The 144,179-nt window shown below is 39.7% G+C and overlaps 1 protein-coding gene across 2 annotated transcripts; it reads right to left on the bottom strand.

The window, feature by feature from the left end:
* Window positions 1–59,301: 59,301 nt before the first annotated feature.
* On the bottom strand, window positions 59,302–121,145 carry MTPN (myotrophin). Of its 2 annotated transcripts, none has more exons than XM_022580282.3 (4): window positions 120,796–121,142; window positions 83,933–84,046; window positions 83,000–83,083; window positions 59,302–62,496 (listed from the first exon to the last, which is right to left on the bottom strand). In XM_022580282.3, exons 1-4 carry the CDS (start codon window positions 120,865–120,867, stop codon window positions 62,410–62,412), a joined length of 357 nt encoding a protein of 118 aa, XP_022435990.1. In that variant the 5' UTR covers window positions 120,868–121,142; the 3' UTR covers window positions 59,302–62,409. The 2 variants fall into 2 exon arrangements, with proteins under 2 accessions (XP_022435990.1, XP_089773479.1); XM_089917353.1 differs by lacking the exon at window positions 59,302–62,496 and adding an exon at window positions 62,519–65,066 and having other exon boundaries at window positions 120,796–121,145.
* Between the last annotated feature and the right edge of the window lie 23,034 nt (window positions 121,146–144,179).

Here is a 144,179-nt window from a genome sequence, read left to right as displayed (position 1 = left end):
TGAAAGAGACGGGTCATGAAGGTCTTGGAAGGCATGGAGAGGCATTTGGATCTTGGACTTAGGGCAGTGGGGAGCCATTGAGAGCTTCAAGCAGAAGACTGAGGAGCGTGTGTTATTTGGGAGCGGGGCCAGGGTCACGGAGCCCACTGGAGGGTACAGTGATCCAATGCTACAATAATCCAGAAGAATAATTCCAGCATAGGAACTAGGAGCTTCAGCAGCAGGAGGCTTAGCTGTGTCTCATGAGAGGGGTTGTTGAGGATGTGGCTTGGGGTTGGTGGAAGTGATAAATTTAGTTTGGAAATATTGAAATTGAGGGGCCTGTGGGACTTCCCAGTGTCTGCTTGCATCTGGGGTAGAGGTATAGATTTGGGAGTCACAAGAAAATAGATGGTCATTGATGAAGTATAGGAGTGGCTGAGATCACCTCGCTAGATGATATGGAATTGGAGGAGAAGAGGCACTAGGATGGGACTCCCTGAAGAGCAGTATGTCAGGCATGGGCCGAGGAGGACGAGCTCTTGAGGGAAACTAGAAGAGAGAGTCCCCGAGACTAGGGTCTCAACACAGGGTCACCAACACCAAGGGAAGTGATGACTTAAAGAAAGAGCAGGTCATCATGAGTGTCAAATGTTGGAGAGAATTCATATAAGAACTTTATCTATTAGATTTGGAACAAATAGATCTTTAGTCTCCACATATGGGAGTTTATTTTTTTCAATCAACGAATATTTCCTGAACAACTGCTCACTCACACCAGGCGCTGCTCTTGGCTTGAAACTTACATTCTGGTAGGAGAGACAGGCAACCAAGAAGTAAACCAATAACCGGGCAAGGTTATTTCAATGATAAGAGCTACTGAGAAAACAAAACAGGGTGATTGGTAGTGGCAGTGGGTGATTGGTGATGAGTGGGGAGCTCATTTAGATTGGATGGGCAGGGAAGACTGAGGAGATGACATTTGATCTGAACCCTGAATAAGAAACATTTGCATAAAGATCCAGGAGGCAGAACATTCCAGGTAGATGGAACAGCTTATGCAAAGGCCCTAAATCAGTGGTTCTCAAGCAGGGGTAATTTTGCCCCTAGGCAAAATTTTGTCCCCTAGGTAATTTTGTCCCCTAGGGGACATTTGGCTACGTCTGGAGACAAAACACAACTGGTGGGGGGGGGAGTGTTACAGACATCTAGGGGGTAGAGGCCAGGGATGCTGGTAAACATCCTACAATGCACAGGACAGGCCCCACAGCAGAGAATTATCCACTCCAAATGTTGTTAGTGCCAAGGATGAGAAATCCTGCCTTAAATTAGGAACAAGTTTGGTTCATTTAAGGAGTAGAAAAGAGGTCAACATCCGGGAAATAGGGGACTTGAGTTAGAGGGGTGGATAGGGCCAGGTGACAGAGGCCTTGGAAGGAGGGCTTGGTAAGGGATATTTACTATTTCACTTCTGGAAGTGCAATGGAAAACCATTTGAGGGTTGTCAGCAGGGAAATGATTTGATCTGATTTACATTCTGAAATGATACTCTCCTGCTGTAGACACAGGATTGCAGTGGGCAAGAGTGGGAACAGAGAGGCCAAGCAGCCATCCAGGTGAGGAGAAGAGTGGGATATAAGTGGACAACTAGGTAGAGCTGATGGAATTTTTCTGATGGACAGTTTGAAGGTTGAGGGAAAGTGAGGAATCAAAAATTACTTCTAGGGCTTCCCTGGTGGCGCAGTGGTTGAGAGTCCGCCTGCTGATGCAGGGGGCGTGGGTTCGTGCCCCGGTCCGGGAAGATCCCACATGCCGCGGAGCGGCTGGGCCCGTGAGCCATGGCCGCTGAGCCTGCGCGTCCAGAGCCTGTGCTCCGCAACGGGAGAGGCCACAACAGTGAGAGGCCCGCGTACCACAAAAAAAAAAAAAAAAAAAATTACTTCTAAGATTTTGGTTTGGACAATAGGATGGGTATATGTACATACAGCTCACTGTGATGAGAAGATGGGGCAAGGTTTATATAGAGAAGATAAAAACAGTTTGAAATGCATGCTAAGGGGATTGTCAAGGTAATGGATGAGGGTTTAACACTCATGTTTATCACACAGCTGTTTGAAATAGCTGCAATCAGCCTAATTATCCAATTATAGGAGATTACTTAAATAAACTATGGAGCCAGTATAAATTAATATGACAGAGTATATCAATTAACATGGAAATATGGTCACAATGCAATAAATTATTGTAAAATAGTATGTAGAGTATGATACTATTGGATTCTCATTTCACTTTTTATACCAGAATATGTACTCCATGAGGTCACAATTTAAGTATAGAAGTAAAATTATAAAAATAATAGAAGAAAATAAGGATGAATATTTTTATAACCATGGAGTGGTGAAACCTTGTATAATATATTATTAAAACCAGAAGCCATGAGGAAAAGATGGATATACTTGACTATATGAAAAGTTAAAACTCTTGTGGGGAGAAACCCATAGACGAAGTAAAAAAAAAAGAAAAGAAAGAAAAACTAGGAAAAATTATTTGTGACAAGCATGACAGAGTTAATATCTCTATTAGCTAAAGAAATTTTATAAATCGATAGAAAAGACAAATGGCCCAGCCACAAAATGGACAAAGATGGGTAGGCAATTCCTAGAAGAATAAATGGCCAATCAGCATATGAGGAGTTCAGTCTCCCTATGAAAAAAATGCTAACTGAAACAATGAGTTCATTTTTTTACCTATAAGATTGGCAAAAATTAAAAGATTGATAATATTCACTTTTGGAGAATGTGAGGGAGAGTACCTAATACAATCTTTTTAGAGTATAATCTGGTACCATCAAAATGTAAATGTGCTTATTCTTTGACCAAGCAAATCTACTTTTGGTTATTTAGTCTACATGAATAATTAGACAACTATTAAAAGATATAGGTATAAGATGTGTAGATCTCACTAGTGATAATAAAAACTTTGAAATAACTCAGATGTTTCTCAGCCAGAAGATGCTTAAACAAATTTTGGGCCATAATAAATGATAAAGCAATATTCATCTGTTCAAAGGAGGGAGATCGATCTGTACGTCCTGATTTGGAAAATCGCTCATGACACTGTTAAATGAAAAAAGCAAGTTCCAGAGCAGTCAGCATGATATGGTCTCATTTTGTAAAAATAACTAAATAAAATTATGTATTGATAGATATGGTTCTAAATGTTTAGAAAAAGGTCTGAAAGGCTTACACAAATTTATTCAGTGTTGTCTTTTTCCAGGGAGTCAAATTTTTAATTCCTATTTTTTAACTTTTCTCTATTGTTTATTTATTTTTAACATAGTGGCATGTGTCTAAAAATGCTCTGTGGTAAAAATTATATATTGGCATATTGGTAAAGATGGACTTAACACAATTATGAGGGTAAAATATGTTCCCTATGTCAAAATCATCTTCTTAAAATTTCCACCATTGTCTCTTCCTATCTTAACATCACAATATATGTACTTAGAAAATAAATGAAATAACGGCTTAATGTTTGATAAAGTGTTTAGTAAATATCACGTCCTTTGGCCCCCACTGTCTTCTGACATGTAAATAGATGTGCCAAGTTGTCACAGAGTGCCTTTTTTAATAACAGAAGCTAACACTTTCATAAACCTTTGGATAACGCAGAAGCAGCAGGAAACATAAGCTATTGCCATCTCCTATTATCTTGTTTTTGTTTGTTTGTTCTGTGAGCATTCTACTTACACCTGCAAAGTACTTGTGAAAATATACATGTAATTTGTACATATATGTATGTATTAAGTAGTATATGTATAGTATGAATTCAAATTTTAAATTAGCATTGTTGTAATAATGAAAAGCTTGAAATAACTCAAATGTTTATGTGTATGTGTGCATGTGTGTGTATATTCTCTGTGCGTATATCTCTAAATCTACACATGAATATACACACAGAAGGTAATCTAGGATCTACATTAACCTACTAACAGCGGTTGGCTTGGTGTGGGTGGGTTTATGGATTTTATTTTTTAATGTTCATTTTAGTTGCTTGAGGTTTCTAATTTTTCTGTAATGAGCATATCTGCTTTATAATAAGAAAAATTATTTTGAGAAAAAAGGAAGAAAAAAATAAAAAGATGTCAGCGGTGACCTTGTCCAGAGACGTTTCTGGGCAGTACGGTAAGTCCCCTACATACGAACCTTCAAGTTGAGAACTTTCAAAGATGTGAACGTGCATTCTCATGTCCAGTCACGTGAGTTAGTTCACGTGTCTGCCGTACATTGTCAGGTGCAGCTTGCCCTCCGTCTCCTGTTGCTGACCGTCCTTCAGCTCTGCCATCTCCCCCGTCCTCTCCCTCCTCCAGTCAGTAGCTCTTCTTGCCTGTTCACTCGATGTCAGCCCCTGTACGCCAGCTGTTGCACTGGACTACTGTACTTTTCAAGGCACTGTACTGTAAAATTAAAAATGTTTCCTTTATTTTTTGTGGTTTTTTTAATGTGTTATTTGTGTGAAAAGTATTATAAACCTATTACAGTACAGTACTATATAGCTGACTGTGTTAGTTGGGTGCCTAGGCTAACTTTGTTGCACTCATGAACAAGTTGGACTTACGAAGCACTCTAGGAACGGAACTCATTTGTATATAGGGGACTTACGGTAATGACAGGGCAGAAGCTAGATGGCTATGGGAGATGATGAAGTAGAGGCAGGGAGTGTGAAAAACTCCTTTAATAATCTCGAGTGAGGGAAAGAAGATAAGGTCAAGAGGGAGAAGCTGAAGATACAGGAGAGAGGCTGGAAGTTGATGTAGAGTCAAGGGGAGGTTTCTGCTTCCTCTGTCTAATCATGTCCATCTGTCTGTCCATGGAACATCAGTGCTCATGCTGAAGTTTTCTTAAAAGCAGTCTTACTCTTATTTTCCATTGTCCCTTTAAACCTGTTCAGGTTCTGGTCATTTCTTTGGTTCCTTTTTTTTAAAGTTCTGAATCATGTTAGGTTACAATCTCAGTCTCAGTTAATTTAGAATGTCTGCTCCAAGATAACAGTCAACACTGCAGCTGGTTTAATGTTCAATCTTCTCACGTGCACACCACCCCCCTCTCCACCCCCTGCCCCGCCCCAGATGGCCCCTTGATGTGATGGTGGGGGCTGGCATGGCCCTCCTCTCTCCCCCCATCACCCCACACTTTCTCCTCGTTCTCTGCTTGCCAGCTGTGCTTCTTCCCCCAGGGTCAGAGCTAGGAGGAGGGATAAGTGGTGAGGCTGGCTCTCTGGTAGGATGGTGTTGCCTTCTCAGGGGCAGCAGGTGTGTACAGCAGACTCTCGCTGGGCATTTCCACGGGTTCCTTGAAAGTTCACCTGGTGGGGCCTTCCAACTGCAACTCTTCAGCTGGCCTTGTCCTATCCACCTTCAGTTCTTCACCCAAACCCACGTCTACCTCCCAGTACTGCTCACAGTTTCCTGCTCCTGGAGTCCTCTTTTCTGGGAGCCTCTCCCTGAGCAAAATTCTTACAATTTGATCCCCAGGAGTGAAGTTATTTCCCAGACCCAGCCTTCTACCCTGCTGCCTTCCTTGACCTTCTCAGGCATGAGTAGGTCCCAGTCTTTCTAGCACCCAACTGCAGGGGACATGCATTCATCTCTCCAAACTGTCCCATTAAAGCATCCTCACTAGGCTTGAGAAGAAGGCAGAGATCCCCTTCATCCTTCCATCCTTGGGGTCTGAGACCCACAGCATTCTAATGGCTCCACTCAAGAATCCTCTTCAAACCCCACTCCTTTCACTCTTTAGCCTCCTGCTGAATGAGGGAATTTAAAAGTCATAATACTGGTTCTTGGTTATTCTACTTTGAAATTGCGCATATGGTCTAGCACATCCTTTGAAATGTAGCTTTTATTATATCTTGGTGCTTCACAGTCCCAACTTCTAACATAACATTTTGTTATATACAAATGGCGATGAGCCACAGCTAATACAGAGGGAGACTCTGAAGATGCAGGAGAGGGGCCGATGGAGTTGGGGTCCCAAGCCTTGGTGGGGAACTGGCCTAGAGGGAAGAGGGCCTCTTTCCCACTGCGACAGGAGGGAAGGGAGAAGGCAAGTCTTAGATTAGTGGAGGCAAGCAAGGAATTGATGGAGCTTCCATCTGATGATTTGATGATTTCTATTTTCTCCATGAAACAGGAGGTCAGAGGTTTACTGGAGCACAGCAAAGAGGAAAAATCCTGATTGAATCAGTCTGAATAATTCGCATGATGGAATTCCGAGGGAGTTTCTAGTCCAACTTAAAGTTGTGAAACCTGCTACAATGGTATGGGCTGCTGAAAGGGCTGCTGAGTTCCTCCTGCATAAGGAGAAGTTAAGGTTAACACTTCCGCAGCTGGGCGGTGGCTGTTGGCTACCAGGAGAGGAACGGTGAGAGAGTACAAATACTAAATAAAGAAGGGTATTACATGACAAAGGAAGATCAGAAAAGCCTAAAGATAGCCAGCCTCCCTGGATTAGAGAGGAAACTTTTATCTTTGCAAATAGACTCAGGGTTCAGGTTTGAATGTCCTGAGTCACAAAAGCCCCAACTACACATTAATCAACACCCCCGCTGAATCCTACAGCTCAAAAGAGGAAGGTGGTATGAAAGAGAAGTCGTGATGTGGTCTGCAATTACTGACTGGTGGGAGGGAAGAACGAAGTCCTTTGGGCTTATTCAACCTTAGAACCCAGTCTCAGAACTCCTGATTTGTTCAGACCCGGTAGACTCTCTTGATTTTGTTTCAGAGGAGCATGTGGATATCCATGATTGACAGTGAAACTTTCTGAAGTCTCAAACACCTTTATCTCATTGAAGTAAGGGTGATTGGGGCTTTATTATTAAGTTGGTATCACATATGACCAAGTGCTCCAACAGCACCTTTAACTGTAGGAGATACAGTTATAAGAACTGAAACTAATATTTTGGTGGTAATGCAATGTCAGGGGAAGAGGGAAGAGAAATAGAAAGTGAAGCATATTTTCTGAAAGCTAAATGGCTACTCACAATCAAGGGGAATTACTGGAAATTAACGAGCTACAATTTTAAGTAGGGACCCCTTTGCTGCACTCCCTAAAATAAATCACATGGGCAAGTGCTATTAAGCCTAAGTGATGGGCTAGTCTTATTAATAGTGGGTCTCAAAAAGGGTGCATCTACTGAGGATGGTCACCTTAAATTGTCCCGAAACCTTTCAGGGATTTTCATGGGGCAATTATGTCACCAAGAAGCCACTGGAAATATGTACAAAGCCAAAAATTAATTTCTAAAGTGGAACTTTGCTTTTTCTTTGGAACTCCCCATTCTAGACTTGTCACATAGGGGAGGAAGTTGGGATGGGTCCCTGGCACTGTTGCACTGAATGTATGCCTGTGATCTGCATGTGATTTTCTCTAAAGGGATCAAAATCTTCAATCTGAACAAGGTGCAGTATGTTCTAGGGATTCTTAAAAGCATTGCCACCCATGAGGGCAACTCCTTAAAGGTAGTGGAAATAAAGGAAAGGACACAAGAGGGCTTCCCTGGTGGCACAGTGGTTGGGAGTCTGCCTGCCGATGCTAGGGGACATGGGTTCGTGCCCCGGTCCGGGAAGATCCCACCCGCGGAGCGGCTGGGCCCGTGAGCCTTGGCCGCTGAGCCTGCGCGTCTGGAGCCTGTGCTCTGCAGCGGGAGAGGCCACAACAGTGAGAGGCCCGCGCACCACAAAAAAAAAAAGAAAGGACACAGATTTCCTCAATAAGGATCAAAGCTTTTTGATTGCAATCCCGTTAAACTCTCCAGTGCTAATAATTGCCTGGATTTATTCAGCCTCGAAGCCCCGGAAGTCTACTGGCTTGAGCGTGAGGTACTCCATTTTAATGTTTCAAAACCTCTTAAATAACCACAAAAGCAACTGTTGATCTCAATCTTCCCTTCAAACACCTGCTTACTGAAACTCGATGGTGTGTTTTGAGGCTTGTGATTGAGAGTCTTAACACCTGGTTGATCAGGCTGCTGTTTGATCATGTTTTGAAATGCAACCTTACTGTTCCGTGTGTAGTTCCAGGCTGCACTGCATTAAGTGGATTTGATGCCTCAAAACTCTTATTGTTGGTTTTAAAAAATAACTGTTACAGAATAATAGCTTGTTTTCATTAAAGAGGAAATGAGCTTTAAAATGCTTACCCTCTGATGTGGCCTTGGTCTTTAAGACAGTGGGTTTCAAACTGTGGGACTGGTACGGGGTGGGGCTGGAGCGCAGGGCACCTACCTTGATTTCCTAGACCTACTGCAACTGAATCTCTGTAGCGGGGCCCAGGATTGACATTCTGAACTCATTCGCTTTGTTGAGAAATGCTCTTTAACAGAAGGCACCTTTCAATTGGATCTTGAATAGGAGATTTCTGGATAGAATCTTCTGGTTCCTACCTGTGAAATGCACCTGAACTAGAGCTGAGAGGTTTTGGCTGTTCCCTGGGAGAGTACGGAACATGCGTGTGAGCTGGGGAGTGGGCCCCTGTGCTCAAGAGTCTGAGAGGTGAGGAGATGTGCCCTTAGGACCGTGATAGGCGCCCACTTTCCCCCTTCACTTTACAAATGAGAAAACTGAGGCCCGGAAAATTATAAGGACCGACTGAAGGTCACTCAATGGCGGGCCGAGGCTAGAACCCAGGATCAGAGTCCCTGCCCATTGCTCTTGTTCCGGGTCAATGAAGCGAGGCCTCTGTAAGAGGCCAGGCCCCTCCGGGACCCCGCCCCATCCTTTCACCCAGCTCGGTACCCAGGAGGCTGACCTGCTTAGCTTGCAGCGCAAGCGTCCTGCCCTCCGTCTTCTGGCTGGGTTTGGGGGACAGGGGGAAGGAGCCCATGGGTGGCCTGAGGGCACCACTTCAATCTGGAGAGGGGAGTATCCTGTCCAACCCTCCTAGTCTGTCGGGACTGAAGGGTTTCCCAGGACACGGGACTTCCAGTGCTAAAACCCGGACAGTTCCAGGCGAATGGGAGTGGACAAACACCTTTAAAATTTGACTAAAGTTTGAGCAGGCTCAGGACTGTGGTTAATAATCACGGAAGTGCAGTTGTTGCCATTTAAAAAATAGCCACATCCTTTATTATCTTTTGATTAAAAAATGAGAGTTTGTGATAGAAAATTAAAACGTTTTAAAGGGGTATGTTGCTAAGTAAGTCCTTCCCACTTTTGGCCTCTGTCAGCTTTCTTCTTCAGAGGCAACTGTGGCCAAGTTTCTTTGTGTATCTTTCCAAAGGTATTTTATGCACATTTAAGTGTAAAAGTATATCATGCAAAGCATCCAAATGGTAGCATACAGTGTTCATTACTGCTTTTTTTACGTAACAGATTTGAGTGTTCTACAATAGATAAGAGCTGCCATATTCTTTTTAGTGGTTGTACAGTGTTCCTTCTTCTGGATTTATTGTCTTTTATAAACTTATCAAGCCACCTATTAATAGGCTTTCAGTTTGTTTCTAATTCAGTACCATCATTATTTGTTTAAATTTATTATTATTATCTTTTAATTAATTAATTTATTTATTTTTGGCTGCGTCGGGTCTTCATTGCTGCACACAGGCTTTCTCTAGTTGCGGCGAGCGGGGGCTACTCTTTGTTGTGGTGCGCGGGCTTCTCATTGCAGTGGCCGGTCTTTATTGCGGAGCACGGGCTCTAGGTGCATGGGCTTCAGTAGTTGTCACGTGGGCTCAGTAGTTGTGGCATGTGGGCTCAGTAGTTGTGGCTCACGGGTTCTAGAGCACAGGCTCAGTAGTTGTGGCACACAGACTTAGTTGCTCTGCGGCATGTGGGATCTTCCCGGACCAGGACTTGAACCCGTGTCCCCTGCATTGGCAGGCGGATTCTTAATCACTGTGCCAGTAAGGAAGTCCCTCAGTACCATTATTAATACAAATAATGCTGCAATGAATATCCTCGAGTATCCTGGTAAAAGGGAATGTGCATTTAAAACAGTGAAGGCCAGTGTCAAATTGGCTTCCATAGAGGCTGTACCAGTTTACACTGCTCCCCTCTGTACAGAAAAGTGCCTGGTTCCCACAGCCCTGCCAGAAGTACACCCTCCAATTCAGCTATGGTCAAGGCCTGGGTAAGCAAATACTAATTTTTACTAGTAAGTCAGATCCTCTCCCATTTTACTTCCTTACTGGTCTCTTTCCGGCTACCAAGGCAAAACTATCCTCTAGCCAGAGCCATTTCCTGCCTTTTTTTGCTGCTTTTGCTGTGTCAGCTCATTAGCTTTAATTGTCTTCAAAATGATCTCCAGCTGTGTCATTCTCTCCAGACCTGCAGAGCTTTGGGAAATGCTGTCAAAGCTAGGGTGTGTCTATAGGGGTAGAGCAAGGTCTGTGCAACCAGTAGCCAAAGTTGGCAACTGGAGAGTAAATCAGCATTTTTTTTGCTCTGAAAAGAGGTCACATGGACAAAGGCGGTGAGGAGCTGGAGAGCGTCATGCCAGGGCAGCCATACCAGAGTTTAGGCTTCCTTTTAACATCTAGAGCTATGTGTGAATGCACAGGACACGTTTGTGGGACAGCTGGATTTCCTGACCCCAATATCTACCATCCCTACCTCCCACCTCCACATATTTTGTACAGGTGGAGAGCTAATGTGACCTTCTCCAGATCTCCTCCAGCCAGTAGTACGTGGGGAGGGGGCGCGGGGACAGGGATCAGATCGTATCAGCATTTGAGAGCCGGTTGGTAAGTTTTTAGGGATTTTGTGGGCTGCTTGCTAAATACAGCCATTACTAAAAATTACATAAGTGTACAAGTAAACGTATTTATTAAAAACGAAGGTAATGCTCAAACACATCACTGCCTAATTATTACACACATTTTATTTATGCTTTTGAGTTTTTACATTGTATCTGTCGATGAAAAACTAATCAACAGTTGATCTAAGAAAGAAATGAAAAATTTTATTCAAGCCAAACTGAGGATTATAACTGGGAACAGCCTCTCAGAAAGCTCCGGGAACAGTTTCACCCGTTAGAGGACTAAAGCACAGTTATATAATTTTTTGAGACAGAGGCCGCTACGTTAAATGACATATTATTCACAGTTTATACAATCCAGATCTACGGGACAAAGCAAGTAGTGGGTCATGGGTCATCGTGGCTCTTTACAAGATTAAGAAGCAAGGCTATCTCCTAAGTAGTTGTGACCCTTTATGAGATTAAGAAAGGAAGTTATCTCCTAAAGAGGTCTGGTTAATGCATTGTACGACGCACACTAAAGGGGAAGGACGAGGCCCTAAAATTTTATGTTTTTCTTGTTTTGCCATAAAATATGAATTTTATTTCAATCTATACACTGGAAATACTATGTACTAGTGCTGTGTGTCTCTTCTCTACTTGGTGGTTGGTGATGTCATGTTGGTAGCTTGAAACTGTCCACAACCGGAATACGTACACCAAGGAAATTGGCAAATGCTATAAATCAGGGCTTGATTTACTACTTTGTTGCTTGTCTAGATTTAAGAAAGTTAAGGAGAAAATGCAGATTAAACTTAAAAGTCTGAAATGACTAGAGCCAAAGGTGAAAGAGGATTTAGTTCAATGAACAGTTTGTACCAGAGTGAATTTATCAGTAGATCTTATCATATGTAATGACAATACATTTACTGGGAAAAGAGCAGACTGAGATGCAACTCTATGTGTCAAATCATGGTTGAATTGCAACCATGGTTTGACTGCGGATTCAAGAGGAAAATCAACCATATGGGATCTGCAGTAAAGACAATTGTGTATTTTATTACTATCTGTAAATTGTGTATTGTAAATATACATGATTTATATCACTGAAACTTACAATAGCCTTATGTCTATATATACATACATTCATTTCTTTGGTTTTTTGAGAGCTGGTTGTTAAGTATTTACCTGCATACCACCATCTCCAGCTTCAGAATTCTGTGACTATATCTTGAGTTTACGCTATTATCTCAGAAGAAATCCTGCCATTTTCATTAGTCTGCATTCTCTGCAGTGGGGATAAGACACCAGTTGGCTCCTTTCCTAAGGAGTGAAGCTAGGCCTGAAGAGCATCTTCACGCAGACCTCGGTGTGTTGCTAATGACTAAGATGGGGATTAGGCCTGGAGCTGGGGAGCTTGCCTGGCTTGGAGCCAGGCCCTTTTTGCTGAACTTTCTTTCTGTTCAGTGGCCAGAAGTTTTCTGCATTTTCCTAACTCAGGGTTGGCAACCGTTCCGAATTAGCAAGCCAAGTCCTCATTTATTCACTCTAAGGCGGCGTGTGCCAGGAACACATTCTAACTTTTAGAAGTTCTCTCTGTTAATCCAGGTTCTGGCCAAAGTCGCTATATAGAAGAATTCTTTTATTATGAGAAAACCCACTGAAACATAAGGTCCAAAATACACCATTTCTTTAAATTTTTGACATGAACGGAATAGTGATCATTTTGTTCCTCACCTGAGGGAGATTTTCATCTCGCCCCACGTGACTGGAGCAGCAGGGCACGTTCCTTGCGCTCACGCCCCCAGGCAATGCTTCAGGGCCCCTCAGAAGCCGTGTTGGCAACTCAAGGGCCAGGGTGAATGGGTCGGTGCCAGGGTTGCTCCTGGGAACGTATCAGGGATTAGGGGGTGGGGGCCTGTGATAGTTCTTTTACTTGGTGTATCATTCAGAATTCATCAAGGCGATCAAGAGATACTACTTCTGCTTACGAAAGGGACATCAGATAGGTCAGGTCCCTCCAGAAGGCTATAGAACCAGGTTTGGAGAGAAAGCTTGAACAAGAGGCTAGGTGTCAGCTAGGACCACAGCCGCAGTCACATTCTAGACGACAGCCTGGTGAAGACCCTGCACCTGCTTTTTGCCACCATTGAACACTGGGCACCTCTGCTTAGACCAGCTCTGCTGCTGGCCCGGGGCACCGGATGTTCTTGCCCCTAGAAACTCTTCTTGTTGTGCTGTACTAAGGCCAGACTCAACGTTCAGCGTGTGTGGGTCTAGGCCCCTTGCCTTTGCTGAGCTGCAAGGGAGCCTGGGGAAAAGGCGATTTGGCTTTTTTCAGGATCTCTAGTGGGAAGAAGGCTCTGCTTTCTACTGAAAAGCACAAGGGGGATGTGCTACACACAAAGGGCAGGGATTGGCTGCTGGGTAGCCACAAAAGGAAAATCAGATGTCCATGACACTCAGCCACGTGCTCTGCAGATTTATAGCTCTCATTTTTCTTCTGGAATGTGCTCGTCTTTTGCTTCATGGAACCACTACGCACTGTGCCTCCTCTTCTCTAAGCAGGATAATCTGGGACCCCTTCTCCTCGTCTGTAGGCTCAGGGGTGGGTCTGGAAGAGATGCTGGCGCAATGCTATCCTGCTGTGTGCTCTCTTGTCCATCTCGGGACAGCACAACCTGCTCCTCCATGATGTTCTGGGTCATGACGCTTCCCCGCCCAATCGCCCCTCCCCAGCCTATAATACGTCTGTAGTCCCATGAAGCAAAAGGGTGTGAGAAACAAGGGGTTGGGTCCTGACACCCTCCTGCTTCCTGGGGAGTCCCCACTGTCCCTGCAGTAGTCCTCTCAAAACCCATGGCCCACATTGCCTTGTGTATCACAAGGGGACAATCCCTTGTCCTGGTGTTTCATTTTGAAAAGTGCCTCATCCTTACTTTTGGTTAGATAACTATCAAACAATATATTACATTGGTTTAGTGCTGCAGAGTTTTCAAACAAACATTTTCATGACGATGAACTCCTTTTATTGACTGGGCTCCCCCGTGAAATATCAATAGCTGTTATTATTCCCATCATGGAGTCAAGCCTCTGAGGCCCAAAGGGCCCAAGGTTGCACAGCTGCTAAGGGACAGGGTTGGACTTGACGCCAGTTTTCCTTACACCTCACTTGCTGCTCCATGGACAGTATCACGGTGTTGTGGTCATATGTGATGACAATGGCATGTGCTGCTATGATGAAGCAATGACCCAAGAATCAGTGTCCTTGCTGGACAGTCCTGCCTCCGTGGAGTTTGCAGACCCCTGCTGAGCTGTGTCTTGCCTTTGGGGCCAGATCCGGTGAGCTAGGCTCCCCTGACAGTGGCGAGCAGCTCTCAGCATGAAGAGTCCTGGATTGATTTCCAGCCCCACGTGGCCTGTAGCTCTCACTCACTCTCTACCCAGGATTTTTCTCCTTCCCCACTAGTCATGAACCCTCTCAGAGGCAAGCCAAAAGCAGCTGATGCAGTGGTCACAGCCCTCTAAGAGGAGGCCAGTGGGTGGAATTCTCAACAATCCCAACCCTGAGGTTTGGAAGACAAACGACTTCTGTTTCAGACAAATGGGAGTGTCAAGTTATTCCAGCCTGATGAGATTACAGCTCGGAGGATCACGAGGAATCAGTTCCTCCAGAAGAGGAAAAAAACAGCTGGCATGGGAGCTCTGCAGGGCTTTCTGCTAAGGGTAACGTGGGGTCACAGGCTGGAAGGTTCCAGTTGATGACGGGGTTAGGGCGAGAGGGGACTGGCACGTGAAACGAGCCCCAAATATAGTAAATGATGAACCCAGGGCCCGTCAGGAAGGTTCGCAAACAGAAGCATGTCTGACGATTCAGAGGCACCAGCTTCTGGGTCCCTTCTCTCTGTCCAGAAGCAGCAAAGGAGAGACAGGAGGAGTTCGGACTCTCACAGGAGGGCAGTAGAAAGATAGAGGAGACCAGGACGAGGCAAGAGGGGAGAGCGAGGCACTTCCCTTGGTCACAAAGTTTAAGGCGGAGCCCCAAATCTCAGAAATCAAGATGAATAATATTTCAAGGCCGTATTTACAAAAATCAAAATGCAAAAACAATCTGTGATGACAAAATACCAAGATGTTAAAGGAAGACTGGACAGCAGCAGTGCTGTATGGAGCATATTGGAGCCTTAGGCAAAGGGAAAGATCAATAATATTGATCCTGTCTTTACTTAAAATTTTGGCATTTTGTTCATCATGAATTTTTTTGCATTCGGTAAAGTACATATAACACAAAATGTACCATTGAAACCATCTTCAAGCGCACGGTTCCGTGGTATTGAATGCGTTCACACTTATGCAACCACCACCATCATCCGTCTCCAGAACTTTCTTCATTTTCTCAAACTGAAATTCTGTATCATTAAACACTAATTCCCCACTCTTTCCTCTCCTGGAAACCATAGTTGCACTTTCTGTCTTTACACATTGGACCGCTCCTGGGCTCCTTCTACAAGTGGAATCACACAGTATTTGTCTTTTATGACTAGCTTACTTCATTTCGCATAATGTCCTCAAGCTTCGTCCATGTTGTAGCAGGTGTCAGAATTTCCTTCCTTTTTAAGGCTCAATAATATTCCATTTTGTGTACATACCACATTTTGCTTATTCATTCATCCAGAGATGGACGTTTGGGTTGTTTCTACCTTGGCTGTTGTGAACAATGCTGTGATGAATATGGGGATACAAATAACTGTTCAAGTCTCTGTTTCAATTCCTTTTGGGTATATACCCAGAAGTGGAATTACTGAATCATATGGTAATTTTATGTTTAATTTTTTGAAGGACCACCAAACCATTTTCTATAGAGGCTTTTGCATTAATTTTGATTTTTAAAAATACTGTGTTAGAATTTTATTTATCTGAAGTACTGAATTTTTCAGGACTTGCTTCAGCCTAGTCCTGGCCCTGGAAATACAATCCTTAATGCCTGGTGATTCATCCACGGCACTGAATGGAGCCACAAAGCTCTTTTCCAGAACCATGGAAAGACCTCTTGGCTGGCCTGTTACTTAGTGTTTCGCCCTTACTTGGGAAGATGATGCTTTGGGTTGTTTTTCTGGTTGTGAGACCAGGTAACATAGACCCACCTGCTACCTTGTGACACTGGCATAGATCTGTGGAGGAGTGGCCAGTGTTGGGGTGCAGTCTGTGACAGATACCATTCTGGTAGATGGGAGGCTAATTGTTCTGAGCAGGAATTGTACCGGCTGGCACTCTTGATCCTAAATTTCATTAGCAGCAATTAATTCTACATTGTCCCCATGGTTTTCTTAAAAACCGTGAGTTTTTAAGTGAGTTTCTCTTCCATTAAACAAACCAACAATATTTTGATCCTTTCCTCAATCTCTTTTTTTTTTTGTAATTGGTAAAAAGAAGAGCGGCTTCCCCACTGGAATAAAACGTGAACTGTGTTCTGACACAACACCCTTGGACAGCCCGAGCACATTCTGGAATTACAGAAACAAAAGTTCATCTGAGAAGCAAAATGGCTCTTTTCTATTTGTTTTTCCTGAGAGGAAAGTGGAAGTGCTCGCTGATGCCATGGTCTCCAAGTCCTCTGGGAGCCGACAGTGCCTTGGGAGGCTCCAGACATGTGTTCACTGTTTGCTTCTTGGGAATTCTCCCCAACAGGGCAACTCACTCTCTGGCTTTTTGGGTTAAATATGGGGTTTCCAGGTAGTAATTTCCATCCCCATTTTGGAAGGTCTCTTATCCTCTCGATGAGGCTCTGTGCTCCATGAAGTTTGGTGGATGGTCTCCTTTGTCTTTATGCTCATCCCAGGGTGTGCTTACTCTTCATCTCACACCCTGGGGCTTTCTCTTCTCTCACTTGGTTGGAAACTGGGTAGGGAATGGTTATGGGTGCATAGAATGACATTTTTCCATTGACTTGAGGGTCAGTGACTATGAGCCACTCAATAGCTTCGTGCCTCAGTTTCGCCAATGGTTCAACATTAACATCTGACTTCCCACGACCTTTTGTCTCTATTGGGAAGAGTACCTTTGATATGAGAGAAGGAGATGGTGATTAAATATAAGGGTGTATGACTGGCTGGTTGCATGTATTGATTCTACAAATAATTATGGGAGTCCCACTTTGTACCTGGCACCCTTCTAGGCACAAAAGGTAGAGGATTGCTTAAACGTGGCTAGGGTACAGCTGGGGATGTAGACAAGTAAAGGGATTTAATGAGAGTATATGTTTAGAACAGTGGCTAATACAGCTCAACAAATGGTGGTCCCTATTTCTATATTCCCGCCCCCCCCCACACCCCATCATCACCATGCTAGGCTTTGGGGATATAAAGATGAAAAAGCCTTAATTCTTTCCCTTAATTTGCTAACGATCTAGAGGGCAAGGTAGACATGTGAACTACAATTTATGTGTGTATGAGATTAAAGCTGTCCTACCCATGTGCCTCCTCAGTTACAAAAACCCTTTTACAGATTGGAAAACAAAAGCTCGTAACAGTCATGTGATTTCTTTCAAACATGCAAATAGGAAAAGCAAAGCCAAACTTCAAACCCAGGACATTCTTTTTTTTTTTTAACATCTTTATTGGAGTGTAATTGCTTTACAATGGTGTGTTAGTTTCTGCTGTATAACAAACAATCAGCTATACATATACATACATCCCCATATCTCCTCCCTCTTGTGTCTCCCTCCCACCCTCCCTATCCCACCCCTCTAGGTGGACACAAAGCGCTGAGCTGATCTCCCTGTGCTAGGCAGCTGCTTCCCACTAGCTATTTGACATTTGGTAGTGTATATATTCTCAGTGCCACTCTCTCACTTCGTCCCAGCTTGCCCTTCCCCCTCCATGTGTCCTCAAGTCGATTCTCTATGTCCGCGTCTTTATTCCTGTCCTGCCCCAAGGTTCTTCAGAACCTTTTTTTTTTTTTAGATTCCATATATATGTGTTAGCATATGGTATTTGTTTTTCTCTTTCTGAATTACTTCACTCTGTATGACAGACTCTAGGTCCATCCACCTTGCTACAAATAACTCAATTTCATTTCTTTTTATGGCTGAGTAATATTCCATTGTATATGTGTACCATATCTTCGTTATCCATTCACCTGTGTCGATGGACACTTAGGTGGCTTCCATGTCCTGGCTATTGTAAATAGAGCTGCAATGAAAATTGTGGTACATGACTCTTTTTGAATTATGGTTTTCTCAGGGTATATGCCCAGTAGTGGCTTTGCTGGGTTGTATGGTAGTTCTATTTTTAGTTTTTTGAGGAACCTCCATAATATTCTCCATAGTGGCAGTATCCATTTACATTCCCACCAACAGTGCAAGAGGGTTCCCTTTCCTCTACACCCTCTCCAGCATTTATTGTTTGTAGATTTTTTGATGATGGCCATTCTGGCCGGTGTAAGTGATACCTCATTGTAGTTTCTATTTGCATTTCTCTAATGATTAGTGATGTTGAGCATACTTTCATGTGTTTGTTGGCAATCTGTATATCTTCTTTGGAGATACGTCTATTTAGGTTTTCTGCCCATTTTTGGATTGGGTTTTTGTTTCTGTTTCTTTGATATTGAGCTGCATGAGCTGCTTGTATATTTTGGAGATTAATCCTTTGTCAGTTGCTTCATTTGCAAATATTTTCTCCCATTCTGAGGGTTGTCTTTTCATCTTGTTTATGGTTTCCTTTGCTGTGCAAAAGCTTTTAAGTTTCATTAGGTCTCATTTGTTTGTTTTTGTTTTTATTTCCATTTCTCTAGGAGGTGGGTCAAAAAGGATCTTGCTGTGATTTATGTCATAGAGTGTTCTGCCTATGTTTTCCTCTAAGAGTTTGACAGTGTCTGGCCTTACATTTAGGTATTTAATCCATTTTGAGTTCATTTTTGTGTATGGTATTAGGGAGTGTTCTAATTTCATTCTTTTACATGTAGCTGTCCAGTTTTCCCAGCACCACTTATTGAAGAGGCTGTCTCTTCTCCATTGTATATTCTTGCCTCCTTTATCAAAGGTAAGGTGACCATAGGCATGTGGGTTTATCTCTGGGCTTTCTATCCTGTTCCATTGATCTATATTTCTGCTTTTGTGCCAGTACCATACTGTCTTGATTACTGTAGCTTTGTAGTATAGTCTGAAGTCAGGGAGCCTGATTCCTCCAGTTCCATTTTTCTTTCTCAAGATTGCTTTGGCTATTTGGGGTCTTTTGTGTTTCCATACAAATTGTGAAATTTTTTGTTCTAGTTCTGTGAAAAATGCCATTGGTAGTTTGATAGGGATTGCTTTGAATCTGTAGACTGCGTTGGGTAATATCGTCCTTTTCACAATATTGATTCTTCCAATGCAAGAACATGATATACCTCTCCATCTATTTGTATCATCTTTAATTTCTTTCATCAGTGTCTTACAGTTTTCTACATACAGGTCTTTTGTCTCCTTAGGTAGGTCAAACCCAGGACATTCTGATGCCAAAGCCTGAGCTGGTCTGTCTTATGGAGATGATGGTCGATGTTTGTCAAATGAATATTCATTCATGAGTATGTGAAAACTCCCAACACAGGCAGAGCAGAGGGCACAAGAGGTGCTTAAAAGATTTTAAAAGAATATCTGGGGCTTCCCTGGTGGTGCAGTGGTTGAGAGTCCGCCTGCTGGTGCAGGGGACACGGGTTAGTGCCCCGGTCCGGGAAGATCCCACATGCTGCGGAGCGGCTGGGCCCGTGAGCCATGGCCGCTGAGCCTGCGTGTCCTGAGCCTGTGCTCCGCAACGGGAGAGGCCACGGCATTGGGAGGCCCGTGTACCGCAAAAAAAAAAAAAAAGTCTGAATTTTTTCCCCTCCTGCAATGTGTACATATAAAGAAAAAGGAGTGGAAACAGCAACGAAAAACCATCTTCTGTGAATCAGGAGCAGAGAAAGACACAGACTCAAAGACTCCAGACTTCTCAGAGGGTTAGATTACCAGATGATGAGTTCGGAACTGACAGCTGAAAACTGTTTCCTTCTTTCGGGATGATTTGGATCTATTGTCCTTACTTTTACCCTATACTCTACAGGATAATCTCCTTGTGTTTGTTTTGTATCAAAGACTTGTATTTGGGTGAGTGACAGGGAAGCAGAGGTGGGCAGACAGCGGAGAGAAGAGGAAAAGAGCTGGTGGTTCCTTTCCTTTCTTAAGAGTATTTGATAAAAGCTTTGCACCCTCTGGCTGTCAGGTCTGTCTAAGGACTCATAAAATAGGTTAGCATATTCTGAAGTGACAGTTTTCCCCCCCAAAGGAAAATTGCTTTCTTTAAATTATAAAAATAATCCATGTTCCTTGAAAAAAAAAAGACACAGAAAAATATAAAAGAAGATGAACATCATTCATTTTTCTATCACCATGAGATGCACATATACACATACCCACACATATTATATTACAAAAATGGGATCACACTGGTAATAGGTACCACTTGGGTACATGCACAATAATTCTTCTTACTCTGGGAACATCCCAATAATCAGAGTTGGGTGGGTCTTATATAAACATAAAATAAAATGTTTATGTTATTTGATGAACCAAAGCTGATTGGTTTTAGCGCAGACATCTGAGCCAATCTAGACCAATCTAAAAATTTTGTAATTTTTTTTTCTGCTGAGGTCCCTGAAACTATGCGGGTTCATATCCTTTCTTTGTTTTTAGTTGTTTTAGGCTTTCTTCATCCATGAAATAGCCCAGCATATTTCCAGTACATTCCCCCCTCCCTCCTCTCCCCTCCTCCCATCCTCTTCCCTTCCCTTCCTTTCCTCGCCTTCCTTCTTCTGCCTCTCTGCTTATGCTGGTCAGAATCAGTTCCTCTTGCATACAACCTGAAGAAACTTAGCTAATACAATATTATATTTACTGCTTTCTAACCTTTTCCACTTAATAATGTGTTTTGGGCATTTTCCCATGTCTATAAATACAGAGTCAAATGTTTGTGTGTAATGGCGGCGTGGTATTCCACTATACAGACGTACCACAACTTATGTAACTAAAAGGAAACAGTTTTCAGCTGTCAATTTTGAATCTAAAAATCAACAACAAAAACAGCAAAAAAGGACTCAAAATCCTTTATATTTGGACATCGAGAATATTCTCCTAAATAATTCATGCATCAAATAAGAAAAATCACAATAAAAATTTTAAAGTATTTTGAACTGGATCATAATGAAAATACAACAGATCAAAACTTTGTGGATGCAGTTGAAGCCTTGCTTAAAGGAAAATTTATGGCACTAACATGTACATTTAAAAAAAGAAGCCTAAAGAGCAGTAAGCTGAGCACCCACCTCAAGACGTTGGAAGCAGCAGCGGTGGCAACAAACACAAATATTCACTAAAGATACCTGTAGGGTCATCTTCAATGAAGATTTTGTGTTTGTTTATTTTCTTGCTGTCTTCTTATCTGGAGTTTTATAATTATTGTTGACGCTTCCACCTGGCCTTTCAGGCTCTCAGTCCAGAATCAAGCCTCATGATGGTATTTTGGGGTTCCTGCTCCATGGAAATATTGGGGATGATGCAGATGATACAGCTTAATTCCTGATCATGAGGTTCTGGCTTTGTCCCAGGCAGCAGGTCCATGGCCTTTTTTCTCAGCTTCTTTTCACAAAGCAGGAAATTCTCACCTCCTCCTTCCCCAAGTCCCTTCCCCAAACCAGCTTCCAACAGTGAATGTGAGGCCAATCCCCTCTGCTATGGCCTGAATGTTTGTGTCCCCCCTCCAAAGTCCTATGTTGAAGCTTAGCCCCCAGTGTGGCTTACTTAGTGACGGGGCCTCCAAGTAGCAGGTTAAATGAGGCCATAATGGTGGAACCCTTATAAGAAGAGATGCTAGGGAGCTCTCTCTTGTCTCTTTCCCTCTTTCTTCATGCACAGAGGAAGGACCCTGTGAGGACTCAGTGAAAAGGTGGCTGAATACAAGTCAGGAAGAGACTTCTCACCAGAAACTGCCCTGTTGGACTTTGATGTGGGACTTTCAGCCTCTAGAACTGTGGGGAAATAGCCTTCTGTTGTTCAAGCCACCCAGTCTATGGTACTTTGTAATGGCAGCCTGAGCAGGCTGCCACAGCTTCCTTCAGAGTGACTGAACCATGTGCGGCCCCTGCCTGCTTTGTGGCTCAGTGGTCTGTATCCATTCTTTAGGCCTGATCGCTTTGCTTTGCAACTGCTCCACAGAGGTGTTTGTCTTCTTTTGGAGTCCAACTATGACATTCAGTTTTTCTGTTTGTGTGTTTCACATATTTTATCTGCTGTGAGGTGAGTTCACAAAGTGTGGGCATACTGTTTAAGATCCTTCATGTATTATAATAAGAAAGAATCACAAGGAGACAGACGTGCCATTTAATTTTGCCCTAAAAGTTAGTAAGAGTCAATGGCCTTTTACTACATTACTTTTTTTCTTTTATGGGCACAAGCGTTTGGAATCAACCAGTTACTCCTTCATAGTGACTAAATAGTCTGAGGTTCACTATGAACCAGTATTTTCCAGATCATTCTGGGGGGGAGGGCTGTCAGCCATTCCTTCCTCTCTCCTCACCTCCCAGTCGGCTAATCCCAGCATCTCTCCAACCACAGCTCACTCCAGCTCTTTGTGTTTCTCTTCCCACGTTACCACCAACTCCAAGCTCCACCCTCCCAAGCAAAAGTGGCAAAGCTGCGTCTTTATGTACCTAAATGAGATGCAAGTTGGGAAACAAAGCTACAGTGAAGTTTGTGATGAATGTCTGTGTGTACATGTGTGTTTTCTTAACATCACTGCTTTCGAAGTGTGAGGGGATGGTATGGATTCTGCCCACGTAGGGCAGATGCACCTGGACAGGATATGTAACTGTTGGTCCCCTCCCTCTGCTCACCCATTTGTGGCTTCTTAGCTTGTAGATACAAACTGTTACTTGCAGGCCCTGTAGTCATTTGTGATTCTGCCTTTCAGACTTAAAGCAGAACTGGAGCCTTTTCTTAACATTACCTGCTTTCTCAGCACTGCAGGATTACATAGATGTGTCTGTGGTTTTCAGCATGTGGTGTTAAAAGTTTGACAACCAAGAATCAAATGGAACAAATGGCTTCAGATGCGATTCTTTTGAGTCCCAGGGGGCTATGTAAGAAGGTGGAAATATGATGGACTTTTGTGTTGCTCAGATCTTATTCATCCATCCATTAGCTGTGTGGCCTTGGACAAGGTCTGTGAGCTTAACCTCTGTGAGTTCGCTTGTAACAGAGCCCTTATACTGCATACCCCACAAGGTTAGTGTGAGCGTTAAATGTATGTCAAGCGCCCAGCCTGTGCCTGGAGATGCTCAGAGTGTATTACTTTTCTTTCCTCCCTCCCCTGGTCTTTCAATAGCTAGATACCAGCCCTCAGCACCGTCATCCCATCCCCCGCACCTCATCTTTCTAGGCGTCAGTGTAAGACATGTGAACCCAGCAGCTTGACTACAATGATGTCCTTCTGGTTCCATAATGCTGCGGCTGCCATCCAACAGCTGTTGATCAGGCTATGGAGGTGGTTTGTCTGGTTTGTCCCCCTCCTCCCGGGGGAGCTAAGGAGCCATGCTAAGGAGCCATGCAGTTGTTTATGACTATAGTGATTAGGAGAAGAGAAGGGATCATTTCAAAAAGGCTTAAAGGGAAAGGGGGTTGGGTTAGAACCTGTCAGGAGAGGGTGTGAAACTTGAAATTGTTGAACACAGCAATGGGGACATCCCTTCTCCACGCTAGAAGGCCGACTGAGCAAGTGAATCTCTGCTCTTGGCGACCTGGCTGGGAGGACGGGCGGGAGAGCCGGCTTGCTATGCTGGCACGTTTTCCCAGGTATCAACCCTGGGAAAACTACAGAAAAGTTGGATTCTGTCCTTGACACAATGCCCCCTCCTCGTTTTGTGTCCTTCCTCCCCTCCCCTTCATTCTGTACTCTGTGGTACCCCAATAGGCCTGGCTTCCTCAGTTCTCACAAAAATTACCTCTTCTTCCCTCAAATTAAGTATTCTCTCAGTACCCAGTTGTCAGGCTTCCCACAGAGGAAGGAGATCTGAGAAATCAATTCCCAACTAGGTTCCTCTCTAGAGTGTTATTTATAAACTCTTCCAGAGGCATTTACGTATTTAAAGAACTGCTTCTTAATGGAATGTTATATTTCACTGGGCTAGGCCATACTAATTGTGAAAGGAATTAATAGTATGATGTGATTTACCTTAAGAAGGCTGCATTAACATAAACACAATGTGAAGCAGGAAAGAGGAGTAAATCCCAACCTAACTCCACGGGGATCAGACTCCTCTTGGAGTTGTTACATATGGTCTTGGACTCCTTGCTGTAAGAAACACCTAGACATAATGGGATACATTTGGATCAGTGAAGAGTAGAGAGATTCAGCAAGCCCTGGAGAACTGCCTTCCACTCTCATGAAGGATGGACCTGTTCAACAGCATGTTGCCAAGAGGTAGAACAAGGACCATTGGGTGAAACATACAGGGAGATATGTTCCCCCACCCCTCAGTGTGAAGTTGGCTGTTTCTTTTGCATCAGAACTGCCCAAAGAGGCAATGGGCTGTGAGAAGGGTCAGGGAGGTCCCAGCCCAGATGAGTGATCTGACCCATTCTCATTCCCAACTCTTCCAACCCAAATCATCAAGGCTCTCTTTGAGTGAGATCCTGGAGATCAGCCTGTGGATGGCGTAAAGTTTTGGCTTGGGGAAGTTTCCTTCCCAGGGATATATGTCATTTTCTCCAGGCAAGTGCAAGGCTGAGCCTTGAACAGGGCTGGTGTCATCTAGAAGAGAGGAAAGAAGTGACTGCCAGGGGCAAGGATTTTACTTCCCGCATTCATATAAGAACCCAGCTGTGGGAAAAGGACATTTCATTTATTTGCGTTGGTGGCAACTCTCTGTAGGCTGCTGAATGTTTATGAGTATGAATCATTTTTATTTCGTCTCTGTGGACTGAGTCCCTAGCAAGAAAAGAAGACATCTTGACAAATCTAGATGTGCTGTTTAGGTGATGGAATAAATTTAAATTTTTTGAGGATTGAGTTATTTTTACTTTTGACCCCAGACAAACTCTCTCTTCCAAAGAAAATTAATCTGAAAGATTTATATAAGGTATTCAAGGTTCTTTGGATCTTATGTAAGCCTGAGTCAGTCTTACCCAGGTGAGTTTGTAGGTATAGTAGAACTTTGAGAATAACATTTTCTGTGAATTAGCAAGAAATGAGAGAAAGCAGTACTTGATATGCACTTGGGACTCTCACAGTCCAGAAACTTAAAGCCAGTGTCATTTTATGGGCAATGTCTCAAGCTCTGTATATACAATTGTGTTCTTTTCCTTTTTTCTCTCTTATTAGAACTCTTTCTTTCAAGAATTTAAATTAGTATTTAATAAACCATTATTTATCAGAATGAAGCTTTCTGGAGTGCTTATGACTCAAATTAACCAGACAATACATTACTTACAATCACATAAAATCAAACACATAGATGTCGTTACAATTTAAAATTCCTACTTGACTTTTCTGCTATCCCTAAGTCCTATAAATAATACTGACAATTAAATATCTTTTATGAGTAACAGAAGTTCTTCCTAATACAAATTTTTTATGATTTACTGATGGAAATTAAGAATATATAAGGATAAAACAATAGGCGCATGAAATCAATATCCATCATAATGAAAACTCTTAGCAAACCAGGAACAGAAAGGAACTTCTTCAACCTATTAAAAACCTGTATAGGGCTTCCCTGGTGGCGCAGTGGTTGAGAGTCCGCCTGCCGATGCAGGGGACACGGGTTCGTGCCCCGGTCTGGGAAGATCCCACATGCCGCGGAGCGGCTGGGCCTGTAAGCCATGGCCGCTGAGCCTGCGCGTCCGGAGCCTGTGCTCCGCAACGGGAGAGGCCACAACAGTGAGAGGCCCGCGTACCGCAAAAAAAAATCAACAACAATAAAACAACAACAACAAAAAAACCTGTATATACATCTATCAAAAAACTTATAGCTAACATCATACTTAGTGATGAAAGACTGAACGCTTTCTCCTTAAGATAGGGAGCCAGGCTGATGTCTGCTCTCACCATTCCTATTTAACAACGTACTAGAGGTTCTAGCTGGTACAGTATGGAAAGTAAAAGAAATAAAAGGCAGACAGATTAGATGAAGAAGTAAAATAGTCTTTACTCACAGGTAAAGTCATCTTTTATGTAGGAAACCCCAAGAATCTCCAAAAAAAGCTACTAGAACTAATATCTTGTATTTGCAGGATAGAAGACTGATAAAAAAGGTAATTGTATTTCTATATTCTAGCAATTGGACATTGAAATTTTTAAAAATGTCATTAATAGCATCAGAAGTATAAAATATTTAGGACCAATTTTGACACAACATGTAAAAGACGGACACGCTGAAAACTATAAAACATTGCTGTGAAAAATTAAAGAACCCCTAAGTAAATGGAGAGAGATGTCATGTTTATGAATTAGGAGTACCAATATAGTTAAGATGTCGATTCTCCCAAATTGACTTATAGATCCAAAGCAAACCTAATTAAAGTCCCAGCAGCCTTCTTTTTTGGGTAGAAATTGACAAGGTAATTCTAAAAATTATAAGGAAATTCAAAGAATATTGAATAGTCAAAACAACTTTCACAAAGAAGAACAAAGTTGGAGGACTCACACTAGCTGATTTCAAGACTTATAAAGTATAATAATAAAGACAGTATGGAATTGGCATAAAATAGACATGTAGATCAATGCAACAGAACTGAGTCCAGAAATAGACCCACACATTTGTCAATATCATATGGTCAACTGATTTTCAACAAAGATGCCAAGACAATTCAATTGGGAAACAATAATCTTTTCAACAAATGGTGCTGGAAAAATTGGATAGCCATATGCAGAAAACCAAACCAAACAATCAAAAAGACACCTTAACCCCTGCCTTACACAATCTGCAAAAAGTAACTTGACAGTCATCATAAACCCTAATATAAGAACTGAAACTGTAACACTTCCAGAAGAAAACATATGTGAGAATCTTAGTGACTGAGTTTGGCAACGATTTCTCAAATAGGGCACACGTAAAAAAAATCAATTAATTGGACATACTCAAGATATGCTTATTTTTCAAAAGACACTGTTGTGAAAATAAAAAGGCTCATCATATATAGAGAGATATTTGCAAAACATATACAAAGAATATATATCTTATAAATCAGTTGTAAAGAGGCAAGTGACCCAATTTAAAAATAGAAAGTTTAAACAGACTCTTCACGAAAGAAGATGTACAGATGGCAAATAAGCACAAGAAAAGACACTGAACATCATTAGTTGCTATGGAAGTGCAAATTAAAATCACAAGGAGATTCCCTTATATACCCACTAGCATGGTTAAAATTAAGACTGAATATGCCTTGTGCTGGTGAGGATACGGAACAACTGAAACTCTCGTACATTGCTGGAGGCAATGGAAAATAGCATAGCTACTTTGGAAAACAGTTTAGCAGTTTCTTAAAAAGTTAAACACGTCTACCAAAATACATAGCCATATATTTCTTTTTACTCCTAGATATTTATTCAAGAGAAATGAAGGCATATGTCCACCCAAAGACTTGTACACAAATGTTCATAATAGCTTTATTTGTTTTTTTAATTGAAGTATAGTTGATTTACATGTTAATTATTGCTGTACAGCAAAGTGACTCAGTTATACATATATATATGCATTCTTTTTTTATATTATTTTCCATTATGGTTTATCATAGGATATTGAATATAATTCTCTGTGCTATACAGTAGGACCTTGTTGTTTACCCCTTCTATATATAAAAGCTTGCATCTGCTAACCTCAACCTCCTACTCCATCCCGCCCCCAATCCCCTCCCCCTTGGCAACCACCAGTCTGTTCTCTATGTCCCTGATTCTGTTTCTGTTTCATAGATAGGTTCATTTGTGTCATCTTTTAGATTCCACATATAAGTGATATCCTTTGGTATTTGTCTTTCTCTTTTTGACTTACTTCACTTAGTATGATAATCTCTAGGTCCATCCATGTTGCTGCAGACGGCATTATTTCATTCTTTTCATTATTTCATTCATTTCATTCTTTTTTATTTTCTCACAGATCTGGAGCCTAGACGTCCAGTATCAGGGTGTCAGCATAGTTGGGTTCTAATGAGGACTATTTTCCTGTCTTTCAGATGGCTGCCTTCTCTCTGTGTGCTCACATGACCTCTTTGTTGTGCGTGCGTAGAGAGAGAGAGAACAAGCCCTTTGTAGTCTCTTCTTAGAAGGACACTAATCCCATCAGACCAGGACCCCACCTTCATGACCTCATCTAACCCTAATTACCTCCCAAAGACCTTGCCTCCAAAGATTGTCACTTTGTGGGTTAGGGCCTCAACATATGAGTTTTGGGGAGGCACATTTAGTCTGTAGCAGTTGGTGTTCAGTAGTGCTTTTTTTTTTTTTTTTAATTAACGTGTATCCCTTAGAGTTTTTGTGGCTTTTTTTAGATGTTGGGGGTAAGAGTTTATTAATTAATTTATTTATTTTTGCTGTGTTGGGTCTTCATTTCTGTGTGAGGGCCTTCTCCAGTTGTGGCAAGTGGGGGCCACTCTTCATCACGGTGCATGGGCCTCTCACTATCGCGGCCTCTCTTGTTGTGGAGCACAGGCTCCAGACGTGCAGGCTCAGTAGTTGTGGCTCACGGGCCTAGTTGCTCTGCGGCATGTGGGATCCTCCCAGACCGGGGCTCGAACCCGTGTCCCCTGCATTAGCAGGCAGATTCTCAACCACTGCACCACCAGGGAAGCCCCGATAGTGCTTTTAAATTGAATATATACTGAGTAATCAAAACAGACTAAACATACCTTTAGGAAGACCTGTGTATAAGACAACTTATTCCATCTAAAGATATTGTTTGATGCACAAATGGATTTTGAATAACTCCTTGGACCTAAGTCAAGCCCAGACGCTGGGAGCCACTACAGTCTTTGCCCCGTTCCATCAGTGGAGCCGCACCCAGCTACTATGCACCTACTCATCGTGGGTGCACTGAGAATTACGTACCAGAGACACAAAGGTGAATAGGCCACGGTTGTTGCCCTTAAAGAGTTCACATCCTGCACAGGGAGCCCCTGGAAGGCAGGTGTTGCACCTGGTTTATCTCTGTGCCACGAGAGAGCCTCAGCACAGAGCCTCACACAGCATCGCTGCTCTGTTGACATTTATTGAATGAATACCTCTAAAATATGGCAGTTCCTACTTTTGACCAAGACTTCTTTCTCAAGCAAAGGAAAAACCTTCTCCCAATCTTTTGTGATTCCCTCACTGGCTTAAGGTTATATTTTGTGAGTCAAATAATCCAGAAAATTTGGGAATAAGGGTCAGAATCCAGGCAAGACAGTAAATGGGGAAATTTCCCTAACTTCCATCCTCCTTTTCTGTGTCTTATCCTGCAGACCTTTATTCATCTAAGGCGAGAGTCAGCAAGTATTTTTGGTAAACCGTTAGGTAGTAAGTAAATTAGACTTTCTGGGCAATTGGGTCTCCTTTGAAACTACTCTACCCAGCTGCTATAGTGCCAGAGCAGCCATTGACACTACAGAAGCAAAGGAACATGTCTGTGCGCCAGTAAACTCTATTTATAAGAACTAGCATTGGGCTGAATTTGGCCTATGAGCCATAGCTTGCTGACTTCAGCCCTAGGGTTTGGATCTATTAGCTAGCATTTGTTGAAGTCATGGAAGCTACACTTTAGCCTTTAGGTAATAGAACTGATATTCAGTAAAGGCCATCTGGTTTTCTGAAGAAATTTCTTGAGACATATCTTGAATCATACATGAAAGTACATGATCCAGATGGTTGGAAAGCCGTGCTGGGACTGACCACACTGATACTCAGGACATACTTATGATACCCAACTCCCACAACTCATGTGTGTTGTTTGATACAGATGTCCACGGTAAGCACTGTTTCAGTGGAGTGGTATGGATGGAAGCTGGGTTGCATTTGGTAGCAGAGTAAATGGGAGGTGACACCAAAATGGGAGGCAGGTATAGACCATGTGTCTGGGGTCCCCAAGGCTCCCACGTTCAGAGGTATGTTAGAAGCACAGGCTGCCCGGACGTGACTTCTAGGCTCCTATTGTTTTTATGTTGCTGCTTGTATGAAAAAATCTAAACTATCTGTCTACTTCCTATTTTACTGAGGAGGTCAAGGCCATGTTATTTTCTTAATCTCATTTACTTATCTCATTCCACCATTCCCTTCATCTCTCTTGACTCAGCATAGAGCGTCCCTCTTTCTGTGGAAGGTTGATGCCACTGCCTGTGTCCTAGATCCCATCATCTAACCCTTCCCTCCGTCTCTAGGCTCTTGCTCCATCACTTAGCTCCCCTCTCCTATATTCAACCTCCCGTTCCTTACTGGCTTTTTTTTTTTTTTTTTTTTTTTTTTTTTCCTTACTGGCTTTTGTACCCTTAGCACACAAACATACTGTATTTAAGTCTTTCCCATCGTTAAAAACATGCTCAAACAAAACCTTCCTGTGACCTCTTTAGCTGCTGTTCTTTCTCCTTCCATTCTCATTCAGACTTCTTGAAAGACTTATTTTTTAATCATCTCCTCCTCATTATACCATTTTTTAATCATCTCTTCCCCGATTCGATCTTCATTATACTACAACTTGACTTCTACCTACACAGTTCTATTGAATGTTAGGAGCCTCTGAGCACCTAATTGCTAAATCCAACGGGTACTTTCCATTCATTATCTTCCTTGACCTCTCTGCTAAATCTAACACCATTAATCATTCCTGCTTCCTGGAAACTTTTATGTTCCCTTGGCTTCCCTGACATAGCGAAAAATGTCCTGGTTCTCATCATCTCTATTTGACTATCCCATTGCGGGCTCCACTTTCTTTACCTACCATCTAATTGGTGTACCCCAAGATTTTATCTGCTGTGCATTCATCTTCTTCTTATATGTATTCTCTCTGAGCAGTCTAACCACTATCTAGATACTGACAAATCCCCAATTTATATCCTCAGTACAGACATCTCTCCCAAGCTCCAGACCTGTATATTCATCTCCATCTGGATATTCCCGAAGAACCTCAAATTCATCTTATCCATAACTGAGCTCATCATTCTCTAGTTCTGGAATTCTCTACCTCATTTAGTGACACTGACACTCACTAATGCATTAGATAGAAGTCATCAAGTCATCTTTATTTTTTCCTTTATTCACATGTTCCATCTCTTCAATCACCAAGTCCTATTGATTCTGCTTCCTAAATGTTTCTCAACCTATTATCTCTTCATCTCTGTTACCAATACCTTAGTTTAGGCTTCCTCTGTTCTTGTCTGGATGATTCCGAAAGCTTTCTAATAGGTCTCCTTGGCACCCATCTTACCTCCAGCAAATCCATTCAGTCAAAACATTTATAGAGCACCTACCATATGTACTACTGGGGTTGGGGATTTACTGGTAAACAGAATAGAGCATGTGTTGGAGTGATATGTAGGTTACTATATAATTAAATCTATTATACACTAAATAAATCTACATTAAATAATTCCAGATACTAGTAAGTGCTCCAAAGACAAAATAATAGAATAGAAGCTAACTGATGGGTTGAACGAAATTTGGATATTCAGAGTAGCCTTGTCTGGGTGGGTAACATCTGAGCAGAGACCTGAATGATGAAAAAGAACCTGCCTCTGGAATACCTGAAGAATGAGGATTCTGGGTAGAGAGAACAGCAAGTAGAAGGGCTCTGAGGCAGGTCCACGTTTGGCGTGGCTGGAGGATGTCAGGTGAAGGGAAGAATAGTCTCGGATGAGGTAGGATTGTGTTGGGCCATATAGGCCATGGGTAGGTTTGGGGATTTAGGATGTAAGGGGGAGCCATTGGAGGATTTTCATCAGGAGAGTAACCTGATCTGATTTACCTTCAAAGCAGATTACTCTAGCTGCTGCATGGAAATAGGTTATAGGAGCACAGTTAGAAGTAGTTAGGAGGTGATTGAATTATTCCAGGTCAGAAATGATGGCTGCCCTAAGGGACTAGCAGAGGAGATGGAAAGAAGTGGATGCAATTGAAATATAATTCAGATGCAGAATCAATAGGACTTGAAAAGGAAAGAATCAAGGATGTCTCCTCCAACCTCCATCAGTGGCTCCAGAGTGATTTTCTAAACACAGCTTAAGCCATATGGCTTCCACATGCAATAACCCTTAGGGTTTCCTTGCCGCTTATCAAAAAAATTCTAAACACTGTAACCAGAGATATTGATACAAAGCCATCCCTGGTTTTTTCCTCCTTTTCTCTCCAGAAGACTTCCTTGGCATCCCTCCCTCCCTAGCTATTAGATATCTCTTCTTGGTGCCCCAGAGTCTGGGTATTTGGTGTCTCTATTGTACCACCAACATTGTATTGAAATTTCCTATGTGCCTGTTTATAATCCTAAGGTACAAAGACTTTGTCTTTGTTGATCATTTTATTTCTGTTGTCACCTCTTTGCTGCTTGAAGTCTGGTCCTTGGACCAGTAGCATTGACATCACCTGGGAGCTTGTTTGAATCTGCATTTTAGCAAGGAGATGCCCAGGGGACTCTTATGTACCTTACAGTTTGAGAAGCCGGCCGTTTCCTGGAAACAGTAGGCACTCACTGAATGTTGAAATTAATGGAACCAGTGATGCAATGAAGACTCCTCAGAGCACGGCAATGATTTCCTTTCGCTGAAATAGATCCAAGTCACACAGTTAATGTCAATGAGGTGGATTAAGTCCTACTAGGTGCTATGGATGTATTGAAAATGTCTGTCACAAAAAAAAAAAAAAAAAAAGTCTGTCACAACATGGCAGATAACATCTGTTTAAAGTAGCATAGGACCCGTGGTTACATTTACTTCAAGAGGAACTTGAGTATCAGCCATTTTAGACTGCATTGACTTCAATGTACTTTTCTTATAAAATATTCTGTAATTTTTTGTAAAATCACCCATATAATCTAACACCTAACTTTTTCCTTTGAATAGTTAATACTCTATTTAATTAAGTGTCTAGAACAAACTTCTACGTACCAAAGGCAGGTACGCTGGTCCCATATGAACTATGAACAAACAATGCACAAGTGCTAATTAGCTCGTTAACACTTCACTGTTATTCTTTGAGATGCTCTCAATTATTTTCCAGCCTGAATAAATCCAGAAGTCAGAAGTTCCCAGTTTTGCCTTGTCTTTCTTGTAAACTTGGACAAGTTGTTGAACCTCCTCTGCCACAAACCACAAAATGGGAGTCACAGTCCATTCCCTACCCAGCTCCCCAAGCCCTCAGGGTGATGAAGATTTAGGGCCCTTACAGGCAGAGATTCTGATGTGTTTCCCAGGCCGCCAACGTGGGTAGCCTGAGGATAGTTGTGCCAGGTTAGCTTGTAGTAGAAGAAGGGGCAGGGACCTTATCTCCTCAGCATTATAGGGGCTCAGGGAATTCAGTACTGCTTGAACTCAGAGGTGTCTCTTAGATATTAACTCTTAAGACTCCAGCAACCTGAACTAGCCCTGCAGTGGACTGAATGTTTATGCTTCTGCAACGTTCATACGTTGAAATCCCAACTCCCAGTGTGATGTATTTAGAGGTGGGGCCTTTGGGAGGTAATATGGTAATGAGGGTGGAGCCCTCTTGAATGGGATTAGTGCCCTTATAAAAAGGACCCCAGAGAGCCCTCTTGTCCCATTTCCACCATGTGAGGACACAATGGGAAGTCAGCAGTCTGCAATATGGAAGAGGGTTCTCTCCAGAGCCTGACTGTGCTGGCACCCTGATCGCAGATTTCCAACATTCAGAACCATAACAAATAAATGTCTGCTGTTTATAAGCCACCCAGTCTATGGTGCTGTGTCACAGCAGCCCCACTGACTAAGACCATTGCCTGGAGGCCAATGCTTCACCTGCTCAGAACAGTTCTCACTCCCCATCTGGAAATCTCAAGTGAAGCAGGAAGTGGCTCTTTTCCATGAAATGCTTGGGAAATTCTTGACCCACCTGCTTCTTAGCTTGAGGAAAGTCATGGTGAAAATCAAATGTTTCATTTTTAAGATGGGAAAGTTTACTTCCTTAACAATGGAGTGAAAGCAATGACTGTCTTTTGCTTGTTTTTTTGGAGTCTGTTTGGGACTTTGCAAAGAATGGTGACCTGGAGATGAGGGATCTGGGTCTTGTCCTCTTTGTCTGTAACTGGCAGTGTGACATTCCTGTCACCTCTCTTGGCCACAGTATTTTCACTAGGTGACCTCTAGCATCCCTTCCAATCGCAACATTTTAGGACTCTCTGTTTCTATCTTTGCTGGTCTTTTCTGGAGAGAATTTAAAAATAAAATAGCTCAAGCTTTGACCCTTTCTGAATGTCTATAAAATCCCAAGAGTTCAATAACAAGCTTGATGTGCTGGTGAATGTTTAAAAACTGGCACTGATCTGTCGTATCTGCCAATTTCTGTGGTGTAAATCATCTCACCATGGCTGATTTCCAGCTATCACAGTGATATCAACCTGCTCACAAAATTATTGAAAATTTAACAGTCAGCTCTTACAAGCTGCACACCATTGTGAACAAGCCTCCTTGTCCATTATTCTGAGAGGAGCAGGACTTACACAGTAAGGGGCAGAGATGCTCACTCACTCTTGGCTGTATGCCTGGCTATTGGGAAAAGTCAGTGTGGACATCATAAAATTATAGAAGATTGGCATTGAAATGTGTGGTCAAACACTGAAAATGGGAATGATTCCTATTTATCAGGATGCCTGACAATTCTCCTGGGGGCCTTCTGCCAGAAAGTCATTGTGTCTTTATGCTTGCAGAAGGGCACACAGTGACACTCAGAAATTGGATTGCCAATAAGAATTGTTCCAAGTTGAGAGATGGCATCTTTTCCCAAGCGCCGGGCGGAAGAAAGGTTGGGAGTCAGGTGGAGCTCGATATTATGCTCCGTGGAGTCTCACTTATTTAGTCTTATACTCATAAACTGAAATCAACTTTTTATTCTGGGCGGGCATTTATTTTCCTATATATATGCATTCCTTTCTTGTTGCTATTTCTGAGGGCTGGTGCTCTAATTTTACTGTCTTTGTTAAAAAAAAAATTAGTTCCCAGGATATGCTCAGGGAAGGCCTCATATTTCCCTCTTATTTAACTGTAACCAGAAGCATAATGGAGGTCTTATTTCCAATTCAGCAGCCAGTGAGTTATACTGAGAACAACCTTGTCCCCTGGCCATGGATGTGATGTTTAACTGAAAGAACTTGAAGTAGAAAGGGTGTTCCATACATACTCTGTCTCCTAATGGGGACACAAGTGTTAGGTGGGGCCCTGTCCTCAGCAAACCAGAGCTTAGCAGACCTGTAATGTCAAGAAAGAGCTCAGTTTGCAGATGCTAAACACTGACATGAATGTTTTTGTGACAACTGGGGAGGACGTCTTATTTAATCCAGAGCCCTGCAGTTCTTTGTTCCCTTCCCAGGGTAGCATGGAGCAACTATTAATGTTCATGGTCAAGGCATACTGAAAACTAAGCAGGTGAATTACGAGTCCATATCTGGGTTGATTAGGAGGTAAGGAACAGGGACCCTAATCTGAAAACAAGAAAGCTTTGACGTAACCTCGACCATCCATCTTATACATAAATGTTGTTGGTTTCAAGGAAGATATGGCAAGATGAGGTAAACTGGCTCAATGAGTCCCATCTTCTTACTGGACAGACAAACACACCCCTCAAACAAAAGTACTCTTTCTCTCTTTTCCAGACTATGGGTGAGGACTCCAGGAATAATCTGTGTAGGAAGGATAGTACACTACTGAGGATTTGCCTAAAAGATAGAGATGAAAATTAGCTTGTGTGTGAAGAAGTGTTTCAATGAGAAGGGGAGTTTACAAAATGGTGCCTGTGTTAGGATTATAATAATTGCAAATATTTACACACATGGATAAAATTTGGAAGAGGATGCACAGAAATGAAAGTGAAGGTGGGCTGGTAAGATTGAATATTTTACAACATTTTCTTTCCTGATTTTGTCATGTTATTTGAATATATTTAAATCTTTTGTGAGAAGGATTTTCTATCTTCAGAGAGAAAAAATGAGCTGGAATTTCCCTGGAGAATTTGAAATCAGATGTAAGAAAAAATTTCTTTGTGGGATGTTTAGACCCTGGGAAGTACTTATAGGAGAGTTGAGAAACACCTTCAAGAATGGAATTCCTCCTTCACCTTGTGGAAAGCGTGGTGGTCCCTGGCATGGGGGATAAACCAGATTGCTGCTGGAGGATTCTCCCATCTGGAGAGTCTTACATTATTCCCATTTCACAGATGGGGGTCCTGATATGTAGCATTAACTGAGATGCAGATGTGACTCGGTGAATTGATGGTAGAGCTATTAACAAGCAAATTTATGAGCTATGGAAAGACCAACTCGGATAACTGCTTTAGAGTTGCTCAAGCTGCATCCCCCATTCCTGTAAATGATCTAGATCCTCCCAGCAGCCACAGCAGTGAGGAACCAGATTAAGCAATCCCTCTCCACTAGGTCAGTCTAACATGAGAAATTTGCAGAGACTCTTGCAGTTATAAATATTTTAAACAACCTAAAGGAACACCTCTTGGGTGCTGGGAAAGACATTAGGAGCAGCTTTCTAGGGTGGGAAAGTGTTTTTTTTTCCACCACAGGGGGAGGGGGCTACCACCTCTGTACCCTCCCACTCAGGCCGTTCATCTGCTCCAAGTTCAGTGCTCCCCAGTATAAATAAACTCCTTTTTTTTCCAGATAGGAAAGTTGTTTTGTTGTTGTTGTTTTGGTAACTTGGATAGTACTATGGACATATCTGGTTAGAAACATGTTACTTTCCTGAGATATAAAGCTCCCTTGGAGTTAAAGGGCACTTGTCTTCCCATAAGGCACATTTGTGTAACGAAAGTTCATGTCTGAGCTTCGGATATGACAGACTCGATTTGAGGCTGAGCCTCACCACTTGCAATCTCTCAGAGCCTCAGTTTTCTCATTTGCAAAGTAAGGATATCAATACCTACCACACAGGGTTTTGGAGGTGAAGTGTGCGAATAAAGTGCCCGGCATGTAATAAGTTCTCACTAAATGTTAGTTTCTTGAGTGCTGTAAGCGTCAACAGAGAGGAGATACACATTTGGTGCCCCTGCACTGCTTCCTGTACTCAATCATGACTCATTCTCAATATCTAGAATGTGTCAAACAACAGACCTCACCAGCTCCACATGTTTGGGGTGACTGGCACCCTTCACCATGTCCCTTGGGTTTAACCACAGATATCACCAAAGACAGTTCCAAATTAACTGTGGGGCCTCCTCCCCAAGAGCCCCTGTGAAATCCTGTGAATGCATCTGTTCCTGGTCCTCAGTCAGTCTCCACCAGGGCCCAGTGTTGGCTCTGAGCGCTTGGCACACCCTTGGGACAAGACGGCTATTTTAAACTTTCAGGGCCAGAGCTCGCCAGCCCTTGCCTGCTGGTGGATGAGGGCTGGCAGCCTCAATGCTGCTTAACCCTGCCCAAGAGCCCAGGGTATGGATGCCGGTGAGTGGGAGAGAATGGAAGGCTGCATTTCTGAAGCTGAAGCTCACCTGGATCTTCTCTTTGTTGGGTTGGGAAGGACAAACGAGTCCATCAGAGCAGAACAGGCAAGGACAGCCCAAGAGGTTGACTATCCCAGATTGATGTAAGACCCCAAAATAATCATCTTTCAGGAATGGTGATTAAAACATAGGCTTTGACACCAAATGGACTCCAGTTGAATACTTGGCCATTTCCTAGGTATGGGACGTTGAACAAGCTACTTAACCATTTAAACCATGAGACTGGATGATCTGACAAGGGAGAGAGGGTGAATGGAAAAGATGAGAGATTGTCTAAGGGTGAACTGCAGGGTTCGCCAACATTTATAGAAAAAAATCCAGATGAAAGAGGCCTTTAGGGGCCACGCTCCTTTGGGGCCTCCAAGTTACATGCTTTAGCAGAGCAGTTATTGTTGTTAGTCAGGCCAAGAGTAATTTTTAAAAAGTTTCTTGTTGACTTAACATAACCACAACTCCTAGAATCTCTCCTTGGTGTCTTGACTACCAGACTTTGCTTGTACCTGTCTCATGGCTGGAGTGGGTCATGGGGGGACAGACAGCGCAGGCCACATAGAGTCTTGCAGTCTGAGACCTGGCTTAGCTTTGCCAGAGAGTGTACTGAACACTCATAGTTATGAAGCCGCCTGTCTCTGTCAGGGACCAGTGAGTCTTCAAGTCTCTGGAGACCAGCCTCAGTGGTTGTGTTAACGCAGAGGGAAACTGCAAGTGTTGCTAGAGGCCCCAAGAGGCCCCTGAAGCCACCGTTTACACGTGGCCCAAACGTGCGGGGAGAGGCCTGCAGAGGCCACTCTGTGAAGTGGCAAACTGAGATGACTGGAGTCAACTTGGAGATGCGGGCGGGGGTTGGTTGCAGCAAGCTCTGGTTTTGGTCCCCAAAAGGAAACCTGCCCTTTTGCAGGAAGGGCCTCTTCTGGTTTCAGAGCTTTGAAGAACAGAGATAAACAGTTTGAAACCGAAACAGGGTTTAGTGTTCTTGTCCAGTCTTAGGCCCGGTGGGGTCTAAAGGCGCTTAGTGCTGTTCTTTACATAGACACGGGCCACCTGGTCGTGCTGAAGACTTGCTGGCGAGTGGGATGCGGCCTCTGTGTCCTTTCGGTGTGGCATTTTTAAGAGGAAGCTGGTAGAATGGTTGGGCGTGGGGTGGAGGGGGTGCACTGAGGTGGCATCATATAACCTCAACTCATGGAGACAATTAGTCCCTGCAGATCTCTTTCAGTCTTCTTGGTACATCAAAAGAGTTATCAGGGCGCTGGCCTTTCACACCTCTCTAACTTTGCTAGTCCTCCTTCTTCATGCAGAGGGAGGCTCCAGGATCAGAGCCTTGGGAAGCCAACAGGAGCCATTCAGAACTTGAAATCATCGCTTTTGTTTTTTAAAATTATTTTATTTTCATATTTGCCTTTTACTTTATCACAAAAGATAAAAGTAAGAAAACGTGACTTAATTTAAGGAAGAAATGGATAAAAAAACAGTACAAGCCGTTTGTGGTTGTGGCAAACCCGTGGCGGTAGAAGGTGGATGGCTGAACCCGGGTGGAGGAGAACAACGCCGCAGTAAAATCTCACATCTGGGTGCGTGCGGCACAAGTGCCTTTAATAACAGAAAAGATTTCTAGGGCAGAAACTGTTGTCCCGAACTAGTCTGAAGACATTACTCCATTGTCCACCGGCTTCCAGAGTTGCTGGGGAAAAGTCAGAAGTCACCCGGACTCCAGACCCTTTGTATGTGATTTTGTGTTCCTCTCTTTGGAAGCTTGTAGGATCTTCTGTCAGTCCGCAGTGCTCTGAAGGTTCCATGATGATGTGCCTTGGTATGAGCCCAGCTCACCTGTGTCAGCTCTGGGATATTTTCTTTACTTTTTAAAAATTTGAGATTTATTTGCCATACAACATTGTGTAAGTTTAAGGCGTACGACATACTGATTTGACACATTTATATTGCAATGTGATTGCCATTGTAACGTTAGCTAACACCTCTGTTGCATCACATAATGGTCATTTCTTCTAGGGCTGGGAACAATTCAGATCTAGCCTCTTAGCAAGTTCAATGATTATAGTACAGTTTTATTCTCTCTAATCACTGTACTGTGTATAGATATTCCTTGACTTACGATGGGGTTGCCTCCTGATAAACCCATGGTAAATTGAAAATATCATTAGTCGAAAATTACTTTAATATATCTAACCTACTAAACAGCATAGTTTAGCCCAGCCTACCTTAGACGTGCTCAGAACACTTACGTAAGCTGCCAGTTGGGCAAAATGATCCAACACAAAGCTTATTTTATAATAAGGTGTTGAAAATCTCAGGTAATTTATCAAATACTGGGCTGAAAGTGAAAAGCAGAATGGTCGTCTGGGTACAGAATGGCTGTAATTGTATTGATCGTTTACCTTTGTGTTCACATGTCCGACTGGGAGCTGTGGCTATTGAATGCATATTGCTTTTGCACCATCATTAAGTCAAAAAATTGTAAGTCAAATCGTCGTAAGTTGGGGACTAGCTGTATAAGGTCTCCGGGATTTATTTACCTATTAGTTGCAAGTACGTACCCTAAACAACAGCTCTCCCATTTCCAGCTACCCCCCTCACCCTCCAGACCCTGGTAACCACCACTTTACTCTCTGCTTTTACAAGTTTAGGTTTTTTAAGATTTCACGTATAAAAAAATATCATAGAGTAGTTGTCTTCCTCTGACTTATCTCACTTAGCCTAAGTCCTCTAGGTCCATAGACGTTCTTGCAAACGGCAGGATTTTCTTCTTTCTTATGGCTGAACAATATTCCATTGTATATATATACCATGTCATCTTTATCCATTCATCCACTGATAGACACTGAGGTTGTTTCCATATCTTGGCTGTTGGGGATAATGCTGCAACAACATGGGAGTGCATACCTGTCTCTTGGGTAACCTGTTTTCATTTCCTTTGGATATATACCCAGAGGTGGGATTGCTGGATCATATGGCAATTTTATTTTTAAGTTCTTGAGGAACCTCCATATGGTGCTTCATGGTGGCTGACCCAGTTTATAACCTCACCAACAGTGTGCAAGTGTTCTGGGAAATTTTCTTGATTGTAATAACAATTTATTTTCTGTTATTATTTATGTTATTTTATTAATCTTTTTGTTATTTTATTTTCTGTTTCCTCTCTCATCTATAGAGCTTCTATTTGCTCAGATGCTACCTCTCCTCTTTAGGGTTTCTATTTTTATCCTCTTTCCCCCCTATTTTCATCTCTTTGTCTTTCTATTTTCTGGGTGATTTCCTCAACTTTTAAAATGTTTATTCATTGAGCATTTTATTTCTGCCCTTATACATTTATTTCCTAAGAACTACTTTTTTGTGCTCTCTGAAAGTTCCATCTTTAGAGCATACTATTCATATTTTATAGATGCAGTGTCTTCTTTTCATCTTTCTTAGGATATTCACAGTTTTTTTGCTTTGTTTTCTCCTCTCGGGATAGTCTTTGTTTCCTCCAAGTTTCTTTTTTTTCTGTTTGTGTTTTGTCCTTCATTATAAATGCTTTCCTCAAATGTCTGGCGATCCTTGGTTGTCACTTCATGACTATGAAGAATTAAAAAGCGATTGGAATACCCAAAAGAATTGAAAAGAGGGACTCAGATGCTTGCATACCAGTGCTCACTGCAGTATTATTCATAATGGCCAAAAAGTGGAAACAGCCTAAGTGTCCATCGACAGATTAATGGATAAACAAAATGGGGTATGTACATACAATGGAATATTATTCAGCCATAAAAGGAATGAAATTCTGATACATGCTACAACATGGATGAAACTTGAAAACATTATACTAAGGGAAATAAGCCAGAAACAGAAGGACAAATATTGTATGATTTCACTTATATGAAATATTGAGAATAGGCAAATTCATAGAGACAGAAAGTAGAATAGAGGTTACTAGGGGCTGAGGGGCAGTGGGGAGTGGGAATTATTGCTTAATGGGTACAGTGTTTCTGTTTGGGGTGATGAAAATTGTGGAAATGGTGGTGATTGTATAACATTGTGAATGTACTTAATGCCTGTACACTTAAAGTTTACTGAACTTAAAACTGGTTAAAATGGCATATTTTATGTAATATATAATTTACCACGATAAGAAAAAAAAAAGGTGATTGGCAGCCCTGAGCCCATTAGTAGGGCTTATTGACTGTCAGGGTCACTGTAACGGGTTCTGGCTGGGCCAGTTCCTGGGGGACCCTGAATTTCAGAATCCTTAGGTTGAGATTTGCCAGTGAAGCCTCTTTCAAGGTCTTGCCTGAAGCATAGAAACCTGGCTACTGGCATTTTGAGAGTCCAGGAAGACCGCTAGGGCTGAGAGGAGAGAGTGTCAATATTCAGTATAAGTTTGACTGAATCTGCTGTTTTCAGTATTAAAACCTTCAGCCACGCCTAGTGTTCCCTGGGCCACAGACCCACTGCCTTACTGTCTCTAGCAAATGCACATCCTTCCGGGCTGTTGGACAGGAGGAGATGGGAGGGGCAGTCACTGGCTGAGCAGAGGGAAGGTACCCTGAGGGCTACATGCTTCCTAAACCCACTTTCAGTCAATCCTCCTATTTGCAGACCTTTCTCCATCCTTGCTTCCTGGTTCCCATAATGTCTAGATCTTTTGGGAGTCCTGAAGTCAAAAATAGGCTGTTTCTCACTTTTTCCCCACTGCAGCTTTGGAATTAGATTTTGTGGATAAATATATAATCAGTTTGTTGTTTTAATGAGACTTAACTTTCTTTAACCCATGACTTATTTATGAGCACATTAGTTTAAAATAAGTTCCAACTATCTTTTTATGTTTTGGGGGCTGATTTTGGATTTAATTGCGTTATGGTCAACGATGTGGTCTCTTTATAGAGTCCCTGAAATTTTAGGGAATTTCTTTGTGATCTATGTGTTCACCTTTTATAAATGTTCTCTTAGGTAATAGACCCTTTGATGTAGGCAAGATGGAATTATTATCCCCTTCTTATAAGCAGGTAATCAGGGCCCAGAGAATTTTAAAGAGTCACCCAAAGTTCCTCAGTCAGGTTGGACCAGAACTGAGGAATGTGAAGGAAGGGGAGCCTAACGGTTAAGCGCATGGACTCCATTCCATTTACCTGGGTTGCATCCAGGCTCTGCTAGTTACTAGCCATCTGCCGACTGGGGATTATAATTGTTCTTGCTTCATAGGGTTCTTGGGAGGTTTACATACATGGCACACGGTAAACACTCAATAAAAGCTATTATTATTATTAGTCTTTTTTACTTTTTATCTAGGGTTCATGGTGCATCTTGTACAGAGGAGTCATTCCATTAAGGATCGCATCTTTAGAAACGTTTACAGCTACTCCTCAGCGCAGCAATTTATAGTCTGGCCACTGTGCCTCAGAGATTATGGCCAGAAGTACCACAATGTCAGTAGAAAAGCTTCCTGGACGTTATGTACTGAGGGCACGCAAGTCCTTTTTTGAGAGCCTACTATGTGTTGGTGCTCCATTCCTAGCCGAGAGGTATTTTCTATCTTCTGGGACTTCTTTATGCCTTAATCAAGGTAGGTACTCAAAAAAGCCTTTGTAAAATGAACAACAGCAACGACAGAAGTGCTTAGAAGCCCAGAGTTGAAAGATGGAGAGATGGGTGTGGGAGAGAGGGGGTTGGCCACCCACTTTACGGCAGATTGTCCTAAATAAACAGAATTATCTGGGCCTCCCAGACCGTCAGGTGCTAATCCCCACGATAATCAGGCTCGAAGCCCTCAGAGCCACAGAACCAACCAGCTGGGAGGGAGAGTGACCACAGGGCTGTTCACGTGGAAGCAGCGTCCCCTCTTTCTCTTTTGTGGACACAAACAGCTGACAGTCTTAAAATAAAGGCGCCTGGCCCGCCTCTGAGCTGGACACCTGGAAATAGGCCAGCGCTCAGCTCCCTTATTGCGGATTCTGTGCTCCACATCAGTCTCCATGAAATTAGCTTTTAAATCTGTCTTTCGCTTTGAATCTTTCCGTTTCCTAGCTCCCTCTCTCCTCCTGTTGGGTGGAAGAACTGTGCAGTTACTCCCTTCTGCACCATCGCCCCACCCCGCCCCCCCAAAGGAAACATGGGCGATGATTTAGTTCTCTATTCCCACCACTATTGCAAGGTACGGGATGTGAAGGGACATTTAGAGAAACTTTTAATTTTGAAATCGTATTAGACTTAGAGAAAAGTTGCAAAAAGAGCACAGAGCATTTCAGATATGCTTTACCCAGCTGCCCTAATGTTGACATCTTATCCAGCCATAGGACAATGATCAAAACCAAGAAATTAACATTGATACAACACAAATAACTATAGACTTTATTCAGATTTAACCCGTTTCTCCGTTACTGTCTTTTTCCTGTTACAGGATTCAATCCCAGATCCCATGTTGCACTGAAAGGTCCTCAAATCCTTCAACCTATGACAGTTCCTCAGTCTTTCTTTGTCTTTCATGACCTTGATGTGTTTGAAGAGTACTGGTCAGTTGTTTCACAGACAATGTGCGTTTGTCTAATGGTTTTTCATGGATAGATTGTGGTTATATATTTCTGGAAAATGCTGTGGATGGAATTGTCCCCCCTCCAAATTCATATGTTGAAGCCATACCCACTGTGACTGTGTTTGGAGAGAGGGCTTTTAGGAGGTAATTAAGGTTAAATGAGGTCAGAAGGGTGGGGCCCTGATCTGATGCCAGGGTGACATGACCTCAATAAATTTTATGACTAGTGCTTTTTCCTCAATCCCTGATTTAAGGTATGTCTGAAGGGTGTTTCCACTGTAAAGTTACTGTATTTCCTTTTGTAATTAATTAATGTCTTGGGGGGATACTTTTAGACTATGCAAATATTGTTTAACTTAAGCTTTTGCCCAATAATTTTAGCGTCCATTGGTGATTTTTTTGCCTGCAGTAATTATTACTAATGGTGATTTTATATTTCCTTCTACGTTTATTAATTGGAATTTTTTTTAAAGAGCTATACCTTCTTGCCAATATACTTATTTGTTCAATTATTTTAAAATATGAGAATAGACTCATGTATGTTTACTTTAGTCTATGGATTATAATTAAACATTGTTATTTATTTTATTGTTCAGTATATACCGGCTTTGGCCATTGGGAATACTTTCATGTTGGTTTCTATGCTCTTTCATCCTTTCTGAGCACATTCTTACCTTCTGGTACCACAAGATGCTCCAGGATCATCTCACGTTTTTCTTGCCTAGACCTGGAATCAACTACTTCTTCAAGGAGTCCTGGTTCCTTTTGTTGGAGAGCTGTATTTAGAAACCAAGATCTGGGTGCTGGGTATGCTTGCTGCTACTGGGGTGCCAATGATAAACAGACATTTTTTTCTTCTAAAAATGTTTGTCTTTGTTCCCATTTACCATAGTGCCTAGAATTCTGAGTCTTCTAGAAACCTGTGTGATTGAAAATAAGGTATCCTGCTATATTCCAGCTACCTTAGGGATGAACTGTTGAGTTTGGAAGGTTTTCAGTCCCCAGTTAAAATGCAAACATCCCTGGATTACAGGATGGTATGATGATGTAACACTAGGTGAAAGCAGATTCCTTGTGAAGGAGGCCCAGGAGTAGCCCATGGCTGAGGGCACCTGTGACACCAGGAGCAGGAGATGGATGTTGAAGAGGAAGTGTGTGTTCACCTTGGGCCATTACAGTTTATGCACTTCCGGAAGGCCAAATCTACTCTTCATCCCAGCTTTTCACATTCCCAAAACAGAGAGTAGGTCTCCTTCACTCTTTTGGGAATGTGCAAAGTATTTTGAGTATTTGTTGGTCAGAAAGTTGCTGAGAACTAGCAAAAATATCTAGGGAACCTTTCGATAACGCTTTGAACTTATCTTTGTTCCTCTATAGGTAAGGTATTTTTTTCCTCTGGCTTCTTTCAGAATTTTTTCTTTATCTTTGATTTTCTGCAATTTGAAAATGCTATGCCTAGGTGCAGTTTTTTCTTTTTTTTTTTTGCATGTATCCTGCTTGGTGTGCGACCTCTGTGCTTCCTAAATTAGTGGTTTGATGTCTGATATTTGGGGAAATTCTCAGTCATTATTGTTTCAAATATGTCTTCTGTTCCTTTCTCTTTCTTCTTCTTCTGATATTCCCATTATGTGTGTATTACACCTTCTGTAGTTGTCCCCTAGTCCTTGGATATTCTGGGTTTTTTTTTTTTTTTTTTCTTTCAGTCTTTGTTTTTTTCCTTTCTGGTTTGAAGATTCTATTGATATAGGCGCTAGCGCCAAGATTATTTTCTCAGCTGTGTCCAATCTACTAATGAGCCTATCAAAGGCATTCTTCATTTCTGTTACAGTGGTTTTTTATCTCTTGCATTTCTTTTCTGGTTCTTCCTTAGGATTTCCATCTCTCTGCTTACATTGACCATCTGTTCTTGCATGCTGTCTGTTTGATCCATTAGGACGCTTAGTGTAATAATTAGAGTTGTTTTAATTGCTAATTAAAACACTGCCTGATAATTCCAACACTCCTGCCATATCTGGTTCTGTTGCTTGCTCTGTCCCTTCAAATTGTGTTTTTTGCCTTTTGGTATGCCTTGTAATTTTTTCTTGATAGCTGGACATGATATACCAGGTAAAAGGAAGTACTGAAAATAGGCCTTCAGTAATGTGGTGGTGAGGTGTGAGGGGAGGGGAAAGCATTCTCTAGTCCTGTAAGTAGGTCTCCGTGTTTTAGGGAGCCTGTGCCTCTGAACTGCGAACTTCACAAGTGTTTCTCAGTTTTATCCTCCCTTCTTAGGTGGGACATGAAGGCTAGAGTGAGCCCGAGCTGGGCATTTCTGTTCTTCCACGTGGAAGCCAGAGCCAGCTGGAGCTGGGTATTTCCCTTCCCCAGGTCAATTAGGCTCCGATAATAATAGCCCAGCGGATCAGGCTCTGGTTAACTGGCTTCACCTGCGGGCAGGCCTTGTTGAGAAGCACAGCAGCTCCGGTCAATTTAAAGATGGTTCCTTTGCCCCTCCCTCTGCGGGAAGCTCACGGGAATTTTTCTCATATATTTGCTGCGGGAAGCTGGTTGAGCTCCTGGCGGGAAGTCTCCCTGTATGTTGTGGGCCCACCGTGACTTGGTCACTCTGAAGTTTTTAACTGTCAGAGTTGTCTACACTGAGCCTCCGGCAGCTCGCTCATTACACGCGTCCTACCTGGGCACTAGCTCCTGCTGTTTCTTCTCCCGAGTCTCGCTCTGGTAAGTTGTGACTCCTGTATTCACCCGTCTGTCTTAAGGGCAGTGGTTTGCCCTGTGTCCCCCACTCTTGTACCGATGCAAGAAGTATTGTTGATTTTTTTCCGTCTGTTCAGCGTTTTACTTGCTGTTAGGATTGCTGACTTAAAAAATATTCACAACCTAAATGTTGAGAGTTACGTTTTATTCAGCGGGAATTTTTCGGACATCAAGCCTGGGAGGCAGCATCTCAGTAACCCTGAGAAAACTGCTCCGGGGAGGCGAGGGGGGAGCCAGGTTATAGAGAAGTTTTGCAACAAAGGGCAGGTAGTCTGACCGTCAAAAGATGATTGTTAATGAAAGAAAACCGGATATCTCAAGTTAAGGAATTTAGCGCTTTTCTATGTATGGGAAGATGCAAGAGTCTGGGCTCACTGAAATCATACCTTTGACATGCACCTCAGCTACCTGGGGCCAGTATCCCTGTGTTTTCACATCCTGAGTTTCCTCAGGGCTCACTGGCTCACGTTGGAGGGCAGCAGTCACTGCTGACCATGACATCTTTGTTTACCAATATGGCAGGTAATATTCCATTTCTCAGAATGGAGTGGTGACTTCTAAGCTTCTTACATATGGACCTGGAAACTGGAAGTTCCCCTCTTTCTTCTTTGGCTTCTAATTACTTTCCAAGGTTGGATTCCCCACACTGCACCTCTCCTCCCCCCCGTCCTAACCCTCTAAACATCCAGTGGATGATCAGAGGATTTGTAACCTGAGGGTACGGCCCAGGAAATAGCTATCTCGCTGTCAGAGAGGCTAATTCACATGCTTTGGAGAATGTGGGTAGAAGAGGTGGTGGAAGAGGGGCAATGGTTGGCTGACAGAGTTGGAACAGCAGTAATGTTCCTCTGGGTGCCTTCCCTCGCTCTGTCCCTCAGAGTCACATGGTGGTCCCTGCAGGCTCTCTGGGTGTAGCATCTTGGAGGTCTGGACAACTTCCTTGCTGAGCAAAGGTCTCCCACCTGCAAAGGCTTGGGCTATTTGAAAAGCCCACTGCACAGCTCTATCATCTGAAGATTTGTGACAGCTCGTTCGTCTGCCTGACTCTGTTGGAAGGAGTTGGCACTTTGAATTATCAAGCACCACTATGAATAGGAGAGGGCAGGAGCTCCCCCACTTGGCATTTGTAGTGGCAAATCGTGTCTTGGAAAACTTTCAAGATTCTCAGCACTGGCAAAATCCTGGGGAAAGGGGATCAGTCAACTATCATTTATTTATGCTTTCAAAGGGCTCTGGAAACACAGGTAAGAATGGGGTAGAAGAACAAGCCCTATCGTGTATTATTAAACGCAAAGTCTTATAATAGGGAGGAAGACTCCCCTCTTGGATAGGTCATGGAGGACTCATAAGACTCCCTGAGGCTCCAGGCTGGGGCCCTTCTAATGACTTCTTAGGCTACTGGAGAAAGAGAATGGCATTTCCCCCTCTTCAGCCACTTTTGTCTGAAGAACTTTAAGGTATTTCATTAGTAATTTCTTTAAAAGGGGGCAGATACTGCTTTACTTAGGATGGACTCAGAACAGATATACCTGGAGGCTGGATTTTTAAAATGAATTAAGTAAAATATTTATTGAAAGTTTATGAAATGCTAGACATGGTGTGAGGCATTGGGACACAAAGATTAACACAGTGGTCCCCGGCATGTTGCTCACAGCCTACCCAAGGGCAAAGCATGTGTAAAGGCTACTAGATCAATTAATCTATGAGTACTTTTAGAGTATCTAAGCTCAGGGGAGGTAAAGAAAATTGCATAGCCCATTTCTCCAGGTGCTTCTGAATTGCTAGGGAAAACAATGAAATCTACTTGGTAGAGTAAAAGGATACTTTAGTGGAATCACGGGCAGCAGGACTTTGAAGAAGGGAGAAGTCAGTGTAGATTGGAGTTTAGAAAAGGTGAGGAAGAAATAGTGGGAGATACAGCTGTAAAGGGAAGATGATGCGGGAAAGGGCCTCAGGAGCCAGGCCAAAGAATCGCACTTGATATAATAAAGCAGTAGGAAGCCACTGAAGGTTTTAGAAGGGAAGGGGGTTGTATTAGTCTCCTAGGGCTGCTGTCACAAAGTAGAACAAACTGGTTCACTTAACACAACAGAAATTTATTGTCTCATAGTTCTGGCGGCTAGGAATCAAGGTGTCAGCAGGGCCATGCTCCCTCCGAGACTCTGGGTAGAATCATTCCTCGTCCCTTCCTAGCTTCAGGTGGCGGCCATCCATCCTGGGCTTGTGGCTGCCTCACTCCAATCTCTGCCTCCATCTTCAAGTGGTGTCCTCCCCTCATAGCTAAGCATCTTGTAAGGGCACCAGTCATATTGGATTAAGGGACCATCCTACTCCAGTATGACCTCATCTTAATTAATTACATCTGCAACCCTTTTGCCCAAGAAAGTCATATTCTGAGGTACTGGGGCTTAGGACTTTAGCATTTACCTTTTTGGGGAACACAATTCAACCCATAAGAGGGATGAATTGGTAGAAGTGGGATAATGATAAAGTTAGTCTAAATGTAGTGTGCTAATTGATTGGAGAGGGAGGGCCTTTCTGCCGGGGGTTGTGACAGTATCCAGACCTTCAAGGGGAGGGGGCAGGGGCACTAACGTGAATGGAGAGTTAAGCTTGGCCATGGAGGGTTTTTAGGGAAGAAATGACTACAAGAGAAGCTGAAACTAAGGGTGTGTAATCAAGCAATTTTGATGAGGTCTTGAATCTACATGATTAAAAAAATGATATTGTGATATACACTCAATTAATTGATTTTCATAAACGTATTTAGCAGGAATGAAATGTTTTCTTTTTGTGGGTGGGTGGGCAGTGAGGATCGTAGGTTTAGTTGTGGATGTCGAAAGTAGTTGGAGGTCAGGGCCCAGAGCCTGGGTGATATTTCAAGAAAGATGTGGATTTGGGAGTCATTCTCCTGGTGAGGGCACTCCTGGAGCTCTTGAGTTATTGTCTGTACCCCTGAGCTGGCTTTGGGGTTGCTGTTTCTTGTTTTGATATTAAACATCTGTGTAAGGAACTCTTCTAGTTGTGTACAGCGTCTCTCTGCAACAGGGTGGAGAGTCCTGGCATAACAAATGAACGCTAGGTACCTTGGGTTGATGGTGTGCTGGGCTTTTTGTGGAGATGTCTCCTTGAGAATGAGATGAGATGTTAGGAGTTATGACACAGAAGGGCTCTATCCAGTTGGCCTGAAACTCTTATTTCCAGGGTATTTCTTGTTCATGCCTCCATGCTCCTGGAACCCTCCCTGTTGGGATTGGAAACAGGATGTTTTCAAATCTCCTAAAACCTCACACAACTGCTTTCTCAGAATACATTGTCTGTCTTTAAACATCTTGGATCATTTCATAACCATCTTGTACTGCAAAACTGGCATTCTCCCAGGGCTCTCAGTGCCGCCTTCCTGCTGGATCACCCACACGTTTGACTTCATTAGTCAATCCAGTTTAAACCTGGCGGTACTGCACATCAGCTGTTTACGTTAGTCCTTGGAGGCCTGGGGGGGTCTTTTTTTTTCTTTTTAAAAATTTTTTTAAAATCTATTTTATTTATTTTTGGCTGTGTTGGGTCTTTGTTGCTGTGCATGGGCTTTCTCTAGTTGTGGCGAGCGGGGGCTACACTTCGTTGCGGCACGTGGGCTTCTCATTGCGGTGGCTTCTCTTGTTGCAGAACACGGGCTCTAGCCACGTAGGCTTCAGTAGTTGTGGCGCACGGGCTTAGCTGCTCTGTGGCATGTGGGATCTTCCTGGACCAGGGCTTGAACCCGTGTCCCCTGTATTGGCAGGAGGATTCTTAACCACTGCGCCACCAGGGAAGCCTCAGCCTGGGTGGTCTTAATGGATCCTTGTTAGACCCATTAAGCATCATCAAGGGAGGAAGCAGGATTGGGCAATGAGGACCTCTTAATTCAATTTTGGTTGGATGGATTTACTTATGGACACAAGGAACTTGGTTTGTCATTGGTGTGAGAACTGTGTCTGAGTTCCTGGTAATCACATTTCAGCTCAGCCGGGTGTGAGCTCCTGGACAAGTTTATCTAGGATGCAAGCAAGTCATCTGTATGTTAAGTCTCAACCTGTGCCGGAAAGGACAAAACACAGTGTGAGCAAAGGAAGTGTTTCTCCATGGGGGTCTGCTTGAGTTCATCCTCAGGCAGCCCCTTATCCTATACCTGGAATCTGCTTCTCTTTGACATGTTAGCCAATAGGCTTGTGAAAGCACGTTTCTTCCTCCTTAACAAGAAGACAACAACATCAAAGAGAATGACTGGGGCCAAAAGTATGGATGGGATTTTTGTCAAAAAAAGATTGTCAAGTTAATGCATGACATGGCAAAGCTCCAAACATAATTCTTTCCTAAAATGTCAGGAGGCACAAGGTAGTATAACTCAAATAACTGTGGCAGGAGAGAAATCATAATAAAGATATTTTCCCTTTGTTCAACACTCCACAGTTTAGGAGGCATGTGAAGTCGCTCTTATAATAGTGAATATCTCAGAAAAAAGGAAATTTAATCAAATGAAAACGTTCTGGGCAGCAGTTTTAGATTTTTAACAAATCCCTAATATTTAATCAGTAAGACCTTTTATATATATATTATTGAAGTATAGTTAAATGCTATAGTTAATTTTTAATGTTTTAATCTCTGCTGTATAGCAAAGTGATTCAGTTATACCTACATTCTTTTTTTATATTCTTTTCCATTATGGTTGATCGTAGGATACTGAATATAGTTCTCTGTGCTATACGGTAGGACCTTGTTGTTTATTCCGTATATAATAGCTTACAACTGCTAATGCCAACCTCCCACGCCACCCCTCCCCCAACCCCCTCCCCCTTGGCAACTACAAGTCTGTTCTCTATGAGACCTCCTTTTAAAACACACACCTTTAATCTTAAATGAGGGAGTTTAAATTTTTAAAATAGAATCCACTGGGTCACACAACCAAAATATACGCAGCTGGTTTGCTTATCCTCAGGAAGAATTCCCTTTTTTGTTCCACGTCGTCAAACCTCAGCCATACCTCCTGGGTGAGTGGTTCGGTTGTCTGTGGCAACTGGGTGGCAGATGTCCAGGTTTTAACTGGGGTTTGTGTTGATTCTTATCATCATGAAAAGAATTGCTGATAATGACATGAAACAAGATTTAAGCTCACAGCTACCGAAATGAGATGAACACAGGATTTATGTAATGGTTCATTCAAGATGAAAAGGGCGTGAGAAAAAGATGACAGGCAACTCTCTAGCATTTTGCGCTTAGTGTGAGGAGTAGATATTAGAAAGCACATCCTCCTTGAGGTGACAAAGCCTGGGGACCTCGTTCCTATGTTGTAAAGCAAGCCAAGCGCTGGTCGACCTCTCCCTGGACTTGGAAGCATTAGTAGCTCCCTACAGAGAGCGCTGAGCTTCTGTCTCCCGCGTGGTCCCATTAGGGCAATCTAGTTAGAGAGCTTGGGCAGGGCCCTGCTGCTTGATCAGTGAGCACACACAGCGCAGAGAGATGGCCTTGGAGAACTGCTGCCCTGCAGGCAGGGTCATTAGTGGGGTGCCAGGCGATCCCCCCCCCCCCCACCGGAGGGCCTGCTCAACGTCTTGTCTGGTCTCAGCGCTGCTGCCATTCGCCACCTCCCTCCCATGTCTTAGCCTGAATCAATATTACCTGACACAATAAACCAAGATGCGGAAAAAATCTAACCACGTGGAGCTTTACTTACCTGAAGCCAAAACATTTCCCTTGAAGGTATAAACACCTTGAACATCAGAAACCAGTAAGACGTAGGCGAGCCAGGAGGTCCTCCAGCACCCTACCGTGTGTACCCTAGCCCAGCTTGTCCACTTCCTTCCAGCACATGTCAGCATCTGTACTGGTTTTATTTAGGGAGTAGCCGTTGTCTTTTCTCTCCTCCTAGGATGTAAGCCCTATCTGGGTAGGAGTCACGTCCGTAGTGTTGTTGACTGTTATGGCTACAGTGCCCACAACGGGGCCTGACATATATAGATCTGCAATAAGTGTTTGTTGAATGAACCAATGAACTCACAATTTAGAGAACTGACTATCCTCACTACGTCCCTTTTTGCCCCTGTAACCCAAGGCATTTTTAGCTTCTGGAGCCGCTGTGGCTGGTTTGGGTCTTAGGAAGGCCGCTTTGAAACGATTCCACAGGTCTTGACTGAGAGAGAGAGTGCTGGGAAGTGATAAACAATTAAGGGTGAGGGACCTTCTGCTGCTGTTGCCATTCCGGATGCAGCTCTCACACCCACACCCTGCTGGCCATGCTTGAGGGCCCCCTTGCCTTCATGTCTGGCAGGAAGGCCAGCACTGGCTCACCTGGTGGTTAGCGTGGGAATCACAGATGAGAGTCTCAGCCCTTGTGGCTCTTCTATATTTCATGCCGTGCTGCCCCCTTTTTCCACCCCCTCCCCATACTGTTTAAGCTGTTACTTTGCCATAAAGCCACTAGCTTGGCACGGGTGTTTGGCTCATACCAGCAAATCCCCATTAGCCTTTGACTCCTCCAAGAGGCAAAAGGAAAAACCTACCAGGATGCATGAGACACTTTCTCTGTCTGGGCAGATAGAAAGGGATAAAAAGGATTCTGTAGAAACACAAGAGTTTATTTATAGCACTTAAACTTTCCTAGACAGAAAGCCAAAGGTTTTTGCTTTTAACCTATTTTTCTCTTCTTCAAGAGTCTGAAAGAAAAGGAAATCCTAGGCCCTTCATTGTATTTGTTTGTATCTCGCAGGTGTGTATGTTTTAAAAATTCACTTTCTTTTTAATTAGACATGTCTTCTTGCCCCCAGGTACTGCTCCTGAGCCCTCATCAGTAGATTTCCTTCATCTAGGGTGTTGTATCAGGTGTCTCTTGCTGCATAAAAACACCCCAAAGCCTAGTGGCTTAAAACAACCACTGTATGTTTGTCCATGATTCTGCAGTTTGAGCTGGGTGCAGCTGGTGGTTCTTCGGATCTCACCTGGGGTCACTTGCGGCTGCAGTTATCTGGGGGCTCAACTGGTGTTGGATCGTCCAAGATGGCTTCACGCACCTGTCTGGCGGGTAGCTGGGACTGTGGACTGGGACACCTCAGTTCCTCATGTGGTCTCTCCTGAGGTATAACTCTGGACTTGTTTCCATGCTGAGACCTAAGGGGGCATGCCCCAACAAGGAAGCACCTGTTCATGCTTCTGCTGGCTTCATGTTTGCTGTCCATTTGGCCCTGGTAGGTCACATGGCCAAGCCCAAGAGTCCGTTTGGGAAGGGGTTGCACAAGGGCCCGGATACCCAGGCATGATTCACTGGGGATCATTACTGTAACAATCTACCCTAGGTATGAAAAGAGGTGCATTATTTATAGGCTTGGCTTTTAAGTTGCTTCAATTAACAGGTGACATTCTCCCATGACTTGCTCATCACTCTCTAATTAGGTCCTGGCCAATCCTACAGAGCTTTCCTCAACCTATCCCAACTAAACATCTATATCAGGAGTTGGCAAGCTTTTTCTGTGAAGGGCCAGAGAGTGAATATTTTAGGCTTTGTGAGCCATAAAGTCTCTGTTGCAACTACTCACCTCTGCTAATGAAGTAGAAGTAGCCACAGATCATATGTAAGAGAATGGGTATAAGCTGTGTTCCAATAAAACTTTATTTATAAAAAACAGGTGCTAGGGCAGGTTAGAGCTGTGGGCCATAGTTTGCTGATTCTTGATCTATATCATAATAATTCTAGACGGCCAAAAAAGTGTATTACATTCAAGTATTTCTATTTCTCAAACTGAAAACTAAATTTCATCTCTGCAGAATTTGATTTCATCATAAGAAGTAATTGATCAAGGCATGTTACATGTTATTTTTCATCTAATTGCTTAAAATCATAAACAAACTCATAAAATTTTTGCTAAGTATCTTTTTAAGAACTTGGAAAACACTGCATTTACTGAATAAAATGTCATAGGTTGGTTCAGTGAGAGTTGGAGAGGCAATATAAGGTGCAGAGAGCACAAACTTAAGAGTCAGACTGAGTTTAAATCCAGACTACCACTAACTGGCTGTGTGACCACATGCAAGTTACCTGACTTCTCTGAGCTTTAGTTTTCTCATTTGAAAATAGATAACAATAGCCCTACCTCATAGGGTTTTTATGAAGATTAAATGAGTCAGTTCACATGAAATACTTAGCATGATGCCCAGACCACAATAGATGATCAGTTAAAATGGTGATCTAACTCCCTTAAATAGTAATTTTTGATAAGCCTGGGTATATGATAGGGTTTCCAGGTTCATAGTGTTACAGTTTAATTTCAAGAACTTAATTTTAATTTGTTAGAATAGGCAATTTCAGTACAGTCAAAGGACACGAAAATCAACCTACAAAAAACTAGCTGCATTTCTATACACAAACAACTATCCAAAAATGAAACTAAGGGGAATTCCATGGTGGTCTGGTGGTTAGGAATCTGCACTCTCACTGCTGAAGGCCCAGGTTCAATCCTGAGTCAGGGAACTAGGATCCCACAAACCACATGGGTGGCCACAAATAAACAAACCAAAAGGAAATTAAGAACATTCCATTTACAATAGTGTAAAAAAATAGAATATAATACTTAGGAATAAAATTAATCAAAATGGTGATAGACTTGTACACTAAAACCTACAAAACACTGACTAAAGAAATAAAGACAGATGGAACGATGTCCCGTGTTCATGGATAGGAAGAATTAATATTGTTAAAACGTCAGTATTTACCAAAGTGATCTATAGATTCAGTGTAATCCTTATCAAAATCCCAATGACATTTTTACAGGAATAGAAAAACAATCTTAAAAATTCATTTGGAACCATAAAAGACCCCGAATAGCCAAAGCAATTCTGAGCAACAAGAACAAAGTTGAAATGCTCCCTCATTTTAAAATGTATTACAAAGCTACTGTAATCAAAAACAGTATAGTACTAGCATAAAAACAGATAGACTATGAAAAAGAATAAAAGAGACCAGAAATAAACCCTGGCATATATGTATGGTCAACTAATATTGGACAAGGGAGCCAAGAAGACTCAATGGGGAAAAGATAGTCTCTTCAATAAATGGTGTGGGGAAAACTGGATATCCACATGTAAAAGAATAAAATTGGATTATCTCACACCATATACAAAAATCAACTCAAAATGGATCAAAGACTTAAACACAAACCCTGAAACAATAAGACTGAGAAAACGTAGGGAAAAAGCTTCTGACATTGAACTGTACAATTATTTCTTTGATATGGCATCAAAAGCACAGGCAACAAAAGCAAAACAAGACAAGTGGGACTACATAAAACTAAAAAGCTTCTGCACAGCAAAAGAAACCACCAAAATGAAAAGGCAACTTACGCAATAGGAGAAAATATTTTCAGACCGTATATCTGACAAGGAGTTAATATTCAAATATATAAGGAACACCTATAATTAAATAGCCAAAAAAGTCCCCAAATAACTCGATTAAAAGATGGGCAAAGGACCTGAATAGACGTTTCTCCAAATAAGACATACAAATGGCCAACAGATGTATGAAAAGGAGCTCAATGTCACTAATCATCAGGGAAATGCAAATCAAAAGCATGAGATACCACCTCACACCTGTTAGGATGGCTGTTATCAAAACAAAAACTCACAAAGGACAAATGTTGGCAAGGATGTGGAGAAAAGGGAACACTTGTACTTTGTGGGAATGTAAATTGGTGCAGCTACTATGGAAAACAATATGGAGGTTCCTCAAAAGATTAAAAATAGAATTACCATTTGATCCAGTGATCCCTTTTCCGGGTATATAGCCAACAGAAGTGAAATCTAGATCTCAAAGAGAGAGTTGATAGTTGAACGCACTCCCACGTTCCTTGCAGCATTATTCATGATCACCAAGGCATGGAAACAAATGTCCGTTGATATACAAATGGATAAAGAAAATGTGGTATGTACATAAGGTGTAATATTATTTAGCCTTGGAAAAAGAAGGGAATTCTGCCATTTGCAACAACATAGATGGACCTTGAGGGCATTATGCTAAGTGAAATAAGCCAGAAAGAGAAGTTATGTGTGGAATCTAGAATAGTCAAACTCATAGAAGCAGAGACAGAATGGGGATTGCCAAAGGCTGGGGGAGGGGAACATGGGGAGGGGAACATGGGGAGGTGTTGGTTAAAGGTTACCAAGTTTCAGTTATGCAAAATAAGTTCTGGAGATCTATTGCTAAGAGGAAAAAAAAAAAGGGCACCAGGGCTGCAGAGCCTCTCTGAGCTTTCTGCAAGGGAGTAGGTATGAGCATTGGTTTTGGATATATGGGTGAGAACAGCTTTTATTCTTCATTTAATTTGAAGGAATGTGGGCTCTAAAATCGGACAGAACTAAATTGTACCATTCATGAGCTGTTTACTGCAAGTTTTTTAACCTTAGTCTTTTTTTTAACATATGATTATTGTAAAAATTGAATAATTAATGTGGTAAAAAGTTCTCAGCACAACTAGCTGTAATACAATAACTATTTAAAAAATTTTAGTAGTAAAATTAATATAAATTAACTTAGATCTGAGTACTTTCAAGCCTACTGAAATTAGACTAGCAAATCACCAGCAGTGGCACATAGCTAGACTTGGTGGCCTGCCACAGGGGATATGCATAAACACATGGGACATTACTAGATATCCGGAGAAGGATATACAGATACATTCTCAGATTTGTGAGTAAAACTTTAGTAAAACAGTTTCTTTTAAAAAAAAAAAAAATTATCTAGTAATAATATCAGCATCCAGTTGCTAGGAATTGTCTATGCATTATTTTCCTTTGTGTGATAAGATGCTGTTGCCAGACATGTGACCCATCATTCTATCCAAATGGTGTGAATAAGAATACCCTTGCTGCTGCAGCTGCAGAATGCATAGAAGTTGCTGGGGTGACCAGACAGTCCTTTGTGTCGCTACTCTACTTACAGCTGTGCTTTAGTATATGCCACAAATAGCTCAGTGACCTGCATTTGACCCCATGGTCAGCGTTTCCTCAGTGAATCTTTGTGACTGTGATATTTGTCTCTACTTCATTGATTTGGGTTTGAAATTTCAGTAGTACTTTTGAGGCTGCTTGGCCAATATTTGAGTACAGTGACACTTATATGTAGCCCCATGGTCCCAAAAGCCAGTAATCCTTTAGCCAGGATTTACTAAAACAAAGCTTACCTCGCATTTGACTGTATAATGGTTTGACATTAGTTCAGAACAAATACAGTGAATGTCTGCCATGTATCAGGTGCCATTAAAGCTGATAAATTCTATTTTCAATCAGTAATTATATTTCAATGAAGTAAAATCCTTGAAGAAAGATATCCTATGGCTGATGTGTGATTATCCTGTTAGTGTCTGGGGAAGATGGTAAATTTAAAACAGGAAATGGTTCGCTGGCACAAAGGTGGCTGTTTCTGAGCCAGTGCTGCACCCACTGCAGTGGAGAATCCATGTTCAAGGCACTAATGCCAGCCCAGGGAAGCAGAGTTGAAAGCAGCAACTGGTCTCCCAAAGGGCTCTCCTGCTGTAGGACTAGCTAGGCAGAAGCCGACAGGGGCACAGCTAAGTGATTAGAGCCCTGCCAGTGACCCACAATGTGCTCAGCATGAAATAAGGAGGTTCATGACATTATCTCCCCAACGTCCTTGCATGCTTCCCTCACTCCACTTTGGAACTCAAAGGACTTGGGCAAGGCTCAAGCCTCAGCAATTCAGCTATGGGGACTGTAACACCATAGCTGGGGACTGTGGAAATACTGTCCATGGCAATTGATGGGACATCCTTCAGGGAAAAATCCCTAATAATGAAGGGTCACTCTTACCAGTGTGACATTTTTGGAGCCACTGTTATATCTTAACCCGACTTCTTTTGTCCAGAACGTAGCTTTGAAGTTCATCTTAAGATTTTCTTGGGTGTCCAGAGTTTTGCTGTCTCATGTGTTACAGCTTCCATTTACTCTCTAGAAAGCCACCCTTGATGACATCCTATTTAGAAGCTTTTTGACTATTTCTTTTCTCTTGTCTCGTACAAATTTGTGTGCATCAGAATCACCTGGAGGCTTTATTACAACACGGATTGCTGGGCATTTCTATCAAGTTCTCTGGTCATGGTTGCTCGTCTAGAGACCACATTTTGAGAATCACTGGTCTTAACAGGAAGAGGAAAAAAAAATCTAACAGTCTGATATACTGTGCTACGTGAAAGTTCTGCGATAGCTTAAATGAGCATATGAAAGGGTTAAAGAGGTTTACTGTGACCCTGTTTTCTTTAACACCTATTAAGATCCTGACACTCTAGCATTTCCTAGCTACAGCTTGCTCCTAGTAACTACTCAACATTTATTACAGGCAAACAATTTGTATCAGGCAACTGTGAGAAGAGCAAAACCTCTAGATGAGATAAGTAATATAGTTTATTTCTATTGAATCTTTCCTATGTCCTATTTTCTTTCCACTTATTTTTTTCCAGAAGTGGGATAGAGGGGGAAAATTCAGATTAATTAAAAGTTTGAGTCAAAGCACCGATACAGTTGTAGAGAAGACTGGAGGAGGAAGGCGATAGTAACGGAGTGAGGGAAACGCTGACACGCTGGCTGTAGCACAATTCAAGTTTATTCCATTTGTTCTTGCAACACAAAACTTCAACACAATATTATTTAGCATTCTGATGTACATGAACTAGGATAATATGAGAAACCCAATTGTGTCAAACGCATTACATTGTGGAAAAAATGAACTCAAATATATCAAAATGCACAAAGCACTAGTCTTCCTCCATTACTGCTTAGAAAGATATGATTGTTTCTCCATTTACAAAATAGAATCAGGACAATTTAAATTTTTTAAAATTTTGCATGCAAAACACTGCAGTTACTTATGTAGGAGGGCACTCTCACCAGCTTCTTCTATACACAATCGAGTATACAGTATTGCATGGAAGGAAACAGCAGCTCAGTTGAAGATTTAGGAAAAAAAAAATCAAATAGGTACATATAGATTTGAAATCCATTATTTGGGGGAAAGAAATCAATGAATCAAGGGCGTACTTGCTGGCAGCTTCCACTCACTGCACCCACCTACCTCGCCTTCATGCCCCACTGGGTTTAGAAGGTGAGCTGTGAACTACTGCATCGATTCTTGTGCCGTAGCTCAACTGTAAGTCTACAGATACCAGTCTGAGGCTGCAAGGGGGAATCTGTTAGTATACTAATGGAGACAGGTAAACCACCTGTTTTCACTTGATACAGTGCATACGATATGACTGACTTAATACAAAACTACAGAACATGCAAGATTTTTTCTGAGATGTTAAATATTACTTCAGTGGAGAACAAAACTTACTTAATCTTTTACTAATGCATGTAGTACCAAAAAGCAGACAAGGTTTTAGCTTCCTTTAGTCAAAATATGAACATTAAGTGTTGTGAATTTCTCTGCCAAGTGGTTCAGAAATACATTATAAATAACCTAGTTAAAAAAAAGAAACTAAACCATCTTGGTCAGTCTATTCTGTTTATCTGTTATTTTCTCAAGCAACTGCTTCATAATTATGGGGTTTACAAAATGGCCAAGAAAGAAGAGGGAAGGCAGAGTAGCCTCTACTGCATTACAAGGAACACGAGGATGAAGTGTACACAGAATCACATGGCCTCCAGACCAGGTGACTGTGGAAGCAGACCAGGTTTAGGAATGACAGGACAATGCACTCTGCAGCAGCCAACTACACAAAACACTTTGAGAGTAAAGGTAAGACTGCGTCGAGAGTAAAATCCAAGCCTTTTAAACAGCGGTATGCCAAGAAGTGGAAACAAAGATATCAAAACAGCTTGTCACTCCGCTGACAGTTACAGTCTGATAGAGTGCCCTCCATCTTCAGTGAGGATAGCTCTGTGTTTCAGTTCAGTGATGTTATGAAGTACTGATTACCGACTTTTAATCCTTAAGACAGCAGACTTAGCCAAATGTATCAAAGTTTTTAAACCAGCATTTTGTGATTGTTTTCTTGGATGCAGGAAAATTACAGGGTTAGGCTAGTTTTAAGTGAAAAAGCCACAGGATAAAAAAAGGGTTCACGGGGAAAAACACACACACACCAACCCACACACCAACCAACCAATCAGCAAGTGGCCAATAAGACTTGTTGGCCAGGCTGACTGTTCTTGGTACTAGTTTAACCCTGCTGTAGAATGCTACATTACCTTAAAAAAATCATCATTAATTCTTTGTTATCCACAGTCTGAATACAAGTCCCTCACCCACCCTCCCCCGTTTTAAAAATTTGAGGTACATTCAATTATTGCATGACATGGCTAAGGAAAAACCCTTATATTTTTAGTAAGCTTATATGGATGGCAAGTCAAAGGAATCTTAATATTTTATATGCAGGACAGCAAATTTAAGGGTATATGTTTTAATTAGCTGTACTGCTCATGAAATAAACATTAGAAAATGTGTCTTAATATTTTCTGCAGGTCCCAAGAACACCATTTTAGGGCACTGTATTTTAAGAACACAGAATACAATTTGAAGTTCTCACATTTTATGCAATGCATAATATAGAAAGGAAAAAATATATATTATGCAGCTGGGTTGGCATACATTCAGCAGAAGCCTATCAACACCTCAGGGAAACTCGGTAACACGCATATTTTTAAGGGATGGGGTTAAATTTGTCCAAACAGTAAATCTCACCCCAGTGATAGCTTTGGTGCAATAAGTAATCAGCATCCAGGATGGGTCTGAGAGAGGCATTCCAAAGAATGTTCCTTGATTCTCCAAACACAACTGAGGCCAATCCATTCAAATAGCAAATGAAGAAAATCCATAGGTACTAAGACAACTGTTCTCTCTTTATGATACTAACAGGCTTATGGCTATGATTCTATTTTTAAATCCCCTTTTACTACCAGCAGGAGTTTGAAAGTGTTTTCAATGTTCTATAAATGTCTGAATCTAGAGGAAAAAAAAATGCATACTGGAATGATTTCTCCTTTAGACTTCCAAAATTTTGAGATTTTATAAATAAAACTAGTCAGTTTTATCTAAAGATACATGAAATCCATGTGAAGGGGGAGAGGAAATCCAAAGTTCAGCCGCCCAGCAGTTCAGGAGTGTGCCCCTCCTCGCCTTAAATGAGCTTTCACATAAAGCTGGAAGTCACCGAGGGAAGATTTGGTCACCAACCACAGGCAGCGCTCTTAACTATGCCGGGAGATCCCCACTAGAGTGAATCTTAAGGCAGAAGGCTAGAGCTAATTGCTTATCTCAGCACCCTAAGTTACGTCACAGCAGCCACTACTGCTCGCACAGATGGGGCTACCAAATGTATAGTTGGCCTTGGTATAGTCAGACTCTCAACGCAATCTAATTAATAAATTAGCCAGGGAGCTGAAAAGGTCAAACGTTAATGGTATATTTTGTCTTTACTCTCCCATGGGTATAAGCTGTGTTTTTTTTTACTGGAAATGGAAAAGAGGCTCACCTGATCAGGAATCCTAGTAAAAGCCTGATCTTGTTTTTCTCCTCTCCTCCCAAACATTGTTTTTTTCTGGTAGTCTGATTTGTTATGAATTTCTCTCTCCCCTCACCCCTCTACAAGTATTTTAGCTGAAGAAGCTGGCAGATAGAGAGTGACAGACAGACAGGCAGCAGTGTGAGGCCACAGGAGAGTCATTCTTCCAGAGCTGTTAGCCCATCCGTCCATCACTGAAGAAGGGCTTTGATTGCCTGGTTGTCAGTGGCTTCAAAGGCAGTCAGTCCATCTGGACCTTTCACAGTCTTATCAGCACCCTGGAAAAGAGGAAAGAGCCGTTATCATTAAACGAGGCCCACAACCAGGAGAAGAGAGTGAAAGCCAGGGCGCTTGGCAGAGGCAAAACTCCTTTACTACCGGAGTCCATTCTAGTGAAGGAAAAGCCCCGAACAGCTGGCAAGGTTAGAGACTAAGCTGTAAAAACACCAGATTATTTTTCAGGCACTAGAAATGTAAACTAGAAACACAACTTGCCAATAACATAGGCAATGACTGACTTTTATTTATACTATCATATATTTACTCAATTAAGCTTTAAAAAAGAAGATCCCTATGTAGTATAAAACAGGGAGGGTTGGGAAGGAAATCACTTTTGCTAAAGAAGAAAGTATTACTGCGACAAAATTATCTTTTTTTCTTCTTTGCAACACTTTTTGGAGAGTGCATAAGTAATGCACACATTTGTAAAATCTAGAACTTACAAACCTTTTATTTTAGACATTCCTAAAGAACGTGTACAATATTGGTCATTATACTTAAAAAACTTAGCAGTAAATGGCTGGGATGTGGGCTAGGAAAGGAGGGTCCCTGCTATCTTCTAGGGAAATTCTCTCCAGCTTGCTCTCAATGCTTCATGCAGAGGGTGCTGTCATGGAACATTTTACTTGCAACATGGCACTCTAGTTTCGAGAATGTGTACGCATACCTTTGTGTCTATTGTTTTTATCTGTCTTCCCTTATTAGAGTAAAAACTCAATGGGAGTAGAAATCTTGTTCATATTATCCACTATTGTGTCCCCAGTATCTAAAAAAGTACCTAGTGCGCGGTGGGTGAATTTGCTCCCAAACCAAGTCTGAACCTCTCTAACTTCCACAGATAGCAACACTCCACCATGGAAAGGTTCTCTGCTAGCTCCAGCCCAACCTGTATGTATTCACCAAATAACCTCTTGTGTCCTGGCCTCCTCCCATTGCCAAGTCTCACTCATTCTTCTGTTCCTGAGGCCTATGGAATTGTCTAAACTTGGCATGCATGGTCCTGTAGAGACAAACTCGAGTCAAATTCACCAGTCTCTTTTCCCATTAATCTTTCAATACTCTAATCCTCTGGAATGTCACCATTCCTCAATGTACCAGGTGCCATGACTTTACACTTGTTGGAATATGGAATGCCTTACCCCCTTTCTGCTGGCAAATCATTCACTCATTCAACAAATATTTACTGAATGTTTGATGCACAGACACAAAACAAGATAGAGCCTGCCAGTTTGGCTGCTGTGAGAGACAGACAAGTCAACCAGTATGACACAGTGGGATGAGAACAACAGCGTTACGCACAGTGATGAGTGGTCTGTAAACCATAATGGGATGTGGTTAGGAGAGTGTAAGAAAGTCCTTCTGGGTGAGGTAATGCTTGAGCTGAGCCATGAGTAAGTACAAGTTGATTAGGTAAACCAGGAAGGAGATGACAGACATTCTAGCAAGTGTTAAATTATCACAGAGTCCTCCTCAATATGACTATAAAAGTCTGTTTTCTCTTTTTCTAATTGAATTTAACTGCATTATGGGACATATGGAACTTACAGGTAAGTGAGAGAGAAATCTGTGAGTGAGAACTTCAGTGTGGTGAGTACTCCAGCACAGGTTAAGTGACAATAACTGGGACCATTGTATCCAAAACAAATTTTTAAATTTATTTTTTATTGAATTACAATGTTGTGTTAATTACTGCTGTACAGCAGAAGTGGCTCAGCTATATACATATACAGTACACATTCTTTTCCATATTCTTTTCCATTATGGTTTATCACGGGATATTGAATACAGTTCCCTGTGCTATACAGTAGGACCCTGTTGTTTACCCATTCTATACATAGTAGTTTACATCTGCTAATCCCACATTCCCACTCCTACCCTCTCCCACTGCCCCCCACCCCCTGCCCTGGGGCAACCACCAGTCTGTTCTCTATGTCCCTGATTCTGTTTCATAGATAGGTTCATTTGTGTCATATTTTAGATTCCACATATAAATCATATGGTATTTGTCCTTCTCTATCATACTAAGTTAAGTCAGAAAATCTCTAGGTTCATCCATGTTGCTGCAAATGGCATTATTTCGTTCTTTTTTATGGCCGAGTAGTATTCCATTGTATATAGGTACCGCATCTTCTTTACTCATTCATCTGTTGATGGACATTTAGGTTGTTTCCATGTCCTGGCTATTGTGAACAGTGCTGCTATGAGCATAGGGGTGGCATGTATCTTTTTGAATTATAGTTTTGTCTGGATATATGCCCAGGAGTGGGACTGCTGGATCATATGGTAATTCTATTTTTAGCAAAACAAATTATTTCTTATTCAATATTGATAACTGTTTTTATGACTAACATTGTAAACTGTAATTCTGCATTAACAAAAAGTTAAATATCATAGTGAATATCCGTTGCTTTTTAGCTGCCAGACTTCCCTTCTTTTGATAACAGCACCCTAATTTCATTCTGGGGAATCATTTCTCCCCATTGTGTGGACTCCTAGAACTGTAACTTAAGGTGCCATGTACTTTCCTTGCCAGGCATCAAAGCAGGACGCTCACTTCTGGATTTTGAATCTTGATTAGAGAGAACAAAAGAAAGACAACAAGAAGTCAGAGCTCATTTATTTCTGTGTTATCACCCAGAAGAGACAGTTGAGAAGTTCCTGCTATCTAGAGTCTTACAGCTACCATAGCTCTGGCCTCTTCTGAGCCTGGTCCTCCAGCTTTCCTATTGATTCTATGACTAATCCAACATCTTCAAAAATTCCTTTTCTACTTGTTAGAGTCAACTTCTGCTATTTGCAACCCCAAAAATCTGATAAAAGTATTAAAAATTTTATACAAATCATCTTTTTTTTCTAATTGTAATACAGACTAATCACAGAACTCAGAATACACACCAAAAAACTCCCGGTAAAAAGAATTCCATTGATAATAGCATCAAAAAGAATAAAATGTTAGGAATAAAGTTAATGAACTCAAACCAGTTCTTCTAAAAAAGATAAACCAATTTTGTCAACGTGGAAAAGGATATTAAAAGAAAATGATTTTTTGATACTTGATGCAGTTATTGGAGAACTTAAGTATATCTGGCCTCACCCCTTTCTCAGTAGTTATTAGTTCTAGTGATTATTTCCGTGGCTCTAAGTACTATACTCATGCCACTATTTGAGTTACTAACTTCAGAGATTACCTTCTGACTCCCTGCTGCATGGATGCTGCTCTAGCAGGGAGCACATCCCTTCCCCACATCCTCCCAATGTCTTATACTTCAAATAGCAGTTTCTGTTTCTTTGTAAATATTTTTGTATTTAAAACCTGTTTCTTGTTCCATCAAATTCCTCTACTTTATAAGATACTTTCTCTACCTTCCCACTACTGCCTCTACCTCTTAAATTGCCAGCTTTTCTATTTTGTCAAGATTAACTTTTATATTCGGTTCTGTAAAAACTGTTGTTTATTGATTGATTTTTTCCTCCTATAGTCACCATACTGTATATTATATCCCCAGGACTTACTTATCTTAAAATGGAAGTTTCTACCTTTTGACCACCTTTACCCATTCCTCGCCCCCCCCCCACCTGTTTTCTGTTACCTGTGAATTTTGAGACTCTTCATATAAGTGAGATAATACAGTACTTGTCTTTCTCTGATTTATCTCACTTAGCATAATGCCCTCAAGGTCATCCATGTTGTTGCAAATGGCAGGATTTTCTTCTTTTCTTAATAGCTAAATAATAATCCACTGCATTATGTGTGCATATGTGTGTGTGCATATACACACCCACACAGCCACCCCATTTTATTTATCCATTATCCATGCATCTGTGGATAGACACTTAGGTTATTTTCCTGTCTTGGCTACAGTAAATAATGCTGCAGTGAACACAAGGTGTAGGTAACTTTTTGAGTTAGGATTTTTGTTTCCTTCAGATAAACCCCCAGAAGTAAAATTGCTGGATCACATGGCAGTCCTATGTTTAATTTCTTAAGGAACCTCCATACTGTCTTCCACAGAGACTGCAGCAATTTATATCCCCTCCAATAGTGCACAAGGGTTCCCTTTATTCCACATCCTTGCCAACACTTATTATTTCTTATATCTTTGATAGCAGCCATTCTCATAGGTAAGAGGTGACAATTCATTGTGGTTTTGATTTGTATTTGCATGATGATTAGTGACGTTGAGGAACCTTTTTATGTATCTGTTGGCCATCTGTATACCTTCTTTGTATAAATAAATGTCTATTCAGATCCTCTGCCCATTTTAAAATCAGATTTTTTTTTCTACTTTTTTTTTTCTATTGAGTTATATGAATTCATTATATATTTTGGGTATTATCCCCTTATCAGATACATGGTTTGCAAATATTTTTCTCCCATTCTACAGGTGGCCTTTTCATTTTGTTGATGGTTTCCTTCGCCTTTAGTGTCAAATTCAAAAACTCATCACCAAGACGAATGTCGAAGAGCTTACTATCTATGTTTTTCTCTAGGAGTTCCATGGTTTCAGGTCTTATTTTAAAGTCTTTAATTCATTTTGAGTCGATTTTTGTGTATGGTGTAAGATAGTGGTCCAGTTTCATTCTTTGCATGTGCCTGTCCACTTTTCTCAACAGTATTTCCCTATTATATATTCTTGGCTGCTTTGTGGTAAATTAATGACTGTGTGTGTGTGTGTGTGTGTATATGAGTTTATTTCTGGATTCTCTATTCTGTTCCATTGATCTATGTACCTGTTTTCACATCAATACTATACTGTTTTGATTCCTACATATTTGTAATATCATTCGGAATCAGGAAATGTGATGCTGCTAGCTTTGTTCTCTTTTCTCAGGATTCCTTTGGCTATTCAGGATCTGCTGTGGTTCCATAAAAATTTTAGCATTGTTTAATCTAGTTCTGTGAAAATGCCATTGGAATTTTGATGGAAACTGCATTAAAGCTTGCTTTGGGCAGTATGGACATTTTAACAATATTAATGCTGCCAATCCATGAGCACAGAATATCTTTCCATTTATTAGTGTCTTCTTTAATATAGTTCATCAATGTTGTACAGTTGTCAGCATAAGAGTCTTTTGCCTCCTTGGTTAAATTTCTTTCTAGGTATTTTATTCTTTTTGACGCAATTTTACGTAGAATTAAAAAAAAATCTCTTCTAATTTGTTATTAGTGTATAGAAACACAACTGATTTTTGTATATTGATTTTGTATCCTGCAAGTTTACTGAATTAGTTGAACAGTTCTAACAGTTTTTTTTGTTTGTTTGTTTGTTTTTGTGCCGTACGCGGGCCTCTCTGTTGTGGCCTCTCCCGTTGCGGAGCACAGGCTCCGGACGCACAGGCTCAGCGGCCATGGCTCACGGGCCCAGCCGCTCCGCGGCATGTGGGATCTTCCCAGACCTGGGCACGAACCCGTGTCCCCTGCATTGGCAGGCGGACTCTCAACCACTGCGCTACCAGGGAAGCCCCTAACAGTTTTTTAGTGGAGTCTTGAGGGTTTTCTATATGGAGTATCCTGTCACCTGCAAACAGAGAACATTTTACTTCTTCCCTTCCTACTTGGATGCTTTTTATTTCTTTTCTTGCCTAACTGCTCTGGCTAGGGACTTCCAGTACTATGTTAAATAAGTGGTGAGAGTGGGCAACCTCATCTTGTTCATTATGTTAGGGGAAAAACTTTCAGTTTTTCACTGTTGATTATGATGTATAGCTTGTGGCCATAATACGGCCTTCATTATGCTGAGGCATGTTCCCTCTACAGCCACTTTGTTGAGTGTTTTTATTATGAACGTTAAGTTACGTCAAATGCATCTGCTGAGAAGATCGTAAGATTTTTATCCTTCGTGGTGTCTGTGGTGTTCACGCTGATGGAGCTACAGATGCTGAATCATCCTCGTGTCCCCAGAATCAATCCCAGTTGATCCGGCAGTATGATCCTTTTAATGTATTGCTGAATTTGATTTGCTAACATATTATTGAGGACTTTTGCATCTATGTTCATCAGGGATATTGGTCTGCAATTTTCTTGTGGCATCCTTGTCTGGTTTTGGTATAGGGGTAATGCTGGCCTTGTAAAATGAGTTTGGAAGCGGTCCCATCTGTACTGATGTTTTTGGGAAGACTTTGAGAAGGACTGGTATTAATTCTTCATTAAATGTTTGGTAGAACTCACCAGTAAAGCGATCTGGTCCTGGATATTGATAGACTTTTACAGTTAAAATATATAAACAGTGCTTAAATTACTTCTGGGTAAACACTGCTCACTGTGGCACCTAGCAGACAACTATGATCAGTTTTATTTCTATTGTTCCAATATCAAAACCCTGTGCAACTCTCCCAAGTGACAGAATCGGGAGATCCACACCCAAGTTTTCCCCACTCCTGTTCATTCATTTACAAATAACAACTTTTGACCCAATTTGTTATGGTTTGGCTAAACTGCTATAACAAAGAGGCTAAAACACAATGCATTAAACTAAGTTAATTTATTTCTCTCTCATAAAACAGTCTACTGCTAAGTGTGCTCACCTCCACATGTGCTTCCAGCCTGCTGGATGTGGGGGTGAAAGTCCCCAGTAAGTGGCTTCACATTTTAGGTGATGATCTAGAAGTGGCACACATCATTTGTGCACATCCCATCAGCCCAAACTTAGACACAAAGTCATATCCACTGCAAGGCAAACTGAGACACAAGGACTAGCTAGGCTGCAATGTATGCACCCAGTTAAAACCTGGGGTTCCCCTTCTAAAAGAAAGAGTAAAAAATGGACACAGAAGGCAATTTATAGTCTAATCCATGCTGTCCTGAAAATGCTTTAGAATATTATCTCCAGGTTCTGTCTGTCTAGCCTGCCTCTCCTTCCTGCACCCACTACTTCCACTCCGCCCTCCTCCCCTTTACTTTCTCTCTGCTTTGTTTAAATGCTGGATTCTCCATGGTTCCGGTCTTTGGCACTCTTCGCTTTTTGCCTGACCTCATCCATGTTACAAGTTCCAACCTTTGTACTCATTTTGAACATCTACCCTGATCTTTAAACCCATATATATATAAACACATATACATGCCACTGAGACTTATCTACTTTAAGTCCCAGAAATACCACAAACTCTACGATTCCTAAAGTGAATCCATGATCTTTTCCTACAAACTTGTTTCTTTTTCTGGAGTATTCACTATCATGGTAAGAACCACCTTCCAGGAACTGTGGAGACACTATGCAGTTCTTCTTGTTTACTTCACATGTTATCAGTCACCAAATCTTTAGACCATAATGTTCCTAACATTTTCCACCTGTCCTTGCTACCACTACTCACTTTCTTAGTTCAAGATTTTCATATGAAAATTCTAATGCAAGCTAGCCTCATCCACTGGAGAGCAGAGAGCAGAAGCAAGAAGAACTACAATTCTGCAGCCTGTAGAATGAAAACCACATTAACAGGAAGACAGACAAAATGAAACGGCAGAGGACTATGTACCAGATGAAGGAACAAGATAAAACCCCAGAAAAGCAACTAAAAGAAGTGGAGATAGATAGGCAACCTTCCAGAAAAAGAATTTAGAATAATGGTAGTATGATCCAGGACCTCGGAAAAAGAATGGAGGCAAAGACTGAGAAGATGCAAGAAATGTTTAACAAAGACCTAGAAGAATTAAAGAACAAACAAACAGAGATGAGCAATACAATAACTGAAATGAAAAATACACTAGAAGGAATCAATAGCAGAATAACTGAGGCAGAAGAACAGATAAGTGACCTGGAAGATGGAATGGTGGAATTCACTGCCATGGAACAGAATAAAGAAAAAAGAGTGAAAAGAAATGAAGACAGCCTAAGAGACCTCTGGGACAACAGTAAATGCACCAACATTCACATTATAGGGGTCGCAGAAGGAGAAGAAAGAGAGAAAGGACCAGAGAAAATAGCTGAAGAGATTATAGTTGAAAACTTCCCTAACATAGGAAAGGAAATAGCCACCCAAGTCCAGAAAGCACAGAGTCCCAGTCAGGATAAACCCAAGGAGAAACACACTGAGACACAGAGTAATCAAATTGACGAAAATTAAAGACAAAGGAAAATTATTAAAAGCAACAAGGGGAAAACGACAAATAACATACAAGGGAACTCCCATAAGGTTAACAGTTGATTTCTCAGCAGAAACTCTACAAGCCAGAAGGGAGTGGCATGATACACTTAAAGTGAGGAAAGGGAAGAACCTACAACCAAGATTACTCTACCCTGCCAGGATCTCATTCAGATCCGATGGAGAAATCAAAAGCTTTACAGACAAGCAAAAGCTAAGAGAATTCAGCACCACCAAATCAGCTCTACAGCAAAGGCTAAAGGAACTTCCCTAAGTGGGAAACACAAGAGAAGAGAAGGACCTACAAAAACAAACCCAAAACAATTAAGAAAATGGTAATAGCAACATACATATCAATAATTATTTTAAATGTGAATGGATTAAATGCTCCAACCAAAGGCACAGGCTTGCTGAATGGATACAAAAACAAGACCCATATACATGCTGTCTACAAGAGACCCACTTCAGACCTAGGGACACATACAGACTGAAAGTGAGGGGATGGAAAAAGATATTCCATGCAAATGGAAAGTGAAAGAAAGCTGGAGTAGCAATACTCATATCACATAAAATAGACTTTAAAATAATGTTACAAGAGACAAGGAAGGATACTACATAATGATCAAGGGATCAATCCAAGAAGAAGATATAACAATTATAAATATATATGCACCCAACATAGGAGCACCTCAATACGTACGGCAAATGCTAACAGCTATAAAAGAGGAAATCGACAGTAACACAATAATAGTGGGGGACTTTAACACCTCACTTACACCAATGGACAGATCATCCAAACAGAAAGTTAATAAGGAAACACAAGATTTAAATAACACAATAGACCAGATTTAATTGATATTTATAGGACATTCCATTAGAAAACAGCAGATTACACTTTCTTCTCAAGTGCACATGGAACATTCTCTAGGCTAGATCACATCTTGGGTCACAAATCAAGCCTCGGAAAATTTAAAAAATGGCAATCGTATCAAGCATCTTTTCTGACCACAATGCTATGAGACTGGAAAGCAATTACAGGAAAAAAAAACTGTAAAAAACCACGAATACATGGAGGCTAAACGGTGCGCTACTAAATAACCAAGAGATCACTGAAGAAATCAAAGAAGAAATAAAAAAATACATAGAAACAAATGACAACAAAAACACAATGACCCAAACCCTCTGGGACACAGCAAAAGCAGTTCTAAGAAGGAAGTTTATAGCAATACAATCTCACCTCAAGAAGCAAGAAAAATCTCAAACAATCTTAACACGACACCTAAAGCAACCAGAGAAAGAACAACAAAGAAAACCCAGTCAGTACAAGGAAAGAAATCATAAAGATCAGAGCAGAAATAAATGAAATAGAAATGAAGAAAACAATAGCAAAATCAATAAAACTACTAAAAGCTGTTTCTTTGAAAGCTGGTTCTTTCTTGCCTCTGCAACCTTCTCACATTGCTGCTTCTGCTTGGCAAGGTACTCCAGTTCTCTATTAGATTCTTGGACACTAAGTTGCTAAGATTCAACTCAAGTGTCAACTGCTTTTTGAAGTTACATTTGTGGTACCTAAAGTTGTAATGACATCCTTATTTATAACACACTATGCCCTTGACTCCCAGGACCACACGTGACCTCTTCTTCTTTTAGGTCTCTGCTGTTACATATAAACTCCTGTCACAGCAATCACAACACTTTGTGCACTTGTTTTACATTTTACTAAAATATGGTGACAGCAGTAACCATGTTTATCAGTCTCTGAAATCACAAGGCCTTGCACAGTGTCAATAACAGGCTATCAAATGATATTAGAAAAATTAAATGTTTTTTAAAATTAATTGATATAGACAGGGACTGTACACATACAATAAAGGACTAGATCAGGACTAGGCTCACCTGCTTATAGTTACAGCGTGATTCTGATTGTGATAGTTTCCTGGAGGAGGAAAAGGTTGCTACAGCCAAGTTAAGTGGCCCAAGTAGAGAGGCCATTTGTCATTCTAGGGAGTAAAAAAGCTTTAAAACCTCACCAGTAATTTCTTCATTTTCAAAAGTTACCGCTTTAGACAATCAAGTATTATTTGATAGTAAGTTGTAGAATATGGGGAATGTTTAAAAAAATTCATCATACTGTCTCTGCCCTTGAATAGAATAGTTTACAATGTAGCTAGAAAGATAAGATATACTGGCATGAAACAAGAGTGCATCTTTATCTACTTCTTACTTCAGATAGCTCAATTCTGCTTTATACCACCAGGTTTTTTTTGTGTGTTTTAAAAAAAATTACCACCAGTTCTTAATCTGGACAAATAGGCCAGAAAACTGGATTAGTAACATTTTAAGAATGAAACTCTTAAACTTGTACTCAGGTTATCTGACATTATCTTGACAGAAGGCTTTCGTGGCAAAGATGATGATTATAATTATACTAATCAATTGTTAGAACACTACGCAGCTTTGTTTCAATGCAAAATTTATCAAATCAATTAAAAAATTAGCATTTAGATACACACATGACATCTTGGCGGACATTTCTGTATTATGTTGCTAGATACTGTTTCACAACCTTGGAATATAACCACTATCTCAGAAATAAAAATTTAGCAACCAGGGTTTGGTATATTAAACTCACTTTTGGAAAGAAAGTGGGTTAGAATCAAGTACAAAAGGAATGCCTGAATAAATATATCTGATATTAAATGTCCCAACAAGGACTCTTAAAATGTAAAGGAACAAAGCAATTCTTTGTGCTCTCCCTTTAACCACCTGATTAACTTTCAATTGTTTCCGTGAAGCTCTTCGAGAGTTTCCAGGACAGCTGGCTCCCTCTCTTCCTGTATGCCCCCTGGCACGTTGCTGATCATACTTCAAGGTGTATATTGGGTTGGTCAAAAAGTTCGTTCGGTTTTAAGTAAAAATAAAAGACACATTTTTCATTTTCACCAAGAACTTTATTGAATGGATTCATTAACCAAATGAACTTTTTGGCCAACCCAGTACTACAGCTTGGCTCATCCAAAGTCTAGCGCAAACTCCTTTTTTCTGTGCTTTCCTCTCCTATAGAGGCTGAAAAGGCACTGAATCCCCAGACTCCCTTAAAGCTACAGGTGGCCATCTGGCACAAAGCTGGCATCTCGTGGATAGCTTTCCTTTTCCAATAAAGCCTCAGGGAGGAGAGTGTCCTTAACTGTTTCCCTTCTCCCTGCCCAAAACAGACACAATGCCTGGAGGTTCAGCAGTCATCTTGCAACCGTAAGGAGTGGGGAAGACAGGGGAGAAGAGAGTGTGGGGTACTGAGGACAAGTGGAGCCAGCTACTCAGCCCTGGACTGCTTACCTTCAGGCATTTCAGTAAGAGCCACTTGTTTTTTTTCTAAGTTGAGATATAATTGACAGAGACCATTATATTAGTTTTAGTTGTACAACATGACGATATGATATATGTATATATTGCAAAATTTACCACAATATGGTTAGTTAACATCCATCACTGTAGAGTTACGAATTTTTTTTCCTTCTGATGAGAGCTTTTAAGCCTTACTGTCTTTCACAGCTTTCAGGTATATAATACAGTACTAAGGATAGCTACCGTGCTGTTGTTGCATCCCCAGGACTGACTTACCTGGTAATTCTAGGCCTCTAACCTTTTGACCCCACACACCCTCCACCCAGCCGCCTGCCTCTGGCAACCATCAATCTAATCTGTTCTCTGTATCTGAGTTTGTTTCGTTTTTGTTGTAGATTCCATATATAAGTGAGATCATACAGTATTTTTCTCTGTCTGACGTATTTCATTTAGCGTAATGCCTTCAAGGTCCATCCATGTTGTCACCTAGAGATTATCATACTAAGTGAAGTCAAATTTATGGTTTCACTTTTATGTGGAATCTAAAAAACAGTACAAATGAACTTATTTACAAAGCAGAAACAGACTCACAGACTTAGAAAACAAACTTATGGTTACCAAAGGGGAAGGGTGAGGAGGGATAAATTGGGAGTATGGGATTAACAGATGCACCTACCATATATAAAATAGATAAATAACAAGGATGTATGTATAGAACAGGGAACTATATTCAATATCTTGTAAGGGAAAAGAATTTCTAGAAGTATATAGATATACACACACATATATATTTATAACCAGATCACTTTGCTGTACACCTGAAACTAACACAATATTGTAAATCAACTATACTTCAAGTTAAAAAAATTGTGAATCACTATATTGTACACCTGTAACTTATATAATATTGTACATCAACTACACTTCAAAATAAGAAAACGCAGGTGGTGTGGTTCAAGGACATACTGAACCTGGCCACCCAACTTTACCACAAATTAGTTGTGTAACTTTAGGCAAGTCCCTTAACCTTTCTGTGCTACTTTCTGCAAATAAAATGGTAAACCTAACATGATTTTGGCAGTAACTCCTAGATCAAAAATTCTCTTAATCTCTCTTAAAAATAAGAACTAATTATACAATGGAGTATTATTCAGCCACGAAAAAGAAGAGCCACTTTCTTGTTTAAATCTCTGTAGTAGGAGTTTTTGTTACAGTTGAACCCTACTTCCCTTACAGCACTTGTCATAGTCCTTTATTATCTGATTATCTGTTAACTGTGCTTCATTGGATATGAAACCATAGGACCAGGTGTTAAATCTTGCTTCTCTAACTTCAATGCCATGCTCCTCCTCATCTGCACCCCCTCTGCCTCTCTAAACAACATGCTAACCATGCAACAGGAAATGACATGTATTCTACATTTCTCTTCATTTTATTTCTCCTTTGGAGACAGTGACTACAGTTCATTTTCAGTTGCATATATAATGGTCTTAGATTTGTTCTTATGTTACCCCTTGTGAAAATATGATTTTTAACATCTCCACTGTAGTCATATCTAGCAAAAACAGAAAGATCATTTCAAGGTTTCAGAGAGAAATTCATCATGGAAATATAAGGGATGGGAGAAAGTATAAATGAGCCTTCAAATTACTTCTCTCCAAAGACATTCAGATAGTGAGCCAATATATTACCTATGATGTGGTACACTGTAAGTTTTGGATGAAAAGTTTGTTTATATTTGAAACAGTCATTTTCATCAAACTTGCTTTTCAGGGAACCCTCATTCTTGCAGCAAGTCTTCCCTTTTCTGAGAAATACATCAAAGTCATCTGCATCAATCCTAACTGGTCTTAGTATTTACTGAGAATTTATGATGAGCTCAGTATTGCCGTCAATGACTTGCATACAGTGTCTCTTCTAACTTACACTGAGAGGCAGTGTAATGTAGTGGTTACAGACACAAGCTCTGGAGCCAAAGTGATGGGGTTTGAATCCTAACTCTCCTCCTATCGAGCTGTGTGATCCTGGGAAAGCTTCCAAATGCCCTGGGCCTCAGTCTCCCCAATGGTAAAATGGGGGATAAAAATCGTACCTACTTCATAGGATTACTGTGATGACTAAGTGAATTAATACATGTAAAGCACTTAAATGACATTTCCTATGTATAAGTACTATTTTAACTATGAGCTAATCTACCTGCTCATCAACTCTATGTGATGAGTACTGGCCCCATGTCGCAGAAGAGGATGCTTAGACTGAGATGATAAGGAATTTATTCAAAGCCCCGAAGCTATTAGGAAGGAGAACTCAGAACCAAACTTGGGGGTGTGTGATGTCACAACACACAGTTTATGTCACTAACAGAAACTATCTAAAATAATGATGCACTCCAGTCTAAAAGAGCTAAATAGGTAAAAAAAAAACGATGAGCTTACAATGGGCATACTTGTGGATGAGATTTGTGAGATATATCAAAACAGCATAACAACTGGTTTCTTCAGTTATTTAGGGGGGTAAGTTTTCTAGCTGTATCAATTCTGCTAGTCCGTTTCTAACACAGTTTCTTAAACTAAGGCAATTCAGAAAGGCATTGCTCAGTTCTTTGCAGGTCATCTGTCCTAAAATTTTTTTGAAACCAAACCTGCCCATGTTATATGGAGAACTCTGGGGATTCCAAGTAATCATAAAATGTGTGCTTGAGAATGTGTGAAACTGTTTAGATTTTACTGGGAGTGGAACAGTGAGTAATTTGAGTAAAAAAATGTTTCTACCTACCAGCACACCTACTTATTTAGGCTGAAACGGTTAACTTCTAAGTCCTTATATCTTACGCACTTGATTCTCAATTCAAGCAGCAAAATCTGTACCGTAGATCCTTCTTGAGGATTTGACAATGCTGGTATTTGAGAGGGGTATTCAAATTTTATTATTAACTGGCCGCTTGATTTTTGAAAACACAGCACGGAAAATACATGGGGCAAAATCATCAATGTTATCAGATAAGGTGGTTTTCTGTATTTTCTTAACAGACTGATTTTTAGTACTTTTTCTTCTCTACAGCAATTGTACGTAAGACATTAATCATTTTGACTTTCTTTTTATAAAAGGAAGGTTGTTGAGTAAATCTTTGTTTCTCACTCATTTGTCCCACACAATGAATGTACAGAGTGGTCTGAAACAGCTGTGCGTCACTAACATCAGAGTTGCACAAGCATCAGTGGTTACATATTTCCGTTGTAAGGTTACAGCAGATATCCTAAGGAGGTAAATTCTTTGACACAGTATGAAGCAGAGAAATGATGGAAAACAAAAAAGCAAAGTTTCTTTTGGACTTTTCTCTCTCAGATATAGCTTCGTATTATCACTAACAACAAATGGGTTTATAATAACAACAAATGGGTTTATAATAACAAGTATATTGTCAGTTTGTTTCTGTAATCTAAGAATAAAACAGTAATTATAATGTTTTAAAAACTTTCATTAGATTTTCAGTTCATGAGATCTGTGATTCTCTCATGCTGGGGTAATTTTTCTATTTATTTGTTTAAAAGAATTCTTGTTTTAATAGGAGGTTGACTGGTCATTTTTAATAGCAATATATAGTATATAAGGGACAGAGTATAAACCACACTAGAGTAAATGACTGAAAGCTTACCTGTCTAAATTCTAAATGATAGGGAACTTAAAGGTTAACTTGTATTATCTTTTAAAGATGTTAAGTATTTCCCCTTTCCCCACAATATCCTTTAGTGGATTATTCAGAAACAGTTTTCCTTAGAAAATAAGGATACTTCTTAAAATCCTTTATTATCAAAGGGATTACATAGATTATAAAGAATTTTAATAAGTATAAATATTATAGAAATTTGGTATATATTAAATACTATACACTATACTGTTAAAGGAAATGTCTAACATGATAGTGTATTAATGCTACAAGTAAACTATTATTTGTCTTAGAGAACTGTTTCTTTAACTACACAGAAACTAGATGATTTCAAATTATATGTAACTGTGAAAAATAAATGAATTTTGGACTTATGAACATCCATTGATTATAATATTATAGTTCAAGAGTACCACTTCAAGATTAACTCTCTTCTAAATAATGTGTTCATGCAACACTGCTATTATTCAGGTATCTGAGATTCTAATCAGGAAGATCAGCTCAGTAATATTTTTATACATCTTTTAAATATCTCTTTTATTCCAAAAATTTCCTGTTAAGATTTTTTTAGGGCAAAGAAGGAGGAACCTTATTCAACTGTGAGATAATTATGATTCAAAATGACAGGTGCTTACACGGTCTGACTGTTTTTGCTTTCATAACATCAGGCTGAAGTCTGTTAGGCTTGGCCTTTTTAATGACTGCTGTGCAGCTGCCACTTCTTCTGTTTCATACTCTCACTTGGGCTTCTTACTCCCTGGGACCACTCAATTACCCAGGATGCTTCTCGAGCCTGCATTTTTTACCTGCTTCATCAGTTTCCTTTCACCAGTTTTACTAATGTTTCTCATGTACTCTGGATTTGGTGAGAATACCAGGAGTTTTGTTCATTTCCCTTGCTTCTTGTTAAGTTATTATTTAACAGTTCTATAGTTTTAGCTTAATTAATTAATTAATCTATTTATTGGATGCATTGGGTCTTCATTGCTGTGCGTGGGCTTTTCTCTAGTTGCGGCGAGCGGGTGCTACTCTTTGTTGCAGTGCAAGGGCTTCTCGTTGTGGTGGTTTCTCTTGTTGCAGAGCATGGGCTTCAGTAGTTGTGGCTCGCGGGCTCTAGAGCACAGAATCAGTAGTTGTGGCGCACGGGCTTAGTTGCTCTGTGGCGTGTGGGATCCTCCCAGACCAGGGCTCGAACCTGTGTCCCTTGCATTGGCAGGCGGATTCTTAACTACTGCGCCACCAGGGGAGCCTTGTTTTAGCTTATTTTAAATGTTCACATTTGTTTTGTATTTCAATATTTGTTTAGATTTATTCACATACTGACTTCTTGCGTACCTCCTTCAGTCTTCACCTCTGGGTCTCATTTGTTTCTTCCTGAAAGCACATCCAACTCTTCACTCATCTGTTCCTCAAGGGTACTGACCACTTCTGGGCTTCAAGCTGCCTTGGATCAACTCCTGCCTTTCACAACAGTCCTCTCATGCTCGTGTTTGGGAATGTTTTCTTCTTCAACTTCATCCTACCTGCCTTCTGTCTCTCAAGGCTTCATTATAATTTCTTGTCTAATGAACCCTGCTGTCTTATGGTCTAAAACAGATGTTGATTCATTCATTTTAAAAACATCTTTTCTGTCATCAGCAGGCAAAAAGGAGATACCATGGCATGTGCTCAGACCTCAGGCTTCAAGTGGAAGTCCCACAAGTGTTGATCACTACATTTTTTTCATTCATGAATGTATCAATTAAAAATCAGGCCAAATATCTTTTAACTGCGGAAATATACATAATCATTTCTCACAGCTATCCCTGACAGTAAGTCTGAAAGCCACTCTCAAGTAGTAGAAAGAACATGGGTTTTTGAGTCATATAACTTGGAGCAAATCTTGATTTCATTATATTCTATTAGACTTCAGGTAGTTATTTAACCTCCTCATCCATAAAATGGAGATGATTATACTTATGTATTTGGAGATTATATAAACAAAGATTATATTAGATTTCCCACAGATGTTACTTTCCTCTTTTGCTATATGGACAATAAAGAATTAAATGTTTCAAATTTTTACTTGTGTCATAAACTTCATCTTCCATTGCATTAAAGTTTTTTTAAAAAGTCCAGTAAGTAATACAGCATATAGCATAGAGTTTGATTTTATACATTCTACCATTCTTTTGTTTTCTGTAATTTTTGTTTTTCTCTATTAGTTGTGATCATATTGAGTTTTAAAATTTATTGTTTTGGCTTTTTTCCTATGCTAATGATATACCAGTGGAATAATGTAGTTGACCCTTGAACAGCGTGGTGGGGGGAGGTTAAGGGCGCTGACCCTCTCTGCAGTTGAAAATCCACTTGTAACTTACAGTCGGCCTTTCATATCTGCAGTTCCTCCACATTTGTGGATTCAACCAACCATGCATCGTGCCGTATATGCAGCATTTACTACTGAATAAAATCTGTGTGTAAGTGGACTGGTTCAATACAAACCTTTGCTGTTCACGGATCAGTTGTACATTAGAGATGTCAATGAATGTGGAAAACTTCTAAACTACATACTTTTAAAATGAATTAATAGTAATTGATAAAGATTCTACTTTTGACAAAAGACAGAATAAACCAGATTTCATAATACAAACATTGACTGCACTTTAAAAAAGTGCACTGGAATAGCCTTATTTTAGCAATTAAGGATTTTTTAAAGAGCACAGTTTCCCCCCTCAAAAATTTGGTTAACAGAACTATAGGGTACACATTAAAGGAGCTTATGCAAAAATAAAACTGAAGTAATTAATTTTGAAAAAAGAACTAAATTTTATGTTGCTTTCAAAAAGGTAAAAAAACAAAAAACCCTTTCACCTAAAGTCAATAACAGCTCTACATGGTTACAAATGATCTGCCATCAATATAGCCATCTCTGAATGTCACTTGTTTAGCTACAAAAATTAAGGATCAGACACAAATGAAAGAATATTATGGGCACAAGTAAAATTAAAAAACTACTTACTTAAAAGTCAGGAAACTCAACTTATAACCAGTAATTCAGCAACACAACACATATTTATAAAGACCCTTCTGGGATAACATATCAGGGGCCTAATGTACATTCAAATCAAGCCACCTTTTCATGAACTTATTTAATGTAGAAGATTCTTTCTTAACAGTGGAATCTTATAGCCACAAGGTCTCAGTCACCTAGAGCATCATGTTTTGGGAATAAGAAATATGGAACAATGGTTTTGGCTCTCTCTATCATAAGAATAATTACATCTTGTTCTGTTTGTCCTAGGAGGAAAGAGAAGCTTATCAGAAAGGAATACAGTTCTGATCTACAGTTTGAGATCTGGCTAGGAGGGAGGAGCTTGCTTAGCGGCATTTCATTTAGTAAATGACCAGAGCCCTAAACTAAAAAGGATCCCATGGAGTTTTTTATTTTCAAAGAAAACCCTTGGCTAGATAGAAAAGGTCAGGGAAAGAGGGAGAAAGAAGGGGAAGGAAGGAACCATTCATTTCTTGTTTGTTTTAATTCTGACTTATGAATTTATTAATTTGTAATTGATATAGCTGACATATAATACTATTAGTTTAAGGTATACAACATAATGATTTGATATGTTTATATACTGTGAAATGACTACCACAATAAGTTTAATTAATATCACTTCACATAGTTTAAAAATTGTTTTCCTTTGATGAGAACTTTAAAGATCTACCCTATTAGCAACTTTCAAATATATCAATAATACAGTATTAACTGTTTCTTTTGCTCTACACTTAGCAGATAGATTGAGGCCAAGGGAATTAAGTCAACACTGAGGAAGAGCTGAGAAATATCCAAAAAAGAAGTCAGATGCTGGTCACGTGACTTAGCCCATGGACAAGCTGTGCCTCGACTGTAGACCTATGTGAGTCAACACAATCTCTTTAATGCTTAAGCCTGTCTGAGCTGGGTTTAGTTACTTGCAATACAGGGTCCTAACCAACAAAATATTGAAATTATAAAAATCTTTCATGAAATGTAAATTAATATCTGTAGCCTTCGACAACCAGTTTTTAACATAATATGCAAAAATATTCCCCCAGGGATGAAATTATCCAGTAGTTTTCAAAGGTACTTTTTAATCTTTTCATGGCTGTTGTGGAGGAATAGACAGCAAGGAGAAAGACAGTGGCTGGAAATCTTTGTGAGTACATCCTACCACAGATTCTGGATCCATTACAGTGGCAAAGAATAATATCCCCCTTTATTTTGGCTTTTCATATCAGTACGGTGTATAATATGGAAAAACTCCTGTTGCCATATGCCAAAACCTCCCAACCCCTCCCCCGCCCCAAACTTTCAAAAACCACCACCACCACACATTTAAAGGAATCCGGTAGTTGTGTTCAACAGGAAGGTATGGGTAAACCCCCTAGTTTTAGAGGACCTGAATTAACTGCTTTCAGACAGTATCTTTGAAAAGTTGTCAATGAAGTGTTGAGACAAATGTGCTACTTTCTCATTGTTCTCCAAATCTTACTGAAGTTCAATCTATGAAGCATAAAATCCTCTTTAGTCTTAGAGGTAATAAAAGCTACTATTTATTGAGTACTTATTATGTGTCAGATACTATGGCAAAATGCTTCATATACATTTACTCAGTTAATTTCTAATTCTTTCTTCTTTTAGCAGGGCTTATTTTTAAAATTCCAAATGAAATGTTATGAACAGCACTTTCCCGAGTATGGCCATGAAATGATAACCTTGGGATTGATACTGGTGCCTTATTTTATGAAGATTTCTCGTCTTCCAAGATTTGCAGGTCCCATCTTATACACCTAGAATGGTTGCAACTGACTGGTTAATTTCTGAGGCTGGACGTTGAACTTCATCTAAGAGCTTGTAATAGCAAAGGTAAAACACTGGAAAACTACAAATTTACCATGATCTCAATCACATCAAGAAACCAGATGACTTGGAGAGCCCTTACAGCAATCTGCCTCTAATAATCTTGCTCAGTACGTACTACAGAAAATGAAGTTTATACAAATTTCAAACCAGCGTTACTCAAAGCGTGGTATGTGAATATGGTACCAGTCTGCAAACTGTTACTAGCATGGGACAACATTTTCTATATTACTGATTATTAACTACCATGCCTAGTTTGGCTAACTTTTTTTAAATAGCAAGATATTCTTGATGAAGGAGACTGTGTTGACTTATTTTCTAGGCCAACCTCTTTACCCACCATGAACTGGTAACAAACAGCTTGTGGACCAGCTGTTTTGAGCAACATTGCTCTAGACCTCAATTTTGGATATTACCTCTAGTTTTTCTGTCCCTGATGCCACACAAAATTTAAATTAACAACCAAATACTTAGCTTAAACAGTTACATAGTAGTGGAAAAAGCAATAAAAATCAGCAATTGACCTCACCTTTGACAGAAGCAATTTCACACAGGAAACATGACCTTCATAGACGGCAGACAGAAGAGGTGTAATATGATGTTTATCTGGAGCCTATGAAATAATAAAGATATAGATCACCTCATCCATTTTTCATTTATTCCTTCCTTCTAGATCTAATTAGGGAATGCTCATAAATATTTCAAAATCAGTGTTTACCCATTTTTAGCCTCTTAGGAGCTGCTAGAGGCCCAAGCCCACACGCAGTTTCTCCTTGGGAGTCAGCCTAGTGAAACAGATGGAGCAGGGCTTTGACCCCATCTCAAATCTGGGCTCTGCCACTTACTGCATGACTAATTACTTAACCTCTCTGAGCCTCAACTCCGCATTACTGTAGACGTGCCAATGTGGTGCAGGAAGGGAATCTCGAGAGGGGTGGAACATAGCCAATGAAGAGGTAAAAGACTGCCACAATTGGGCCACGTGACATGGTATCCCCTGAGATGTGAAAAGTTCATCTCACTTGCTGTCATGGTTACTTAAACATTTTTCTAAAACTCTGAAATGCAACAGCTACAAAAGGCAAGAGTCAAGAGATGACTGCTGTCTGACTTTTGTCCAAAAATCCAGTTTAGATTTCTCATGACTGCAGAGTCCTATGCTCCATTGGGTGATAGCTATTTGCCACCTACAGATAGTGCTAACTCTCACGTTGCTTTAGAACCTGAAAAGGAAACATCTACCCCCCAGTTTTATCAGTTAAAAAAAAAAATCAATTTGTTCTGCTTATTTTTTAAAAAATCACAACTATGTATTTCTAAGTTACAGAAATTTGGTATAATTTCAGACTATATTCTTACTTCATATGAGGTTTCCACCAGTAACTATTTTATAAATCTACAGAAAACAATTACCCAAAAGCATACAAGAATTTTTTCTAGAATGACAATGTTCTTTACATACGTTAATATCTGCTCCTTTCAGCAGCAGAAATTCCAGGATTTCAAGCTGCCCACAATCTGCTGCATAATGAAGAGGCTTCCTTCCACCTTCTAGTGTCCGGTTGACGTCTTCTCCCTTATAAAAGAAGCCAAATGAAAACAACATGCATAAGGATGGTAGACTGAAGAAGGGAATTGAGGCACCTGCTATTTTTACTTTCTTAAAGCTGCAAGGGTTTCATAAAAGAATTACATTTCTTGCAAAGTGAGATAAGTAACCAAGAACTTTAAATTCTGTACAAGTAGCACACAGTATGACAGCAATTCAAATCATGATTAGTCAAGCTGAAAACAATAAAAAAATGCTAAATGTAATGAAATCTATTATTGTGCTCTATTTCTATTTCTAAGGAGTTCAATCAGCACGATGTCAAGATGTGGCCACCAAAGACTGATGAGTTCAAATACTTAGATTTTACACAGATCATATGACATGTATTTTAATACTTCAGAGAAAGCATCACTACCTGGATGGAGGCAGACATCATCATCACAAGGTAATGAGTATTAGCTATTAAGAATTCATTTCATTCATTCAGCATTTAAGCGCTATTGTATGGCCGGCCCTGTGCACACAGCGGACAATAGTGAGCAAAATCAGAAATGGCTGCTGACTGCACGGAGCTTACCATCCAGTGTGGGAGGCAGATTTTAATCAAATAATCACAAGACTAAACATAATGGAGATAACAATACCTACATCTAATGGAGTTGTGGTGAGGGTTAAACTAAATGATCCATGTAGAGCACTTAAGATATTATAGCTAATATTAATAGAAAAATGATTAGCTATTATTATAAGTTACCTATGTACATATGAGATATACTCAAATTCTGAATGAAATCCATTACTCAGTCTTTTCTTTTTAATGTTAAGGGTCACTATAAAGATAATGCATCAGTTTTTCAAACCATGAAGTTATTAAATTCAAACAATTTGAAATCTTTAAATATATAGAGGTATTTTTTTTTTTTTCCGTTAAGGAAAAAGTTTAACTCCAGGGTTTTACGTCCTCCAGTAAGTATCAGAGTGAGCTATATTATCTTACTTATTATTCAAGGGCTGGTACTTAAAAAAAAAAAAAAAAAACAGCATTCCAAGAGGTGAGATCACGTGCCTGTCACAACAATCAGTGGAGGCATCAGAGCTTTAAGTCAGGAAATGAAATTACACAGAGTGTTCCCGAGTTCCAGGCCAGATGTACATTTCAAATATACTGTCTCTGTGGAGAATCAAGAATTTCATCAAAAATAATTGTCCTCTTTTGAATTAATGATAAAACAACCCTTTTCTGTTAAGAGTACTTGAGTAATTCACAGCAATAACCTTTAATGGGTTGTTTATTCAAGTCAACATGTGATTTTACAGTAAAATAGGGCCTCTTATAAAGTATATGAATATAGAAGAAAGGTGTATAACATACTTAAGATCAACGAAGGCTGGGTTAGAGCTCCAATTCTACCAGTCAGTTGTAGGACCTTAGACTAGTTACTTTCTAAATCTTTGTTTTCTTATCTGTAAAATGGGACTAAAAATAAACCTCACGGGGGAGGGGGGGGGTTTAGTGTATCATCAAATGAGATAATCCATGTAAAGTATCTACCACACTACCTCACAGGGTAATATGTTTAACAGAGGTTAAATATTATTGCTGTGCATTCCTAATGTTGGTTTATACTGGTTCTAAAAGATTATCCAAAATTAGGTTAATGCAGGTTTCTGCATAATGGTTGAAATACAAAGATATGATTTATTATAATATACTTTATATTCAGAAACAAATTTAAACGTAAGGGTGACTTGGTGTACCACCTTAGTCTTTATTCACAACTGTAGAAATGTGAGGCTTTGAGGCAATGAGGTACTCCTTCAAATGATTTGGATAAAACTAGTTTTCCTTTCATTATTATTTCCTTTCCATTATTTACATTACCTGGAGAGGATTAACTGGAGAGGATTAACTGGATAGGCCTTTTCAGTGAAACAAAGTAAAGAAATAACTGCAGTAAGTATTCAACAAGATAGCTTTGTCAAAAAGGTATTTTCCTGGGTTTCCCTGGTGGCGCAGTGGTTGAGAGTCCGCCTGCCGATGCGGGGGACACGGGTTCGTGTCCCGGTCGGGGAGGATCCCACACATGCCGCGGAGCAGCTGGGCCCGTGAGCCATGGCCGCTGAGCCTGCACGCCCGGAGCCTGTGCTCCGCGACAGGAGAGGCCACAACGGTGGGAGGCCCGCGTACCGCAGAGAAAAAAAAAAGATATTTTCCTGAGTCAAAATATGCAATATCTTCCTTCCTTACTTAGTACAAGCATGCAAAATGCATATGAAAAGGAACTGTTGTGAGTTTAAACTTTCTCCTTTATCCCTGCAGATGCTGCTTTACAATTCTTATTTTAGCAGACAAAAGTGACAATACTGGAAAGGCTTTGTGTGAATGACAGGAAAGAAAGGATTTTCTTCTGCAGGCCTTTGCAAAAGCAGTACTTACTGAGAAATTTATAGTACTAAATGCCTGTATTGGAAAAGTAGAAAGGCCTCAAATTAACGATCTTTGTACTTCTACCTTAAGAAACTAGGGGGAGGGCTTCCCTGGTGGCGCAGTGGTTGAGAGTCCGCCTGCCAATGCAGGGGACACGGGTTCGTGCCCCGGTCTGGGAAGATCCCACATGCTGCGGAGCAGCTGGACCCGTGAGCCATGGCCACTGAGCCTGCGCGTCCGGAGCCTGTGCTCCGCAACGGGAGAGGCCACAACAGTGAGAGGCCCGTGTACCGCAAAAAAAAAAAAAAGAAAGAAACTAGGGGGAGAAATGACATATGGAAATCTCTGTACCTTGCTCACTTTTGCTATGAACCTAAAAAATGCTCTAAAAAATAAAGTCTATTAAAAAATTAAATTCAAAATAAGCAGAAATCAATGAAATGAAAACAGGAAAATAATAGAAATCAAAATCTGATTCTCTGAGATCAATACAACTGATAAATCTCTAGCCAGAATGATCAGAAAAAAAAAAAAATGACAGAAAGTGCTAATATTAGACTTCACAGACTATCTTCCCACAAAGAAACTCCCATGCCCCAGGTGGCTACACTGGTAAATTTTTACCAAACATTTAAGGAAAAAAGAGTAATACCAATTCTACATACTCTTCCAGAAAACAGAAAGAACCCAAACTCATTCTATGGGGTGAGCATTACTCTGATTCTAAAATGAGACAAAAGACTTACAAGAAAAGACCACCACAGGCTAATGTCCCTCACGAACACAAATTCTAAACAAAATTTGAGCAAACTGAATCCAACACTATATAGAAAGTATAATAGACCATGACCAAGTAGTGTTTACCCCAGGAATACAAGGTTGGTTGAATATTTGAAAAAGTCAGTCAACATAATTCACTATTTTAACATCTAAACAAAGAAAAATCATACAATCATCTCAAAAAGTATCTGACAAAATCCAACATCCTTTGCTGATAAAAACTCAGTAAACTAGGAAAAGGAGGACACTTCCCTGGCCTAATAAGGGGCTTCTACAAAAAAAGTACAATTAACATCATACTTAATTTGTGACAGATTGAATGCTTTTCTCCTAAAATCAGGAACAAGACAAGATGTCAGTTTCTACCTTCTATTCCACACTGTGCTGGAGGTTCTAACCAGTGCAACTAGGGAACAAACAAACAAACCCCATCTCTTTTGAAAAGGAAGCAGTATAACTGTCTTTATTTGCAGATGGTGTGATTGTCTATGCAGAAAGTCCAATGGAATCTACCAAAGAGCTACTAGAACTAATAAGTAATTTTAGCAATGCTGAAGGACAAAAGATCAATATACCAAATCAACTGCATTTTTATATAGCACTGGCAATTAATAATTGCAAATCAAAACTAAAACCAATATTATTTACAATAGCATACAAATTTATGAAATACTTAGTAAGTCTAACAAAAAATGTACAATATCTATATACTGAAAACTACCAAACACTGCTGAAGAGAAATTAGAGGATCTAAATAAATAAATGGAGAGATACACAGCATGTTCATGGATTGGGAGACTCATTACTGTAAAGATGTCAGTTTTCCACAGATTGATGTATAGAGTCAATGCAATACCAGTTAAAACTTTAGCAGGCTTTTTAAAAAGAAATTGACAGGACTTCCTTGGTGGCGCAGTGGTTAAGAATCCACCTGCCAATGCAGGGGACACGGGTTCGAGCCCTGGTCCGGGAAGATCCCACATGCCGCGGAGCAACTAAGCCCATGTGCCACAACTACTGAGCCTGCGCTCTAGAGCCCGTGAGCCACAACTACTGAGCCCGCATGCCACAACTACTGAAGCCCGTGCGCCTAGAGCCCATGCTCCGCAACAAGAGAAGCCACGGCAGTGAGAAGCCTGCGCACCACAACAAAGAGTAGCCCTGCTCTCCGCAACTAGAGAAAGCCTGTGCACAGCAACGAAGACCCAACGTAGCCAAAAATAATAAATAAAATAAAAATTTTAAAAAGAAAGTGACAAACTGACCCTAAATTTCATATGGAAATACAAACAATCTATAACAGCCAAAACAACTTTGAAAAGAAAGAACAATTTGGAGAGCTAACACTACCTGATTTCAAGAATTATTAAAAACTGCAGTGATCAAGAAAGCATGGTATTGGCATAATATTATAAAATATGCAAACATATATACTGATAGAAAGCAGATTAGTGGTTGCTTATTTGGGGGTAACAGAAGGGAGGGACTATGAAGGGGCACTTGAGGGTAATGAAATCTAGTCATTATCTGGACTACGGTGATGGTTTCATGATTGTATACGTGTCAAACAGCAATCTGCACTCTTTAAATATCTGCATTTCTTACACTTCAGTTACACCTCAGTAACACAGATTTTCCTAAATCAAGTCTCTGTGGCTCTAATTCTTGTAAAATGAGATGCTAACAAATCAGTATTTGAGGTGGAATAGGTGTAGGAATGAGTAACAGTACCTTCATGGGAGACTTAAAGAGCAAAAGCTATTTGAGGTCAAGTTCCTTCATTGTTAGTGCTGAATGAAAAGCTCCTGACCTCTGTAACCAACAAACTACACAGAACAAGAAGTTTTTAAGTGGGATAAGAGTGGATCCATACGACTCCTACTAGCTGGGTGGGCTTTAGAGGTCAAAACAATTGTCTGGGTTGCTGAAGAAAACCTCTTACTCGGCACCCCCAACGTCCAGCCCCATTATGCCTACTCCATCCTTTTACTCTGCAGCTACAGGGATCTTGCTAAACACAAAATGTGGTCACATTATTCCCCTTTTAAAAGTACTCTGATGACCATCCATTGCTCCTAGAGAATAGGTCTAAACAACTAAACACGGTTTACAAGACTTGGAGTGATCTATATCCAGTGATTACCTTTCCAGCTTTAATTCTCACAGCACTCCTCCCCACTGTCCTTTGTTCAGTTAATTCCTACTAATTCTTTAGAATCAAGCTTTAATCAAACTTCCTCTGGAAAGTCATCTTTTAACTACTGCAACTTTGAGTCATACGACCTTCACAGGGGTGCCCAAAGCACCTTGTATTTCCCTGTCACATTCTACTTAACCTGCCTCTGTCTGTATCCTCTGTGAACACAGGTCAGGTATCATGTCACTATTATTTACTTTTGCAGCTCCAGTGCCTAGTATACCTTCTGACACATACTAAATTTTACATGATAGAAGCTTTGAGACTGAACAAATGGTGAAATTGCTGAAGCAAAAGACTTGGAAGTCAGTCATCTTCTATTTCAAGCAAATACTGATAATGCATTAGTTATCCAGTAACAGCAGCAGTTACTTGAGATCAGTGGTATGTTTACTGATGTAGGGGTTTGAATGACAATTTCACCAGCTTTCCAGCAGTCTGGATGGGTGGTATCTTCAGTAGTGGTGGTGAAATAGGGAAGGAAGATAGTGCTCTATCTAGTTCCTTTCTCCTCACCCTTGGCATTAGTGAGTTACATCAGAAGAGAGGATGTTAGACACCTATTCTGTAATCTTCATTCTAACTTCATGAAACATTACCAGCTACAGAGAAAAATTTAACCCTAATTTTGTCTCCCAGATTCTGGGGATAGAAGAGAGAGATGCACAATTTCAACAGGTCCCTGAGCATTACATGACAATCTTACCATGTTCCTTTTTATCTTGCTTTTCTACCTTCCACAGCGGCTATCTTAAATCTCTTTCATTTTTTTATAAGCCTCCTGCTTCCTTTTTATTCTCAGCAGATAACCTCATATCCTTCTTCAAACAGAAAACTGTCTTCGGACATGAACTTCCTCCCAAGCTTCTCTCTACCACACCTTCCTGCAACTGACAAATCCTTTCCTATCTAAAGCCAATCCCTCACCTAAGTTTTGGATATCATCCTTTCTTGTTTTCTTAAACTTATTTCTTTATTTATCCCTTTTCTTGTCTGTGTTTTCAACCTCTCCTGCTGTACTGGCTCCTTCTCATCAGAATATGCCATTCTCAACTCTTCGGCTAAAAACGCAAACAGCAACACAAAAAACTATCCTTAGACCTGATATTCACCTTTTAGTTACTATTCTCTTTCCTCCCTTTCACGGCTGAACTTACCAAAAGCATTGTCTGTATTTGCTATCTCCAGTTTCTTACTTCTTGTTCTAATCTGGCTTCCACCCTCAATACTATGCCATAGCCATTTTTGCTGAGATCAAAGACCTCCACGTTGCAAAATGCAAAGGTTATCTCTTAGTCCTCACCTTAATTGACCTCCCAACAGTGATAAAGTTGATCACTCCTTCCTTTTTTAAACACTCTCTCTTCCCTTGATTTCAGGGACACCACATTATTGTAGTTTTCCTCCTGCTCTCTATTCCTTCGTTGTTTCCTCTTCTGACTTGTCCACTTCTACTAGATGTTTAAAACAAATTTTTGAAATCCTGGTTATGAATTCAGATTATCATCATATATTTATAATTCAAATAGTTGCTAAAAATTGGTTAGCCTTATAGTCTTGTAATAGTACCTTTATAGGAATACCTTGATTACAGAATTTGGGGGGATTTCCTTAGTGACAAAGTTTATGTGTTTTTAAAGACACCATCATGCAGTAATATCACTGTCACAGAGTTGGGCAGCAATAAATTCTCACCATGATATGGGTGTAAATAACCAGGCAGGTGACAAGTAACTCTGCACACAGCTTCTATTTGCCATATGCAGTTCAAGTAAAGGAGGCTGACAAATCTAACTTGTCACCACATCCAGGCTTGTCTAGCTTCACCTTTCCCTTTTTAGCAAGAATAATTTAACCAGTTTCATTTTAATCTCCTTCCTGTCATTGCACTATGAAGCCTGTTGGTTGTTAAATATACAACAGATTTTTATTACATTAAAATTGTACTTTTTACCATATTTTTCTTGTACCAAGAAAGTTGTTTTGACGCTATTTTTTCTAAATATGACATATTCCAGATGTTATATATAACATATATATGTAATATTGGATATATGAAATAATACTGTTTCATGATATTTTCTGGTGAGTAGTTTAAATTAATATACTCTATCCAGAACCACTATAGTGACCATGAATGAATGCTTTAGGATGTGTTGATTCCTGATGCTCCTCAATAATGACATTATTGGCATTTGAGAAAGCTGGTCATGTTTTTTTTACTTCTCAAGTACCATTGCTCTAAATAACCATGAGCCTCAGCTATACTGATAAATTCTCTTATCTGACTAGAAATATATTGGTACAGTGATCTAGTTCTATCTTTAATATCAATAAATCAACTAGCATTTACTGAGAAACCATGTTCCTAGCCTTGTGCTAGGCATGCTAAGGGTACAAGAAAGTGGAATTGTGGGTCTCTGCCCACAAGAACTTTACTCCTCACTATTAACTAATTTAACAAAATATGTATGAATTTCTATCTATTATCTATCTATCTATTATCTATCTATCTATCTACCTAATACACTCACAAAAATATGAAATAACCTACCCAACTAACTCTCTACCCGGTACTTCTCAAACTTTTTCACTGAAGTACTCCAAATAGCAAAGGATAGAAAATATATGCTTCTCTGAGTCTGAAAGTAGAATCCTAAACAAATTAAAAATTCATTCAAATATATCTGCACAAATATGCATGTATCATATATACATATGTATGTTCTGTTTGTTTTAATATAAAAGCCACAGCTCAAAACCCATAGCTACTGCTATGGGTTTTGCCCAAGGATGCTTCAGGAATTTGGGCCATGTGTACTCTATGGCTTAGAGTAACTCCTTGGAAGACCATAAGCTGACTATTGAAGAGCACAGTACAATTTAATTCAGTCTCATCTATTTCTGATGCCATGAATATAGTATGCTAATTTGTGTACCTTTCCTCTTGAGATCTACAGACCACCAGACAATCAGTGAACAGACTTTCAAAAAGCTTACTAATTCTTTGTGTGTGCATAAAATTTTCTAGGTAAAGAGTCTAAAGGGGACCATGACCCCTGAGAGGTTAGGAACCCCTTCCTCTAACGTTCACTGCCTAGTTTTCTACTTTATGAAGAGAAGTAGTATTAAATGGTGGAAAGAACACCAAACAGAACCCTTGGCTCTAAGTTACCTCTGCTACTGCCCACAATGGGGAAGTAAGAAGCTTGGAAGACCTTAGTTTCCTCACTGAAAAATCTGTGGTTGGAGGAGATGACCTCTAAAGTCTTTTATAGTTAGCTTACTTTTACGGTTAAATGCATCTGGGAACAATTGTTCCCCCCGCCCCCTTTTATATTCTAGACCAGAGAAATAGGTGTTTCTGTACTTCTGGCCATGAAAACAAAGTAGTTTAAGAGACTGGATGCTGAAAATGGCTGCTACAGTAGGTATATTTAACTTTCCACAACAGTTGGATCAAGCAAGAAGATTTAATACAACAACATGAACAATGTAAAAAATATATACATACATTTCAAAGTTAAAATTTTTTTTCTTTCAAATCTATTATTACTTTGAGTTGTTTTACTAACAAAAGTAGGCATGGATCTAAAAATGATGAAATACAGTATTTGAAAAAGATACACTATTTACAATTAATTTAATTCAACAAATACTTAACGAGCCTACTTGCTACTGTGCTACTTGCTTGGGATAAAATAGAAAGGCCCAGCTCTGACTCAAAGAATTTGCTGCCTTCTTGGGAAGCTAGCAGGCAAATAAATGAATGCCATTTAGTTGAGTACTACAAAATACAGAAGAGCCTTAAAGAACAGAATGTTCAATAACTAGTGTGTGGGCAATTCATCCTTTACTGCCATTTAGTTTTTCATGTATTTTTATCTTGTGTTGTTAATTAGACTTTAAAGGTCCTTAGGGGTCAGGAACTACATCTTACACTTTTCATTTCTACCACAATTCCAAATATGGTATTTTTAAACCTCAATAAAAATTTGTTTTGATTGCTGATTATAATAGCATAGTATAAAATGCTAAATTAAGAAATAACAGTATTCAACAGGGTGTCTACTGATTTGGAGAGTGTGGAGGTATGCATATGCGAGAATGGTGCCTGGAGAAATTAATTGATATATTATGGTGTATGGAATTCTCATAGGCCAACTGGAAATCCAAGAGGTGCTCATTTGGAAAGCATCTACTATATACAGTACTGTTTTGAGGCTTCAATGAAATAACATAATGTACCTGTACAGTAAGCACTCAAAAAATGTCAACCAATATTATTATTATTAGAGGCCTCAATAGTTCTCATTTGAATAGTTTTCCACTCAATTTTTCCACCTTCAACAATTCAACAAATGTAAATCAAGTAAATTAAAGTTCCTAAAGAGTAACACTGATCACACCTCTTCCTCATGCAAAAAAATTTCAACTGCTCCCTTTTGTTGAATAGAAAATCCTCACCATGATACTCATCTTCAATTCAACACCAACTTACTACTCTGGCTTTTTTATTCTGAAACACTGCGCTCCCAACACACCAGTGCTTTCCCACATCTGGAAAACTTCATGATGTCGCCTTTCTTTGGCATAGTCACCCCACTTCCACTCATGTCTTGGTGTAATGAGATTCTACTTACCCTTCAAGATCTATTTTCTCTCTAAAACTTTTACCTGATACTCCCCTGCCCACTATACTCTTGATATAAAATTCCCTCCTTTTAATCCTCATAGTTCTTATTTATATGTCTCTTACTACATTTACATTTATTTAATTAGGTATTTCAATGATATAACTCCGTTAAAGAAAGGACAATGCTTTACTTATTTATATATATTGTCTACAATGTCTGTGGGTGACTTGTGCATAAAAGTCCAATTTAAAGAATTAGTGTAATCATTTATACCATCTTTGTCATATCATGTAACCTGTTGTTTACCAAAACATATACATATACAAAACAAATATAAAGAGGTATGTATTTAGAAAACATTGTTAATCTGAAAGCCACATAATCTCCTTGTTGGAAAGGATCCTGTCATCTAATTCAACCACCCATATTGCATTTGAATCCCTGCTTGTGCATGCCCAACACATAACTGAATCTCTCTAATGAAAGGCAATTCAAGACCTTACAAATCAGTCTATTCCTTATTTAAATGCTGGAAAATTCACTGTTTACAGGTTCTGATCCTATCCTCTGGGGACACATGGAACAAGGAGTCCCTATTTGCATGTTAGATTATTAATTGTTTAGCAGTCAGATGACATAGTAACTAAAATGAAATCTTTTCTATATGACTTGCTGTTATCCTGAACTTGGATTACTGACTTTCTGAGTATACATGGAGGGCCATTACATTAACTGCTACTAAATTGCATCTTAAAATGGTCATCTTATTTTTCCAGGCTGCCAAGTTCTTTCTAGAGTCTTATTAAAAGGAATTTGTTAGTCCTCATCTGCCCCTCCCTCCAGGTGCATCTCACCTATCTTCAAGATGGTCACCTAAAGACATTAAAATTAAATAAGAAAAGACTAGGGAATGAGCCCCACCAGTGTCAGGAAGCTTCCTTCAGTTTGCTACATAAAGAGGTAGGTAGTGTATTTGGGTACTACTGTTCAAACAGTCTTAAATCTAGTTCATCACACTCTCATCTAACTATCCTTTCCCATATGCCCCCAAGCATACCATTAAAACATCCAAATTTCAATGAAATGCTTGAGAGTTCCTTTATCTAACAGTCTAGGAACTGCAAAAATGGAAATTATTATGGCAGGACTTAAGGTCTAAGTGATCTCTTTGTAAGTGTTACAAACAACCCTACTACTAACATACACACACACCTAAAAAGTAACATGATCAATAAATAAAATTCGAAAAATAAGAAATGTTTCTTCTAGTGAATCCTGCGATCCAAAATATGACCATTATTACTACCTTGCTGTACTTCTGTTTACTTTTTTTCTATGAAAGTAGCTGCTTGAAAAAGCTATAATCACACTATTTATTATTTAATATATGAAATATCTTGCTATCATTCTTGAAAGCCACATAATATTCTGTCAAATAGATGTGCCGGTTTACTTAAATATTCTCCTAATTCTGGACATGTAGGTTAATACCAAATACCCTATAATATTAAAGTTCTTATTTTACAGAACATAACAATATCATATTTCATCAATTCCAAAGCACACATTTTCCTGTATTTTTAACATGTCTGAAATCAGGTCACAAAAGAGAAAGTAAAGTCTTACCACTTTACCTTGGTGAGTGGGGAAAGGGGTTATGGGTTGATTATATGCTTTGTAAAAACACTAACAGTCATTGCCTATGCCTTGCTTTGCTACGGAAACTAATAAATGACTGGATCAAGATGCTAAAATGTGAAGTACAGAATTAAATTATGCTGAATTTGGAGAACATAAAATGGTGAAATTCATGGAAAGTAGGACCTGTTATTATTCTTATGGAATTTGGGTGAGTGTGCCATCAATTAATTTTAGCTCAAAAATTAAACAGAATTTTCATGCTTTAAATGTAAATAAATTAAACCCAATAGGAACACATTAAACCCTAATGCTAATACTAAATGCTTGGAAGTTCTGACATCATCTGAATTTTATGTTCACAGACTTAAAAGGAAAGCAAACTGAACTCTAGTATAAGTAATATATCCTCAAGGAAACATTCCCTGATATGCCTGTCCTAACTTCTGTGAAAACAGACAGAAAAAGACTACCCTAAAAAGCTCAGAAAACCAAGCGTATTGGCCAACTACTTGCATATTCATTCTTAGCTGCTGGGTCTGCTCCCGTCAGAGGGAAAAAAAGTGACCCACTATTTCTCCACCCACAAAGGATCATCTTAAGCAGAGACAGAGTCAGACAGACATAGGCACATTCCTGCCTTAAGACAGAATTTTTTACATAGTGTATTAGAAGCAGGCAATAGAGAGTATAAAAGATCTCACATCAGGCCAACAAAGGCACCCCAAACTAGAATTCTTCTAGCACATACGCAGGTGATAAGTATGGTCAGAAGCAATCCTCACATCCTATCTGTTCACAACCCTGAATCTGGATAGCTTTCCCTCTTTAACAGGTGAGTAACTGGGACTTCCCTGGCAGTCCAGTGGTTAACACTCTGCACTTCCACTGCGGGGGGGGGGGGGGGGGGGAGGGTTCAATCCCTGGTCGAGGAACTAAGATTCCACACGCTGCATGGCGTGGCCAAAAAAAAAAAAAAAGGAACTACCAGAAGAAAAACAATATGGGGATGTATGAAAACTAATCATATAGCAAAAGAAAAGGAATATCATACTGAAAACTCAACAATTTTAGAAAGCACTTACAGAGTTACCAAAATGGAATCCAAAAGACATGGTTTCTATGAAAAAGGTATTTTAAAAAGAAAACAGGCAAACATACAAAGTGAACAACGGAGATGCCAGCTGATAAGAAAAGGAAGCTGGCTGAGAAAGTAAAATATAGTAAGGAAACTGAAATTGCAATTGCAAAATTAAAATCTGCACCAAAGTCAGTAGAGTTGGGCAGCACTACTCAAATTAAGAAAATTTAATTAAATAAAGAATTGAGAACAAGCTTAAGAAAATTTCCCATATACGGGGCTGATAAACAATGAAAAAAAATAATTTGAAAAAGATGACTGGTATAATTAAAGTTCAAACCTATAAATAATACAGAACCAGAACAAAGGGAACCAAACTAGTTATAAAAGTAATTTTTTTTTTGAGCTCAAGAAAGACCTGAGCCTACAGATCATAAAAGCTCATTAGATTACAGACAAAATTGAATAGATGGGCTTCCCTGGTGGCGCAGTGATTGAGAGTCCGCCTGCCGATGCAGGGGACACGGGTTCGTGCCCCGGTCCAAGAAGATCCCACATGCTTGCGTACCGCAAAAAAAAAAAAAAAAATTTGAATAGATCCCCTCCATTAATATAGCTTTACAATTTGTTTTATAAAAATAAAATAAAAAGTAAAAAATACATTAACAGGAAAGAAAATTAAATTAGCCTGATCTCTTATTTTTGACCTCCCTACAACACTGAATTCTAAAGAAGAGGGAGAAACTATCTACAATAATGATATCTGGAGGAGGCTTGGGTATCAGGTATAATCCCCTGAGGAGAGTTACTGACACTTATACTAATGGGAAATGTGTGAGGTGTTGAACGTAGGCAGAAGGTTGAGAATTTCTGATTTGCAGTTTGGAAAGAATAAATTATGCAAATCAATATTCATGTGTAAAGGCAGTCTTGGGTATCAGCAAATCAGCAGGTATGTCACCCGTGTTCCCCTGAGAGAGGGAGGCAAACATGAGGCAAACCTTAGACTTCTAGTGCAGTAATTCTCCAACATTTTAGTCTCAGGATCCCAGGGTTTTCTTTTTTTAAAAAATATGGGTTATATCTATAAGTACTGATCAAATTTGAAATTAGAAAGCCTTTTAACTGTTTATTAATTCGTTTAGAAATAACAAAAGACATTACATGTTAACAAATGAAATTTTAATAAAAAATAACTATACTTCCCCCACCCCAAAACTGAGGAGGATGGCACTGTATTATATTGGGTTGGCCAAAAAGTTCGTTTGGTTAGCGAACACGTTGTTCAATAAAGTTCTTTGAGAAAATGAAAAATATGTCTTTTATTTTTACTTAAAACTGAATGAACTTTCTGGCCGACCCAATTTTTTTTGTAAATTTTTAAAATGTTCGCTTCAATAGAAGACAACTGAATTCTCATATCTGCTTCCACATTCAATTTGTTTTGACATACTGTTTTGGCTGAAATATATGAAGAAAATTTGGCCTCCCACAGATATGTAGTTGAACAAGTAAAAAAAATTTTAAGTCTTTTAGGTCAATTATGGATATTCTTCTTTGACACTATATTAAAAACTCAACAGTGGCAGTTTGTTAAAGGTTATTTACAATGTGGAATCTGAAATTGTATCAACAAACTTCATACTCTGTTACATTAAAATGTAACATATTCTGTATTTATTTAATGTATTTATTCATACTCAAATACATTAAATGTATTTTAATGTAACATACTCTGTTACATTAAAATCCATCCATCTACTTACACTTTGAATAGCTCTTTTATCCATGCAGCATGATTCTGTAATCTCATGCATTGGTAATTTAGAATATATTGGTTTACTGAGCTATGCAGATCTTCCAAATGTTGACAAATTTCTTTATACAATATCAAAACATCACATTCAATGATATCATTTCAGATCTCACTGGAAAAGTCTTTAAATACTGGGAAGCTGTCAAACTCAAAATGGCAGATATAAATGTTCCAAATTTGAATTTTCTCTTAAAGCTTGAATTTTGTCTTTGGCAATAAAAATTATCAGCTGTTTTCCTTGAACTGACAGTCTCACTAAATTCATCTTCAAGACAATATCTGCCAAATACCCAAGTCTGAATAGCTGAATTTATAATTTGTCAGTGGATTTTTTTTTTAATGGTGTTTCATAAAAAAAGCAGCTAGTGCAAGCAAGCTGCAACCCCAAGGAATGTAGAAGTACTTTATGAACACTTCCCATTTCTTCACATAGAATACTAAAGTGTACTCCACAATCAAGATTTAGTAGAAGTGAATTATTATTAATCTTCTCAAGGGGATATTTTTTAACTATACATGTGTGTAGGTAAAGTTCACAATGACTAGCAGTTATACAGTTTGGTGCCACTGTCTTGATTCACACAGCAGTTTTACTTGCCTTTGCTTTTGCACCATCAGTAAAATTATGATCACAATCAAAAGAGAAAATAAAGTCTTAATAGTATTATGAAAAGAGTTTTGACCTCATGGATCTCTTGAAAAGGTCTCTGGGGCCCCTGGAGATCTACAATACTTTGAGAACTGCTGCTCCAGTGAAACAAAAGAGAGGAATTCAAAATTAGAACACAAGAATGGGGAATTCTGGCATAAAAGAATTAATAATGAAAAGTAAAATTAAATGAGCCTTTACTTAAGCATATATGATTAAAAAATAAGTCTTGAGAGAGTAGATATACAATTTAACAAGTATAAACAATCACACATTTATATAAAGTAGAAAGTAGGTGAGGAAATAAAAAGCCTACTAGATTCTCAGACACAAGGTCTTATTAAGTGACACACTGACAACTAAATGCTGTACATGGGAAGCTTTTAAATAAATGATGGCATAACCTCCATGAAATACTATGCGGAACTGTTCAAAATGAAAATGAAGAGTGGCTTATACTCCTTGAATGCTTACCATGTGCCAGGCACTGTTACAAGTACTTTTCAGGTATTAATTCACTTAATTATCACAAAAGCCTTAGGAAGCTAGTACTACTGTTCTTGTACAAGGAAACTAAGGCACAGAGAAGGTAACTCATACAAGTTCTGTATTGTTGAAATGCAAGATTACCATGCTATTGAGTCAGTAAAGCTGGTACGATCCTGTTTATTTCAAAACTTAGAAAAATATGCTTATACATAATCATAAAATTTCAGAGAATACACACAACAAATTTATTAGTAGCTACCTTTAGAGAAGAGGATTATGAGGATATTCATGCTTTCTTATTTTAGTAGTATTACATTTTTTAAAAATGAGCATGCATTACTTTTATAATAGATTAAAGCAAGATAGATATTATTGTTTTGAAAAACTAAAATCAAAGGCTACTGCTTAGCAAAATCTAGACCTAAACATTTTTTTTTCCGATAAATTTAAGTTCTAGTAAGTTTTTGGAAGAAAAAGAAGAAAATAAATTCTGACAGCTAAAAAAGGCAAAATGAAAGCAAGTTTAAACAAAGTGAATTCAAAGTCTAAAAAGCAGAAAGTTTAAATTGATCAGTTATATCAATAAATGTGAATAGGTTTATCTATCAAAGATAAAGAATGAACCTTGAATTTTGTTAAATGACAACAAAAAGAAAGGCAAACAAAAAATCCAACTAGAAGCTGTTACTGAGCAACACACCTAAGAAACAAAGTAATATGAGAAAATTATAAAAGAATGGGCAAAAATACATCAGGCACATATATCTAAAAAACTAAGAAGAGGGGCTTCCCTGGTGGCTCAGTGGTTGAGAGTCCACCTGCCGATGCAGAGGACATGGGTTCGTGCCCCGGTCTGGGAAGATCCCACATGCCGCAGAGCGGCTAGGCCCGTGAGCCATGGCTGCTGAGCCTGTGAGTCTGGAGCCTGTGCTCCGCAATGGGAGAGGCCACAACAGTGAGAGGCCCGCGTACCGCAAAAAAAAAAACCAAAAAAGAACAACAAAAAAAAAACTAAGAAGAGTAATATTAATATATGACAAAGCAGAATTAAAGGCAAAGAAAAGTAAATGGGAAAAAGATGTTCATTTTACATTTTTAAAAATGTAGACGTTAGTCATGAATTTTTATCTGAAGAAAATCAAGAAAACGACTGACAAAAATAGTGTTGTACACAACTCAACATTAAAAAAAAACAAAACAAAGAAAAACCCCAACCCAATTAAAAAAGGGGCAGAAGAACCGAATAGACATTTTTCCGAAGAGAAAATGCAGATGGCCAACAGGCACTTGAAAAGATGCTAAACACCACTAATCATCAGGGAAATGCAAATCAAAACCACTACAAGATAGCACCTCACACTTGTCAGAATGGCTATCATCAAAAAGAATGTAAATAACAAATGTTGGTGAGGATGTGGAAAAAAAGGGAACCCTCGTACACTGTTGGTGGGAATGTAAATTGGTGTAGCCACCATGGAAAACAGTATGGAGGTTTCTCAATAAAAACAGAACTACCATATGACCCAGCAATTCCACTCCTGGGTATACATCCAAAAAACCCACGTACACTAATTTGAAAAGACACATGTACCCCAATGTTCATAGTAGCACTATTTACAATAGCCAAGACATGTAAACAACCTAAATGTCCATTGACAGATGAATGGATAAAGAAGATGTGGTGTGTATGTATGTGTGTATACACACACACACACACACACACACACACACACACACACACTAGAATACTACACAGCCACAAAAAAGACTGAAATTTTGCCATCTGCAGCAACATGGATAGACTTGGAGGGCATTATGCTAAGTAAAATAAGTCAGACAGAAAAAGACAAATACTCTATATCACTTATATGTGGAATCTAAAAAATACAACAAACTAGTGAATATAACAAAAGAGAAGCACACTTACAGACACAGAGAACAAACTAATGGTTACCAGTGGGAAGAGGGAAGGGGGAGGGGCAATACAGGGGTAGGGAATTAAGAGATACAAACTATTATGTATAAAATAAGCTACAAAAAAAAATAAAATAAGCTACAAGGATAACTGTACAACATGGGGAATATAGCCAATATATATTTTTTTAATTAATTAATTTATTTTTCTGTACGTGGGCCTCTCACTGTTGTGGCCTCTCCCGTTTCAGAGCACAGGCTCCGGACGCGCAGGCTCCACGGCATGTGGGATCTTCCCGGATCGGGGCACGAACCCGCGTCCCCTGCATCGGCAGGTGGACTCTCAACCACTGCGCCACCAAGGAAACCCTAGCCAATATTTTATAATAACTATAGGGTATAACCTTTAAAATTGTGACTCACTATATTGTACATCTGTAACTTATATAACATTTACAGCAACTATACTTCAAAAAAAAAGGTCTATCAATCTCCTATAACCATTGCTGAGGAAAGAAGAAGAAAGAATCAGCAAAATGAAGTATACATTAAAAAAACAGCATTGGAGTGAGGGACTATCATAATAATCTCAGTCTTTGGCAGGTAAGAATATAGCCAGGCTTGATTAATAATTAATGAGATTGAATTAATATATATCAAACTCTCGACTCTATGGAAACTACAATTCTATTTCCACTGACTATTAACAAAACTCATTTATAATAGACCGAAGAAAACCTCAATACATTCCCAAGTTTAGGAGCTTACAGAACCCATTCTCTAATCCCAATGCAATAAAACTAAAAATTAGTACCAAAGGCTTTAGCACAAACACAAAACAGAAAAAAACCAAGGAAACAACAAAAATAACACACCAAACAACACACACACACAACCAAACCAACACTTAATGTCCTAAATTACTGATGGAGTAAAGAGGAACGCAATACTAGAATTAGACTATTTTGAAAATAAGGTAAAAATGTTAATTATATTAAAGAATATTACTTATAGACAGAACCAAAACTGTGAAAAACCAAGTGAGCTTTTGTGAGATGGTTAAATTAAAAGTATGGATTTTTAAAGTCTGCCACAATTCTTTTACTCCACATTAGATTTTGGAAACATTTATAATTCTGCTTAAGTCTTGAAACAACAACAAAAATTTTAAGTACACTAATTGTGATTACTTTTCATATAAGCTGAAAGGTAATGACAATCTTTACAAATTTAGAAGTCCATAAAAAAGTCTGTATAGAAACACCATTCAGTCCATCTTGCTTCCTAAGAAAATTAACCTCAGAACATCTGACTTGAAAGATCCTTCTAGTTTTGTAAAAATCAGTGTTAATAAGAGTTCATTAGAGTTCCTAATGCTTGAGAAACCCCCCAATATTTATATATATTTATAAATATATATATGCGTACATATATATCCATCAATATTTCCTTTAGAATAATTGTTCCCAAACCTGACACTGTTCAAATTATATATATCCTTATAAAAAATGAACATTCAGAACAGAAGAAAAGAATTAAGAACAATATACAGCAATTACAGCACTAACTGCAGAAAATCTCCACGCTAATTAAAAAAAAAAAGTCTTAATATTTTGAATCAAAGTCTAGGAGCCAAAGTACTTGCTCAATTCACTTTTCATTTTAAACAAAACTGGCAAACTAATACCTGGCTTTGGTGATCTTGTGTAGCAATTTGACTGTTTCCTCTTGAATAACAAATTAGGGGAAAACAATGAGCAACATTCTGTGCCAAAGGTAAAGAAGTCTTACAAGGACTTAAATTATTATTTAATTATGAAGCTTGAAATGCTGAACCACTTTTTTACACGATTAAGTCAAAGCGGCCTGGCATCTTTTTTATTTGATCTCCTCGTCCTTTGTCTTACTTACACCTTAGAAGTAGTTAAAAGTATCAAAGAACACAGAACCCCCCTAATGCACTGGGTGGCAAGAGTTAAATCCTATAAGGATGTTACTCCCCCCGCCCCTCCCCATTCAGACACCCTATCTGCCAGTTTGCTAACGTCAAGAAGGAGGTGAATTGGTTCACTTGGACTCTGCTAATGCCCTCTTTCCTATTCAGACTTTGGATGCTCTTCTTTTCCTGTCATTTAGACTCTAAATTTTACCAATGACTTTCACCTTGACCTGATATTCCTTAATCTGATCTTGATTTTGCCTTCTGGATAGAGAATAGCTGCAAGCTCTTTCTACATAAACTCCTCTTACCCTGGTATACACAGCTGTAGATCTTTCATAAGACCTTGAAGCTTTAAAGAGTTTTTCATTCACTAGTCATTTATTTAGTCATTCCTTCATTCATTCAACAAATATTTATGAGCTCCCACTATGAGCTATACATTATTCTAAGTGGTAGAAATACAGAAGTGAACAAAACAGGCAAAGTTCATCAGGTCAAGTAATGGCCTGTAACCTGCTCAGCAAGAGCTGGACTATGGTCACTGTGGTTCTAAAAGTTTCTCTTTAGACAACAGTTTGTGCTAAGTCAAACAAAACTTCAAACTCCATTCTTCCTCTTCCTCCTTAATTAAAAAAAATAATAATACTCATGTTCCTGTAATGGAACAAGAGTGCTCTCTGGAATCTAATAGATCCAGAAATAAATTCTGGCTCTGCCATTTACTAGCTTAGTTACCCTGGGCAAGTTACTTGAATTTCTTCAAGTCTCATTTACCTCATCTGCAAAAAGTCTTTTATGGTCTTTTTTAAAACAAAATTTTCTGACAATTAAACAAAAAAATGTAGACCAAGCACTCAGTAAACAACCTCACATTAAACAGTGGCCACTGGGATATTGTGATTATTATTTCATAGCACAGTGCAAAAATTAGGACTCTAGTCATAGAAAACAAGCTTATGGTTACCAAAGGGGAAGGGGGGTTAGGGATAAATTAGGAGTATGGGATTAACATATTCACACTACCATATATAAAATAAACAACAAGGATTTACTGTATAGCACAAGGAACTATATTCAATATCTTATAATAACCTATAATGGAAAAGAACTGAAAAAAAATTTATATATATATATATATATATATATATATATAAACTGATTCACTTGGCTGTACACCTGAAACTAAAACAACATTGTAAATCAACTATACTTCAATAGAAAAGAAAAAAAAATTAGGTCTCTGGTTTGCTTTATCCGTGTTCTATGGATATTTCTAGTCTAATCACTTATATGGTCCAGAGAGCAAATTTTCTTCTGGTAGGCTGCTGTTACTACTTCATTGCAAGTGCAGCTACTAGAAGTTTAAGGCAAACAAAGGGTAATAGGTTAGGTACACCAGTAAAGAAATTTCAAGGGGCTTTATGACAGGAAGTGTTCTAGCTCTAACACCCACAATCCAAATACAGAGTAAATCAGCAACAGTCTAGTTTACTTAGTATTTCTATATTTTTAGATGTCTAACTCTTCCTTTCACTAGATTTCCCCTAGTTTTTCTCTATCTTTGCCTTCCCCACTCTCCTACATGGCTTTAATATGGAATAAAAACATATTTTTAATAGTTTCAGATTTCCTATCCTTAATAGCAACATTTTTAAAATGCATCTCAAAAGTATAGTTTGGTGGAGATAGTTACTATAGATCCAGTACTTCTTATAGGCCTCTACTACACAGGATGAGGTTCATTTGAATAATAAACATTCGGATGGGATAGCGTTCTTTAAAATATTTCTAAATGAAATGGTTATCTGGCTCCTGCAGAGAACTACTATTTTAGGCTTTTCCTACTTTTTTAGGCTTTTCTTCAGGTGAAAAGAAACGACTAATTCTCTTCCTTTGATCTTTAAGATATGTACATGTTGCTGCAACTGAGCTCTAAGGCATAAGTACATACTCTACTGTCACAAGAAACCAGTGTCCTCAAAAGCTACTTAGCAAAGAGTAGATTAAATTAGCATACGTGTGACCATTTTGTAGTGCAGCACGTAAATTAATACTGGACACCTGACTGATTGTAGGATGTAGCAAAACTATTAAATTTAACAAATTCTATACAGTTGAGTCAATGTCCCTAGTAATTCAGTTACAGCTAAGTATTACCTGTCCCCACTTAGAATTCAAAGACTGTAAGACTCGGGTGTTTAGTTTTTTTTTGTTTTGTTTTTCTTTTTTAGTATTTTTATGATGACAGATCCTTTTGGGAACTGGATGAATGCTATGGACCTTCCTTTCCTATGACCCTCCCTCTGTCCTCCTCCCTCCCCTGCCACTCAAGGTTAAAAGTCCTTACCTTAGGATATTACTTTGCCAAGAAAAATCATATATTACTGCATCGGTGACATTAGTGGGTAAAACCAGTACCAGAGTTATAAATACCAGTACCACAGTTGCAGATAATATTATATGAAACTTTACGATACAGAATATAGATAGATGGCACAACAGAAAGGTAGAAAGTCTGAGAAGAGTATAAAATAAAATCAGCTTGCTCTTAGTCTACATAGTTTCTACAAAGTTAACAGTAAAGTTCTGTCACACCAAATGCATCGAACTCTCAATGTTATAAATATGAACGCATTTCAAAGTAATGAACAATGATACCCATAACAAATAATCATTTAATGAGCATCTCTTTAATAAATGTAATATATGAAGATACAGCTTCATAAAGCACTTTAAATGTTTTAAACAATAGTTTCTTATTACTAGTTAAAAATCCATACTAGGCTGATCCTGACCAAAGCGATCAACTTCTAATATCCAACAGATGAGTCACCTCAGATATGTTCCCAATTGAGGGTTATTTTCACTGACAAAATTACTATGAGTGGTAGTAATTTTGACACACTTCAATGGTTGTGACGGCTGAGAATCTGGCCAAAAAGAAAAAAGCTGTTTGCAGTAAAAAACAAACAAAACACATATACCTTGTTTAAGGATGAGAACTACAAAATAAAACGAAGTCCTGTGTTAACACCATTTTACAAAATATTACGTATCTCTGTCTCTGCGACTCTTAACCTAGGACTATTCAAGGTTCTGAAAGTATGTATTCAAATTATAGGTTCATTTTCATTAATTTACTTATTAGCAGCATCACACAGAACAGAAGGCAAAGAAATAAAATGGGCACCAGAAAACATGTTAAGTGCAAATGTGTAAGTCTTTATAAGTATTTTTAATCCATAAAAGTGTTAAGCATCTTTCTTTCTTACTAACAAAAAAACGTTTTCAAATGGAAGTCTGCAATAATTAAGGTCCCAAATCTTATGGTATGTTACCATATATACCATCTATACATCTATCTGGAACTTTCAAGTTTTTTTTTTTCTTTCAAAATGACTACTTCAGGCACTTAAATTAGTTTTATATAGTTGATTTACTTATTAAAAGCACACTTTTCTTCTTTGAAAGGTTTAAAAGCAATTAGACATTTTCTAATTGAAAACAGTGAAGTATTAAAATTTTTACTGGTGGTATAAAATGACAATTTTAATTTAACAAAATATATATTTCTATATGAAGAAAGACTACCAAAATTAAGAAAATCCATCCAAAACATTATAGCAGTATCTCAATGTGGAAAAAGATTAATATGATCAAAAAGTAGCTTCATTTTCAAGAAACTAATTCATGGCTCCATAATTGGAATAAATTCCTAAAAATATTATGTAGCCTGGGAAATCCCTTGTACTCTGTTCCAATGGTTTATATTCTTAAAGGCTGTATCTGTAAATAATCCCATGATAAGGAGAGAGAGGGAGAAAGGGAGGAAAGGACAGGGCAAGAGAGAAGAAAGGGAAGAGAAAAAAAAATTCAGTCCCTAAAATTTCAGGCATGATCTCTGTAGAAATCTGCTGAGTGGGAAGGGGGTTATATATTTTCTTAAGATTGTTTTTTGTCACCATCATACATGAATGACAACTTAAATATATTTCTTCATCTTTTATTCCTGACAGAACTGCTTATTTCACTGTTTTCCAGTACCATCATAGAAAATAATCTAAAGGTAAGATGATTTTTTTTTAACCCCTTGGAAATTAATTTATTATTTTGCCCAGAAGCTTACAGACTAAAAAAAAAAAAATTTCAGTTAATCATTTTAGCCAGCATGTATCTTGCTCTTCATTTGGGTTTATTAATTTTGAATAGAAGTATAGGGACCGTCTATTTCCAATCTGGGGTCTTTTTTCTGAAAACTTGTATTTCTATTTATCAGTTCAAACTTGTATGTTCTTCCCTATCTTCTGCTGGTTTGATCTCAATGTTTTACCTACTGTAATACTTAATCTTGATTTTTTTTCCATCTAGTATTTCACATGTAGTTCTGAAACATTTCATTACAAATGATGTGGAAAGAATACTCTTCTAGAACGAATCAGATCAAATCCAATCCTTCCGATGATGAGTTGTAGGATTGCAGGCAAGTTACTTAATTTCCATTTCCCTAACTATAAAATGGAGATAAGGCCTACCTGGGTAGATGTGAGGATTAAATTTCATACATATCTGTATGTATATTTATTACGTGGGACCATACCTGGCATAGAGTGAGTACTCAAAGGGAAGGCATTCTGTTCTCGTTATCTTCCATTCTGAATGTGATGTTCTATAGCATTCATTCTCCTCTATATTGCAACCAAATATGATTTCTTGGCTCTTACAGCAATCTATTTTTTTTATACAGTTGTATGTTTTCTTAACACGTTTGTATAGTTGCTTTCTAAGTTCTTTTCATATGTCACGTATTAAATAGGGAAATAATTTATTGGGAACCCATACAACTATCTATCTTATTTGTTGTTTGTCCTGTACACCCTTTTATCTGAACCTACCAAAGAAAACTCATCCTCAGAAGAGTTATTGAATACACTGGCCGGCACTGTAGGTCTCAAATGATATTTGATGAATGAACTGTGAATGAACCAGTGAGAACTGTGCTAGCTAGCCTTCTCTTTCACTCCTAGAGTTGGAAATCAAGCCAGGTCACGCGACTGGCACTAGGGCCGGAAAGAGAAGAATTCTGGCACGTTTTTGGTGATGGATGACCTTTGATAGCTGAGAAGATTTTGTAAAATTCCCTTTCACAGTTTAAAGATCTAGTTTCTCTTTGCATGTTTATAAGTAATGATTCCTAATTTTCAGAATAATTTTAGGCCTCTTGCCTAAAGGTTCAAATTTACTGTAGAAACACTATACTTTTTCTTTTAAAGAATTTCATTCAGCCTCTCTTCTCTCTTCCCCCTATCTGTACATGGCTTTCCATGCCTTGCTTTTCCTCACAGTTCAATACCTTTAAACCATAAAGATCATATTTTTGGAAAGGCTGATCCCGAAAATAAGTTTTATATTTGATCATATATTTTAATTATTTTAGATTTCAAAAACTCAAGGGGAAAGAAATGAAATTTAGTTTTTCGGACAACCTGGTTTTTGTAACTTCAATGTTATGCAGGAGTGAGTAAACTATGACCAGTGGGACCAAACCTCGTCTGCTGCCTATTTTTGTAAATAAAGTTTTATTGGAACACAGACATGCTCATTTGTTTACATAACATCTATGCTGCTTTTTAACAACAGCAGAGATGAACAGTTGTGATAGAGACTGTATGGCTTACAAAGTCCAGGCTGTAAGAGAGCCTTGATGTCTCTAAGCCTCCTCTTAGGAAAGGGTCTAAATAAAAACAACACAAATAGCAAATATTTACTACACAGTTACAATATCTTAGGCACTGCTTTGTTAAATTTTACATTAATTATCTCTTTTAAAAATTGGGTAAAATTTTTGCATAAAATTTATGGCTAAAACATGTGAATTGGGTACTTATTGTAATCCTTATTTTCAGATGAGAAAGCTGAGGGTTTTTTTTTTAAAATTTATTTATTTTTGGCTGCATTGGGTCTTCATTGCTGTGCGCGGGCTTTCTCTAGTTGCGGCGAGCGGGGGCTCCTCTTCGTTGCAGGGCATGGGCTTCTCATTGTGGTGGCTTCTCCTGTTGTGGAGCACGGGCTCTAGGCACGCGGGCTTCAGTAGTTGTGGCACACAGGCTCAGTAGCTGTGGCTTGCAGGCTCTAGAGCGCAGGCTCAGTAGTTGTGGCACACAGGCTTAGTTGCTCTGTGCCATGTGGGATCTTCCTGGACCAGGGATCAAACCCATGTCCCCTGCGTTGGCAGGTGGATTCTTAACTACTGCACCACCAGGGAAATCCTCTTTTTTTTTTTTTTTTTAACAATTTAAGTTATATTGGGATTAAATGACAATTTAAGGCAATTATTAATATATATAGTAAATAAAATGGAAACATTTACATTTAAGACATTTATAGATTTTAGTATTTTCCTCAGTGATTAACAGTATTTTCACATGTTTTTATTCAAAGCACTTTTCATATATGTAATCTTATTTTTTTTTAATTGAAGTATAAACGACCTACAACACTATGTTAGTTCCAGGTGCACATCATAGTGATTTGATATTTCTATACATTTCAAAATGATCATCATAATAGTTACCATCTGTCACCATACAAAGTTATTACAATATTATTAACTATATTCCCCACACTGTACATTTCATTCCTGTGACTCATTTATTTTGTAACTGGAAGTTTATAACTCTTAATGTCCTATTTCACTCACCCCTCCCATTCTCCTCCCCTCTGGCAACCACCTGTTCATTCTCTGTATCTATGCATCCATTTCTGTTTTGTTATGTTTGTTCACTTATTTTGGTTTTTAGATTCCACATATATGTGAAAATCATACAGTATTTGTCTTTCTCTGACTTATTTCATTTATCGTAATACCCTTGATGCCCATCCATGTAGCAAATGACAAGATTTCATTCTTTTTTATGGCTGAGTAATATTCCACTGTATATACATACACCACATCTTTATCCATTCATCTACTGACGGACATTTAGGTTGCTTCCATATCTTGGCTACTGTAAATACTGCTGCAATGAAATTAAGAATTTAAAAATTCTTAACTGAAATTCTAAAATGATGGCCACGAGAGGTTACAAGTGGAAGTTTGTGTTATATTTATACAACTGCTATCACTATTACTGTATTTCACAACTATTACAGTAGTGAGGAAAAAGTGAACAAAGTTTGAAAACTGAGCTATTTTTAAGTGAGGAAATGCAGGAATATCATTTACACTAAGAACATCTGTTTTAAAGAGGTATGTGGTAAAACAACTTTGAAAACAACAAAGCAAGGAAGGGTTAATTCCTAGAGATATGGCTTCAACTCAAATTTAACTAAACTATATAGGTGGATAAAAGACAATGTGATAAAGATTGGGAATACAAAGATACCTTCTAAAAAATTCATAGCTCAACAGGGGACAGGCAGGTAAAAATTAATATGGGGTTCTTAACTGCAAGCAACAGAAACCAATTCATACTGATCAACAGAAATGTAATGCATTAAACAGGTATTAAAAGTAGTTCTCAGAATTGCTGGGAAGTTTGAAGAACCCCACTCAGTAAATGGGCAGGAACTGAGCGAGAAGGCTTAAAGGCAAGAAATAAAAATCAAAATCTGTGACATGAACCACCTGAGTACAGAAGAGATGTCACTACTTCTCCTTTTGGAAACTGGATGCTTTATTGCTGCCACTACATCTTTTACTGTGCCCACACAGGCTCCAGATAAAAGCATCCAATTAGTCATGTTTGGGCTATGAGCCAATTTCCTAAAGTTTGGGCACGAGAAAGCAATTTATTTGTCCTTTTTTGCTTTTGTGTAGTGGGAGCCAGGGCTTGCACTTCACCAAGATTCATACTATATAGCAGGGAACTCCTCAAACACAGGAAGGGGCTTCAAAGGCTGGGAAGCCCCACCCCCAAGAAAACAACCCCCCCCCCCTACAAACACCGTATCTTAAATCAAGATTTGTAGAAATATTTTGAGGGGGAGTCTCTGTGTGCTCAAATACCTATTCAAATACTTAAATAATAACAAGTGATATACTCCTATACATTCACCTTTGTTTTTTTAACCAGCCATTAAGACAAAACTCTTTTTCAACATTCAAAACTTAAAGACACATTTCACAGAGCAAGATTTGAGTTTCTTAAGCCACTCAGTTTTTCAAACTCAAGTCCAGGGACTTGTCAGTCAAGTCAGGAGCCCATAGCTCTCAAGTTTAAGAAACTACACTAAAACATAATATAATAAGAAAGCTCTATATTAGATACCATGTTGGCATAAACGAGGGATTAACTACAGTCAGGGAATGCTATGCAGAACAAACACTTTAAAATAACCAGAAATTTACCAAGCAAATGGGGTGGGGCAAAAAAAGAATATTCCAACAGAGGTAACAGCTAGTATAAAGCACTTCATTAGAAAACACTGTAGTGTGGTGAAAAAGGCACCTGTTCAGGTCAGGAAAAGTGAATTAAACTCCTAATCCTAATTAGCAGTATAATCTGGGTCAAGTCCTTTAACATCTGATTTTTCCTCATCTACAAAATAAGGGAAACGGACTAAATGATCTTTAAGTAGTTTTGCTACTAGACAAATTTCTGGTTATTATTATTAATCACAATGGTTAACATTTATTGGCACTCACCATATGGCAGGGAAAATAGTATACAGTTTACATATATTAGGTAGGTATCATTATCCCCATTTTCCCCAACTGAGGAAACTCAAGTTCTGAGCAGTTAGCTAACTCATTCAAAGTGACCCAGTTAGTAAGAGAGCCACAGCTGGAGGATTTAATTGCAAAGCCAATACATTCAATCATAGTTAAACCAATCAAAAAATTCCAAATTCCCTAAGGACAGGGAATTTGCTACTATGGTTTTTATTATGCTATGGGTAATATGTTTATTATCTACCTTTTTCTGATATCTAAATTTTTCAGAGGGCCAAGAATTTAGACCCAAGTATCAAAATATTCATTACTTTATATGGTCAAATAGAAATCTTTCCAAAATATATCATACATATCTCTGTTTAGATAAAAGTAGATCAAATTTTAACTTTTCTTGAAGCTCAAGGTTACATTTATACATATTAATTATTGTATGGTTCTGTGGAACTTTAAGATAATGTGACTCTTTTCTCTTCATTTTCTTGGGTCAGCTTATGTTTTTGTTTCTTCTCTCACTGCTTTCATTAATCACAGGTCCTCTACACCCTTGTAATGGTTTCTGGACTAAAAAAATAAATCAAGTTGCAAAAAAATTACTTTCAGCCATATTTCTCATTACAAGGTGGCTTTTGATGTAGTACCATAAAGTAATTCTTAATTATCAATTCAGCTGTGATTTGATGACCTAAGCACAACTTTATTGTTTCAAATACTTTGACACAGAATATTGCTGTACTGTACCATATCCTCCTATCTTAAGATACTTCATAAAGAATTAAAATCTAAAGCATCATGTCTTCACATGCTGCCAGCGAGCCAGAAAAAAAAAAAAAGTTTAATGTTTATGAAGTCATATGGGTTGAATGTGAGGTAGGTTCCAAAAATGCTCCTTGTTTCCCTGAAATGATAGAAAAAAGGAAAAATCCTTATAGGAACCCTCCTGCAAAAATTCTAAAGAGAATATAAGAGAGAAAGTGGCTCTATCCCATACTAAAACATATTATGAAACTACCATTGAAACAGTTTAGTATGGATAGAAAAAGAGCAAGAAATCCAAACACATATTGGAATTTTCTTTATGATAAATAGTTCAGATTAGTAGGTAAAGAGGAATTACAATAAATGTAGAAACTGTTAAAAAAATACACAAACTATATTCCTATTTCACGCCTTACTTCAAAATAAGTAACAGAAGGATCAAATGCCTAAAATGCAAAAAAATGAAAAACAGAAGTTCTGGAAGAAAGACCAAATTTATTCATAATCTGACAGAGGAGAATAAACAGGCCTCTTTAAATAGGACACAAAATCCAAGTCACAAAAGGGGGAAAAAGGGATATACTTAACCACATAAAAAGTAAAGACTGTTGTAAAACAACAACCAAAAAAATGAAGCCAAGAGACAAACTGGAAAAAATATTTGCAAAACATGTGATAAAAAAACTAACTTCCTGGACTTCCCCAGTGGTGCAGTGGTTAAGAATCTGCCTGCCAATGCAGTGGACACAGATTTGAGCTCTGGTCAGCGAAGATACCACATGCCGCGGAGCAACTAAGCCTGTGCACCACAACTACTGAGCCTACATGCCGCAACTACTGAAGCCTGCGCGCCTAGAGCCCGTGCTCCGCAACAAGAGAACCCACCGCAATGAGAAGCATGCACACCTCAATGAAGAGTAGCCCCCCCCACTTCCCGCAACTAGAGAAAGCCCACACGCAGCAAGGAAGACCCAACGCAGCCATAAATAAATAAACAAACAAACCCAAAAAACTAACTTCCTTAATTTATAAAGGGCTCATACAAATCAATAAAAAACAGACCAATTACCTACTAGAAAAATGAACAAAAGATATAAACAAGAAATCTGAGGAAATGAATACAAATGCTAATAAAGTTCTGATGTTTGATTTCCTCATTAAAGAAATGCAAATCACCTATTCAAATGGCAAAAATGCAATGTCTTAGGGAATGATCAGTCTCAAGTGCTACTGATGTGTGTCTAAGTTGATAAAATTCATCGGGAGGGTCATCCAGATATAGCCTGAGAAGCTGTCAAGCATATGTACAAAGGTAATCATGATAACATACGCTGGAAAAAGATGTTTATCATGGAGCATTAGTTAAATAAATTATGGTATAGCCATAAAATGGAGGTATGCACCATTTAAAAAGGCAGGGGGATGAATAAATTTCAATGTAGAATCTAAAATAAACTATTAAGGAATTAAAATAAGCAAAGTGCAGAAGTGTGTATAGAATTATTTTTAAGTGGGGAAATGGATGAATAAGCGGGTTTTCCAATGTTTCTCTGGAATTAATTATGTGAACCTGTTAAGTGTGGTTAACTTTGTTCACAGGGACTGGGGCAGAGAGCCACAGGTCTTGCATTTTCTAATCTGTTCCCGAGTTAATGTCACTTTTTAAAGTTAATAGGAATTATCTACAGAATAGAATTGTGGGCCAATTTTTGCCTTTTTAAATACTTTTCTGTCTTAAAAATACCTAATAAAATCTATATTTTAAATTTAAAAAACCACCTGGGTAGGGATAATGGGCAATGGGACCCTTTGTTGCACTTTATTCTATCAATACAGCTTTATCTCTTAAATAATAAGCATATATCATTTTAAAATTTAAATCAGCTTTAACATATTACACTTTAAATTGTTTGCCCTAGTTTGATAATGTTTAAAATCTCAAAACACTACATATGGACATCTGAGTGAAAACCTGTCTTCCAATGTTAAAAAGATCTTGCATTATTTTAAATTCAAAGTAAAAGACTAATAGAAAAGTATCTATACTAAACTTTCTGTATCTACTGAGGGCACCTTATACAAGCTGACCTACTGGCTTTCTGACTGGGTCACAAGCCCTGCTGCAGAAAGGGCATAACACAGTGACAAATTTTTATAAGAAAGAAACTGATAATTTAAAGAAGAAGCAAACAAACAAAAAGAAACAACAAAAAAGGAAACTGCATAAAACTGATACATGCAAGATAGTGTGAATCAGGACCTCTTTTCAATTGCCTATTTTATTAGGAAAGTGAAAAGTGATCCCAATAAGTCATGCAATTTCTAAAGATTAGAGTTGATACTTTTCTCTCAGGTTCAAGAGATCATTTTCTCTCACAAGGTGAACTATTGTTGCTTTTCAAACATACCAGAGTGTCAAAGGCAGGTGTAATGAGATTGGGGGCTGGAGAGGGAAAGGAAACCACAGAGAAAGGGAAGTTAGAGGCCTGATGTATAGTATTTCACAGTAAGTGAAACAGAAGCACATGTAAACAAGAGAGTATATATATCAGACCTACTGTAGATTCTAAGGTACTACTTATCAATATAACTCACATGCATTCACATCTAAGAGAGTTGGATCCTCAAAACTAATCACAAAGCTCACCTCTAAGTAGTCTCAATGGATAATTACCATCCTGCTGTGATTATTTTTAATAATTACTCAATAATACAGTACTCCCTGAGTTACCTAGCATTATTGAGAAATGAAAGTCAATGGTATGCTGACATAAATAGCAAGGAGCTTTGAAGTCAGAGCTCTAGACTAAGTTCAAATCTCAGCTTCATTACTCAAGAGCTTTATGACCTTGGGCAAGTTATTTAATCTTTGCCTCTATTTCTTCATCTCTAAAATCTCTAAAATTGGGTTAACAATATTAACTATGTTCATGGGTTGATGTGATAAATAAATGAAATTATACCTGTACATGGCATCACAGTACTCAAATATATAAAGTTTTAAGAACATATCTTTTGAAAAAAGTGCCATTTGTTTAATTTAAACCAATCTGAATAGAAGTCTCAATACTTCAGTTAACTTTTGTTTCTTCTTAAGGCAAACAGACACAATTTAACTTTTCCTGTACTGTACAGGATCGTAATTATTAATACAAATTATAAGATTATGCATGACGACACATACAAAAAAGTTTCCACAAGCTTTCAATCAATCGATCAATTAATCAGTTTCTTTACAGACACTTTGAGAAAGACAGCACCTGACAAGACTTAAAGTTTATAGCGGTGTCTCCATGCTAATTATTTCCAAATGTAACAATTTTACAATTAAACAGTTGAAAATTTTAAAAACTGTACCCCTTTTACTATTCCTTATTCACAGAGATAACTTGTGCTTGCCTCTTGCAAGCCCCTTTCTCATTTTCTTAATGTGCTCATGCTAAGCAACTGTGAGCTAAGAAGCCAGATAACCATTTCAAGGCAGACTGATCTGGTGAAAAATATATGGGCTGTAGATTCAGTCAGCTCTGGGTTTAAATCCCAGTTGTGCTACTTATTTTGTGACCTTGTTAAATTACTTAACTTCTCTAAGCTTCAATTTCCTCATCTTCAAAATGGGAATACTATTACCTATATTGAAAGGCTGTGGTAAAAGGCAAATGAAAATTTACCTAAAAATCTTACAGAATGCTTTCTAGTACCTGGCAATATAAGTCATCCTGTCAATGGTAATTATTATTATATAACTAATGCAAGATGTTGAAACTATAGTGAAGTTAAGAATAAAAAGAATTTCTTACTTGGAACATATGCTTTTAATGTGTGAAATTCCTTGGCACTATACTGGAGACACAAAGATGAAAAAGGATATAGTATCTATCCTCCAGAGGCTCACAGCCTTTAATTAAAGACAGACATAAACAAAATCACAGCAATTTGATAAGTGAAACTGTAAAAGAAGCAGCACTCCATTTGAAGTCAAAATGCTTCTCTGGAAGAGATGATATTAAGCTAAGAGGAAAAATAGCTCACCAGGTTGGGAGTCAGGGACTGAGGTGAGCTGACTTGGTCAAAGAGGATGAAAGAGCACATGTGAAGATACACAAGTAAGAAACAGCCTAGCAGGGTCTGGAGCAGAGAGCGTGTAGAGAGAGTTTAAAAAGGCAAGCATAGGCCAGATTTTCACGATCTAGTACGCCAAACCAAGGAGGAGTTGGCCCTTTTTTAAAATAAATAATGGGGAATCACAAAAGTATAAGGGCAGTGAAGAAGGTTGGCTGAAAAAGATAAGATGCTCAGATTCGTATTAGAGAGAGATCCCTCCAGCTGAGATGTTCAAGTTGATCAGGAAAGAGGGGGAGACTACAGTCAAGGAAAATACAGTCCAGATGGTTAAGCAGCAGCAACTAAAGTAGTGATGATAAGAATGTAGAATAAGGAATGGATGAGAGAGACTAAGAAAGGGAGTCCTGATAACACTCAGAAATTTGGGAAAATTCCCCAATTTCTAGTTTGGGCAAATGATTGGGTCATGATGTCATTAGTCAAAATGGGGACAAGAGAAATAGAAACAATTTTTGAGAAGAAAATGTGAGCGCAATTTGGAATTTATCTGAATGGCGCTATCCATTAGGCAGTCCGGAGCTCAAGTGAGGGCCAAATTAACTCCAATGGGAGAAATTAACATAAAGGCAGAAATGGAAGGCAAAAATAAGGCACCAAGAGGAATCATACAGATTGAAAATGGGTGAATATCTACTATTACTGCTCATGAATATCTTACTTTGCGTCTTTCTCTTGTTTTCCAATTGGACAAACTGCTTACGAAAGTGAGATGTTATTTTACTTTGCATGCTACTTTAAAACCATGAACGCTTTTCCACATAGGTCTACTTAATATAAACATATGAGTTTTCTGAGCATTGCGTCCAAATTCTTCACTATTATGCCAGGTTTAGCAAAGTGCTGGGGGCCTGAAAGGTGCACAAGAAAAATGGATGAATTAAGTAAATATGGTCTTTTGGCCAGTCAAGAAACCAATTTGTTTCAGATATTGTTTTAATGACACAGATGAATATTTAATATGGAGTAATCTAAGTTTTTCTTTATATGCTGCTTTTTCCATTTAGGAACATAACAATTTTCAATGATTTTGGAACTCTGAACTTATTTTTCAGAATTCAAGAAGTTACCCCAAACCAACAATTTATGCCTATCCATACTCCAGATTTCTGTATAGAAGTCAGAAGCAGATAGAAAAATACAATTATTGTTTTTTAAAATATTAATTTTAAAAAAGGGAAATACTAAAATGCTTCACCCACAGGTCCATTCTTAAATGTTAGCAATGTGAGAGATATTCACAGGAGTACTCAGAAGAGTATTTTTAAAGATTCTCACCCCTTAGAAGGAAAACTACACAAGTCCAAATGTTTCTTTACGTACTTTCTTTGTACACACTCAGATAAATGCACATTACATAAACTTAGAGAATAATAATGTGTGCATAAATTGGTGGATGAAAAAGGTAAATCAGTGAATAAGCAGGGAAGATAGAGGCTGAGCAGAAGAAACCATGTTATGAGGACCTGAAATGTGAAAAGGCACAATAAGGGAGCTCAGTCAGAAAAAAAATGAAGTGCTAGTTTTTGGTTGTTTTGTTTTTTATTATTTTTCATTAACAAAGCAAAAGATATTTGAAGAGACTCAAGTTACCCAATAAAAACTAAGAAAGGAAAAAGCTCAATGGTCTGTTCATAGAATTACTTTAGAGTCAAACCTTTTTGGATAAACCAGTTCTTAATACTTTCTTTTACTTTGCTTTGACTGTCTATCCTTCCCTCTCATGCACATTTTTTTTGTTAATGACAGTAAGCAGTATGGTAGTAATAGGGAAAAAATCAAAATCAAACTGAATAGAATGACCTAATTTAAAAACTAACTGAAAATAAATTAATCCATTGGTATTGGCACATATTTTTACAAAAATGTTTTTGTGTGATTGAAAACTATGCATAATCTGCCTGGATGTGGACCTTGGGAATGTCCTGCTAGAAATCTTGATATCATAAATTTTCACAATTACAGTTTAGATTGTGAGAGACTGCATGGAGAAGTTAAGGAGTCTAAGTTTGGGAGTCAGCAGTTTAGTTCTGCCTTCGTTTGTTCTCTCTATAACTTTGTATTTTTTTTTTTCCTCTTAAGTACCCTGCATCTCAGTAATCTTATCTGTAAAATGGGACTAATAAAAGGACTTACTTTACAAGACTCACAAGGATGATACTAAATAATATAACAGGAAGACACTATATAAACTTATTTTTATAGCTGCAAGCTCAGTACTTAAGAACTTTTCATATCTCAAGAATATCAAATAACCTAGGTTCCACCATTAACAGAAAAACAAAAGCCCACTCACTTCCAGAGTACTTCAGTGTCCCACCACTGGAACCATACCATGGACTGAAGTGTTCCAAGTAATTTCCTTCCTTTAATCTTAAGGGAAACATCCAAAAAGTCCGATTTCAGACTATGCGAAAAGTCTAAATTGTAATGGTACTAAACAGAGTAAAAACTATCAGTAGCTTGCCTTGCACAGTCCTGTAAGTTTTAAGAAACTCTGCTTCTGGTTACTTGTTTCTAACAGAACTCTGAAGCAAAAACATAGCAACATACCAGTGGTCATATCCTTTGAAGAACTAAAATCTGGATTGGCTTCTTACACTTTTAGCAGGTGAGCAAGATGCCCTCCCTGATCATGTCATAAAGCCATACTTTTTAGAAGCAAGATGTGCTCCATGCTTAGGTAATAAAGTCATACTTTTGTTTTGAAAGATTTCTTTTTAGATCACCATATTAAAATCACATGTAAGTTCTCTCCTAATTACACAATGCACAATTTCAGGGTCCAAAGGCAGGCCAGCTTGGAATTTTAAGTTTACCACTTGATCACAACGTGGATTCACATCTGGGTTTAGGTTTGAGATTAGCTTTCTTCATCATGATTCTACCCCCAAGAGTACTGTGACTAAACTGCCTTACTATTTATTACACATATAAGCATTTCTGATGGAACCAAGGAGAAAGACAGAGTAACCAAAGTTCACACACTTGTTTGAAAACTGCTCAGATAACTTAAAGACGCCCAGATGCTAAATGACAACCTTACCACTGGAAGCAAAGAAGTTATTTGTTTTAGCGGGGGAGAGGGAAAAGGCCACACCCAAAGTTAAACGACTTCACAGTGAAGTGATACCAAGTTTCAGAATTTTAACTACTGCTATTTTCGGTACTCTTTTTCACGGTCAATGAATACTTTAAATTCATAACAGGCCCAAAGTTAAAGAAAACGTTCCTCTGACCCTAATCACTTGTTACTTCATTCAGTAGTGGGCAGGTCCAAGATGGAGAATTACCTCGTCCAGAAAAAGATTTAAGTGTAACTCTGGAGTAGAAAAGGGCCGAACTCAAGTCATCAGGGCTCGTAAGTGACTCTAAAAGAGCGGGTCACCACTCTCCCCTCCCCCAAGAAGTCGGGAAGGCAAGAAGAGCCTGACAGTGTCACCACGGCAGTTACCTGACACAGAACGCGACCGCGTTGTGTGGACCCATCTTTCAGTTTGGACGCTCCCTGCCTCCCGGCTCTCTCGGTGCCGCCTCCACCCGGGAGGTCTCCCCCACCCCCGCCCCCGCCAGCCCAGCTCCCAGCAGCTTCCTCAGCCTCCCGTCCATCCCACCTCCGTGCTCTCGCGACTCCACTCATCCCCACGTACCTTGGCCACATAGTCTTTCACCTCATCCAGGTCTCCGTTTTTCAGGGCCCACATGAACTCCTTGTCGCACATTACTGCAGCGGGGCGGGCCGGCTAGCCAGGCAGAAAACGAGGAGGCGGTGGCAGCAGCAAGCGGATACCGCCGGGCGAGCGGGAGACAGGGCCGCGCGGAGCCGGAGCAAAGAGAAGGCGGGGTAGGCTGGCAGGCGAGCGAGGCAGTTGGCCGCGGCGACCGTTAGGGCGGGAGAAAGAAAGTTTTTTGCGGCCACCGGGCCCAGCTGAGAAGGTTCCGCCTGGCCGAAGAGAAGCTGGAGCGCTTGCACTTCCGGTTCACTCCCCGCTAGGGCCCTCCCCCAACTTCCTCTTCCTCTTCCCGTCGGCGGAACGCCCCGCTCGGGACCCCGCCCCGACGGCCCGCGGCCGAGCGCCCCGCGTGCGCAGGCGCAGTGGCTGGGACGGCTGGCGGAGATTGCTGGGGGAGGAGTGGGCGGGTCTGGGAGGCCAAACAAGGGGGTCGGAGGTCAGGAAGGGCAGAAAGTGTGTGGCGGGAGATTTAGGGTATTCCAGAGGGGATCAGGACGTTTCTGTGCCCCATAAGCGGGAAAAACTTAAGAGAAACCCACAGCCTTGGAGGGCATGTTGCTCACCTTCCTAGTGTGCAGTAGGGATGTTTGATTTGAATTCCTTGCCTTCTCTTTTCTTTCCCTCCTCCCCTCCTTTTCTTTCTCCTTCCCTCGCTTCCTTGCTCCTTGCCTTCCTTCCTCTACTGTCAAGCATCCTTTAGGCTCCTACTGCATGTCAGACTCTGCTAGGCACAGAGGCTGTAGTAAAAAAGATGGCATAAACCAATTCTTGCCCTCAAGGAACGCTTCCATACTTATGACAACAATGTGAATTCAGTGTGCCAATACTACGTGTAATGTTCTGTGGAGGGAAAAACTCTACTCATCTCCCCGACCAGCAAATGATATCCAGAGACTAGGAATTCAGTTTGATGCCATAGGGCAGAGCAAACTTAACTGACCGGTACAATTTGTGTTTTTTTAATTTTTTTGTTCGTTTGTTTTTAATGCTTTGAAGCTTCAGGACCATTCTAGTGAAACCGGTTCTACTCTTCCTAGAGTTTGGCTGTAATACCCTGGGGCACAGCCACCAAATGAATTGTGCCTCAACCCTAATGACCCAGGCGTGCACACATGAACATAAAGAAAGCCAATAAAAATGCTTATTGGAACTATTATATATATATGTATAGTCCATTATTTATGACCCACTAAACGGATAAATGATAAACTACTTTACTAGGCTTGCCATATAGAATAGGGGTTCAGAACACAGACTGGAACCAGAATGCTTAGTTTTGAATACAGGACCCAACCTTTGTTAATTTTGTGTCACCACAAGCAAGTTATTTAACCCTGCCCTGTTCAGTTTTCCATATTTGTTAAAGGGATATGACAGTAGTGTTCAATAAGCGCATATATATATATATACGCCTGTGATTTAGAACTAGCAAATAGAGATAGGATTCAAATCAAAAGAAAAATCTCCAAATATTTAATAGCTGCCTTGATTGTTATTCTGTTAATTTTACTTTCTGACAGAAATGCAACTTCACATACCTAATGATGATACATTTCTGGGAACAAATCTCAAGGATGAATTTGCTAGGTAAATCCTGGAGTTCCTATCTCTTTTCTAATTCCCACCTGTGTGATCTTTGAGTTACGTCCTGCTGACAGCTCTTGGTTTATGTCTCTAGCCCAGACTTCTCTTATGTGATCCATTCTGATATTCAACTTCTCACCCATTTGAATGTCTCAAACTTAACATGTCCAAAATAGGATTTGGTCTCTTCTAGATTCTAAACCTAGTTGTCCCCTGGACCATGCCTTCTCTGTGAATGACACCACCAACCACCTTGTCACTAAAACCAAACTCCATCCAGGCCTCTGTGAGCCCTCTTGACTAGGCCTCAACCTTCGTCTATAAAGACTTGAATAAACATGAACACAGGCCCTATCAGCTCAAGGCCACATCCTAAAATAATGCCAGTCCCCCTTAAAGTGGCTGCATGAGAAAATTCAAGGCTGCCAAGGCCCCTGTTTGTTCCAGTCAACACCTGAGGATGGGACCTCTCTCCCCCAGTCTGTGTAGGAGGGTAGAACCCTAACTTCAATGATTGCCGCTAGCAGACACAGCTGGCCTAATCGCATTTACACTGACTAATCTTTTGTAATTTTTTACTTCCCTGACTCTACAGAGCCCCCACTCCACCACCCCTCCCTCATTCTCCCTTCAAAACACCTATTCATCTCTATACAAATGGAAGTTTTGTTCAGTTCACGTTGGACTTTTTCCCTATAGCAATATTTCTTACTGATAAAAATCTGTCCTTACCACTTTAACTAGTGCCCTGCTTTGTTCATCCTTGACAATGGGAGTCATATATAACCCCTGCTGCTCCCAACCTTTCTCTTATTCCATCCATCAGTAAGTCCTTCAAAATATATCTTAAGTTGTTCACTTCTCACCATCTTCCCAGCTTGCTGGCCCCCCAAGACCCTTCCCAGCCCTGTCATCTCTGCACTGATACAGTCGTCTCCAGCTGGTCTCCCCATTTTCACTCTCACCCTTTTCCAATTAATTCACCACATAGCCAGTTACCTTTTTTTTTTTTTTGCGGTACGCGGGCCTCTCACTGTCGAGGCCTCTCCCGTTGCGGAGCACAGGCTCCGGACGCGCAGGCTCAGCGGCCATGGCTCACGGGCCTAGCCACTCCGCGGCATTTGGGATCTTCCCGGACTGGGGCATGAACCCGTGTTCCCTGCATCGGCAGGCGGACTCTCAACCATTGCGCCACCAGGGAAGCCCCAAACATGCATTTCTTATCTTTAGACCTTTCAATGGCTTCCTACTGCATTTTAGGATAAAATTCTAAATTATTTGCTATGGCCTTCAGGGCCCTCTGTGATCTGACCCTGATGGTCTCTCCCATTTCATGACACTCCCCTCCCACCCCATTGCTTCTTTGTTTCCCATAGATCTCATCTTCTGTCAGTTTCAGAAAAAATCAAGCTTATTCTACCCTAGGGCTGTTATGCTTGTTTCTTCTTGTCTGGAATGTTCTTTTAATTCTTGCTCACTCCTGAGGTCTCAGTGCAAATGTTACCTCTTCAGAGAGGCCTCTCAGACCATCCACTTTAAACAGGTCCCTCAATCATGTCTACCATATAGTCCACTTTTTTTGTTTTTAACCTCTTTAAGTTCACTTATCATAAATATTTTCACTATTGTTTCTTCTTGTTGTTACCTATTTTGGCAGGTATCCAACAGATATTTCCCTTTGTCTGCCATCCTAGGCATAAGAGAGAATTGCTCTTGCTGGCTTCCTTGTGGTTGGATAATGTCATGTAACTAATTCTGGCCTATTAGTTATGAGCAGAAGTAACATGAGTCACTTCCAGGCTTGCCAATGCAAGACGCTTCAGAGTGCTTTATTCCCTCTCCCACAGCAGCCAGCAATATTCAAAACAGTGGCTGCAGTCAGCCTGGGTTCCTGAGCAACTTACAATGAACAGAACTCCTCTTCCATCCCATAGTGGATATCCAGTAAAATAATAATTAAACTTTTGTTGTTTCAAGCCACTGAGATTGTGGTGTTTATTACTGCAGCAACACTGAGTCAGCCTTGACTGACACAGAAATTATTGTCAGAAGTGAGCTGTTACTTGAACAAAAACCTTAAATACATGGCATTGATTTAGGGCCTAGGTAGTACGCAACAAAGGAAGTGATATTGGAAGCCATATAGATAGTGAGTCATTTTCACAGGAGTGAAACATTTGGCAAAACAATCTCCTGTGATAGCATGGTGATGCATGGAAGACAGATAACGTACCCTGTATACTTGTAGCTCTAGTGGAAGAGGCTGGGAAATGGAAAGCTGGTGGCATGTGTTGGGAGCTATTTTTGTGTGTTGCCTGGGGTGGAGGGGAAGGGGAGGGGGAGGGCGGGCATGTTTTTATTTACTTTCTTTCCAGTTTTACTGTGATATAATTGACATATAACATTGTATAAGTGTAAGATATACCACATGGTGATTTGATATGTGTATGTATTGCAAAATTATTACCTCAACAAGGATAGTTATCACATCCATCACCTCATAGTAACTTTTTTTTTCTTTTGGTGAGAACTTTTAAGATTTACTTTTAGCATCTTTCAAGTATACAAGGCAGTATTGTTAAGTACAGTTACCATGCTGTACATTAGATTCCCCAGAACTTATTCATCTTGTAAATGGAATTTTGTACCCTTTGACCACCTTCACCCATTTCCCCCACCTTGCAGCCACTAGTAACCACCAATCTACTCTCTGTTTCTGTGAGTTTGGGTTTTTTTAGATTCCACATGTAAATGAGATCATACAGTGTTTATCTTTGTCTGACTTATTTCACTTAGCATAATGCCCTCAGGGTTCATCCACGTTATCACAAATGACAGGACTTCCTTCTTTTTTTCATGGCCCACTGTATAGTATATCACATTTTCTTCATCCATTCATCTGTCAGAGGACACTTAGGTGGATTCTATTTCTTGGCTATTGTAAATAATGCTGCAATGAACATGGGAATGCAGACATCTCTGATACCCTGTTTGAATTTTATCATGAAAGAATGTTAAATTTTTTCAAATGCTTCATCTGTGTCTATTGAGATGATCATATGATTTTTATCTTTCATTTTATTAATGTGATTTTTCACATTTATTGATTTGTGTATGTTGAACCATCCTTGCATCCCAGGGATAAATACCACTTGACCATAGTGTATGATCCTTTTAATGTGTTGTTGAATCAGTTTGCTAATATTTTGTTGAGAATTTTTACATCTATATTCATCAGGGATATTAGCCTGTAGTTTTCTTTTCTTGTAGTTCCCTTATCTGGCTTTGGTATCTGGGTAATGCTGGCCTTGTAAAATGAGTTTGGGAGTGTTCCCTCTTCTTTTTCTTTTTGAGGGGTGTGTGTGTGTGTGTGTATGTGATGGCGCATTTGTGGGGTCTGTGATGGGAGGTCTCTAGAGTCAGTGATGGGGGAATCCGTAGGGTGAATGATGGGGAAATTTGGAGTGATGGGAGGGTGTGTAGGGTGTGTGATGGGGGGAGGGTCTCTGGAGTCAGTATTGGGTGAGAGTGAGTGTTGGGAGGTTTATGAGGTCTGTGACAGGGTGGTGCTGTTGAATGATGGGGATCTGTGGGAAAAACAAATGTTCTTTCCCATTTTTCTTGGCTACAGCATGGCCATTTTACCAGCTGGCATTTATGCATTTCTAGTCTGATGATTTGGTGAACTTTCTTTTTTTTTGAATTTTATTTTATTTTTTTATACAGCAGGTTCTTATTAGTTATCCATTTTATACATATTAGTGTATATATGTCAATCCCAATCTCCCAATTCATCACACCACCCCCCACCACCACTTTCCCCCATTGTGTTCCCTCTTTTTCAATTTTTGGTAAGAGTTTGAAAGGATTGGTGTTAATTCTTCTTTAAGTGTTTGGTGGAATTTGCCATGGAAACCACCTGGTCCTAGACTTTTCTTTGTTGGGAGATTTTTGATTACTGATTCAATTTCCTTACTTCCTTACTTGTTATTGGTCTGCTTAGGTTTTTTATTTTTTCATGATTCGGTCTTGGTAGGTTATATGTTTCTAGGAACATATCTATTTCTTTTAGATTGTCTAGAACAACCTAGGCATATAATTGCTCATAGCAGTCTCTTATGATCCTTTATATTTCCATGGCATCTACTGTAATGTCTCCTCATTCATTTCTATTTTATTTGAGTCCTCTCTCTTTTTTTTCTTGTTGAGTCTAGCTAAGGTTTGTCAATATTGTTTATCTTTTCAAATATCCAACTCTTATTTTGTTAATCTTTTCTATTGTTTTCCTATTGTCTAAGTTTATTTCTGCTCTAATCTTTATTATTTCTTTCCTTCTGCTAACTTCGGGCTTATTTTGTTCTTTTCTAGTTCCTTGAGGTATAATGCTAGTTTGTTTGAGATCTTCCTTTTTTCATGATGTATGATTTATATCTATAAACATTCCCACTATAACTGCTTTTGATATATCCCATAAGTTGTGGTATGTTGTGCTCCACTTTCATTTGTCTCAAGATATTTTTAAATTTCCCTTTTGATTTCTTCTTTGACCCACTGGTTGTTCAGAAATGTTTTGTTTAATTTCCACATATTTGTGAATTTTCCAGCTTTCCTCCCGTTACTAGTTTCATGCCACTGTGGTTGGAAAAGATACTTGATATAATTTATATCTTCATGAATTTGTTGAGGCTTGTTTTATTGCCTAACATATGATCTATCCTAAAAAATGTTCCATGCGTACTTGAGAACAATGCATATTCTGCTGCTATTGAATGGAAAGTTCTGTATATGTTTGTTAGGTACTTTGGATGTTGGTAATTATTGATAACATAAGCTATTATAGGAAAAGATGAATCAGAAAATAGTTGTTGAGCTTGCAACTAGAAATGGAGGAGATTACAGAGAGTCCAGAGATTTGGAGACTTGCACTGTTGGAAGATACAAATGATTCTCATCTTTAACTGAGATGAGCAACAAAGGCTGATTAGAACTCATCCATGTGTCAAGGATCAAATCAAGGATATGACTGTCATACTCATGACTAAAACCTCTGAGTGGATTAAAGTGGTTCCCAGTAAGTTGGGTTTTTTTAATTTTTTCATTTTATTTTATTTATCTTTTTAAACAGCAGGTTCTTAATAGTCATCAATTTTATACACATCCGTGTATAGATGTCAATTCCAATCGCCCAATTCAACACACCACCACGCCTAAACCCCCGTGGCTTTCCCCGCTTGGTGTCCATACATTTGTTCTCTACATCTGTGTCTCAATTTCTGCCCTGCAAACCAGTTTGTCTGTACCATTTTTCTAGGTTCCACATATATGCATTGATATACAATATTTGTTTTTCTCTTTCTGACTTACTTCACCCTGTATGACAGTCTCTAGGTCCATCCACATCTCAACAAATGACCCAATTTCATTCCTTTTTATGGCTGAGTAACATTCCGTTGTATATATGTGCCACATCTTCTTTGCCATTTGTCTGTCGATGGGCATTTAGGTTGCTTCCATGACCTGTAAATAGTGCTGCAGTGAACACTACGGTGCATGTGTCTTTTTGAATTATGGTTTTCTCAGGGTGTATGCCCAGAAGTGGGATTGCTGGATCATATGGTAGTTCAATTTTTAGTTTTTTAAGGAACCTCCATACTGTTCTCCATAGTGGCTGTATCAATTTACATTCCCACCAACAGTGCAAAACGGTTCCCTTTTCTCCACACCCTCTCCAGCATTTTTTGTTTATAGATTTTCTGATGATGCCCATTCTAACTGGTGTGAAATGATACCTCATTGTAGTTTTGATTTGCATTTCTCTAATAATTAGTGATGTTGAGCAGCTTTTAATGTGTTCCTTGGCCATCTGTCTGTCTTCTTTGGAGAAATGTCTATTTAGGTCTTCTGCGCATTTTTGGATTGGGTTGTTTTTTTAATATTGACCTGCATGAGCTGTTTATATATTTTGGAGATTAATCCTTTGTCCGTTGATTCGTTTGCAAATATTTTTTCCCATTCTAAGGGTTATCTTTTTGTCTTGTTTATGGTTTCCTTTGTTGTGCAAAAGCTTTGAAGTTTCATTAGGTCCCATTTGTTTATTTTTGTTTTTATTTCCATTACTCTAGGAGGTGGATCAAAAAAGATCTTGCTGTGATTTATGTCAGAGAGTGTTATTCCTATGTTTTCCTCTAAGAGTTTTACAGTGTCTGGTCTTACATTTAGATCTCTAATACATTTTGAGTTTATTTTTGCGAATGGTGTTAGGGAGTGTTCTAACTTCATTCTTTTACATGTAGCTGTCCAGTTTTCCCAGCATCACTTATTGAAGAGACTGTCTTTTCTCCATCGTATATCCTTGCCTCCTTTGTCATAGATTAGTTGACCATAGGTGCGTGGGTTTATCTCTGGGCTTTCTATCTTGTTCCATTGATCTATGTTTCGGATTTTGTGCCAGTACCATATTGTCTTGATTACTGTAGCTTTGTAATATAGTCTGAAGTCAGGGAGTCTGATTCCTCCAGCTCCATTTTTTTCCCTCGAGACTGCTTTGGCTTTTTAGGGTCTTTTGGGTCTCCATACAAATTTTAAGATTTTTTTGTTCTAGTTGCATAAAAAATGCCATTGGTAATTTGATAGGGATTGCATTGAATCTGTAGATTGCTTTGGGTAGTAGAGTCATTTTCACAATATTGATTCTTCCAATCCAAGAACATGGTATATCTCTCCATCTGTTTGTATCATCTTTAATTTCTTTCATCAGTGTCTTATAGTTTTCTGCATACAGGTCTTTCATCTCCCTAGGTAGCTTTATTCCTAGGTATTTTATTCTTTTTGTTGCAATGGTAAATGGGAGTGTTTCCTTAATTTCTCTTTCATATTTTTCAGCATTAGTGTATAGGAATGCAAGAGATTTCTGTGCCTTAATTTTGTATACTGCAACTTTACCAAATTCATTGATTAGCTCTAGTAGTTTTCTGTTGGCATCTTTAGGATTCTCTATGTATAGTATCATGTCATCTGCAAACAGTGACAGTTTTACTTCTTCTTTTCCAATTTGGATTCCTTTTATTTCTTTTTCTTCTCTGATTGATGTGGCTAGGACTTCCAAAATTGTGTTGAATAACAGTGGTGACAGTGGACATCCTTGTCTTTTTCCTGATGTCAGAGGAAATGCTTTCAGTTTTTCACCATTGAGAATGATGTTTGCTGTGCGTTTGTCATATATGGCCTTTATTATGTTGAGATAGGTTCCCTCTATGCCCACGTTCTGGAGAGTTTTTATCATAAAATGGTGTTGAATTTTGTCAAAAGCTTTTTCTGCATCTATTGAGATGATCATATGGTTTTTCTTCTTCAGTTTGTTAACATGGTGTATCACATTGATTGATTTGCGAAAATTGAAGAATCCTTGCATTCCTGGAATAAACCCCACTTGATCATGATGTATGATCCTTTTAATGTGTTGTTGGATTCTGTTTCCTAGTATTTTGTTGAGGATTTTTGCATCTATATTCATCAGTGATATTGGTCTGTAATTTTCTTTTTTTGTAGTATCTTTGTCTTGTTCTGGTATCAGGGTGATGGTGGCCTCATAGAATGAGTTTGGGAGTGTTCCTTCCTCTGCAATTTTTTGGAAGAGTTTGAGAAGGATGGGTATTAGCTCTTCTCTAAATGTTTGATAGAATTCACCTGTGAAGCTATCTGGTCCTGGACTTTTGTTTGTTGGAAGATTTTTAATCAAAGTTTCAATTTCATTACTTGTGATTTGTCTGTTCATATTTTCTGTTTCTTCCTGGTTCAGTCTTGGAATGTTATACCTTTCTTAGAATTTGTCCATTTCTTCCAGGTTGTCCATTTTATTGGCATAGAGTTGCTTGTAGCAGTCTCTTAGGATGCTTTGTATTTCTGTGTTGTCTGTTGTAACTTCTCCTTTTTCATTTCTAATTTTATTGACTTGAGTCCTCTTCCTCTTTTTCTTGATGAGTCTGGCTAATGGTTTATCAATTTTGTTTATCTTCTCAAAGAACCAGCTTTTAGTTTTATTGATTATTGCTATTGTTTTCTTTGTTTGTATGTCATTTATTTCTGCTCTGATCTTTATGATTTCTTTCCTTCTGCTAACTTTGGGTTTTGTTTGTTCTTCTTTCTTTAGTTCCTTTTGGTGTAAGGTTAGATTGTTTATTTGAGATTTTTCTTGTTTCTTGAGGTAGGCTTGTATAGCTATAAACTTCCCTCTGCTTTTGCTGCCTCCCATAGGTTTTGGATTGTCGTGTTTTCATTGTCATTTGTCTCTAGGTATTTTTTGATTTCCTCTATGATTTCTTCAGTGATCTCTTGGTTATTTAGTAGCATATTGTTTAGCCTCCATGTGCTTGTGTTTTTTACGGTTTTTTCCCTGTAATTCATTTCTAATCTCATAGCATTGTGGTCAGAAACGATGCTTGATATGATTTCAATTTTCTTAAATTTACTGAGGCTTGATTTTTGACCCAAGATGTGATCTATCCTGGAGAATGTTCTGTGCGCACTTGAGAAGAACGTGTAATCTGCTGTTTTCGGATGGAATGTGCTATAAATATCAATTAAATCTATCTTGTTTAAGGTATCATTTAAAGCTTCTGTTTCCTTATTTGTTTTCATTTTGGATGATCTGTCCATTGGTGTAAGTGAGGTGTTAAAGTCCCCCACTATTATTGTGTTACTGTCGATTTCCTCTTTTATAGCTGTTAGCATTTGCCGTACGTATTGAGGTGCTCCTATGTTGGGTGCATATATATTTTAAATTGTTATATCTTCTTCTTGGATAGATCCCTTGATCATTATGTAGTGTCCTTCCTTGTCTGTTGTAACATTCTTTATTTTAAAGTCTATTTTATGTGATATGAGTATTGCTACTCCAGCTTTCTTCTGATTTCCATTTGCATGGAGTATCTTTTTCCATCCCCTCACTTTCAGTCTGTATGTGTCCCTAGGTCTGAAGTGGGTCTCTTGTAGACAGCATGTATATGGATCTTGTTTTTGTATCCATTCAGCAAGCCTGTGCCTTTTGGTTGGAGCATTTAATCCATTCATGTTTAAGGTAATTATCAATATGTATGTTCCTATGACCATTTTCTTAATTGTTTTGGGTTTGTTTTTGTAGGTCCTTCTCTTCTCTTGTGTTTCCCACTCAGAGAAGTTCCTTTAGCCTTTTTTGTAGAGCTGGTTTGGTGGTGCTGAATTCTCTTAGCTTTTGCTTGTCTGTAAAGCTTTTGATTTCTCCATCGGATCTGAATGAGATCCTTGCCGGGTAGAGTAATCTTGGTTATAGGTTCTTCCCTTTCATCACTTTAAGTATATCATGCTACTCCCTTCTGGCTTGTAAAGTTTCTGCTGAGAAATCAGCTGTTAACCTTATGGGAGTTCCCTTGTATGTTATTTGTCTTTTTTCCCTTGCTGCTTTCAATAATTTTTCTTTGTCTTTAATTCTTGCTAATTTGATTTCTATGTGTCTTGGCGTGTTTCTCCTTGGGTTTATCCTGTATGGGACTCACTGTGCTTCCTGGACTTGGGTGGCTATTTCCTTTCCCATGTTAGGAAAGTTTTCAACTATAATTTCTTCAAATATTTTCTCGGGTCCTTTCTCTGTGTCTTCTCCTTCTGGGACCCCTATAATGCGAATGTTGTTGTGTTTAATGTTGTCCCAGAGGTCTCTTAGACTGTCTTCATTTCTTTTCATTCTTTTTTCTTTATTCTGTTCAGCAGCAGTGAATTCCACCATTCTGTCTTCCAGGTCACTTATCCGTTCTTCTGCCTCAGTTATTCTGCTATTGATTCCTTCTAGTGAAGTTTTCATTTCAATTATTGTATTGTTCATCTCTGTTTGTTTGTTCTTTAATTCTTCTAGGTCTTTGTTAAACAGTTCTTGCATCTTCTCGATCTTTGCCTCCATTCTTTTTCCAAGGTCCTGGATCATCTTCACTGTCATTATTCTGCATTCTTTTTCTGGAATGTGGACTATCTCCACTTCATTTAGTTGTTTTTCGGGGTTTTTATCTTGTTCCTTCATCTGGTACATAGCCTTCTGCCTTTTCATCTTGTCTATCTTTCTGTGAATGTGGTTTTTGTTCCACAGGCTGCAGGATTGTCGTTCTTTTTTCTGCTGTCTGCCCTCTGGTGGATGAGGCTATCTAAGAGGCTTGCGCAAGTTTCCTGATGGGAGGGACTGGTGGTGGGTAGAGCTGACTGTTGCTCTAGTGGGCAGAGCTCAGTAAAACTTTAATCCTCTTGACTGTTGATATGTGGGGCTGGGTTCCCTCCCTGTTGGCCTGAGGAAACCCAACACTGGAGCCTACCTGGGCTCTTTGGTGGGGCTAATGACAGACTCTGGGAGGGCTCACACCAAGGAGTACTTCCCAGAACTCCTGCTGCCAGTGTCCTTGTCCCCACAGTGAGCCGCAGCCACCCCCTGCCTTTGCAGGAGACCCTCCAACACTCGCAGTTGGTCTGGTTCAGTCTCCCCTGGGGTCACTGCTCCTTCCCCTGGGTCCTGATGTGCACACTACTTTGTGTGTGCCTTCCAAGAGTGGAGTCTCTATTTCCCCCAGTCCTGTTGAAGTGCTGCAATCAAATCCCACTAGGCTTCAAAGTCTGATTCTCTAGGAATTCCTCCTCCCTTTGCCAGACCCCCAGGTTGGGAAGCCTGACGTGGGGCTCAGAACCTTCACTCCAGTGTGTGGACTTCTGTGGTATAAGTGTTCTCCACTCTGTGAGTCACCCACCTAGCAGTTATGGGATTTTATTTTACTGTGATTGCACCCCTCCTACCGTCGCATTGTGGCTTCTCCTTTGTCTTTGGATGTGGGGTGTCTTTTTTGGTGAGTTCCAGTGTCTTCCTGTCGATGATTGTCCAGCAGCTAGTTGTGATTCTGGTGTTCTCACAAGAGGGAGTGAGAGCACATCCTTCTTCTCCGCCATCTTGGTTCAGGGCCGGATCCCAGTAAGTTGGATAAAATGGTCCAGGTCTTCCCATTAACAAAGCCTGATGGGCTCGAGTTACCCACAGAGAGAAATAAAAGAAAAAATTTGTATCTCAGAAAATATAGTGGCTGTGACTATGGCACATGGGACCGACTTGAATCAAATATAGAAGATGATTAAATTTTTTGGGTAGTGCCAAAATATCTACCAGTAAGTGCTAAAGGCAACTGTGAATGAGACTTAAAATGACCCTTGGGCCTCAGCTTTCTGTGGTCAAGAAGTAGTCTGAGAAAGCTGCTCAAAATCTAAGGAGGACTTATTCTTTCTGCTCACTTAATATAAGAACATGGGGGGGGATGATTAAAAAGAACTTCCCTAGAAGGTGGAAGGTCAGCCTAAGGATCACAGAAAAACAATGCAATGGGGGAGGGGAGCCTACCGTGGATCAGGACTGGGGCCTAATCAAGAAACATTCCCCACACTAGTGGAGAGGATCCTTGCAATTTCTGCCTGGTAGGATTCCACAATTGCCATAGACTAGTGATTGCTATCTCTATCCCATTCTTCACCATTTCAAATGGGAGCATTTATGTCAGTTATCCTGTTCCTACTCTGCCATTATCTATTAGGTACGGGGTGTGGCACAGATTTTTTTTTACCTCATATGTCTCCAGATCAAGAGACGATACAACTAGGCCTGACTACTGTGAGATCCTGGACTTTGAGCTTGATACTGTGATAGGATAAAACTTTTTGTGTTATTGCTCTAGAAGAGAGCACGCATATATTTTGCATGTGGGAAGAAAAGTAACCCTAATATCTGATGATCAGGGTGGACTGTGGTGGTCACTAGTCTTGCCTGCTCATGCTGCCTCTTTTGGAGCACTTTCTGGCCCCCTTGTGATTGGGTAGGGCTATGTGACTAGTTCTGGCAAATGAGTCATGAATGTAAGTGATATATCACTTCTGGGCCAGAACATGTTTTGGTTTTTTTTTTCCACCGTGCAGTGCAGTGTGGCTTGCGGGATCTTAGTTCCCTGACCAGGGACTGAACCCAGGCAACAGCAGGGAAAGTGTGCTGAGTCCTAACCACTGGACAGCCAGGGAATTCCCAAGAACATTCAAACATTTAATTGGCATTGTGAGTTCCTCCAATATACTTTTTCAATAGGGTGGCAACCCTCAGCCTGAGTTCCTGAGTAACTATGAGAAGCAGATTCCCCTGCCAACGTGTGATAGATATGTAGTATCAATGAGAAATAAGTCTTTTGTTTTAAGTCACTACGATTTTGGTGGTTGTATATTACTGCAGAATAATCTAGCCTATCCTGAATAATACCTAGTTATTGTCTGCCATTTGCATTATAAAGTAGGCATAATGAGAACAAGAATCTTGTCTATCTTGCTGTAAGTTTTATACCAGATATTTATCACTACACTGGCTCATAGTAGGTGCTCAATAAATATTTCTTGAATTAATACATGGGTGAATTCTCTTAGCATAATTAGGGACCTTAATTTTAATTAACCAAGATTCGTGCCTGAAGAGCCACCTCACTTTTGCATGATGATGAACCAAGATAATGCCAGCAAACAGGGCCTAAAGAGTTTTCAAAACGAATTTTGAGGTTGCTTCAAAATACACACAGTAAGAATAATCTTAAGTAGGGCCATGACAATTTTACCTAAGGCCATGTTCTTTAATTTCCATTTAAAAAGTACCACATGAACGCATGCTTATTTTTTAAATTTTAAGAAAACATCACTATACATAGAGTAAAAAAGTGAAAATACCCTTTCTTGCAGTCTCTGATCTCCCTCTTACATCATTCCACTTACTTTCCCATAGGTAAGCACTGACAGAGTTCAGCAGAACTGGTGAACTATGGTATGCACTTTAAATTTGAGATAGTAAAGCATATAAAAATGGATTTATACGATTATTGTGATACTGTGATTTATAATTAGAAATATAGGGGCTTCCCTGGTGGCACAGTGGTTGAGAGTCCGCCTGCCGATGTGGGGGACATGGGTTCATGCCCCAGTCTGGGAAGATCCCACATGCCGCGGAGCGGCTGGGCCGCTGAGCCATGGCCGCTGAGCCTGCATGTCCGGAGCCTGTGCTCCGCAACGGGAGATGCCACAACAGTGAGAGGCCCGCGTACTGAAAAAAAAAAAAAAAAATATATATATATATATATATATATATATATATATATATATTTGGTCTTTGTCACTGACACAGAGCTCCTGAAACCTTTGGAATTTCCTGAACGGTGAGAGCTATAAAGGTGAATTATATTATGTTAATGAGATGACTTTGGGACCCCACCTAAGGATGGGGGCTGGTTGCCAGGAGAACCAACCATGTGATTAGAGGGTTGGAACTTTCATCCCCATTCCCTGACCTCAGAGGAGGAAAGTGGGAGCTGGGGGTTGAATCAATTGCCAATGGCCAATGATTTAATCAATCATGACTCTATAATGAAGCCTCCATAAGAACCAAAAGGATTAGGTTCAGAGAGCTTCTGGGCTGGTAAATGTGTGGAGGTACTGGGAGAGTAACCTACCTGGAGTGGGCTTGGAAGCTCCATGCCCTTTCCCTATACCTTGCCATATGCATATCTTCCATCTGGCTGTTCCTGAGTTATATCTTTTTATAATAACCTGGTAATCAGGTAAGTAAAATGTTTCTCTGAGCAATGTGAGCTGCTCTAGCAAAGTAACCAAACCTAAGGAGATGGTCAAGGCACCCCTGATTTATAGCCAGTCAGTCAGAAGCATAGATAACAACCTAGGCTTTCGACTGACTTCTGAAACTGAGGGGGGCGGGGCAGTCTTATAGGACTGAACCCTTAACCTCTGGAATCTGATGCTATCTCCTGGTAGATAGTGTCATAATTAGGTTGAACTGTAGGACACCCAGCTGGTATCTGAACATTTCTTGTTGGTGTGGAGAACCCCTCTCTCACCCTCCCCCTACCTCCTCCCCATATACAATGGAATTGGATACAGAACCTTTAATTGTGTGTGTGTTAATTATGCCATTCTCTGAGTTATGGGAGTTTGGTTGATTTCTTTCTTCCCTATGCTTTCCTGTATTTTCTAAGGTTTCTATTAGCAAATATGAATTTAAGAATCAGAAAAATAAAATTACTTTTATTAAGTCATATATCTAGGTAGAGCAGAACTTATGTCCAATTCAGTTAAATGAGTTGCAGTCATTGTGATAAAACAAAAGTGTATAAAGTGAGGTGACAAGAAAGAGTAATGAGGTGGACATAGCTTTATCAGATATTCAAACATAATATGAATTTACAACAAATAATTAATTCAATAAATATGCCTGACACTGTTTGGAGAATTGAGAAGAAAGTGGTTACTAAAACAGATAAGATACCTGTTCTCAGGGAGATAAGTAGTCAAGTGGAGGATAATAAACAAGTAAATTAGTAAGATAATTTAGGTAGTATTTAGTGCTATGAAGAAAGTAGAGAAAGGTGTTATAATAGTGAATGCTGTTGGAGGGGGGCGACATTAGCTAGATAAGGTGGTGAAAGGTAGTTTCTTTGAGAGCAGAATATTTGAGCTGAGACTTGGATGAGAACGAGTGAACCACTCAAGCTTCTGCAGGGAGAGCATTCTAGGCAGAAGGACCAGCAATTGCAAAGGCCAAGACAGGTATAGGCTTGGCAGAATCAGGGATTGGGTGTGCTCAGAGAGTAGGTATGTGTAAGTGAATAGTCAGGGCAAGTCCTAACAGTAATGTGGACTTACTGAATGTGTTGCAGGGATTTTCTTGGAGGAGAAGAAAGTCTGACCTGCAGAATATATTACTGACAAACTTTTCCACTGTGGTAAGGACAGTGCAGTGCTAAAATGCCACTCACATCACCTAGAAAGTCTAATGAGTATAAAATTCAGTTTCCTCTTTCTCTTGCTTCCCTCAAGTTCTTATTTAGGTTATATGCCTCAGGTAGATTCCACATCATGAAGAGTTAAGATCCTTATAGTTAAACAGTTTCAAGATGAGGTTTCAAGGAGCCCCGTTCCTCACCATGCCCTGATTATGTGCTCTAAGATTAACACATGGTATCAGCACTGAGTTCCAGGCAGCAGGCGCTGAAGACTGATAGTCCAAGACCAAAGTTGGGCCGGCGGTCAGCATACCGACCATGCTGTGCGTGCTTATGTGTGGGCGAACGGGGATGGCCATGAATCTGGGAGGTCATAACATTTGGGCTGGGCACACAACTCGAGTTATCAGTATGGTGCTAGAGCCGTCTAGGTGCCTCCACTTCAAAGGATCTAGATTCATGTTTAGAATGGCAGTCATCTGAACTTGAACAGCCTCAACCATTTTAGGAAGGTGGTGAGTTAACTTGACCAAACAGAGATGTTTAGTTTAGAGACAAGGGAAGATCCTGACTTACAGCAGATGTTTATTTGTGAGAATTTACTGAGATATTTAAGATTTTCCTTTGTTCTGAATTCTGTGTCACTTTATATTTAATTATTAAAGGATAATTTATTGTTACTGCCTTGGTTTATAGAAACAAGTATATTGTTGTAAACAAAATACAATCAGTTGGAAAGGATGCTGGTTTTCCTTTTATCAGTCCGTACCTATGTGGATCCGAGCGCCAGGCACCACTACTCGCCTTCGGCAGTACTTGAATTTTCAGGCACATCCCTGGGCTGAGATGAATCGTCTCTGAGGTGTTCATTTTGCAATCCTGAACCTAAGATAGAAAAGGCAAATGTCATGCTGCCGCAAGTGACAGCAATTGCTGAAATGGACCCTTAGGGAACTAGACGACACAGGATGGATTAAGAAACACAGATTTAGCTTGCAAAGTCTGCCACATTGAGTTGAGTTCATGACACAACGAATGACCTCTTAAAGGAAGAGCTGAAATCTCACTGGACTCTTAAACAACAATCTGCCCTCAAGAGCGGCATCAGTAGATGGCCAGTGCTGACTGTGGTAACAAGATGGAGACACAGCATAAAGTCTGATCACATGCATCAAGAATAATTTCCAGAAACAGGCTCGTAGCTGCAGGGAAGTGCATTTTCCATTCAAGACACACACATCAAAGTATCTGCATTTATAGCATTCCTGACTGCATAATCCTGAAATGTCTTCTTCGCATATACTTACTAAAGAATGCACATAGGGGAGAAGGGATCAAATTTTATAAAATTGAAAGTTGGTTTACTAGGAGAGAGAGACAAATAAATACTAATGTGTGTAACTGGATGGTTGACCCCCGGGATTCACTTTGTTGTGAATAGACTCACTCGTCGTGCAGTCTCTGGAGTAGTGTTTCATGCTGCTGCCTCTGGGCAGTAACTCGGGGAGCAACATGATGAGGGGAGAGGATGGGTCTCCATGACCTGCTGCTCAAAAGGCTCTGTCATCCACAGTCGACTCATTAATACCTTCCAATGTTTACAGCCAAAGGACTGGGATTGTCCTTTATGCCACACATTTCTTTATAGCTTTCCTTATGTGGCTGGTTTTCCCATCCAATAGTGGAGGACAGAGGCAATGGGGAACTCAGGTTCTTCGGGAAAGCTTCAAATGCTTAGATACTGAGTGACTCAAGGCCCTCCAAGGTAAATGGATTATTTCTGCTAAGTTTAGAGAAACTTACTAAGGGAAAAGGAAGACAGTAATTCAAACTTTCATGAGCTGTGTTTTCAAAACATAAACTATCCAAGTCATCAATAAAAAAGTTTTATAAACGTTAAGACTAACACAAATATTATGCACCAATCTGAAAGACGCATTTATGTTTATTTTCTATTGGTTGGAGTAAATTTCTGTTTCAAAGGTTATAGAATTTTGTTTATTGTTTGTTCTTTCTTAGATTTATTTGATGCCATTTTCCCCCCCCAAACCACAAATCATGATTGTTCCTAAGAGAAAATATAGTATTTTGTGGTGATTCATTTTATTTTCTATCCCCAGGTATCTTATAGTAAAAATCCTGAACCATCTATAATTTTTCTTCCTACTAGGTTTGGGGAGGGTCCAATTGCAGTGTCATCCATTCTCTGCTCTTCAAAACATAACTACATAGATTCACTGCCGATATAGGTAGGAACAAGGGTAACAAAAAAGCATGTTACAGATATGCTGATTTTGTCACTAAAAGCAAATGTTTAACTGGCATGCTGTGTGACATCCTTATCAAGGAGGCCTACACAGATTAACCACAGGGGAGAAAGGTATGCAAAAGAGTTGGTGAGGAAAAGAATAATAATGGCAAAAACATTCTACTGTTTCATAGATTATTAAATGCTTTTACTTTATTTTATCTGAGCATCAAACTACCCTGTGAAGTTACTTTTATTATATTATCTTACAGGTGTGGAAATGAAGTAGGGAGAGCTTGTATGACTTTCCAAGGCCACATGAGCTTTAGGTGGAGAAGCAGGATGCCCAAAGAGGACTATACTGTTCAGAGAAACAGGGGGGTAGATGTGCACCTTTGGTGAGAACAGGAGTTAAGTGTATTAAATCTCACGTTCAAATACACATAACTGAGTGTTTCAGAAAAGGCTCAAACCCAAGGAGTATTTACTGAGGTAAATTTGTTCAAAGAATTTTCAGAATGGAAGAGCAGGCGGTAGCATCATTTACTACAGTTCAAGCGTGAGGATGAGCTCTGGGGTGACCACTCAGAAAGAATCTTGCTGCTTCAAAGATCTGAGAGCCAGAAGAGATCTCTAGCCAGGAAGAGAAAGGACTAGGGAGTGAAGAAGGAAAACTGGAAGTGCCTATGAAAGTCACTGTGTTCACATTAGGATTTCTCAACCTGGGCGTTATTGACATCTTGGGTGGAATGATTTTTTGTCTGTCGCAGGGAGCTGTCTTGTTCATTGTAGGGTGTTAAGCAACATCCCTGGTCCCTACCCACTAGATGTCAGTAGCATTGCCCCTCCCTGTCCCCAGCTGTGACAAACAGAATATCTCCAGACATTACCAAATGCCCCCCAAGGGGCAAAGTCGCCCTGGTTGAACCATTATTTAAGATGAGTCAAGCTGGGACTTCCCTGGTGGCGCAGTGGTTAAGAATCCGCCTGTCAATGCAGGGGACACGGGTTCGAGCCGTGGTCTGGGAGGATCCCACATGCCACAGAGCAACTAAGCTCATGCGCCATAGCTACTGAGCCTGCGCTCTACAGCCTGTGAGCCACAGCTACTGAGTCCGCGTGCTACAACTACTCAAGCCTGTGCGCCTAGAGCCCATGCTCCACAACAAGAGAAGCCACCGCAATGAGAAACCCGCGCACTGCAACAAAGAGTAGCCCCCGCTCACCGCAACTAGAGAAAGCCCGCGAGCAGCAATGAAGACCCAACACAGCCAAAAATGAATAAATAACTAGATTTATTTTTTAAAAAAAGATGAGACAAGCTGAATTACATAATGAAGATTTAAACTTCAATTTTACAACCTGCACGTGAATCGTATCTCAGCATCTTTCCACACTATTGTAAAGTTCCAGATGCTGCATACAGCCAACTGCCCTGAGGAACTTGGTCTTCCTTCGGCTGTCACCACCACAGAACTCAAGTCTCATAGCCCCCACGTGGCTGGCTTGGGTTCTCAGCTGGCAGCATCTGGCTGATGGAGGCTAGGCCTCAGAGAGATGCCAGAATAGCAAGGATGTAGCATCTTCTTCTTCTATGGTTGTGGCTAAGCCTGCCTCCTTCCAAGATTCATTAGAAGGGGAATTTCTAAAACATAAGATGAGCATTCCAATGCTGGACTGCCAAAATAATTTTTAAAGGAGAATGTCCATTAAAGTGGTCATTAATGATTTCTCCATGATGAGCATGATTTTTTTTTTTTTTTTTGCGGTACGTGGGCCTTTCACCGTCGTGACCTCTCCTGCTGCAGAGCACAGGCTCCGGACACGCAGGCCCAGGGGCCATGGCTCACGTGCCCAGCCACTCCGCGTCACGTGGGATCCTCCCAGACTGGGGCACGAACCCGTGTCGCCTGCATCGGCAGGCGGACTCCCAACCACTGCGCCACCAGGGAAGCCCAATAATAACTTCTTGAGTGCTTATTCTCTGCCAGGTACTGTTCAAAATTCACCACATCTATTATCTCATTGAATCCTGACAACCATCCTATGAGCAAACTGAGTCACAGAGAACTTATGGACACAACTGGGAAAATGCAGAGTTGGGCTTTGAACCTGAGCAATTTGATGTGAGGGCCCATGCTCTTAACGGTTATCAAGTAGAGACTGGCCTAATTTGGTAAGAAGTTTCCTTTTCCATTGCTCTTTTAATTTTTCGTATTTCCTCAGGGAAGGATCCCCTTATATTTTCTTTGATCACTTCAAGAGACTTTACCCTGCACAGTGAGAAATAAAAGTGCTACACCTGGCAAAACCACTCACCAGAATAGAGTCTTCATTCATTCACTCATTCATCCAGAGAACATTTAATAACCACCTGTGGCAGGCAGACCCCCTCAAGTGGCCCCTAATGATCTCTGTCTCTTGGTATTCATGTACTTGAGTAATCTTCTCTCGTTGCTTGTAGGCTGGCCTAGTGACTTGCTTCTAACCAACAGAATGCAGCAAACGTCATGAGATGTCACTTCCATGATCAATTTATGTAAGATTGCAACTTCTCTCTTGCTAGCACAATCTCTTCATTTCCTTCTTGGCTTGAATGTTTGATAAATTGAGCTGAGATGGAATAAGCTGCCATGTTGGGGAGGCCTACAAAGCCAGGGACTGAAGGCAGCTTCCAGGCAACAGCCAGCTAGGAGAAGACTCTCCTTCTAACAGCCCTCAAAGAACTGAACTCTGCCAACAACGATATGAGCTTGGAAGCAGATCCTTCCCCAGTCAAGTTGTCAGGTGAGACCCCAGCCCTGGTCAACACCTTGACTGCAGACCTGTGAGAGACACTGGAGCAGAGCATCCTGGTTAAGCCATGCCCAGGGTCCCTGACTCACAGAAGCTGTGATATAAATGAATCTTGTTTTAAGCTGCTGAGATTGTGATAATTTGTTATGCAGAAATAGATAACCGATACCATACCATTTTTGGGTCCAGAACTTTTTCTAGGTAGACCGGATCCCTGCCCTCATGGGACTTATGAAAGAAATGAACATAACTTCAGGTAGTTACTAGTGCACTGAGAAAAAGAAAATATGGTGATGTTATAGAGCTGTACACGGGACTGTTCGTTTTAACATAAATTAAAATTAAATAAAATGAAAAATTCAGTTCCTTAGCTCAATAGCCGCATGTGGCTTGGGTCTTGGCTACCATATTGATCAGCATTGGTTTTAGGACATTTCCAACATTTCCATCCCAGGAAGTCCTGTTAGGCAGTGCTATTGTAGCAAATGACTGGGAGAATGAGGGACTTTTTTAAAATGAGAAGCTAGAGAAGGCTTCTCTGAGAGAGAAATATTTAGGCATGACCTGAGGATGTATAGAGAGCAAAAGAACAGCCATCTTGAGTGGCCTGACCATACAGGTGTGTTTGAAGACAGTGTGGTGGGAGCTTAGCAATACAGGAGGAGAGGAGTAGTAGGAGTCGTAGGTAAGGCAGGAGAGGGAAGCTAAGGGGCCAGTAAGGTCTCATGTCCAGAGTCAGGAGATTGGATTGTATTCTAAGTGCAGTGGGAAGCACCGGAAGTCTTAAGTAGGGGAGTAATATGGTGTGGTTCGTGTTCATGCTCTCAGTAGATCACTTTGGCTGGTGCGCGGAGAACTGATTGTCAGGGATAACAATCAACAAATGATTAATGGGGGAAATAGGTAGGTCATTTAGGAGACTATTACAGTAGCCCAGGTAGTCCAAGTGATTACAGACTGACCAGGGGAGAGGGATGGCTGTTGAGATTGAGAAATAGATAAGGGATCTACTTTAGAAGTACTGTTGTTTTTTTTAAAAATAAATTTATTTATTTTTTGGCTGCGTTGGGTCTTTGTTGCTGTGCGCGGGCGTTCTCTAGTTGCGGTGAGTGGGGACTACTCTTCGTTGTGGCGCACAGGCTTCTCACTGCGGTGGCTTCTCTTGTTGCGGAGCACGGGCTCTAGGTGCGTGGGCTTCAGTAGTTGTGGCGCGCGGGCTTCAGTAGTTGTGGCGTGCAGGCTCAGTAGTTGTGGCTCATCTTCTCTGGAGTGCAAGCTCAGTAGTTGTGGCGCACGGGCTTAGCTGCTCCGTGGCATGTGGAATCTTCCAGGACCAGACGTTGAACCCAGGTCCCCTGCATTGGCAGGCAGATTCCCAACTACTGTGTCACCAGGGCAGTCCCTAGATGTACTGTTTATAGGACTTGATGGATTAGATGGGGGAGGGCATGAGAAAGGGTCAAGGACTTTATCTGCAATTTTGATTTGAATGAAAGGTTGGATGGTGGTAAAGATAGGGAAGATGGGGCAGAACAGGTTTGGAGGGCAAAGATGAATGTCTCTCTTCTGGTCACATTAAATTTGAGATGCCTTTTGAACACCCAAGTAGTGAGGTAGAGCGGACCCTTTGTTAGATATGCATCTGGAGCTCTGGGAGGTCAGAGCTGGCTATATAAACTGGAGTCACTGCAATATCAATGCTACAGAAAACCACGGAATTGAAGGAGATTACAAGGGAAAGCATGGATGTAGGACTGAACCCTCAGGGCACACCACCATTTGAAGAGAAGGAAGAAAACAGAAGAACATTATGTATATCACACTGTCCAGCTCTCCTTTTCCCTTCTTTATTCCATAAG

Source organism: Delphinapterus leucas, chromosome 9 (genome assembly GCF_059928025.1).
Source record: "Delphinapterus leucas isolate spDelLeu-1000000601 "Yukka" chromosome 9, BTC_Dleu_Yukka2, whole genome shotgun sequence".
Lineage (NCBI taxonomy): Eukaryota > Metazoa > Chordata > Mammalia > Artiodactyla > Monodontidae > Delphinapterus > Delphinapterus leucas.
The sequence above is the reverse complement of the archived record's forward strand: the minus strand, read 5'-3'. Positions and strand labels throughout refer to the sequence as shown.

Bases quoted from the DNA above. Each gene is read 5' to 3' on its own strand.
- MTPN (XM_022580282.3), bottom strand. From the start codon at position 120,867: ATGTGCGACAAGGAGTTCATGTGGGCCCTGAAAAACGGAGACCTGGAT. The intron at 83,084-83,932 runs GTATGTAAAGAA...ATTATTTCATAG, and splicing joins TGAAAGGAGCAGATATTAAC to GCTCCAGATAAACATCATAT. The intron at 62,497-82,999 runs GTGAGGTCAATT...CCTCTTTTCCAG, and splicing joins TGAAATTGCTTCTGTCAAAG to GGTGCTGATAAGACTGTGAA.